Source organism: Fringilla coelebs, assembly GCF_963513975.1.
Source record: "Fringilla coelebs genome assembly, chromosome: 7".
Lineage (NCBI taxonomy): Eukaryota > Metazoa > Chordata > Aves > Passeriformes > Fringillidae > Fringilla > Fringilla coelebs.
In genome coordinates, this window is record NC_140035.1 from 31,852,066 (window position 1) to 31,996,244 (window position 144,179).

The 144,179-nt window shown below is 40.9% G+C and overlaps 3 protein-coding genes across 3 annotated transcripts; all 3 read right to left on the reverse strand.

The window, feature by feature from the left end:
* Nucleotides 1-37,697: 37,697 nt before the first annotated feature.
* Nucleotides 37,698-66,930, reverse strand: FAM171B (family with sequence similarity 171 member B; the record flags this gene model as incomplete). Its single annotated transcript, XM_084208887.1, has 8 exons — nucleotides 37,698-39,030; nucleotides 39,302-39,425; nucleotides 39,934-40,050; nucleotides 43,598-43,765; nucleotides 45,541-45,696; nucleotides 45,986-46,078; nucleotides 46,828-47,061; nucleotides 66,750-66,930. 8 exons carry the CDS (start codon nucleotides 66,928-66,930, stop codon nucleotides 37,698-37,700), a joined length of 2,406 nt encoding a protein of 801 aa, XP_084065013.1.
* A 3,593-nt stretch (nucleotides 66,931-70,523) lies between these two features.
* ITGAV (integrin subunit alpha V) lies at nucleotides 70,524-116,959 on the reverse strand. Its single transcript, XM_084209799.1, has 30 exons — nucleotides 116,715-116,959; nucleotides 112,658-112,785; nucleotides 100,472-100,563; nucleotides 99,846-99,960; nucleotides 98,678-98,739; nucleotides 97,062-97,107; nucleotides 95,526-95,651; nucleotides 94,777-94,821; nucleotides 94,569-94,612; nucleotides 94,424-94,480; nucleotides 94,008-94,060; nucleotides 93,402-93,604; nucleotides 89,819-90,010; nucleotides 89,661-89,706; nucleotides 89,011-89,112; nucleotides 88,260-88,318; nucleotides 87,144-87,298; nucleotides 85,604-85,741; nucleotides 85,029-85,096; nucleotides 83,724-83,871; nucleotides 83,294-83,386; nucleotides 82,414-82,493; nucleotides 80,934-81,014; nucleotides 79,925-80,030; nucleotides 79,132-79,290; nucleotides 77,989-78,102; nucleotides 77,733-77,846; nucleotides 77,531-77,638; nucleotides 76,376-76,498; nucleotides 70,524-75,978 (listed from the first exon to the last, which is right to left on the reverse strand). The coding sequence occupies exons 1-30, from the start codon at nucleotides 116,867-116,869 to the stop codon at nucleotides 75,883-75,885; spliced, it is 3,108 nt and encodes a 1,035-aa protein (XP_084065925.1). The 5' UTR covers nucleotides 116,870-116,959; the 3' UTR covers nucleotides 70,524-75,882.
* Nucleotides 116,960-127,977: 11,018 nt separating this feature from the next.
* ZC3H15 (zinc finger CCCH-type containing 15) lies at nucleotides 127,978-139,463 on the reverse strand. Its single transcript, XM_084209524.1, has 10 exons — nucleotides 139,280-139,463; nucleotides 137,280-137,381; nucleotides 134,579-134,690; nucleotides 133,762-133,914; nucleotides 132,754-132,845; nucleotides 131,515-131,697; nucleotides 130,694-130,840; nucleotides 130,391-130,495; nucleotides 130,049-130,175; nucleotides 127,978-129,826 (listed from the first exon to the last, which is right to left on the reverse strand). The coding sequence occupies exons 1-10, from the start codon at nucleotides 139,355-139,357 to the stop codon at nucleotides 129,633-129,635; spliced, it is 1,293 nt and encodes a 430-aa protein (XP_084065650.1). The 5' UTR covers nucleotides 139,358-139,463; the 3' UTR covers nucleotides 127,978-129,632.
* Between the last annotated feature and the right edge of the window lie 4,716 nt (nucleotides 139,464-144,179).

Genomic DNA, 144,179 nt, shown 5'->3' on the forward strand with positions numbered 1-144,179 from the left:
TAACTGGACTTGTTCCTTTCCCCTTGAGGTAACTCTGTGCCCCAAAGAAATCAAGAAGCCTCTTGACTGCATTTCTCCAAGCATATTAAAGAAGGCTCCACTCTAGAAATATCTGATAGAAATAATAACACTAATTTACTGCTATTTACCACAGCTGCCTTCCATCCACTTCACAGTGAAACATAATTATGCCTGTGACATGCCTTTAGAGGAACCTCCCTAACTCACCATACCTATATCATTAAAGTAACAAATAATTCTTGGGGAAGGTACAACATAACTATTCCAAGGCAAGTAGGCGGTTCTATGTCTAAATTGCACCATTGTGACAACTGCATTTCATCATTTGTGTGTACTACTCTAAAAAAATATTTTTATATTAGACATCCAGTTCAGAGAGATTCCCAAGGGGTTAAGTAAAAAGACTTATATCCTTTCTCAGACTTCCAAATCTTAAGGAAGGATGCTTTTTCTGCCTCCAAAGAATGAAATGTAATTATTTAAAATCCAGTTAGGATTTGTTTACACTACTATAAAATTTGGTATTTTGTATACTGCAAGCTTGGTATGACTTTAAATAAACAGTACAGTTGCTGTACTTCCCCACCTAAATATTATACCTAATCTCTGATATAAATGTAAATGTATATTCATAGTGAAGAAGAACATCTTCCATCTCTGCATGTTCTTGGCACACAAAGATTACCAGAGGCATTGCAATTTTGCTGCCAGTTTATCCTCATGCTCTTCAGAAAAAGGGAAATGTGCAGATCCTCAGTTGGTATGAATTGAATTTTCAAAGGTATAGAAGTGACTACTATAACTATTCATATCAGCCTCTGTTCCTGTCCTTTTAAAATCCTTAATACAGCTTTTTAATGATGAAGTTATCGGTAGTCTTTAAAGTTTAAGTATGTTCAATGAATATTCTATCATACCTGAAACCCCCAGATATAGTCCCTAAAATAAGAAAGCAGAGAGCCAAACAGGCATTAAAATGAACAGTGCTTCATCTTTTAAAAAATAGCTCAGGCTCATTTGCAGCATACACTTTCTGGAATTATATGTTCTTAGCTTTGCTAGAGAATTCTCATTAGATGAAGCTAGGAAAGTTTAGAATATTGGCATTTTACTTTAAAATCCAGGAGCCTGAGCAGCTCTGAATCACAGTTCTCCATCCTATTGCCAGCTATGGGCTAATCATTCATACATTAACCTCAGTTTGACTTGTTATACTGACAGCAATGTGGAAATATGTGATTTATGAGGTAAAGCAAATTTAATCCATTAGAAGAAAACTTTACTAAGTCAAGCACACCACATTGTGGATTAAAATGTAAAAGGCTCATTGTCACTAGAGATTCATTCCTTTCTGGATCTAACCCTTCTTTTGTCAGCAAGTGCCCACCCACATTGATTATAAAGGATTGTGTCAGCCTAAATCTTAATGTAATGTTGAGAGAGAAAATTGGATGTTTTCTGCTGGCTTCTGCATATGGGCAAATTTCACCCAGAATGTAAATCAGATTTTTTATATGATTAATTTTATTTCAGGCTATTATCTAATAATTTCTAATGCTGTCAGAAAGATTATGGAACAAACAGATTTTGTCAGGGGGATAGCCTAAATGGTTTCTTGAGGCTTCTTCCAACCCTATTTTTCTACATTCCTGTAATTTTGGAAAGATGCTAAAATTTTCATACTGTAGCTGGAATCTGAACCAGAGTATTGCTTCACTACCCTGAATGGCAAATGTGGAGTCTGAACACCAGACCATCAAAGCTGAGCATTAAACTCCATGACATACAACAGAGGAAATGTTCCATCCAACTCCCCTGTGCCCTTGCTGGAATTCTTGAAAATCCTGGCATTGTTTCTCTTTTCAGACAATCCTGTTAACATTAGGAAACCACAAAAGTCCAAAGAACCACACAGCAATATGATTAGTAAGATACTTTGTACACTGCACAGAGAGTAAGGAACACAGAATGCAGTAAAAGCAGTGTTCTAGTACATGTGTACTTGGGGCTTGGACAGAGGAGAGGGAACTAAACTCCTGAAACTCCTGGGATAATTTTGGGCAAATTATTCAAGCTGAGCCTAGAATGCTAATTTGTTATTTTGGAATGGTTCTGTGCTTAGTCAATTTTCTTTCCTTCTCCATGTTCCAAACCATCCCAAAGGAGAGTCCAAACCTCTATACCTTGATCTTCCATGGAGCCAGAGCCACCAGGAATATTCTCACTGCCCATTCTTTCAGGACAGCACTGGGCTGAGACATTCAAACTCCAAACCTGAAGCTGTAATAGATATATTCACTGGAGAAATTGTGCTAATGAGTCCTGCAGAAGGGCTATAACAAGGCAACTGTATCATTTCCAAGACCCCAGGTAGTATTTCTAATAGCTTTATGCTGCATATTTTCATAAGACAATTTAGTAGAGCTGTCTGGGGATCTCAGGACTGTTCTGTACTGTGTAATGTAACCAGACCCTTTTATAGTCTAGTTCTCCATCTAACACAGCACCAGTATTACCTTCTTTATAAAAATGTAACTGCAAGAAACATTCACAAAAAATATTGTGACACCCAGGTACTAAATTATTGGGAGTGAAGAGAAATACACTAGAATGAGGCAACTGGGATATGGTCAACAAAAACCCCATGATTTCGAGTGGGATAGATATGTGTCCACAAAACCAAGCAAAACCACAGCAACTCCACAGCTCTAGATAAGAGAGAGATAGGTTCTCCAAAAAAAGTATTAAGAATGCCTTTATCAAAAGAAGATCAAATTATCCCAGAGGGCAGACAGGTTAGCCAATTATTGCTGGTTTAGTGCATCATAAAGAATGTCACATCTAAAGCTCTCTTTAGTATACCTCTGCCTCAGACTCTGGGAAAAACAGGTGATGCGTTCATTCCAGGATTACCCTTTACCTCGAGGCAAGAAAACAATGCAGAAAAGTTTCTAAAGCTGAGCAAATCTAAAAAATGCAACATTTTGATCAAACTAGGCTCCCTCTAACCACAGCTAAAGCAGCATGAGTCTTAAAAAAAAACTAACAAAAGAGGGATGAAAGAAGGGGATGGGGCTTTATATAAATGCATACACCTCTAAGATGAGATAGAACACCCACCTCTGATTTCTGAGACTTCATAATGCAATAATAAAAATGTAGTGTTGTGAACAGATTGATAAAGCTCTGCTGGGATTGCTTACAGAGTATAAATACACTGAAATAAATCAGAATTTCTTTCCACTTAAAATATGTTTCTCTGCAGTGTAGACAGCCCTAAGAAGTAAAGCAGCCCATCCCAGCTGACATACTTCAGCAATTCTAAACCACAATTATCCTTTTGTGTAACTGGTATGTGCATAAATGACTTTTTTAAAAAAACTTGCAAAACACAAAATACTCCTTCCCAGAAGGGAAACTGTATAGTCAGAACATCTCATTGCTCTTCGAAAGAAGACAGTTATGAATAATATGATGGGAACTTTCAGAACATACTGCATCAATCAAGTTCTGCATGAGTAATTATAATAATGTTTTGTAACATCATTAATTTTGTCGGCAGAACATGTCTCAGGTTTCTGAAATACAAGATTTGTTCCCCCAAAGGACATTGGCCCTCAGCATAAGTTCCTGGCCAATTTCTATGATTCTGCTGAGAACATCTGAGTAGTAAAGAAACATTTGTTTTCTGGGCTAGGATTTGGGTATTGAGGTCACAGAAGGTATTGTCTGCAAGCTGGCTTTTTCCTTCTATGGCAATTGTTGTTTTGAAAGTTTTCACAAAAGTGTCCAAGCTGTTAGGTGTAAGAAGGATTGTGTCAGTAAGCATTAAAATCCCTTCTTCTTCCAGTGTGAGGCCAGCTCACTTCCTTATCTTTACTGCTTCTCAAATGAGAATCTATCTATCTATCTATCTATCTATCTATCTATCTATCTATCTATCTATCTATCTATCTATCTCTCTCTCTCTCTCTCTCTCTCTCTCTAATGGCTATATCTTCAGATTTCAAGTGGGGTTTTTGTTTTTCTTTCTCATGTTAGTATCAAAAAGAAAGGAATTAATTTCTCTTCAAAAGTCAACAGGTTGAGAATAGCTTTACTGTTATAAAAAAGAACAAGATTAAGGCTTACCTTGAAAGGGCAGAAATTAGAAAAATGAATCAAAGAGCCAGTTCGTTACAGATCACATAAACTTACAGTAGATTCAGAAATTATTACAAGGGTTCATATAAGCAATGATCCATCAAGCATTTTATAAAAATAGTGAGAAAGAAAAGATAAACTTTAAAAAAAGGCCAGCAGTTGCCCAGGTAAGACATATGGAGGAAAACAGATGCAGAACCAAAATGGGGAAGAGAGAACTAGAAAGGAACTAATTATTTGAACTAACATCTCTATGGGAGATACCAGAAATGTGAGATGGTTGTCAGTAACAATATGAGCCTAAGAGAGGTTTTTAGCAAGACAGTCATGTAACAAAGCCCTGAGTTTTCTGTCACAAATCTGCTTCTGCTTACTTTATGTGGGTCTGTCTCACCACCCAAGAGGTACAGCCCAGCTTCCAGGACACTTGTGAAATTAAATTCCTTTTTAATGAGGAATCACAGTAAGTCTTTTGTAAATTACACCATTTTGAGTTAAACCAGCTCTGAATTAACAATTTCATCAGAGTTAGCAAGCAACACTTTACAAATCAAGAAATGTTTATTCCTATTTTTCATAAGGAATTTGAAAGTGATCTGTTTCAAATGCAAAACAAGTCAGATGCGATGGCAAGGTTGAGATTTGGCCCAACCTGTCAGCAAGGAATTCAGTTTGAATATAATATTCTCTCCCTCCAAGAAAATAAAATATACAGTTTTGTTGTATTTCCTTACCTTCCCATCTATTCTTACCTGTTCTTTGTCTCTCCCCTACCGTTGCACTGCATCCCAAAGACATCTTATGGTGTATATATTTAATTGACAGTTCATTAACATGAGTGAAAAATCTTTACACCTTTTTTGCTTTTTTCGTTTCAGCCATAAATTTTGCTGATGCCCAGCCTGATGATTTATTAGACATTTCTCTACTAAGAATGATTTCTATTGCTATCTTCCTACCTGCTGTGTTTCACAAAAGTCCAAATTTTTCTTGAGACGTAACTATATGTTGGGAACACAATGCATCCTGGCATTTTCTATGCCTTCAATCCTCCTATGCATCACAAAGAAATCAAGAAAATCACACTCTTGTGCAGCCGTATAACAAATATTTGCTTCATGGAACAGTGTGTCCTAATAAATGACAGTGACATGAAACCTGTCTCTAATGATATGTAGGTCTTCTGTATTCCAAGCTCATAAGAAATTCAGCTGTCTGCTCTTCCTAGGTAAGTTTGAACTGTAAGATTACCAGTGAAATATTTTAAAATAATATAAGATGACCTTCTGAATATAGGCAGACTCTATAATTCATAATGCCCTTCAATTGCTTTCACATGGAAAAATTGAATCAATAAATGAGCTAATACTATAGCATTTACATGCCTTTACCTATTGTTCTTCTCTTGCTCTGTATATTGTTGATCACCTTACACTGAAATAAGCTTTTTAAATCAAATATTAAGGCATCGGTGAAAGATGAAAAACTTATAAATGCTCAGGCTTGAGGTTCTCCATGTGATGGCTGACTACTAAATTTAGAAAAGGAGGAAAGACAATTTTTATATCTGCAAGTCACAAAGTTTTCACATTGTCTGTCTGCTAAACCTGCGCAAGAATAGAGATGGGAGATGTAAACCAAGCAGGTGTGTTTGTATCACCTTACTGCCCAGGGTCTGGTCACAACCCCTACAAGCAAATCTTTTGTTAATTAAATAGTTCCCTCAGAATTCACGCTGGAAGGCAATACCAAGAGATTCAAGTGATACTCAGACGGCTCAAAAATCCTTTCCTAGGTAAGGCAAGACCAAATCTGATGCATAAGCTGAACAGGAACCTCAGAATGCTTACTTAGTGTATTTGCCCCCATAAAAATTTCCTTAGGATAAAAGAAATGAGGACATTTCTTCAGTGTTCTTTTCTGTTTTTGACATTTGTTATACAAATGTTGGCTGCAAAAGTGTTGCATTAAATTTTTAACATTAAAAATTCTAAATAAAACTTCCACTTGCAGCAATTCCAGGGATAATCTATACTTCTGTTTGTAAATACCTCTTGCAGAGGTGTCTGACTGCAGCTGCATAGGAAATACCTTCTGAATGAGAAATACTTGGCCACATTGCATGATTGTTGCCAGAATAACTTAAGAGATAACTGAGATTTTCAAAAAGGGTACCATTTCATATACTCCTCATCATTCACCCTGACAGGCTCTGAGACTTTTATGCTGTGAAGCAGTTTATCAGTCACAGCAAGGACATGAGAAACAACATGATAATGATAATGATAATAAAAAACAGTCACGGGTTTAGGAATGAGGTTTAAGCTTGTAAAATACACCTCCCCAGGGGAAGGGGTATCATGCCTCTCATACAAAGTATTCAGACATCTGAACTTTGCAAACAACCCTGGTGTAACTTAGAAAGAAGGTTCTTGTCTTCCCATTGAGACCATTGGACTTATTGAGGAGAAGAAGAAAAAATAAAAGGATCTTTTGGTGTCTTTTGGTGAAGCCTGACAAAGGTTCCATAAATCCACATAAGTAGTCCATGAAGGCTGCATGACAACAATGTGGCAGCTGGAATGGGTGCTGTGGGTAACATCAGTGACCCCCAAAATGCATGGATCTGAGACAGCAAAGGCACACAGACAAATGAAAGGAAAGGATGAGAAGCATCATTTCAGAGCCTGAATTACTTTGGCCCATAGTGGACTTGACCATCTCCTCTGTTTTGCCAATGACTGACCTACTCTCCTGAGCATAGAGCCATAGAAAAGCCTAGGGTGAGAGGGAGTCTGGAAATCACCTGATTTAATCTGTTGCAAACAGGGCTTTAGGTTATGTTATCCAGGGCTCTATGCAGACAGGTCTTAAATATTTCCTGTGAGAGACAACTCCACCAGTTCTCTGGGTAACCTGCTCCAGTGTCTAATTGTTCTCATGAGAGGAGTGACAAAAGAACCTCAGTCTTGTCTATAAATACCCTCCAGTATTGCAACACTGTGATAAGATTCCCTCCCCTGAGCATCCTTTTCTCTAGGTTCAACAAACCTATTTCCTTCAATTTTTCTTCATTTTTTTCAAGTTCTAGAATCCTCTAATCATCCTGTTAATTCCCTGCTGGATCCTTTCCAGCTTTATAATGCCTCTTGAAATGGGGAGACCAAAACTGGACAGTGTTCCTTCCATGTGTGGCCTAACAAGTGGCTGAGTAGAGCATAAAAATCACATCCCTTAATACCTGGGTTACACTTCTGCTGATACAGCCCAGGCCGTGGATGTGTGGATGTGTACACCAGAGACTTAACTACATGTAACTATGTTTACATATATAAAAATTCCAGAAATGGTATCTTGAATTCCCAGCCTGCCTTATTCCTTACTTGGTCTATGGCAAGCACTTCTATTTTTTGGTCTCCATGGCAATTCAGGTTGTTTTTAATTAGAAGGTTGTTACAGTATCTCCAGACTGCATTGTGCAATAGTAAAGGAAATCTACTTTGAAAACAGAAAAGGCTTGTGTTGACTAGATTGAGCAAATACTCCTTTTTATAAAAAAATCATTTTCTCCGTGTCCTAAATTAAAATTGCTCTGGGTCTACTGATTCTATACGAGTTTTAGCTCCTAGTTTTGTAGGCAAACCACAAAGAAAATTACATCAATAAATCTATCCACTGTATATTGAACATTTTACCCAGGGGTTGAATAGAATATATGCACAAACTAAGAGAAAAATATTCATCCCTTTGGAACTACTTAGTTTTGAATCAATTGCCAGCAATGCTAATCTCACAAATTACACCAGTAAGTGAAGGAGTAGGCTACAGTGACCTATTTCCAAAGGAGCATTTGTGCCGCCATGGTAATCCTAAATCATCATCATTCACAATTAATTAGTTACTGATGCTGTACAACATGGAACAACAGCAGCAAAGAAGGAGGCTTAGACCAGAATTCAGTACGAGATATGGTTAGAATGTTAAATCAGAACCTGATCACAAACAGAATTTCCAGTAAACTCTTAGACCATCAGATTTATAGAGATCTACTGTAAAGCCAAAGAAATCCCTTCACACAGCACAGCCAAAAGTATGTAAAGTGTGTCCTTGGCACAGGCAGTCCTTTCAATTTCAGCACATCCTGAAGCAGATGGAAGCTCTCCTGATGAGACTTTTCCTTCCTCTGCATAGGAGTCCCCCATATCAAAATAGAGTTGCTTCTTTCCTGTCACTCATTGTTCTAGCCTTGTGGGGTTAGGAGATCATTTTGCAGAGCTGAACATCTCTTTAATTAAAGATATCCTTTTAGGAGATAGATCCACAGCATCTTCACAAGGGCTAGACTGGGTGGGGTTGGATCAGAGATAGCTGATTTTAAAGAGCATTTCTCCTTCAGAACAGTACTATGGCACGTCAAAGGAATGCATTTCAAGCTATTGCAGTTGTGGAGGCATGTGATTACTAAACTACCCAGTTGTGAAAGTTTTATTGTGCTGATACTCATATAAACATCTACTGTAAGCCATAAACTTTGACAGGAGGAACTCATAGCTTACACTAAAAAATCTGTATTTCAATAAACATAAAAAGTGGAACTGTAAATCTAAGAGCTCCTCTATAGATAATAGAGATGTCTTTTTATGTGCTTGCTCAATCTTTGCCTTTAATATTAATGCTTAAATTTGCATTCCAAAATTTAATAGCTGTCTTTTTCCTATACATAATTAATAGATTTCCTTTTAAATAACCTAACATTTGTTGGAAGACAGACTCTATTAATTCACTAGTTTGGACTTTCCTGAATTTAAGTAATTTGAAAGACAGCTGTCTCAGAGAAATGGGTCAAACAGAAATTTAATATGCACTGCAAGATGGATTTTTTTATGACTTTACTAAAGATTCTTTGAGTAGTTGGTCAAATTCAAAATACCACTGTGTTATCATAATTAAAAGTTTTTTACTGCTGGAGTTTGATGCAGAATCTTTAATTACTCAAGGATTACTCAAAAGACTTCTCATACTCCAAGGTATCTGCTTTTGAATTTTGTGCCTTTCTGGAAAAAAAACCAAAAAACCACAAGCCAAACCAAAGCACAACTCAGCCAGCATTGTTTGTGGTCACAAGTATTTTGCAAAGATGCATCATTTAATTAGGAAACCTAATCAGAAAGAGATTATATGGCTTCATACCTAGTTGAGCAACAAAGAGCACAGCCCATTTTTTGTGGTATGTTTTAAGATAAAAGTGGCTTGAAAATGCTGAGGCTTTGCTAAGCAATCTAATTGCACGTCTTTCATTAGCATATATGCTAAGTTCACAATAGAAGTCCTCAGGACAAAGCCTGTCTTAGAAAACCTGTATTCTTTTATTGAAAATGCTGATGTGCCATGTAAGGAATCTGCACAGGGTTTCACATTTCAAATAATTACATACAATGACATCTAATATTTTACACAATGAAATACACTGACATCCACATTTGAAAAGCATGATGCTATTAGAGAAATTAAGATAATTGGGAAATTAGGAAAAAAACCTTTAAAATATTCAGATTCTCTTAACTGCTACGCATTATCTCCAATGCAATGAGAAGGCAGTGGAGAACTTACTGGTGAAAAAGCAAAATGTAGATGACTGTCATTTAGGTCAAAGATAATTCTGCACTGATTGGCTTCCACAAGAAATGTGAACCTATACAGGTAAACAATATTAATTGTTCTCTATGAGTGACATTTAAAATTGGCTGTTGTGAGATAAATCCTGTTATCCTTGTTGATGGTTTTGCATGGGTGTCTTTGATTTTAAAACCCAAATGGGCCTCAAAAAAGCTATGGAAGGATGTGGGGAAGCTACCTAGCATTTAGTGTTAACTGAGCAAACCATTTCAATGACCAACATAAGTACAGGGAAGTGTAGTAGTGACCAAAAAGCAAGCAAAGAGCAGTGCCTGAACAAGACTATAAGACTATGACAAGACCTTTTCTATCTGTAACTATTGCACATGCAGTTCCAGGTATTCTCTTTGGATCAGCTGTGAGTCAGTTCTTGGTGTACTCCTGTCTCTGCCCCTCAGTCCCTTCAGAAATGCTGATTCTATTTTTCTGTCTTTCAGGAGAGTGAAGAGGACACGCCTGTATTCTCACATCAGCCGCAACACAAAATCCCACACACTCTGTGGCTGCCTGTCAATGCCTTGGTGAAAATGGCAGCACAATGCCCTGCACATATCCATAAGATATCCCAGGAAGGAGCAGCCTGGATACACCCTGGCCAAAGGGGATGTCAGGAGAAGAGACTGACAGGGAGCTGCAGGCTGATCTGGGCAGCCATGCACAGCAAATTATTGGAACTATACAACACTGTATGTACCCAGAGGCCACCAAGGGATTCTGAAGTCTCAAACTCTTCCAAGAGTGGCAGTTTCCATTTGCAGCACTGCCCTCTGAATGTGCCACACCTCTCAGAATTCTCTGAAGGAAAAGACATGGAAAATCCTTTTATTTTGGTTCTAACTTACTGTGCAAATTGCATTTTTCTGAACTGCTGGTTCCAACCATGGAAGACCACTAGTAACATTTTCAATCTCTAATTTAGAAAAAGATCCCCAGGAAAGAGAACCTAAAGATGATGTGATGATCCATAGCAATGATTTTGCATTTGGTACAAACATCATAAAGTTTTTTTTTATAAACTGCAGGCCAAAAACCACTACAATGATTTCTGGTATTAATGTTAAACAATTGCTTAACTTCAAATTGTAACAGATTTTTTCAAATGTTCCAGATGTGCAATATCTTCAGAGGGGCAGATAAAAAAAAGTGGAGCAAATATAATCTATGCTCTTTTTTGAACCTGACATTTTTTTTTTTTAAATGAACCTTAAGAAAACAGTGCATGTGTCTAGATTATTTCAAAATCTAATTAGCCAAACTTGAATCTCCTAGGGAGATTTTCAGATTCCTTACAAAAATAACCCAAAGGCTTTAGTGGATACTGTTAAAAACCACCAACAGCTCATGAGAACATTTTGACTCTATTCATAAAGCTTATCAAACTTATAAATTACAACACAGGAGGACATTATTCCCTATGTATTGGTTCTGAAAAACCATAGTTATTACTTAATGTCCACTCTCCATGCTAAGAATTATCTTAACATAAATAGTGAACAGCATCTTGGAAATGTCACAAAGTTAATATTTTCTCTCTAGTTTAAGAGAAGATACTAAGGAGGCTGAAAAAAAAGTAGATACCATCTGAAGTGAAGGAACTGTTCCTTTAAAGTATTATAGAGACGCATTTCATAGGGCACTTTAGGGAAGTAAAAGGACTCTGTTTTGGTACGTAGTGATATTAATTTTTAAATAAACATAAATGACAGTGATATTAATGTTTGAGTTTTACATTAGTAGAGAAACTTATTACACCTAGATGATATAACTGTGTGCATGGTTCATTAAGCAAAGAACTTGAAATATTAGCAGCTAAATTGTCAAGGAAACCAATCTAGCAGAAGTAATGTCTTTGAGTTACATCCATCTAACATACATTGCACTGTATGTGACTCAGGTGGACTCTGCTGCTGATAAATAGAACATTTTAAACACAGCATAGACACTTTCTGCTCCTTTCTAAAGCAAAAGAATTCTTCTCAGAAGCCAGCACTTTCTCAGAGCATTACTGGCTCCTGGCGAGCAGTCCAGAGCATTTCTACTCCGAGGGACTCCCACAGACCTGCAGAAGGCATGAACAGCTGGCTCAAGACTCTGGACAGCTCTCAAAATAAACCCTGAGTACAGTTCTAAGCCAGCAACCATAAACATGTGTAGGGGGAAGGGGTCAGAGAGGCAGCTTGGCATGTGTACAGGTCACTGCACAAGTCCAGGCATAATAAGCACCATTCATACCAAAACTCATAATGCAACTCAATACAAGTTAATCTTCTGACACCGTTCTTTCCTCTGCCTTACTCATTCTTTTCGCACAAAACCAGAATTTAATATATGTTATGTGGGGATTTATGCAGTTATTTTGTATCACCAACCAAGATAAACTGCTCATTATTTTAAAGAGAGAAATTTTTTTGAGGCTTTGAAGATGTGCATTGAAAACCCTTCTATGACCTCTTCAGCCATCTGCTGAAATCAACATTTCTACTTCAATATGCTGAGGACCAATAGAGAAAAAGGCACCAGCCTGGGGAGAACACAAGAACAGGCAAGTGTGGTGTCAGCACCTCTGTTCTGTCCAGGACAGAGGTGCTGACAGGCACAAGTGGCTTTCCAGCAGCACGGATACTAAACTTGCCTGTACACACTGCAGATAACATGATGGTTCCAAAACCTAATTGTTTGTGAGATCTAAAATAGTCATTATATACATCAGTCCAAAATTATGGAACTGTATTATTTACACCAAAAAAGAGAAAAATCTGAAATAATTTTCCTGTCTTTTAGAATTATCTAGCCTTGAAGAAAATTCATACAAGCCAGTGGGAAAAAATTTTATTATATACATCACAAATCAATTAACTGAACCATTGCCTGCCTGTGAGGTTGCTTTTAGGCTGATGTAGAAGCTCTTGAACAAAAATAGTGAGTGGAATTTTGGCGCCTTTTTCCTTATTATGGGATATTGATGCATTTTTATGCCACTTGTATTCTCTTTGTGGGCTGTTCTTTCTGCTACTGCTCTTATGAAGCAAAATATTAAAATGAAGAGCAGCGAGAAATGAGAATATTACAGATTTCCAGATCTAGTATTATAATTGAAATGTGGTATTATGAAGGAAGGGCTTAATGGACAAAATCTGTTTAGACAAATGTTTTTCAGTTTTGAATAAAAATTACTTTTTAAAAAAAGATGTCCACATAGAATTGATGAAAAAATATGCAGTTTAGAAATTACCATATGTGACAACCAATAGCTGGTTCTTCACCTTCACAAGATCCTTGTACCTCTTAGAAGGTATAATACAATAACTTCACAAGAAAGACACCTAAGTCCATGTGGTCCAACTGACTTCCATCCAGATTTCTGATGGAACACCTGGAACAGCTGCTTGAGCAATGAAAGCTCTTCCAAATTCAAAAGCTTTCTCTTGTGTGTGCTGTAGCTTAACACAGTTGCTGCCAGCTAGAGTTGCTGGGGCAAGGAAACAACCACTGAAAGAAGCAGGTGCTGGTGTTAGAGTGAAATGTAAAGTCCTCCAGAAAAATGTGTGGAAGGAAGGAAAATGTGTCCCAGGGAGATAGAGCAACATTTGTATTTGCCTTTTACTCTGTGAGATTCAAGCACATTTATCTAAATGGTTGCCGAGCTCGGTCATAGAAATGTTTAATCTGAAAAGAACTTCTGAAGTGTCTCTCATTAATGTTACCCAGATGTCAGTTTTGTATCATGTATTATGCCAGGAAAAAAAAAAATAATATTATGTATTACTCTTTATTCCATATTGGCAGGAGAGAGATTAAACTGAATCCAATAGTAATTTATTCATATGGCTCTCATCTGTTCTATAATGTAAAAACATTTTATACAAATATGTGATAATATGTTGATTACCAAAAAGGCAAGGACAGGAGTGTGAGTACATGAAGCAGGGATTCACATCACCAAAGCTGTCAGACGAGAAGCACAACAATCTCCTTACTAGTCATGAAGGTTAACCAGAAAGCCAAAACCTGCGACACCACTTTGGGAAGGGAGAGGGCATTAGCACAAAAACATGGCACACAGTCAAGGAAAATCAGAGAAGGAAGAAAGGATCACCTTGGTCTCAGATACTAGGAACCACAAAGGATTTAATCAATAGTTCTAACTACATAGCACCAGCTCTGAAGTATTGTGTGATCAGTGATAGTTTGCTATAAACCAACAGATTTGTAGAATTAGTAAAGCATAAGGATTAATCATTGACAAGAAGTGTGTTGTTGATGAATTGTTTTGCTAAGGTTAATCTTCTAAATATTCATTACAGCAACCTGTAATTCCTTTTTCTTTATCCACATATATTCACCAGCAACAGCATTATAATAAAGGTGCACTAGGTGAGCTATAGAATGCATGGGCTGGTCTCCAGTAAATCATTTCAGTGCACAACAAGCTGTCAGCACACCTAGTCCCACTAAATGCATCACAATAATTTATTTTAACAGATGTAGCATTAAGAAGTTTGCTTATCATGGGAAGTTTTGACATCAGATCTTCAACCCTAACATTTTGTCTTTGAATAATCAAAAAGAAACCCACTAGGACCACAGAATCACAGTAGTGACACAGTAAACTCCCACCGTGGACCACCTTCCCACAGTAAAAACAAGTTAACTTTGCCCAGTAGAGAAAGCAAAACTACAGGATCTATTAATTTCTGGATATCTCAAGTTACCATGATCTGTGAGATTATACTCTGATGTCTCTGAAGTCTCATAACTGTAGAAGATTTATTCAAAAAGACAAGATGAGAATTAAGGAACACATTCCCAAAATTTATAAGCATGCTTTCTGCACAATCCCTTGGGAATATTTTTTCATGTTATATTATCTCTTGAAACTTAATTTTTGGAATAGTTTCAAGATTTTGGAATAGGGTCTTGCCCTAAGTAGGGCCAGCATTACAAACTGATTTGAAGTCAAAGCAGGCCATGAACAGGCAAGAGCAAAAGTTACGGTGGCAGCAGAGAGAAAAAAACACCAAGCCCTATCCAAACCAGTCTGCACAGGTCACAGTCCTCCACTGAACTGGGGAGGAAAGTAAGGAGACTCCAGTTGGCTGCATATATTTAATTTATCAGTTTTTAGACCTATTCTCCAGGTGAGCTCAAGACAAGCATTCAGTATTAAAGAGCTGAGGGACAGGGGCAGGAACAGAGTCACTAACTACAGCTTGAAATATTTTCAGTCTACAGTAGCTGCAAAATATCAAAATCATAACACTGTGATTTTTCCAGCGAGGCGAAACAGTAGTTGTGTTCTAAGAATTTAGGGCATAGAAAATTAAATATATTATTTTGATTTCTATTTCTTGCTGCTTTGCTTTTTTTGGAAATTCTCCCAGGACATTTCGGGTTGGTCTCTTTGCACTTCCTCAGTTGGTCTATGGGGATTTCCAAAATTCAAGCTACAAATGAAGACATGTATTTTATTATCACATCTAACACTGGATACTATTAATAAAGGAAAATGTGATGTGTTTATATTAGTCAGAATCACAAAATTTACAGGGGTAGACACAGCAGCTCAGCAGGACTGAAAAAAACCTGTATTCTCTGTAAACAGAATATGATTAAACACTGAACACTTCTTACATCTTTTCATAGTATCAGGCAGGGGTCTAACTATAATTTGAAGATTAAGCAGCAAACTCAAAAAAAACTCCACTCATTCCTTCATCTTCCCTAATACTGTAGTTAAACAGAGAGCTCTAAATGTGTAAGAAATCACATGGAATCTTCAAGCTTACTGGTGGCTGGCCATAAGAAAGTGTTACAAAGGCTGGATTTTAAATCACTGATTCAGTGGTTTTTGGTCATTTGTTTTACTGGAATGCTAAAGTTTACCAGTTTGCTGTTTCTGGGAAAATGGAATAACAGGCACTCTAGGATTCAGGAGCAAATGTGCTTTTATAAGATATTTTTACCTGTCATCTTGATCATTTATTTAATTCCTTGTATGTCAGTGTCTCTTTTTTTTTTTTTCCTCACCTGTAGTTTAAACTTATTAAGACAGGACCAATCACTTGGAGTTTATGCTCCCCTGCATGGCACGATGCATGCAGCGCCCAAGAGCCAAGTTCCTAAACACTGCAACACCACCATGAAATAGCACTGACAGTCATTAGTTGATCTGTATCTCCCTGATGAACACACTGCATCAGTGTAGCTTTGAATGAATGACAGAACAAGGTCATTCTGAAGAGTACAGCCCACCTTCAATGTAGTGCTTTGTGCTCCAATTTAAAAGCTGTGTTAGGTAATAGTATTTTAATGAAGCACAGCAACTACATAGAAGTTTTACTAAAAGTCCATGTACAGAATGGCCATACTGTAATTGTGTGGCTCTCCATAAAGAAAAGCATCTAGCCAGAATTACAAACATGCATCAAATATCCTACAGTTGGAGGAGGAGGGAGGGAAAAGAAAGCCCTCTCCTTTCTCTGTCTGGTATATTAAAATGTAAAGCCTTTAGAGGCAGCTCAGTCTTTTCAATATGCTCTTGGACAGAGCCCAGCACAAAGAGCCCAAGTCTCCAATTAAAGTGTCTATTCTCCATCACAAGAGGACTGAATGTGTATTGAATATATTCAATGGGCATTAATTCACCAAATAACTTAGGGTGATATTTCTGTTTCCTAAAAGGAGAGCTCAAAAGGAAGTTACTTGGGCTGTAAACAGAAGTTTATCATATTCCACTTCCTTCTGTGATGATTTTTCTTTTTATGGCTACCTGATTTATAGCACCATACAGAGCTCAGCTGCCAAGTAAAAGGGAATCTGAGCAGCAGCAGAGGCTCCTCTCCCAGATTTTAACTCCATTCTCACTGTGGCCCACAGTGTCCACGCAGCACATGTTTGCAGCAAGCAAGCCAACCTATAGATGGAATAAAGATAATCACAGCACTCAGGAGAAAGACACTGCTTTCCCACGTTCTGAGGGTGTGCCTTCCCAAAGAAACAGGAACAAACCACAGAAGCAGCACCTCTAATCCTTTTTTCACTCCAATTCTATGGTAGGAAGGAAGATACAGTTTATGCCAGTGTATCTAACATCTGAACTTTCAACTCACACCAGCCCTAAGGCACCTCTAGCCTGATCATCTGCTTTTCTGTCAGATAATAAGAACAGATGGTGATATTTGATACAAACTAATCAGCTAACTTAGCAAAGAGTTGGGTATACATTTTCATAACAAGGCATCTGATGAGGCTTGATAAATAAAATTTCCCATGGGAGCAGAATACTGGAAATACCACCCTTAAAATAGAAAAATATAACTAATTCAATAAAGAGCAAGTGAAGGTAACCTTAATTATAGAAACCTCAGTGCTTACAATCTTTATGCTACCAGAATTACATTTGCAAAATATAATTGCCAAAAGGTGACTTTCCCACAGCTAATGTCAGCAGATAAATCAGTCATGAATGTCCTGTTCTTTTCCTAAAGAATCCTTTTGCAGTATTGCAAGCAATATTAAATAAAATACCGATCTAAAGCTAGTCAGACAATTGTTATTAAATGTTCTTCTTCAGAAAGTACTAATTTTTATTACCATTAACATTGGAGATTTTGGCAGGGAAGACTTGATTGATTCGCCCCCCCTCCAAATCCCTAAAACTGAAGTATCCAATTTCTATTATGCCATTTCTTTTCACTACTTAAAAAAAAAAAAAAAAAAAAAAAAAGCCATTTCTTTTCACTACTTTTGTCTGTCAGAAGAATAGTGATCTAAAAAACCTCAGGATAACAATAGACAGCTTTGCTAGCTGATTTCTCTTTTTTCATTTTAGAACTAAAATATATTTCAGAGATTATTTTTACCCTTCCTTCTGAATGTATTTTTACTTAGGAAAATATTAGAGCTATTATAATGGCATCTCAGCTTTGCTGACAATGAGTAAAGAAGTTTATTTAACAGAACAGGATACAATAAAACTTGCTTTTTTTTTTGTCTGATCTCTTGCATATGAGAGGATATCCATTACTGACCAAGAGCCAACAATGAGTTCAGCTATAAACTGAGTTAGCAGCTAACTCTGCACATCTCAGAATGCTCAGCTTTTTTCTGTGCATTCTTTTAATGGGCTTTCTCAAATACACATTCTTGACTCCTCAATTCATATTTTAAGTGCTGTTTGTATTATATTCCAGAGCAGCTTGTTCTTCCCACAGGATATTCAAGATCACAGGGTAAAATTTCTTTGTTGTCAATGGCATTCTGTTATTCCAGAGCTGAACACTTAATTGTGCCACTATAACTCTAGCTGGTTCATTGCTCAGACTGTAGATGAATTTCACCTGAGAAAAACAGGATTTCCCCATGCAAGAGCTCTCCTGTTGCAGCCCACAAAAAGGCAATGTGAAAACAAGAACTACACAAGAGGAGCAACAGCTGACAGGCCCATTTGGTGTTTTATCAGGTTCACTTGTCTAGGATAAATGGATTACTCATACTATGTAGTGACTGTCACCAGTGTCAAATAATAAAGTCACTAAACTGGAAGGAGCTTATGGTTCTTTTGTAGGCAAACCTCCTGCTCAAAGCAAGGTCAACAGAAATAACTGTGTCAGCAAAATATGTATTTGTCTTAAAAGACACACAAACCTAGTAAGTTTCCCTGGTAACTTTTACCCTTTGAGGCCCTTTAAAACTTGATATCTTTAATATTGAAGACAATAAGTGAACTAACAGCATCAGTAGAAAGGTCCTCCAAACAAAATGCTATTCTGCTTGGTAGTGTAGCATGACACCTGTTTCTTTGGGCTCATGTACTAATTTCTCAGCAGGAAGGCAAGAAGCAGAGGTATGTTTATTTGAACAGCTGAAGAGCACTGCAAAGACTTTATGATGGGAAGACCATGACCTACAAAATCTTCTCTATTGCCAGCTGTTTTTAAAACCTGTGTCAATTTGAAACTCTATCACAAACAACAAATAACTAGGATTTCCTTACTTAGTGAAGTGAAAGATACAAAGTCTCTATCTGATGCTTTGATGAGAATTTAAAAAAAAAAATACGAAATATTTTTCTTTTTCTTTCTTTCCCCATGGATCCTATTCTTAGCAGCAATAATCCCCACCAAAATAAAAAGGGTTTTTAGCCTTCTTCACATCTTTCAGCCAGGGATCAAGGTCAGAACAAACAATAACCAGGACAAGGTAAATGGGGTGTACTCTACAATTCATGGTGGACAGTCAATGCCTACCCTTAGATTTTGAATTCTTGGTCACAATGAAGTAAATTGAAAAAAATCTTTATGTCCAGGCTCTGTTCTAAATAAGAAAACATTGCTGGGGAAAAAAAAAAACTATAGAGGAGAAGAATTGATTGCAAATGAAAAAGTATTTCTGACTTGAAAACAAGAGAAGGAAAGACTCCTCATTTCACTGACAGAAACATGACAGAATTAATGACAGTATCTCATAAAACTCCATTTATGAATATTATGTGTCACATTTCAAACATGAAACAACACCATGGACATAAGCAAGTACCAGACAGATTCCTTCAGTTGTGGGAAAAAGAAAAGTGTGGGAAAATACAAATGGGAGGGGTAATGAAACTAGTGCTGACCTTTGTTCAAAGTTCCCAAGAGTAAATACAAAGCAAATCACAGCTTGCATTGTGGCAACAGTTTATGGTGCCCTACATTTGATTTGTGAACTCTGCTTGAAGAGTACTGTACTCAATAAAAACAGCAGAAAAGAGTGAGGATATAATCCCTCTTCAATTCTTCAGTAATTCCAAGACAAAACCCACTAAAGTGTGAGCTATTTAAATTACCACTGCAATGCCCAAGAGATTTTTTTCTGTAATTCTTTTTTCTCTAATTTTTTTCCTTTATTCTTTTTTTTCCTCTCTCTTTTTTCCCTTCTTTGGTTGCAATTCTCAACCGAATATCAAAATGGACTAAATAAAGTCAAAAAGGAAAAGTTGTCTTCTTTTTCAGGAACAAAAAATAGCCTCTATTATGCTGTAGCTCACAAGAGATGCCTACAGTCTGCTGCCTATATGCTTTCACGTGTGTTAACAGTGTTTAAAAATTATTCTTCTTCATTTTGCATTCATTAGTGTTTCTCAAAGTATATGTGCTGCTACCTTGAAAACCATTTTTCTTGTAGAAGTACTGCATTTTTTGTATTCTATTATTTTAGTTCTAAGAAAACTCACACAATAAATATTCTCAGACACTGAAACATTAAGGCATAAAATGAAAAAGCCACTGCCCCCACCCTGTAAAGCCACTCAGCTGTGTACAGAGATCTTCCAGGAGCATTGTTGGTGTTTTAAAACACTTGAATTGCTGCCAGATATGCAAGATATGAAATCAGTTTATTGCTGCAGGGTGAGATTTTCTAGAGGAAGGTCCAGCCCTCATGATGTTTACAGGCATTTAACACCACACAATAGAAAGTCAGAATGGGGCTAATGTAGATATGAATGAGAAAGGTTTTCTAAGAATTAAGGCACATTAACCAATATTTCAAAGATAAATTACTAAGTTCTTCCCAGAACTGGAAAGAACAAGAAGGTTTAGATCTCCTCACAGGCAGAAACTGGACTTCATTACCTTTCTTGCATCTTAATAATTCAGTAGTGACCAAACAAAGACTTTACAATCATTTACCATTTCAGACAAGTTCTTTCTGTGGTAAAGCTGGAGATTAGACCCTTTTATTCATTAGACATGAAAGACACTGCCTCCTCAGTCACATCATTCTCCCAGCACTGTGTGCCATGAAATATATTCCTCCTTCTGGCTCTGCATGCTTTGTCCAAGGTGAATGAATGAGGCAAGGATTTCTAGAATCCTCTAAACTGCCAGATCCTTCAGAGATTATCCATCAAATAAAATTGGATCTAGAGTTCTACTATTACTTTTCCCAAAACCTGCTCAAAGCTAGCATTCTATAATAGGGCAATGATATTTGTCACTCCATTACAAAGCAAGGACAGAGCCTTAAAAAGGATGCTTGCATGCTAAAAATACCAGTAAAAACAGGGATAGTGTCTCAAGTGAGCAAAACATCATTATCTCTTTTACTTTATCTTGGACAGCTCATGGCTTGGGTTTACCTCATGATGGTTCCCTAAAGAAACACAGTTTCTCACTGGGATTTTTTTCACAGCTCCTATTCTATGAATTTCCCTGACACACAGTATGACCATGCCCAAGAATCCCTTTTACTATTTTTGCAATTATGTATCTGGCATCAAGGTATAATAAAACAAAGTAAAAACCAGAATAGAAAAACTGGTTTTTAGCAAGTGCCTTTTTTTATTTAACCTTTTCAATAACTTTTGAGCCTATTCTTGACAAACAGTAGAATCCAATAAAAAACCCATAAGAGAAAGACTGCCTTTATCCTCACAAAAAAATAAGATCAACCAACCAACTAGAACACGCTGTTAGTTAAAACAGATCGGCTTTTAGTCACTGCAAAGAACTCCAGCCCCCTCTTGCGACAAATCATTAGAAGACAAGCAAAGTCTCATAGTGTGACACTGCACAGTTTGAAGCTGTTCCCATCCCAATAAATTCCTTTTGAAAGATTGTGAGGCTGGAAGGAGATAACTTGGCTTCCTGTAGTCACAATCCTCTCTGTCTTAACTTAGATAGAAAGGTAGCATACAGATAAAATTGCACGAAGAACAAGAAGGTTTTTTTACCAATCAGCATGAATTCCTTCCATCTCTGTCGCTTGAGGTCTGTTAAGTTTACTGGATATAAAGAGTAATTTTGGTACAACAGCTTGTTCCAGTGGTGCACAATGAATACAGTTTTTGGGACCACAACATTGTCAAATTCTCTTTAATCAGAGCACTAGTAGCATAAATTCTTCATTAATATGATTGGCAAAAGGGTAAAGGACTAAGAAAAGAAGAGCATGTGGCAAAATGCCCATTAATTTTTGACCTGGTCTGACTAGATATACATCTGTCTATATATATACATATACATATAACTACCCGTAGATTTTGTATCTCAGAAATTACAGTTCAGCAGTGAAGAGAATACCAGCCTGCACTACACTGACTGAGTCAACAAATGGAGTACTGGGACTCCAGCAGCAGCCATTTTCACTGCTGTAAAGGAAATTTGTCAGAGATCTATTTAGAAGATGAAAAAGCTAATAACTTGCAGGACTTAGGCAAGATCCCAAATATAGGGATCCTGATAACTATCATGGTTCAAAAGGATCGGATTGACCCTTCCTGTATAATAAAATTTCTAGTCCAGCATTTTACCCACAGGTCGGTAAAATACATTGCAGATGTTCTGCAGATGTAGAGAAGGGGTTTGTCTCTGCTATGCAGACTTGAAGAAACATTTGGGGTCCTGAACATGACCAACGTTCAGAGCTGTCATGAGCTGACAACTCTGCTCAGACATACCAGTCCAAGCTAACAAACCTTCCACTGAGAATAACTGGGAAAGAGTCCATTGCATCCCAATGCACAGCAATGTTTAAAGCGCAAACTACTTTCTAAAAATTTTCCAAATACAAATGCTCTTAACCATCCCCTCAAAAACTGATGGTATTCCAAAGTTATCAATATAACCCTTCATAACAAAGACACATCCATTAAGACAGAAAAGCCCTCTTAGTTATTTCCAAAATGTACAGTCAGGAAAGTGCAGTCATCAGATGTGTTTGAAAACTTTTTTATTTCAGAGCATCTCAGTAGCTCCAGTTTGCATGCCATACAGCACAGAGTTTCACTGGAGGCTACAGAGGTCTGTATTAAGCTGCACAAAGCTTAAAGAGAATTGCCAAGAACCAGTCTTCTAGAATATTAGACCTGGGATTGTTTAAAGCTATTTCTGTCCGCTGCAGATAGGCAAAGATCAAAAGCTTCAGAATAATTAAGGTGATCAGTTGTACATACAAACAGGCTACCTACTCACCTCAGACCATGTCAAAACTAAAGTACCAGATCTCAGCAGTTCAACTCAAATTACTCCATTGACTGGCTTTGCTCAAAGACTGAGCACACAAAAAAAATCAAAGATGGCAGAAGAAAAATAATATCACTCATGTTTCTTGTAGAACCACAAGCATAGTCCTCCAAGTACCTCTTCTCTGAGTGAGCCATCTGCTCTGCATAGGCAGTTTAAATGCCAATTCACTAAAAGGTTTCCCTCAGCCTCATCTCTTGTTTCTCTAGTTTCACCATCTGTTTAATTCTGGTCATTTCCTCACTGACACCTTCTATCTTTTACTCTATCAGTGAGCACAGATTTTTCAGCACTTGGACTGTAGCTAACACAAAGGGATGCCAAGTATGACTTACAGATTGCTGTAGCAATGGATAATTCAGTTTGAAGTCATGGAAAAAGGTATTGGTTTAAGTCAAGTTTGAAGCAGATGTGCAACGGCATGGCAATAGGCCTGGATAAAGCTATGAGTGACATTTAATTTTTCATGCAATACCCTATCTTCAGCTCTGGAGCCTGTCCTTGCTCCTACCTCTAGCCTGCTTGTCACTGGTACAGGTGCATAGCTACTCATTATGTCTACACAGCCTAGAGCTCTGTAATGTCATGTGGTCACACATCTCTTTTCCAGCTAGTAAAAAATATTTTATCTATTAACAGTCCACTTCCTCTCCCATTTCTTTTCCCTCAGCAAAATCGTGACAAACCTTTCTGATGTGATGTAAACCCAGACATTTACACATACACAAAGTCTTCAGTACTGATACAGACCTTAATATAAAATAATGTGGAATCATTCAAGCACTTTCCTTTTCAAGTAAAACAGAAGAGATTGGCAGGATTATAGCAGGATGTGACAATGGCCAGTTTATATTCACAGCAGTAACACTACAGTGGAACAGCAAGAGTTACTTGCCATAATGGTCTGTTTCAGGATTGAAAGCTCAAGTATCATTGTTACCCTCATTCTCCACCTCAGAGAAGTGCCCTAAAGTAGTTCTTAATGCCAGAAATCTTTAGGGACAACCTCTGAACCCAGCTGCTGCCATCCTTTGTGTGAGATGAAGAGCTTTACCAGCAGTGTCTCTGAGCTTCTGTTGCTGTGAATACACCATTTCTTGCTCTTGGTGCCCCCTGCCAGATATACAGGCAGCTTAGGAGTGCAGAAGGTTGTGCTAGAGTCACAACATGATCCTGTTTACTCATGTATCACACCTCTTCACCAGACTTTCACAGCTGCTCGCTGTTTCCATCCACACAGCACTCCAAAGTGGCAGGACATGGGCACTGGAAGCAGGATCTATACTGCTGAATGGCAAAAGCTCGAGTGCTGGTTTCTCTTTTAAAGTAATCTACTGATCTCAATAGAGGAAGCAAACCATTTTAAGGCCCCTCTGAAAGTATATTTAGCTCTTGGCACAGCTCCTGATGGTGTGAAAACAGAGATACAGCAAGCAGAGAGATGGGACAAACTGCAGTGAGGCACTCACTGGCACTGTCATCAGACCAAAGATCCCATTCCTGACTCCCCTGAAGGCATGGACAAGCAGTCAGCGTAACTCAAGTTGTTTTATACTAACTCTAGCTCTTTCATACATAACTCTACTCTATTCCCACAGATATCTGTGTATGTTATTTGTGGTGTGGCCTAGAAATTCCAGGTAGAGGCAGTACATCACAGCAGAGCTTGAAGTGGTCCTTAGAGACAGAAGCTGGAACTCGGTGTGCTGACCTGATCTGTTCTAAGCTGAGCAAAAGCCAAAGGATAGGAACTAATATAATGTATTGGGAAGACTTTCCTGAAGCAGTAAACAATGTACCGGAAGCAGAAGAGAAGCTGCAAATAGACCCAAATTTAGCACTCATGACTGTGGTTCCAAAATACTGGATATCACTGCTGATATATAAAGGTTTTTTCAAGCCACATTTACCATTCCAAAATTACAGAGGTGGAAAATGCACTTTTCCCAGAACTACGCTGTCATGACTCACAGCATTTCACTAGATGAGCTTGCTAATATATCGTACATCATTTTAATATTGATACACAACACACTGTATTTTAAATGAGGAAATCCAGAATTAATGTAGGGCACCTTACATCCTGTTTGCTCATTGACAGAGTGAGATTGTGTCTGATCAGGTGAACTTCATGCTCAATTCTTTACCACTTAATCCCACTGCAGCTTTGCTCCTTATTACCTAAGCAATTATTCTTCTAATGTAATGCAGCCCCACCACTGGAGATGATCTCACCTGTAAAAGGTTTTAAGTGGATACCTGCAGTTATGTTATAACAATATTAAACCAATCAGCAATAGATAACCACCCTCCCTTGAACTGAAACATCCCCAGCATACAGATTACTGGTTATAGTACTATTAGCTCTCTACTACCTTAGCCCAGCTCCCTCAGCTTTTAACCAACCTGACGCTCTTCCTGCATTTGTACTTTGCTGAACACAAGCAGGCTCACAGCTTCCTGTGTGATGGTGATAACATATGTCTGACTTTGTTATTGTCAGCTGGAGTGAAGGGGAAGACAATGCCCTTTGAACTGTGAAAAGCAGTATAAAGCTTATCAGATCCTCTCCAGATATCACTGAAGGAAATGGGCTGGAAGAGTTGGCCCCACATAGGAAATATATATAAAAACCTGTCAGTACTAATCTTTCTGAAATGTCATTAAAAACATAATTTTGCAAATCTGAGTCCCTGCTAGACAATGTCATTTGTACAAAGTGAGCTGAAGTAAAAGTGGTGAGGAAGAACTGTACAGCACACACATTAAACTTAAGTGCATATCACTCACTAGTCAGTAGTACCAAGACTGCTTCATTTTACAGTGCCAAAATAAACTGTTCTTAGTGATTATTTCTCTCTGGTCATTTTCTGAAGTCAAGCTTTACAGGTCATGTACTGTATAAATTATACACAACTTTTCCCACTGAACAGTTCATTCAGGGGTTTTGTTTATCTGCAAAGCCTTCTCGATGAACTGCAGCAAAGTAAGATCTTGGAATGACCCCCACAAAAACCCCACACATAATAAAAAATATATTTTCAGGCTAGTGTTAGGGTGTATGTCATTACTACCCTGCCAGATACTGTAGGTAGCATTAGTATATAAAACTTTAATATGAATCATGCACTTTTATAATGATAAAACACCTATGTGCCTTACCTTGTACTATATAGCCATAAAAACAGCTAAACAGCACAAACACAGAAGCTGTAGAAGGGAAAAAAAATCACTTGGACATTTTTACATGATATTTGAAAAAAAAAAACAAATAAAATACCGATAACAAGGTTGAAAAGATTATGAGCAGAGATACAGGAAACTCAATTCTTCCTTTTGATGTGCTCACTTTGTGGTTATGGCAACACCAGCTGAAAAGCAATTTTTCAGTATCTTCCCTGACATAACTGGGGAGCATTTCTATTTAATACAACTGGAGATGAATACAAGGGGGGAAAAATCCCTATTGCTCAATTTAGATAACTGAAAAAATAAAACAACCAAATCTGCAGATGCCAGGTGAGGCATGAGCAACAGAAGTGCTTCACAATCTCTTCATAGAAAAGATTTTCATTTGCTGTGGGTTTTTGTTGCCCCTACAGCAGTATTAATACATAGTATATAATACATAGTATATAAGAAAATCTTGTGTTTCACACCCAGGACACTCATTCTCTTTAGCAATGATTAAATAACTTAGGAGTTATGAAATCCCACTGGAGATTGCTCTGATGGTGTCTATATAAGAATGTAAGATAGAGTAAATATTATTCTCCATATTATTTAAAAATACCACCCAGGCTAGTTTATTGGCAGGACAACATTGCACTGCAAATCTGCCCCAATTTATCAATGCTGTTCTCTGTTCCAGCTCTCTGTCACAATTCAAGCTTCATGTTTCCGGCAGAGAGGAAAAGGAGAAGTCAGTTTTTCTGATATGGGGTCTTTGTTGTTTTGGTTTGGTTTTTTTTTTTCACTTATATTTATAGCTCTTGAAATGATGTGGAAAGAATGCAGCTGGCTGATGTCAGGCAGAGACCTGTACCCATGTGGCTTTGCTCAGAAACTACTGCCCAGTTTCAGGAGCTCAGTGTTCTATTGGACAAATCCAAATCCCAAATTCCTTAGGACCACTGCTTAGTGGTTGTTCTCACCTCTGCACTGATCTGGACTCTGCAGCTCGATGAGCTTCTCTTCATCCACACTTTTCCTTCACCACCTGGCACAGGGAGGGTTCATCCATTTTGGCGTGGCACAGTGACAGAACCTCATCCCACCTCCTCTGGCACCCCCTCTGCTGACCCTTCCTGCCTGTCTGGGAGCTCAGCTCCATCTCCATCACGTTCCAGCTGGACTCAGTCACTTCTGAAACAAAAAGGCATTTCAGAGAAACCGAGAACAGGGCAGGAAGAATTTCTTATGCCTTAAAAAACATCCATGAGACTGAAACCTCCATTACCACATTATCATAGAATGGTTTGGGTTGGAAGAGACAAAGGCCATGGCCAGGGATACCTTCCACTATCCTAGGTTGGTCCAAGTCTTATCCAACCTGGCCTTGGACACTGCCAGGGATGGGGCAGCCACAGCTTCTCTGGGCAACCCGTGCCAGGGCCTTGGCACCCTCACAGGGAAGAATTTTTCCTAATATTCTATAGATATAATATATCATTTCCACAATATTATTGACATTATAATATAGAATACTATTATATTATGTTATTATATATATTACATATATCCTACCATCTATTATAATATAGGTTATTAATATATATGTGTTTATATATATACACAGTAGTAAAAACCACAGGAATTATACGTACTGGTGTAGTACATAAATACTATATGTAGTATATATATAGTATATTTATACATATATATACTATTATATACTGGTGTGTGTGTATGTGTAAAAACTACATCAATCACTCTTTATTATCGAAACACTGGCAACTATCAACTGGTTGAAGAACTGTTACAAATATCTAAAACAGACGGTAAATAAACTCGTTTTTTCATGTCGGAGGGAGTGCAACAGCTCCCCCCAGCGACCGCCGCGCAGAGCAGAAACCCGGCTGCCGCAGGCTCTCAGGGCTGTTCAGCCTTTAGAAGACACACAATAAACCACGCTGTGTTTCCAGCACATTCCGAGCGGATCGAGGGGCGGCGGGGGCCGAGGGCCGGGCGGGGTGAGGCGGTGCGCCCTCAGCGCCCGGCGCGGCTGAGGCCCGGCCGCGCCATGGCGGCCGCCCCTGAGGGGCCGCGCCTGAGGGGCCGCCCCGCCGGGAGCCGCCTGTGCCCGGGGGGAACGGGGCTCCGTGTGCTCGGCCGTCACTGAGCCACGGCTTCCTCTGGCCGGGAAACACCTCCGAGGGCAGCCCGTGCTACCTGGGCCAAACAAACACCCCTGAGGGCAGCCCATCCAACCTGTGCCAAACAAACACCTCCAAGGGCAGCCCGTCCAGGTTGTGCCAAATAAACACCTCTGAGGCCAGCCCGTCCAACATGGGCCAAACAAACACCTCTGAGGGCAGCCTGTCCCACCTGTGCCAAACAAACACCTCTGAGGGCAGCCCGTCCAACCTATGCCAAACACCTCTGAGGGCAGCCCGTCCAACCTGGGCCAAATGCCTCCAAGGGCAGCCCGTCCAACCTGTGCCAAACATCTTTGAGGCCAGCCCGTACAACCTGTGCCAAATAAACACCTCTGAGGGCAGCCCGTCCAACCTGTGCCAAACACCTCTGAGGCCAGCCCGTCCAACCTGTGCCAAACACCTCCGAGGCCAGCCCGTCCAACCTGGGCCAAATAAACACCCCTGAGGACAGCCCGTCCAACCTGTGCCAAACATCTTTGAGGGCAGCCCGTCCAACCTGTGCCAAGCAAACACCTCCAAGGCCAGCAAGTCCGGCCTGAGACCCGGCCCCAGCGCCATGTCGCGTCTTTCCTTCAGCACCTCCACAGCGCAACAATCCCTCCCTGGGCAGCCCGTTCCAACGTCTAACCACCCTTTACATGAAGAAATCCTTCCTCATGTCCAAGCTAAACCTCCCCCAGCACAGCTTGAGGCTGTGTCCTCTCATCCCGTTGCTTATTACCTGGGAGAAGAGCCCGATGTCCGTCTGCCATCCTTTCAGGGAGTTGTAGAGAGCGAAAAAGTCTCTGTATAAAGTCTGTGGGTAAACAACTCCAAGTGCCTCAGCTGCTCCTCATCACACGGGTGCTCCTGCCCCTGCACTATCTCTGTTAAAGTAATAAGAATGTATTACCTACCTCAAAATTCAATTAAAAGCCACCACATCAACAGAAGATTGGTGGGTTTGGCTAGGTTTGTTCTTTTGGCAGTCTGGAGAGCTGATCAGTTCACTGGAGAAATCAGTGATGGGAATATAGGCTGGGAGGGGGACTCAGCCCTCAATTTACTAAAATTTAAAATTATTAAACTGAATTTGCTATAGTAAGATTACTCAGCTCCTCTCATATAATCATACAATTAATTCTTTCTATGTAAAGCAGTCTAAGACTCCTACAAGACAGAGAATGACAAATGCATTGATAGGAATAAATTGTTGAAGAGGATGTTTGTCCCATATGTCAGGAGGTGTTATTAAGGAAAATTTTTCAGTTCCCTTAGTACAGGTTAGGCATAAAATTTGTTCCCTGACTTGCTACACTTCTAATGATAGAATAAATACACAAGGAAAAATACCTGACAGTTCTTACAGCCCTTTTGCAACCTGGGAAAAAGTGGCAATCTTAGGAGCTGAAATGTGGGTGGAGAGGAAGGAGGGAAAAAAGAGAAGACTATTCAGTATTGCTATGTGATTTTTCTTAATTTTGGAGAGATAATAGAAATTGGAATTCATTTTCTGTAAATACATATGTGGTAATGCTCACATTAAATACATAAAACTGTTGGTGGACCACCAAGATGAACTGGAGAATGGCTCTGCAGTGAAGTGTCCACTTTATAGAGAAAAATGAACACTTCTCATTCTAATAGAATTTAGAAACTAAACAACTTGTGAGTGCAATAGAAAAATCAAGACTGAACAGCCACCTTGGAAAGCCTTGTAACAACTGCAGAGCATTTCTAGCATAGGAAAGCTCTACAATAAATATTTTTAAACCAGTATTTTGACAGTCTTTGAGTATCTCTTACCGCTTGTCACTTACTTCTCTGCCTTATTGTAAGTAACTGACCTTGATGCCTATAATCACAAGCCAAACAATATTAAATGACAAAAAGTGGTTACCTTCAAAGAAGGACCTTCAGGTGCAAGTGTGGCAAAATGCACACCATAACAGGACTGACAATTTTAAAGGTGGAACAAATTAGCACCCTTAACAGAAATCATCTAATTAGAGAAACAGTTAATTAAGTAACCCCTCCCTCTTTTGGTTCTGCCCCCCTCTGAAGCCCCCTCCCAGCTTCTAGCCCCACATTTATTATGCCTACAGTATCTGGAAAAAAACCAAAACGTCCTTGGTTCACTCTAGAGGAAAGACTAATTAAGATTCCAGGAAGGTTAGCTTGCTGTTCTAAAATCTAAGAGAAAAGGTAGGAAAAGTACTTGAGGAAGTTAAGGAGCTACAAATTAATGAAAAACGTATAAAAACTAAAAATCTTCTTGGCATCAACTTCACCTAGAGAGTAGACAACATATGCTTTGTAAACAAAGATCCATGGCAAACAAAGCAGATGCTTTTAAACTTGCTCTTAGTGCAGTACATCTCCAAATGATTCTGTAGTATGCATTTGGATTGTCCTTTGCCAAATAAATAATTTAGCTATGATTTTATCATTAAGGGTTGAAAACTTTTTAAGCTACCTCTTTATTCTGCTGATGTGCTTTTGTTTGTTTGCAAGAAAATTGTCTCCAAGAAGTTTTTCATCACAAGAAACAGAATAGAGAATGTGACTGTATTAAAATTGGTAACCTGAAGGAGGATGATATTCTTTTGTCATGGGAATTATGGTGATGAGAGAAATACCTGTAATGATATTTGGAAAGAAAGTGTTGAGAGATGTCCCTAAACAACATATGGCTTCAAAGATAAACAACATTTCAGGAATCGATAACTTTTTCAAATTTTTATTATATTGCATAAGCTGTAACATTTTACAAACCTTAGTTACATTTTCAGCAACAGATACACTGATACTGTAGTAAATACAGAGATGCAAAGACACCTCTGACAAAATATAAAAAGGTAGAAATACTTAAAACCAGGATGCCAAATATCAAGAATGTTTTACATAAACAATATCCATACTAGAGAGTTTTTGAAAGTAATTGCTGAGGTCATGAAGCATTTGTTGAATATGAGGCTCCAGAATTCAAGGTGGTGAGCACAGTCAGAGCCATGAGTTCACCTGCCTTGCAACACCCAGAGCCAGGCTTTGCATGAGTAACATGCTCTAATGAGCACTGAAAACTGCCTTTCTACACAGTGACATGTAAAAATAGTACTGCTCTAACATGGACTGAAGTGCAACAAGTGCTTCAAAGGAACTAAATCCATTACCTGGGGAACAAAGTACCAGGATGTTTTGGGGAGGGGGAATATAGGAATGTTCAGTAAGTCCTAAAACTGACTGAAAAAATTCATTTGGTAAAACAGTTTTCAGGCTGAGAGTGCTAGCAAAACAAAAACTGACAGAGTTTTTCCCCTGCCAGTCTTAAAAAAACCTGAAGCTTTTTATTTTTTCAGAACACAATGAATACTGCTTTTAAAAGGAAACAAAGCTCAGATTCAAGTCATTTAAATCACCTTTCATATAAACACTTGAACACAAATGTAGCTGCCTACTGTTAGAAGTGTGGCACAAATTAGTACAAATTACTATAAAAGAATGCTCATCTTTAGCTCTGTAGGCATAGTACTGTGTTCTCATAATACCAATGAATTTAAAAAAAATTAAAAAGCTATTAAAAACCAATGCAGGTTAGGCTCCAAATTGAGATACAAATTGGTTCTAGAAAATAAGAATTACACACCGATCTCCATACAATTTCTGCTGCTACTGACAAGCAAAGTTAGCAGCTGAAAAAAGGACTTTTATTGTTATAAGTGTTTGTTTATAAACATAAGTTAATTTCATTTTTTAAGTTAATATCGCAGTCAGTTTCATACCTGTAAATCCAGTGACTCCAAGATGCTTGCACTTGACACACAAAGTTGAATCAGCTCCCATATGAGCATTTTTAAAAGACACTACTGTTCAGATTGCTAAAGATATATTTTTTTAAATTTCTTTTCAAACATAAAATATCAAAACTAGGTTTTACAACAACTACCATTATCATCAACATGCAGAAGTCAGTATTCCAACATAAAAAGCACTAGATCTGCCTCTTAAAATATTGTAAAAGCTACATAATTGTATGAATTTAAGGGGGTTTTGGCTAACAGAAAATAAAACCACAATGTGCTTTTCAGATCGTCAGGTGTCCCACTGATAAAATAGGTCTGATGAAAGAGAAAGGCACTTCAGCAGGCTAATTTATCTCCAGATTTTCCTCATGTAAAGCACTAGACAACAGATGTAGTGCACTGCCTTTTCATTTGCACAGTGTTTGATCAGTAGTGTTGTGAAACTCTGTCATATTTTAACTAACAAGAATTTATACTGGTGCCAGTTCATTTCATCCTCTTTGGTACAAATTACTGCATAAAAACAAAGGAGACAACTAAACATTCCTACATCCTGGATTATTTTTGGTGTGTCCCCTCTAGCTTTATGGTGGTAAATAATGTCCCTAATCAACACATAATTTTTACTTTCACGTTTTTAATACCAGAGCTCTATTTTCTGATTACACTAGAAAGACTTTTTTTCTCTTAATCAAATGTCATTTTTAAGTGATTCCCCCACCTTTTTTTTTTTCATCTATAATATCTAGCTTTTGGTAACAATCTAGAAATTACTGTCAATGAGCTTGCACTTAAACTATATGTACATAAATAAGGGCTTTTCTGCAAAAGCTGACAGCTCAAGAAGTGCCTTGTAAAGAACTGAGACATAAGTGTTGCAAACATTTGTGTTCTTCAGAAAGAATTGATTCCACCAAAGCCCAAACACATACCAGTTTGCAAACTGGCATCAGAAAGAAGCTGTATCCTTTCCCATTTTCCTTATGCATTCCCCTCTCCTGTGTCCTCACAGACATTCCTCCCTTCTTATTCTCAAGGTAAGCAACCTCCAGATTCAAAGAAAACCTCTGAATATTTCTCCAGTCTTTCCAAGAGCTGTGTGCCACGAATCCTTGCTAATTTTTGTATAAGCCTAATTCTGGCACCAGCATTTTAACAGTTGTTTAATGCCACAAAGAGCCAACAGAAAAAAAAATCTTAAAAAATAAATTCAGTGATTCCTATAAATTCATATGTTAAAATCATACAGAGAAATATAGAAAACCATTAATTTGTGACACTTCACTGTGACATTCTGTCTTCTCCACATGTTACACATCACATAGAATTCTGTGGAATTAAAATTTGCAGAGCTCAGCATAGTCAAACTCCTTCTTTAAATGATCTAAAGTCAAAAAGAATTCTAATCTCTAGCAGGCAATACAGATTTTTCCAGTGCATAAATTCCAACATACAGCTGGAATGTAAAGACTGATATATCTGGAAATACTCTGTATGAATATAAATCATAATTTATAGAGCTGGATTTCTAATCCTTTTTTCTTCAACAATCAGATACCTACTCTGTCAGAGAATGAGAACAATGGAGTGCCAAACTTTCTTCCTTTGAACCCATGTAAATAAAGCCATTTATAGTAGTTGTATTTTTTGATGATACAAGTTAGAGAAATTAGGTCTTTTTATATATAAAATGAAAAATGCATTTAAAAAATCTGAAATATTACTGTGGATGAAAAAATTTAAAGTAAAGGCATATGAACTTAATATGGATTCCTCAAAACCATTAGCTTGTCAGGGATTTTCTATAATGTTAAGCAGAATGTATAATAATCTCTTGTTGAAAAGGGAGCCATCAGGACCAATGCAACTCTGCAAACAGGGCAATATTGATCCTCAAGGGCAGCTTTCAGAAGAAATGTATCAAAATGAATCAAAATAAATTGATTCCTACTAATGTATACAACAAAGCAAAGGATGAAATGATCAATATCCGAGCCTAGAAAGTCATATTAAAAAATCCAGTAGAACTGTACATTAAAAAAAGGTTTTTGTGAAAATGTGTTTGGTATTGGAAAACAAAATTCCTGTTACCTAGAAAAAGAACCAAAGGCATGCTAATATGACAAGCCATCTTCAAATCTGAAATAGATGAATCAGAATTAAACCTCTTTTAGGTTCTTGAGGCCAATTTAATTACAGACTTATTTACATACTGTTGTGGTTTGGCCCTGACTAGATGCCAGGCACCCACCAAAGCCACTCTTACCAATCCCTTCCACAAAGTGGGCAGAGGAGAGAAAATCCAATGAAAGGCTCCTGAACTGAGGCAAGGACTGGGAGAGATCACTCACTGAATACTGTCACAGGCAGAACAGACTCACTCACCTTGGGGACATTAACTGAATTTATTACTGACAAAACCAGAGCAGGATAATGACAAGTGAAATTAATCATAGAAACACCTTCCCTCCACCCCTCCCTCTTTCCCAGCTCTACTTCCTTCTCTCAGTGACACAGGGAGACAGGAATGGGTCAGTCCATCACGTGTGGTTTCTGAGACAGGAATGGGTTTCTGAGACAGGAATGGGTCAGTCCATCACACGTGGTTTCTGCCACTCCTCAAGGACAGAAGTCCTTCCCATGCTCCAGCACAAGGTCCCTCCCACAGGAGACTGCTCTCCATGAACTTCTCCAACTTGAGTCCTTCTCAAGGGCAACAGTTCTCCACAAACTGCTCCAACATGGCTCACTCACTCTTCCACAGGGTGCAGTCCTTCAGGCACAGCCTGCCTCCAGTGTGAGTCCCCAACAGGCCCACTGGTACTTCCAGGATACCTGCTGCAGCAGGGGCTCTTCTCTCCACAGCTCCTGCCAGGAGCTTGCTGCAGCACAGCTTTCCCATGGGTTCACAGCCTCCACAGGCTGCAGGGGGATATCCACTCCAGGGGTTGCAGGGGCACAGCTGCTTCATCATGTGTATTTGGTTTGGCTGGCCAGGGGAGTCTACTGGGGTGGCTTCTGTGAGAAGCTGCCAGAAGCTTCCCTGATGTCCAGCGGAGCCAATGCCAGCAGCTGCAGGACAGAGCCACTGCTGACCAAGACTGGGCCAGTCAGAAATGATAGTGGGCTGTGATAACAGATTTGAGAATGAAAAGAAGTTACTGTGCAGATGCAATTGTGGCCAGAGAAGAGCAGGGTGAGAACATGTGAGAGGAAGAACTCTGCAGACACTAAGGTCAGTGCCAAAGGAGGAGGAGGAGGTGCTCCAGGCACAGGAGCTGAGATTCCCACCTGTGATGGTGATGCCCATGGATATTGGGTGTGGCTGAGGATGAGTTCACTCCCCATAGCAGCCTTCCCAGCACTGTGCTTGGCCTTGGGAGCTGGAAAGGTGTTGATAACACACCAGTGTTTTGGCCACTGCTGGGCAGGGCTGGCACAGCATCAGTGCTGACTCTCAACATTCCCTGCCAACCAGCAGGCTGGGGGTGGGCAAGATCCTGGCAGGGGACACAACTAAGCCAGCTGACTCAAATTAACCAAAGGGAAATTCCATACCATGTGACATCAGCTCAGATATAAAAGCTAAGGAAAGGAGGAGGAAGTGGGGATCTTTGTTACTCACAAGGTTTGTCTTCTGGAGCAACCATTGCAAGTGTTGAAGCCCTGCTTCCCCAGGAAGCAGCTACACATTGCTTGCTAATGAGAAGTAGAGAACAAGCCTATTTTTTTCCTCTTTGTGTACATGCAAACTTTTGCTTTTGCCTTAGCAAACTGCTTTATCTCAGTCTAGGAGTTGCTTTCCATCTTATTTTCTCTCCCCTGTCCAGCTGGGAAAGGGGAGTGCTACAGCAGCTTGATGGGCACCTGGCATCCAGCCAAAGTCAACCCACCACACACACACCTATCTCAAACTTAATTTGCACTTTCATACTTGTGAATTCAATAGGAAAATTTTGTTCATGAAGCAAATACTCACTTTGGAGTGATGCATTGCTGATACCATCCTGGTTACCTTCCATATTCCTCTAGAAACAGCAACAGACAACTGACAATCCCAACACCACAGACATATTTCACAGTAATATTTCCTGAGTAAATATTCCCAGAAGCCCAGCTGCATAGGATACTTCCCAACGCTTGAGTGCACTACAGGGCGGACAACCAAGCACCACTCACCTCACAATTCAAATATAGGCATTGTATGTTTGGATCTTGGTACAGACCCTTAACCAAGCTCTAAGGGAAATATTTATAAAGCCTTTTTAGGATGATTTATAATCCAACTGCCAAAGCCAAAATGCTGGAACTTATTTCACCAGGGAAACAGCCTCAAAGCCACAGAAATACATTCTGTTTACTATATGAAGCACATTAAGAGATGCATCCATTTTTCTGTTAGCCAAAGTTCAAATGATCACTTTGACAAGATGAACATTAAAATTAAAGAATATTCTGATGGCCTTTCCTTCCTCTATACATATCTTAGTTACAATTCATGCATTCATGAGTTTTGGTAAATTTAACTCTGAGTCATAAATAGTATTTATATTGTATTATAGACCAAATTTTTGCAATCTGCTGTCTCATGCTCATAACCTTCCCCCCCCCAACTTTTAAAGCCTGTTTAACTCCTCTGCAAACCTAGACAAAAGCAGCTCAGGCTGGCAAAATGTAGGCACATAAACCTCAAATTATCTCCCAATGTTTTTAACATAAAATAAAAAGCAATGGTGCCAAGCTTTCCTGCTCACTCTTTCCAAGGGATAATTTGTCTAATCTTGCACACTTCTTCATCATGGGCCAAACTCTCACTTACAAACAGGCAGAGATTCAAGGCTATATTCTGGAGCACAGCTGGCCCAACAGCATAGAGAAGAAAAGATGTTCACTGACAATGAAGCCAAAACAAGACACTGGGATCAGGAGTAGCTGCAGCTCCAAATGCTACCAGAACCAGTCCTCTTCTGCTGGACATGGACCCTTCACAGGCCAGGCCAGTCTTCAACATCCATGGGCCATAACAAAGCAGGTCTAAACAAAGCAGATGGGCGTCACCTTAAGGTAGTGGGGACCATGAACTGCAGTGGCCACACTTGTACACTTCCCCTTCCCCCAGTGTTGTATGGGATTGCACATGGATGGGCACACAGGATGCTATAGAGCTCTGCTGATAAATCCAGCAGAGCTCATCTGCTGGTGTCGTGGGACCAACGGATGAAACGTTTCACATTGTACAAAGGAGTAGTAACAGACAGCTAGAAAAGTTCACATATAAAATACTGTACAGATGGTCACATGGATTAGGAACAAGGCTAGGAATGGCTTTAACTAGGCTACCATTGCATTAGCAACATGTACAAAAAAATTAAATCATGTGCCTACATTTCTCACTGTGCATTCCCAAAAGTGTGTCCAAGAATGACAAGCTAAGTAAAATGTGGCCCTTCCTCATACTGCCAGTAAAATTAGGAACTGGAAAAGTTTAATAGTAGTATTCCCTGTTTTCATTTCATATGGAATATCAATTGCCCAGCTGAAGTTTGATAACTTAATCTTTATGTTAAAAAATTAAACTTTTCTTGATACTAGGAAACAACATTTCCCTTGTAAACCCAACACTGCAGAATTACAGAAGCAGGCAAGAGATCAACAACCAGCAGGGAGAGCAACAGCACAAAGCACATTGTGTTTTAATTTATAGGAATAAGCGGCCTCTCCTCTCTTTTCTTCCAGATATTTGTTTTGCTATCTCTTTTCATGAGAGGTGGTCTATCCCTTTTTTTAGCAGAAGGGATACCGGATTCATGACTTCCTGGCAGAGATTTTTTCCTTTGACCTTCCTCATTATGTTGTTCTAGGACTGGCCCGTTCCCTCCTTCCATAATGTGCCTCACAGCCTGGTCCTCTGGAGTGCAAACAGTGGTCCCACTTTCACTGCTACTGAGATCCAGGTCTTCCAAGTAAAGAATCTTAGAATGTGGCATACTTTTAATGAAAGTTTTCTCTCTCTCCAGTTTCCTGTTAGGATGATGCTCGTTCATGTCCACACCAGAGTCCAGACTGGTATCATTACTCTCAGTTTTTTTGCCCTTTTTCAGATCTATGAAAGAATGCCTCACTTGAGCAATTGGCTTTCCATCCAAGGACACAAACCATGCTCGAGGATGTGGAGATGGTTTTCCTTTAGAGAGCTCCAGCAGTGTTTGCTCTGAAATCCCTTGAAGTTCAGATGAAAATGGAGTCATTACAACAGCTTCATTCAGTGTCCCAGGAACAGAGACAGATTCCAGCAAGCTGTTGGTGTACCTGCCCCAGCTGGCTGCTTGGGAAGGCAAGCCCTCTTCACCACCCAGGGCACTATTCTCATCTCTGCAGGCAGAAGGCTGGGGATGAGAGTGCACTGGCATTTTGGGGAGTGTTTGCATGTAACTGTCCCGATTCACGGGCTCCATCATGGGGCCATATACCAGCTGCCCTTTCCTCGGCAAAGTTGCTGATTTAGCAGGATGCAGTTGTTCTGGGGAGTGGAAAAGGTCTGAGGTTTGAAGAATAGCAATAGGCTGATTGTAAATATGCATTAGATGTTCTGGGATATGGGACAGCCCATACATCTCCTCTTTCAGTGAAAGGTACCTGTTTTGGTCTGGAATGTCCCTAGGAGCCTGGGAAATAGTACTGTTACTGTGCTTTGGCTGCTGTAAAAGCCTCACTCCAGCACCAGGCTCCACTGAATGGGCTGAATTTGCCTGACCAGTCTGACAGGATGACTGATAAGAAGCATCCTCTGAGTAGATTTTAAAATTGTCCTGCGATTTTCCATCTTCTGTGTCCAGGGACAGTCTCCTTTGAGGGCTGTATGAAGAAATCTTCGGTGTATATAACTGTGATTTATCCTCCAGCTTTAAAGGCCCTTTGACAGCACTGATGTGATTTATGTGAGTTGTTGACGTTGTCTGGTCTTTTTTTATGACCTCCAGCTTGGTTGAGTTTTTTTCCTTCTTCTGTGTCCGATGACATTTATCCCTATGCAAAAGAGAAGCAAGGTGACTGCAGAGCATATTAGGAAGTACTGGACTGTTGACTACCAAAGCTGGAGGTTGGACTTAGGTTAAGAAGTTGTGTGCAATTTGACATCACAAACTTAACGTTAAGTTCTGTAACAACTGCAATTAAAAAAAAAATATTAGGCTATACATTACAGTTTAGCTATGAGAACAAGTCTCAACCTCAAAAGACTATTTTATCAACCTCAAATTCTATTCATAATGAGCTCACTGGAACTTCTTTTGCTTACCTGCAGTAACAAAGAAGAACAGCAAAAAATCCAATGATAATGACAACAGTTCCTCCCAGTATGGCCGTAAGGAACACGGTGTGATAGGCTGTTATGTCCTTGGAAACAGCACTAATAATGGATTCTAGATTATAAAAAAAAAAAACAAAACAGACAAGCATTAGTTCTTAAAACCAAATTACTCCACTTGATGTGCAGAGCTCATAAAGCGAACAGTACTTTTCCAGTGATTTTGTGTTCCAATGGCATTATGCTCATCCTTCCCTTTTCACCTTGCTAGGTGAAAATGACAGGTTCATCTTGAATGCTAAAGGCTTACTATGACATCTACTTCATTCCAGATAAATTATATTTGTACTAATTGTCCAAGCTAACTTAAAAAAGTGATCTACATTTTCTACTTAGCACTCTGCCAGAGAGTGCTGTGTTTTTACAATTAGCCACACTGTTTCTCTGACAGATCCCTTTGTATGAATTTACAAAACATGCAAGAAAATCGCTGTAAGGACTCAAACAAAAGTTATCCAAGTGGTGAAGTTGCATATCACTTCTCCTTTCTGCTGTTAAAGGAAGCAGTCAAACTGACAGCCTTATGGGGCATTCAGGAACTGCTTGGCCAGGGGTTGCCATACCTCTTGTTCCAGGCAGTGGAGCTGCTATCCAGTAGCCCAAGTGCTGAGCAGTGTATGTCCACACTAACTGGCCATCCACTTCCTTCACCACTCCTAGCCCACGGTTTACCCAAGCACCTGGGGGAAAAAAAGGACAAAACATTGCACACACCATGCAGGATTCTTCTATACCTCAAACCATCAGCAATTAGGCCATTATCAAAAATATACAAGGGGACAGGAAAAACTGAAACTTCTAACAGCCACTGTTTATTACACAGCTTTAGTTAAACAGGCAAACTTCCTCTCCTCACAATTTCATTTCAAACATCCATCTGTAGCCATTTACTTTGAAACAAAGCATCAGCATTACTCACCTGAAGTAAACTTAATATGATTCATTTTCTATTAATAGCTGTCTTTCACAGATATGCATATAAATAATTTGAGAAAACCTATTATAAGACCTTTAGCATGCATGAAGGCCAAGACTGAAAAATGAGGGAGCAGGTAACTGATGCATATGAACACAAGTTTAACATCAGCTAGCAGAACTTAGTGGGGAAAACATTTTAATCTTATTAAGCCACAATAGGATAAACAATGTTTGTTTTGAATGTTTCCTCCTCCCTGCCCTGAGGCCATAACAGTTCAGTTAGCCCAAGGAAGTGCTATTGTTAGGACACAGATTCCACACCATCTGTTTGGCAAGGCAAAGGAAAGGTATTATGGTATGCCAGCTCCTACAATTAATAAAGCATCCATTAGAAGAGAGAGAATTATACTTAACTCACTTAAATATGTTTCTTGTGAGCCATTTTTGAAATTCTAAGGACAGAAAACAGCCTGATGTAAGCAATGTTATATATTCAACCTGCATATGTTATATATTCAACCTGCAAATACTGAGAGGTAGAGAGAACCACCAGCTTTTTTAAAACACCAGTAATCAAGTATGAAAACAGTATAACTCATCTAAACTGGAGCATATATGATTTTCAATTTGATTTTCTTTCCTTCTTACAGCAAAGGAAAAGTAAATATCTCCCAGCCAGGAGGTAAAGATGAGGATGGACACCTGGAGAAAATAAAGCATTGGCTTTCTTCTGGTGCTTGGATGGCTGACAGAGGGGAAAGGCAGCAGCAAAAACCCAGAGCTCTGAAAGTGCTTTCTCAGCCACCTGAGAAATCTTGTCCAGAATCAGGAGTAATACCAGCAAACCTTGTATAAAAGGCAAAAATGACTTCTAGATCTCCAGAAGTTCTATCTTGACTGAGCAAATCCATAAGAAGCTATACCATGTTTGCTGTTCTTTTCAGCAAATTAAATCTCCCCCCAGTATACTACACAGAAAATACTTGGTATTAAGATAAAATATTAAAATGTGATTCATGAGTAAGCCCATTTTCTCTATGGTTTACTGCCATTCAAGCAGAAGGATATAATTCTCAATTTAATGTTGAATGCAAGCTTTCTGGTTTTTGTAATTCTATTAAAATCCACAAAGCACTTTTAGCACTAATGCAGCAAACTATTTCATAAGAAGGAAGCCACACTCAATACAGATGAACCAACTCTACATTTACAGCAGCTGAGTACAATTACCAAGGCTCATTTTCCAGGAAATCTCAGTACTACTCCACTTGGAGTAAGCCCCAGGAGCACTGCTCAGGCAACCTGTGAAAGCAGTTTCTATCTTTTTCCTGCTGCATATGGGTCAGCCCACACCCCAGCACACACAGACCTGCTCCCTTGCCACTATCACTGCTGACATGGGAGCTCTGATTACCATCATAACACATTATCCAAGGACTTCAGAGTTAAAAATTGTGTCAGTGTCTTGCTGGGGACATCCCACATGCAGCATCTTGGAAGCCAGAGCCTCATTACTGAGTGCAGCAGGAGCTCTGCACGCAGCTCAAATGGGGGCCTGCTGCTCCTTATGGATGCTCTGCAATGCCTGCTGCAGAGCTGAGGTGTTCAGCTGCCCTCACTCACCAGAACCTTGAATAAAACACACCTTACTATTACTCAGTTACCTTGGGAAAAAAGTCACTTTGAGTGTGTCAGATCAAAGGTAAAAAAAAAAAGGAACACACTTAAGAATAAACATCCAAAAAGTGAATACAGTTGCAAATTTTTATTGTTAGAGATGAAGAAATGGGAGAAAAAGCACAATTGAATTTATGCCCCAAAAGTTGCTGTCCTTTTTCACCATCCTTCTGCCCCTCTCCTCAGCAAGCAGCAGTGAACAGTACACCTCAGAGAGCACCCATTACAAACAGCTTGCCTTTATGGAATCTCTGTAAAGCACATCCCACTGGAGAGGAAGAACCAGCTGGTTTTATCCAGGTTTGCATCAGCAGGCCACGCTCCTGGCTCCTGTTTACTCCCAAGGCCAACAAACCTATGTAGGGATGCTGAGGACCCTCAACCCCCATATAAGCACCTCACTCTGGTTTGTATTCCAACCCCATCCTGTGCTGCTCCAGTTCTGTCAACTCCTTGTTTAACAACTGTGTTGATTTAGCTTTGTTTAGGGAGGTAGAAAAGCTCAGCACAGGATGAGCACAGGAGCTGGCTGTGGTAATGGCAATAAGAAAAGTGGCTGTGGCAATAAGAAATTTAAACCCTGGGAGGTATTTTACCACCTCAGACTAAAACCCTCTAAAATGCCATCTCTTTGCACAAATTACCCCTCTAAAGTCTTCTAGGTGTATAGACAGACTTTATCTTCTATGCCAAAACTTATCCTATTTACTTTTTCCCCACAAGACAGCCCAGCCAAATTTTATTAGCACATCCTTCATTCAAATCCATGTTCTTCAGGTTTTTTTCATTAGGGTGATCAGTTTCTTTCTTGAATGTGTAAACAACACTTTGTTAGAGCTGGTGCTCCTCTCCTGTACTTCCAAGCCCTGAACAAAAGCTTTTTGCCTTGATAAGAAGCAAGATGTGACCTCCCTCACTTGCATACTTCAAGCCTGTATATTCAATATAAATTCATATTTCAAGGGTGATGGTGACTGCGAGGTGCAATGCAGGACAATCAGGACACTAATGCACCCACACCTAATACAGGTCAGCTAAATGGGTTACTCATTACTCACTCCTGACTAAAATTAGATGTGAAGAGATGACAAAAGGTTTAGAATGACTAATCCCCAGCCTCCTCTTTGCATACTGGAAGAAGTATGTTGTTCCCTTGGATAACTCTTATTTCCCCTTCATTTCACTTTCTGAATTGTTTTTGTTAACTGAAGCAATATCTATTCCAGTTCTAGCATCAAAGGACTGTTAGAGCTACACTCTAGGAGACAAAGCATCCAAACCTTCAGTTCTGGTTTGCTTTCTATTAAAAAGGAATTCCCAAAATTACTAGGCTTGAAATTTAACATCACCCTTTAAAATATATGTTCTGTGAACACTCAGCCTCCCATGAAAATAAAAATCCAGTACATTAAATGCAGGCAAGAGGAATGCTAATGAATTTTACGAAAGCTTTTTGAACTAATGAAAGCAAGGAAATACCTTTGAACAATTCAAGCTAGTCCATTAAAAGAAATGACCACCTATTGACCATCACCTTACAGAGTAATGCCACCACTGTTCCACGACCCACAGTGCCATGTGCCAAACCTACAGGCATGTGCTAGAAGGCAAAATAACAACTAACCCACTTACCAATTTTCATATCAAATGTCCAGGCAGGTACAGCATCTCCTGATTTTACAGCAGTTGTGGGAAGAGGGATGGTAACCTGAATGGGACCCTTGATGTTCAGTTCTTTCCCAGCCAACAGAACATTTGCACATATGGCAGCAAGAGGAATTAATTCCATGCTTTTGAAACCTGAAAGCAAGAAATATCTTGTAATTCTTCTTTCACAGTTTATTTTAAAAGAAATAAATGAAGAATTAAGCTACTAAAGGCAAGTCCTCATCCACATCCAGCTACACAGTCAGCTGTTACCAACTTGGTCAAATAAAAATCCACATTCCTTCTGAACTTTTAACAATTTATGATTAAAAGAAAACAGAGTCATTTCTATACCAATGCTATAAGAGAAACACATTTGCAACATCTGGGTCCTGTACTGACCATAGACCTAACCATGAGGCAAAACTTGCTCTGGGGTGGGGGAGGAAGGGTTTCCCCTCTCAGATCATCAGATAACAAAGCCCCTAACTGATGTGAAATACAGATAATACAATAATTTTGGTATAATCACAATGTACATAACATTGAATTAAACTGAAAGCATATGGAACTTCTCCTGTAAGGATTAATTTCCGAATTTGGCAGCCAGAATTAACTGGATAGTTAATCATGAGGCTTGTCAAAGCACTCAGAGGAAATGCTGCATTTACAAGGCAGCCTGAAAGTTTCGTTCCTTTGTTTTCCTTTCACCAGTTTGCAAATGCTCCAGAATGCCCAGTTTGACAGGATGGTGAGAGAAGCTGAAACAGAATTACTAAGTAGCAGAATAATGTTAAATCTATGCAGGCTGTTAGAAGCTGGTTGTGAGAGAACTCCTGGCACATCAGATATCAATTAGCTTCCACCTGCCCTAAAAGGAAGCCTATTCCTTCAGGGGTATATGAATAATTTAAAACACATGCCAGACAGATTGAAGGGAACACTCAAAGAGGATAAACACTGCTTATTCTCCTTTGCTTCCTTCCTTCTGCCTTCCATTTAAAGAGGTGAAACACAGATAAGAAAGATTTTAAAATATCTTTGTCAAAATATCTGTATATATGCTGCCTTTAATGGAATGAAAATTAAAAAATAGGGTATGATGACTTTAAATAAGCCATACATTGCCCTCTTCCTGCACCACAATGAATTTAAGAGCCTCATGGCTTCAGATCCACTGGGAACAGAAAGAAAAGAACAAAAGAAAGATGGAACTGCACACAGTACAACCTAACAGAGATTACTGTACCTATGCAGATTAACTAACTATCTGATAGAATGACAAATACTAACAAAATCCAACGGTCTAAGAGCAGAGTTACAACCCATAAAACCACTTAGTGCTTCTCCAGTGAAACAGAGGCATAGAAAACATTATTCCAGCTGTGCTCTGTACCCACAGGGACCACTTCTTGCCCAGCCTGGGAGCCAAGAGGGGCTTCCATGCAATCTTTGTGCTGGGTGCAACCCCTAGAACCAACCACTCCAGTGAAAATGCAGGAACTCCACAGCTGAAGTTGATTGCTGCTGTTTCACTGATTTCTTTAGCTTCACCTACTGTACAGTCTGGCCATAATTGCATTTTTTAAGTGTTGACTAAACCAGTTCCACAGTCTCATGAAATCCTGAGCATAATAATCCTGAGCATAAACATATATACATACATATAGATGTAAAAAGCAGATTTTGAAGTTGTATTTCAGTGTGGCAAGAGATGTTCTCACGCTGCATGGACCAAAATAGAGTAACACTGATTACTCACCTGATGTGTTTATAGCTCACTCCTGTGCAACAAAGCTTTCTGATCTAATACAATGGAAGCAGGTTCAGGCCCTCTTAAATGAAGCATATGGTTTTCTGAAACACTGTGCACTCATAGGCGTTATAATATTTCTTTATACGAATTCCTAACCATCATATTCACTTACCTGACTTATTTAGAATAATTCCTGTTGTATAGAGAAAGCTGTCCACTTTCAAAAATTGCTCTGGCACTGTCAGATAGGCTGTAACATTTGCAATGTGATTTGTTGGAAGCTTCATTAAAGATTTTGGAAACTGAACACTCGGTTGAGATTTGGCATCTGTAAAAAATTAATATTTTGTCTTAGCCACAGTAAAACAGACAAACAGTGTTTTTATTACCCTTCAGAAATCCACTTAGCATAACAACCTGTCTTCACCCACTTTCTCCATGATTTCTGTATTTCCAGTCTAGCACTTGTCACAGCCTCTCATACAGCTACATAATTAACAGAAAATCTGGCTTTAGGCAGACAGGTATTATATAAAATGATGCTTAATTTCTTTTCCATGTGGGTGCAGATGGCTATCACAAAGTGTTTAGTTACAGTCTGCATGCACAGAACTTACCAGACAGTTTTCCAGTAATTAAGACAGTATCTTCAAACAGCCATATATTAGCTTGACTTTGTGGGAATAATGAGAGCGTCACGGATGAGTAGACTGTGGAAAATGATAATATCTGTTATTACACTGTACAACCAAAAAAAATCCTCCAAGGCCTCCAAATCTAAAGATCTATTGAACAGAGCAGTTAATAAACCAGAGAGCATACGAAGACTAAATAAATTACTCCTGTTATCCAGAGCAGGTATTTTAGTGTTTAGGCAGAAAGACCTCTGTTGAATGTTTGCTACTGTTTTACACCTTCTATGGATAAACAAGGGACTAGAAAGTCATTAGAAATTGACTTAAAAGTCTCTTTTTTAAGAAAAATAATCCTGTGCCTTTTTTAGGATCATGCAGTAGTTAAACAAGAAAACCTGTGAGGAAACTCTGCTGAAGCAGAGCTGTAACAGGTTATATCTGCTTAGAGGGCAAAAAGCTTTGGCATTCCAAGAGTTACTCAGGATTTTTTTTTTTTTTACTCAGGTCAACAGGATTTTTGTCAGGACACATTAACAGCTCTTTGCTAACTCTAGGCAAAAAAAAAAATAACTCTAAGAATTCAGTGTGCGTCACAACATATCCCACTTAGATTTTCGAAGGGCTATTTTCTGCTTTAGAGTAATCAGAATTTTGACAAGTTTAACAGACCGTTCACCCTTAGATCTGCATTGACAGGCACCATCTCCCTTGACTGACTTCTCTGAGTTGTGTTCAGCTGACAGCAACCACCCAGACAGCTTAGGAGAGAAATTTAATTACTGCCAGAGAGAGTTTAATAATAGTGCTGTAAGACGCTTACGTACTTGGCATCCTCGCAGTCTTCCAAGGCAAAGGTGTCAGCAGGTAGCCATCCTTGTATGAGACAATAGTTAAACTCAATCCCAGTTTGTAGGGGACTTTTATCAACACTGCTCCATTGTTCCCAGTGAGAGTTGAATTTGTCAGGGTGTAGTTGACAAACACCTCGACCACCGCTTGCCGCAGGTACTGATGGCTGATGATGTCATTTACTTGAACTTTTAGGGTAAAAACAGATCCTGTTGACAAAAGGAAAAATAGGAGGTCATGATGATACATCACAGCTAAGGACCATGGTTTTGTCAAGAAGTCCTGGAACTCAGGTCTTCGCTGTTCATGCACTGCACAGTGGATCCCTGTCTCTGGCCAAAGGCAGGGGCAACCATGCAATTTATACCCCAGAGAAGGGGGAAACAAAAAAACTTTAGATGAGGCACAAAGATGTCAAAAAGTTTATCAAACTCAGCAAATACAATAACTAACCAGTTAAAAAAAAAAAAACAAAAACAAAACCGCCAACATTTGAAACCAAATTACAAAGCAGTCTTCCCTTTTTTGTTATGGCTTGAAGAATGCATCCGTGACAAGGTGGGATTTACTGAGCTCTGCAATATCACACTGATAATACAGATGGTCTTCTGATCCAAGCCTTGGCTTGGGACACACATTTCAGAGTGCACCTTGAGTTTGTAAAGGCAGAGAACCTGATGTCTACAGACAGTGGGACGACACATTTCTATTTACATGTATAACATTATTAAAAATGCATCCAGACATTATTTTAAGCTCCCATCTCCCACCAGACTTTTACTGGCTACTTTTTGCCTTCCTACATTGCAACTTCTAAACAGTATTTCTCTACTCTAATTAGAGGATCTGATAGTTCATACCATACCCAGTGTCTTGCAGAGATCATAATTGCAGTGACTAAAAAGTATGCTGAAAATAATCAATCCACTTGAACAACAGACTCGAGGTGCTCTGAATCACAATTTCTCTCTCACCCTGATGACAAATAAACTGTTAAGGAGTCTTCTCACAGTGTGTGAAAAGGGACAGAATTCCACATTATTTCCAGAATAATCTGATTTTAGAAATTAAAATACCTAAAATAGTACTAATAAAAATAGTTTCAATAACAGATTTTCCAGTATTTTGGTTACAGATCTACCACTACTCAATATCACTCCATTACTTGGTGTCCTAACACTTTCAAATCCATTCATCATGAATATGTATTTCTATTTAGGTCAAATGTCAACTTAAGTTATTTGACATGTATCTACCCAAAATCATACTTCAATTTCACTGTGTTATCCCCACTATAACTGAGATTGACATTGCACCAAGAGATTACTGCCACTGACCTTGATTGAAATGAATAGGTCTTGAAGAGCTGAGTGCAATTCATAAAAAAAAAAACAAACCAGTATGTGCTGGAGATGCCCTGAAATAAGTATTTATTTAAATCTATTGTATGCTTGGAGCATATTGTATATTCATGCAAAAAATGATTTGCACATAGCAAAAGCTACACTGGCCTCATTTATGCTTACTACATACACAGCAAAAACTTACCAGCTGTGCCAGATTGATTTTCTGCAATGTTATACAAAAAAATCTACATCTCCTTTAGCAAACTGATAGATATTTTCAGAAAAATTGAAAAAAAAAAAAAACAAAACAGTGGCATCCAAATGTATTTGACAGAATTAATCAAAAAATGCACAATAATCTTGGAACAATGTAATCTGCTTTTTTTTCTTTTCCTTATGTAAAGAATATTTTGAGAATAAAGCTGCTTTAAATTGATGTGCTAGAGGGGTTTTAAATCATGTGATAATTGGGGAAAAAAATTATGTCGTGTCAGCAAATTACAGGCTCCAAACAGCTCCTCCAGGCATTGATCCAGTTACACAGATACCAGCATCATTCCAGTGGCTGCCAAAACTTGAAAAACAGGTCATTTGCCCCTGGCCAATGACTAGTTAAAAGGCTACAGAGGAGAGGAAACAGGCTGTGTACAATATTATTATCCAGTAACCATTTGGAAGTCAGGAGTCTATCATGAAATGGTATTTAAAAGTGAGAAATACCGTGGTACAAAATTCAAGCTCATGGCAGTAAGAAGGAACACCAGAAATGCCTGTTATAAAGTGGTATTTTAACAGCTGGAGTCAAGTTAGGAGAAAAAGAGCCTGGTTTTAACAGCTGAAATCAGTCATAAAAAGTTAAAATCTAAAATGTACTCAGAAAGACGCATTCTTTCAATCATTTCATACTTTTAATGAGTAGTTTCCATTTCCTGCTGACAAAAAGCCTAACATGAAAACACAGGAGAGAGGGCAAATGCCACAGCCCCCCTGCAGATGTTGGTAAATTCAGAGGCTGTTCTGTGTGCAAAACCATTTCTTCCTCATCTCCTTCAGCTACAGCCAGATTAAACCCCAATTTCTTAGAACCTTGAGGTTCCAATAAAAAATAAAAAAAAACAAAACTAGAAAGCTGCGCTGTTTTCACTCTCTCATGGTGAGCTGAAGAACATCATTGCCCATTTTTAGCCACGCTGAACTTTGATTAGCTCCTTGTCCCAAGGGTGTAGAAATTGCCCCAGCATTTCCCCAGAGTGATGCTCTGCCTGGAGGGGCACTGAGGAGATGCAGACATCAGGCTGGGAATGCAGATTGAAATCCCAGGGATTGAGATCCTGGGGGTTGCTGAGACAAAGCTCTGCAGTGGCAGCTCTGGAGGAGTCCCCAGCTATGTGAGTGTCACACACAGGAGCGCTCACTTCATGCCCCTGCACATCCAGACACAGATTAGAGGTGACCCAAGCCCTGCTTTATCTTTTGTGCTAACACAAGAATCTCCCTGACAAGAGGGAGTTGTGTCCTGCCTGCACTTGGATTTGCTAATATCAACTCCGCCAACAAGTCACTTTAAACTCCCACACAATGCTTTTTTAAATAATTATTCTTTGTGCTCCTCAAGAGTAACAGCACAGGAGCCATGAGGACTCCTCAGTGTGCCTCTACCCAAATGCTTGTGAGATGACACCATGTGAAAAACAAAGCCAGAATCCAACTGTAACAATTTTCCACTCCCCAAGCCACGTTCACCACAGTTTTTCAGAGCAGTTGTTGCAGCCCAGAGAAAAGCAGGACATTCCCAGGGCTCAGAGCTCAGAGTCTGTATGCAGCTCTGGTCCTACAGCACCGACCATTTCTTTCCAACCTTCACATCCCCTGAGCAGCTCCCTCCTCACAAGCCTCACATCCATTTAATGTGCAAATTTATCACTAATTTAATGGCATTCAGTTATTAACCACGTCACAGGAACATCCAAGACACCTACTTTGCAAAGAAAATCCTGCTTTTCTTTTCATAAATACCTTCATTTACAAGCCTTTCAGGACAATTTCAAGTCTCAACTCTGATGGAAACTGCAGCAGGATATTTTATTCCCATATAAATATATAAAAGGAGACTCAACCCCTTTATGCATCCTTTCAGTATATATAAAACATACTGAAAAACCAGTTCACATAAAAATAATGAACACTTGGTTAGCTTTTTAACAAAACCAAAGCTGAAAACTTCAACAATGGATGAACTTTGTGCTTTTTTTCTGGTCACTGACACGTGCCAAACACAAGTGGGTCAGCTGTAGCTCAGTATTAAACAGATTTGACAGAACTCCTACAATTAGAAGAAAGAACTCAGTCCTTGCTAATTTGATTTGTGCTGCCTCAGAGGAAGGGATTCCTCTCTTGGCAGGTCCACTGGAAATGCCAGCTCCTACAGCATTAAAATGTTTGTGATAAACCTTCATACAAATGCAGCAGTTATTCAGACAGAGGGGAAAAAAAAGGCATTCTACCACATTTAGCTACTTCAGCAATGTCCTAGTCAGTGAAATTGATTTTACTGAATTTACACCTGATTCCTTTGAGAAGAAATATCTAATGCCTGGAATCTGGCTTCATATCACTGTGCTAACTCAGAAATCCTATCACAGAATTAAGCCAAAGAACTGCTTGGAATTGCAAGCTGGGTACAAATGTAACAGTGCAAAAAAAAAAAAAAAAATCTCAATTATGATCCATGTAATTTGTTCTTAATTCTGCAGACAGGCATGTCATCTGGTTCCCATTTCTGTGAGATTTAATTACCATGGTCAAGGCCAGAGCCCTCACAGGCACCAATATGTTCCACATAACTGAGGTAGGGTGGTGAAAACACACACATAGGGCACTGCCCAGGGAGAATTCCCACATATTAGTAGAGAAAAAACCCTTTTTTTCTCTACTAATCACCAAGTTCCTACAGCCAGAGAGGTTCTGTACCTGGAAGAAGGCAGATACTCTTCTCAAACTCACAGACAGCTACCCAGTTAACAATTATGGGATGAGCAGTACCTACAATCAAATTATTCCTTCCTTCAGAAGGGGCTCCTCTCAGCCTTGTCCAGAGGTGTTTAAACCCATGGCAGAAAATATGAGCTGATTTGAGCTCTGTGGCTCCCTCCTAACCAGGCATGGAAATCCCAGGCTGTGCCATTTCTTTGTTTTTAGCTGACTGAAAAACCCTTTTTCCATCCTTTACATTCACAGAACACCTGATTTTTTTGGCTTGGCACAATTAGGGATATGAAAGGTGCACTGATCAGCAAAGGAACAATGTGTAATAAAAATAAAGGGTTTTGCTGCACATCCAGTATTGCAGTGGGTATTGCCATGGGGGGTGGAAATCAATGAAACACAATCTAGACAGACAACACACATCTGGCTTCAGTAAAAAAAGCTCATGCCAAAGCCATCCTCCTGCCCAAAAACACCAATTGCTACTTCTTAAAATTCCCTTACAACTGCTAAAATTCCCTTAAAGCTACTAAAGATGGGGGGGAAAAAGATGGGGGAGATAAAAAAGATGGGAGAAAATAAAAGATGGGAAAGGGGAAAAAAGATGGGGGGGGAAATAAAGATATGGGGGGGGGAATAAAGATATGGGGGGGGAAATAAAGATATGGGGGGGGAAGGAAAAATAAACATGGGGGAAGTAGAAGCCCACTTCAGTTCATGAAAAATCCATGTACATGAGGGGCAGCTGTGGCAGCACCTGAGGGCTGGGGGTGAGTGAGTGCAGGGCCAAGCCCCCTCCCCAGAGGCACCATCCCCCTGTGGGTACCTCTGTTCTGGAGCCCCTGACACAGGACTGAGCTTGCTGCCTTGCACTGTGCATGGAAATGACAGAACAGGTGACCCCTCAAGTGCCATAACTATTTTATGGGTGCCTTGTGAGAGTTATTGTCAGGCTGGGGTGAGCTCCCTGCCTGGTTTTCAATTATGCTTCTCCCAGCTATCAAATAAGCTGCAAATCTAATTAATAACCACTACAGCCAAATGCAGGCTTCATTTGTTAGCTATCAGTGCTCTTTTATCCTGTCATACTCCATGCAGTGATTTACAGAGCCTAGTACAAATGGGCTTGTACATGTAGAAAGATCTTTCTAACTCTGCACAAATCATTCTATCTGCTCCAAATTGGTATCAGAAGATCTCATTTAGAAACTAATTATGTGATTCTTTAGAAGGTTGTTTTATGTGCTACTGCTCTGATTTAAAACAGAAGCAGAAAATAAATAGCAGAACATTATTTTTCCTCCCTAAAAGGGAACAGAAACACTGCTAAACAAAAAAAAAAAAAAAAAAACCACTGCAAGTGTTTTGGCCTGTGCAATTTTCAGTTTGTCTTTATTAATTAGTTGTAAGTACAGTCTGCATATTTCATTTTCAGCAACTTGTGACTGAACTGAGAAGCAAAGAAGCTCACACTGTTCACAAAAGGTCTGAGAAAATTCAGCAAATACCCAACCAGCTGTAAAAATCAGGAAAAGAAAACCTTAGATTCAGAGAGGAACAACACATGCTTAGGACAACAAATACAATCATTCCACCTGGCTGCAAAAAGAAAATACTTGGAAGTTGACAACTACTGACAGTCTCACTCTTGCACTTAGCAGGAGGCTCAGTTTGCACCACCTCTCTCCAGAATCACTCTGGGAGTTAAAACTTTCCAGCCAGGGACTCAACACTAACCCCAAAGTGCTGGGTGAAGAACAGGGGCACAAAAGGACAGGCACAGACTGCAGCAATTGCTAAAAATTGCCTTATTTAGGTTGATCTTCAGGCAAAGTGGCAGCATTATGGCTCTAATTTTAAAGCAAGTAGAGGCTGCACCTTGAAATGCCCTTTGGAGAAAAGAGATTGATGTTTTACTGCTTTTAAACAATACAGATCCCATAAAAGATATTTTTAAACAAACTGAAGCACAGAGTATTTGCTGCATTTGTATATGAACAGCCAATCCACATTATCTATACAGAACAGTTCTGTAGATCTGCACTCCCTTAAAATATTTCATTGCAAAATAACCTTTAGGATGCATATTTAAGAGAAGCTTTGGCAAACATCTTTGCAGTGACACAGAACACATTACCAATTTCCAAGGACAAAGCAGCAAAACAGGGTCTGGGAAAGTAGGACACCACAGTATTCCCACTGCCCTATTTCTGGTCAACCAATTTCCACAGAAGCCATCTACAAAATTTCAATTAGGAGGGAGCAAAAGGTAGATCCTGGGGGGAACAGGCAGTCCCTTTTACGCAGGGAAAGGCTGTTACAGGCATTTTTGCTGTAGTTTAACCCAATCTAGTCAGATCTAGCTGCTTCCACCAAGCTCCTGCTTCACAGTCAAGAAAAAGTGTAACAGATTAGAAATTTAAAAAGAAATTAGCACACTGTTGCCTAAGCTTTGTCACACATCAGGCTACTCAAGTGAGCTTTTGCTGGAAAAAAAAAAAAAACAAATAACAATTATATTCTAACTCAGAGAGTTTTTTGAAACAAATTCTATCATATTTGCTTCAAATAATGCTTTATTTTGGATATAAAGAAACACTTCCTTATTTCACCTTATTTCTCTGATGAGAATATCACAGCATAGCTGTGACAGGCACGTGCAGCCCACAGTGCCAGAACTGTCAGGCATCTGCACATGGGTTAGGAGGAAATGGAAATTATTTACTAGAAGCTCATTCATGTCAATGCATGCATCATTTCAGCACACAAATGCAGTGTTCAGGTGGCCTTTCCTCCCACCTTATTGGGAAAATGAAAACCAGAGCATAAGAGCACCTCTCACACACTATTCTGACCCCTCAGTGCCACACCAAGGAGGGGCTGCATCCCTTGAAACAGCTGGATGCTTTTGCTCTAAAGTGCTGAACAGAGCAATGCAGGCAGAGATGCAAACCCAACAGTCTGCTGGCATCTCAAACAAAAACACACCTGCTTTCTGCTCCTTCACTGTGCTCTGAAAAATCCCTTCCCCACTTCCTATTTCCCCTTGCCTTTGGCTGTGTCCTCCTTGCTCTGCAGAGCTCTGCTCAGTCTCCTTCCTCCTCAATTCAATCCATCCTGGAGCCATCCCTGTGATGAGGAGTCCCTGTGATATTTTAGCCAGCAAGATCACTGGTTATGAAAAAAAGACTTTTCTGAAGATGAGGTTTTCTGCAAGCCTCCCACTAAAAAGAGTGGTGAATTTATGACATGAAATGAAATGCGCTGAATCAAACCTGTCAGGGTGAGCACTTGAAAGGGGCATTTCTAATCTAGCAGACTGAAAAACTGCCAGGGATTTGCCTCTGGGAAATTAGCATGATCCAGAGAAAACTTCAAGGTTCTAAGTCAATTAGTTGGTCTAAGACTAGTTATTTATTTAGCTGAAAACAGACCCCAAATGCAGGTTCATTTGATAATAAAACTGTGTCAGACAGTATGAAGCAGCTGACTGCCTACTAACACACCAGAGCAAGTGTTATATATTTTACAGAAAAGAACAAAGCATTTTTCCTTTCTTAAAGGGATTTTGATGGGGAAAAAGAGTAAATAAACAAAGGAAAAAACCCAACACACCAGGGAAATAGAATGTTTACCTGAGTCATACCTTGTCCATTTTTTCCCCAGCCAAAGTATTCATAGACATGGCACCACTTTTACATGGAATTAACACTGCATTTTACTGATGTTTCCACAAAAAAAGTTGTTAGTTGCATTTATTTACTGACAAAAATTTTGTTTCACTTCAGCAGAATAATTTTTTTTTTTTTCACTTTAACAGAATTATTTTCCTTTTACATTCAGGGGTTTATGCTTTGAATGGAGTTGTGTGCATATGTAAATACAAACCTTAAGCAAACAACAAGAGGAAAAGGATATTTGCTTTTTGATGAGAGAGGTAAAGAAAACTGCTAAACATTCTTGCTAGAAATCTTGTCCTTGAATACTTGTTGAAAAATATTAATTTATGGCTCATTAGTACTTAGGCACTGAAAGGATTTCCAAAGTAGTCAATAAGCAGTAGGTCAGTGCAAACCAATAAACTGCTCTCCCCACAACTTTTGCTATCAGTTCCTCCAAATTCAGAAGCAACTGAAAGGCAAGATGAAATTTTAATCAGGACTAAATATGGCCAATATTCAACTCTGGCAAACTTGAGCTGCCACATTTTGATGTGATATTTGCTCAGTATAATGATGCCTGTACTTCCCAAAAGACATTAAATTCCCACCCATCTCATTCCAGGTACTGATTGCACCACTTGGCCAGGTACTGATTGCATCACTACCTTGAGTTCACATAAAAAAAAAAAAATACAAAAAACATCTTAAAAAATTGCAAACTGTTAATGCTTGCAATTATTTTAAGGGATTTGGATTACTTTATAATCTGGATGGCCTCAGTATTCAAAATCTGTGTGATTGCATAGGCATATACAGCTTTTTCCATTTGAAGATCTGCTGTATGCATGGGGGGACTGATCTGATGAGTTATTTGAATAAACAAACAAAAAGAGCCATTTTCTACAACCAGATGTGTCCTGTGATTAGAAGTGGTTAAACTTCCACCCAAGGTCTCAGACCAGATGCATTAAAAAACCTGCACAAGCACAATAATCATTCCACAAATGTTGACAGGAACCAAATATTGATGAAATCACGGTCTTGCAAAATCAATAAAATAAGCCAGATGATCATAGGCAGCATCCCTGATGATTACTGCTGCATAACCAATGAACACCTTCCTGGAAGGATGCTGCTTGTAAGAAGTGCAGCAGAATGCCATCAGGCTAATCCATAAAGCTGCTAACCACTCACTCTCCCATCCAGGGGGAACACACCCCCAAGCACTTTGAAGTGCTCCTGATAAGAAATAGAAAACAGAAGGAAAATTCCCCTTGATATATTTTTATGGGCTACCTAAGCAAGAGCCATGAAATTCAGACAGGAAGGCAGACATGAAGGTTAGATGGGATTTCCCCCCCCCCCCCCCCCCGTATTCCTTTAACACTGCATGGCATTCATGTCATTTAAAAAATTCTCTGGGATAATTTTAAGTGCACAGCATGTACTGCTGCAAGGTACTCGTTTGGTAGGGAGTTGCAAGATGTTTTTTCACCATTTGTGCCTTCTTCACAAATTAAAATCAGACTGTGTCACCAGCCGAGCCAGAATATGGGAATTCACAGGACACAATAAACCTATGAGAATTAAAATTACCATAGCAACTCTGCATTTTGATTTGCTGCTATTTTGTTGAATCAGCCAGCCTGGCTCTCAGAGCTGTGGTTACTATGGAAGACAGGAGCAGAAATTCACCTTCCTGGGGCAAGGGAGACAGACAGCAGACAAGATGAAATGCTGCAGTCTGCAGAGCTTCACTTATTTAGGAGTCATTTATTTTAAACATCATCTTCTGTAATTTGACATAAGTGAGATAAATTATTACTATTACAAGGATAAAATCTTAAATAAAATTTACCTTTCAAATTAAGATAAATTTGCAAGTGAAAGCAATTAAAATGAGCAAGCAAATACTAGAAAGAGCTCCCAAAACCTACAAAACATAACAGCTTTGCCCAGGCATTTCAGAGGCCATTATAAGGTTCTTTTTTTCATTTCAGTTTACTCACTGGCTAATATTAAACCTGTGATGCTGCTCTCTCTTTTTTTTTTTTTAAATCACTGCCAGTATCATTTTACCTCGCATCAGAGCCGAGAAAATGAAAATATTAAAAATTCAGTTTGTTACAGAATATTGGGAGGAAAAGTACAAAGGGGAATATTATAAAATCTTCATAATACTCTATTTTAAATATGAGGTTTTTATATAAACCCCAAAACACATCATACATCTTCAAGAAAAACTGGCAAGTGCCAATTAGAGGGTAAGCCAACAATGTGGATTTCCCACTGATGAACTTTACAATTAAACCTTTAAAGCATTTACACAGCAAAAATAAATCAGCCAGCAGCAGCATCTTAAAAAAAGTGACCATTTTTTGCAGAGAACTTTGAATGATTTGTCAAACCTGCCTTCTTACAGTCAATATACTTGGACAGAAAGAATATTCCAGAACCCTTGCAACATAAAGTATCTTTTTTTTTTTTTTTAATCCTAATGGGTCAGGTACAGGATTTGTCCTGTGGAATTCCTAGTGGTGGCTTGTGAGTAGAATTGGCAGAAAAAAAAAACCTGTGCAATTTTAAACATACCCTCAATTTAACAGAAGGAGGGAAAAAAAAAAAAAACACAGGAAAACAAAGCAGCACCTGTTCAAACATGACATTTAATGCTGTAAAACCCTAAGACAGACATGCATCCACAGACTCTGTGGCATAATAGAGCCCACAAACCAGAAATTCAAACATCAGTGCACATTACTCACTAATTGCAAAGGACAGCCACTGTTGCATTCAGAGATATTTTTCAATAACAACCTGCCCACTACCCTTGTCTGAGAGTAATTTTCTTCCCCTAAAGCTGTAAAATCTCATACTACTCCTTCAAGAAAAATATTTGTAATGCTGCTGCAATGTCTGTCTCTCACCTGCAGGATAAGATCCTCTAATCCCTTGGAAGGAGGCCAGTGTATAAAGGCATATATGGACACAATAGAATTTAAAGTTTGCAGGACAACATTCCCTAAGGGTAGCTCTGTGCACGGGGAATGGGAATTTTTTATTGCAAGAGTGAGGAAATCCATATGGCAGCAACAAAGCAAGAGCACCCAACAAGCTACAGTCCCTGTCATATAGAAATTTTCATTAAAGTTGAGTTTCATAAAGTGAATGATGAAAAAACACAAAACAAAGAACACAGAGCGCCGGGTATGATTGCAGAAGAAATGATTGGAGATTCCTACTCGTTTTAAATAAGTATTATTGCTCAGAGCTTAAAAAGGTTTAGAAAAAGAGAAAGTTCTGTCACACCAGGTCACAGGCTAAAGCAAAACAAGGACTGCAGCAGGAGAACTCCACTGCTCTGGGCCAAGGATGCCGTGCAGGTGAGGGGCAGGGCTGGATGCACTCACCACTCACTCGGGATGCAGGCACTGCCTGCCTGCAGCTCATCCCCACACCAAGCGCTCCAGCAGCCAGCTGAAGGCCCCAGCTGTGCTGTCTCCTGCACAAACACAAGTTCTCCCTTCCCAGCAGGTGCCCCAGGTCCTGCAGGGAGCAATGGGAAAACGACTTAGCACCATGGAAACCTTCCTGGGAGGGTGGAAATGGCTTTGTTGACACCGAGGCGAAGAACGGGGCAGTGAGCAATTTCTCCTTCCCCCCAAATACTCAGGATTCATTCAGCACCTCTGAGACTGTGCCAGCTGGATGGGGGAAAACAAATCCACTTAGTCTGGGACAATCTGTCCCATGGAGCACTGAAGAATCCAGCAGACAACCTGTCTTTCTCTACTGGTAGTGCTTAAGAAAAAACACCTAAAAAAAACCACAAGAGGGGGAGAAGGAAGCTGACAGCTAATTAAGAGGCAAACAGCCATGACAGGTTCTTTTGCCCAACACTGTACCCAAACTATGCAGGGTCTCACAAATGTTTCACTGGGTCTCATGCTGAATTTAATTAGAGGATTTTCTCAACCTCAGCGGTCCACAATCCAAAGAAATTCCCTACTGCAGCCCAGTGAGAGTAAGTTTTCTCCTTTGCTCCCAGAAACAATGGAGTAAGCATCTGTGATATTTATCACAAGCCATAATTCATGTTATTAACAGCTTTTATTGTTCTAAAGACACAATCTACCAAAATCCTGCATTTACCCAACATAAAACTACTCATTTCTCCTGTTCTGTCACTTAATGAAATGCTTCAAAACAGAGGAAAAATATTTTCCACAATTACATGAAAAAGCTTTTCTTAATTCCATTAGAGCCTATAATAGGTGGAGAGGGCAAGCACATCCTTCTTCATCCCAGCAAAATGGACAATATTTTCAAACATCTTGACAGTAGAGTTCAGATTAGCACATAGAAATTATCCACCAGATTTGCTACCTCACAGAAAATGACTTCCCTGAGCATGTTCCAATCAGTTTCATTTGGGAGCCTTGCTCATGCAGAGTCATTAATAATAAATAGATTTGGTGTTTTGCCAGGATTCATAACCAGCATCTATTTCAGCAGACTGAGGCAAATGGCATGCATCATCTTTATGAAACAGCCCCAAATCTGCAGCAGAGTGGCCTTACTCAATAACTCTTGCAGTAAGTGAAAACAGCAGCACCAATGACTCTGAAAATAAAATCAGTCACTTGGAAAGTCAGGGCAGCTGGGCCAGCTGAGACTGGAGGAGACTTGATCCACATCCTCTACAAACAACTACCAGCTCCTTGTGAACCAGACCTGATGGTCTGAACACCCCTGGCAAAGCCAGGATTAAGCAGGAGGAACCAGACCTGATGGTCTGAACACCCCTGGCAAAGCCAGGACTAGGCAGGAGGAGCCAGACCTGATGGTTTGAACACCCCTGGCAAAGCCAGGACTAGGCAGGAGGAACCAGACCTGATGGTCTGAACACCCCTGGCAAATCCAGGATTAAGCAGGAGGAACCAGACATGGTGGCTTCAACCTGCTGAAGACAGGGGAGTTATTTGAGAGTAAAATAACTCTGATGGTTTGGGGAAATGGTTGATCACAGACCCTGGGTGCTCCTACAGCACCCCAGATGTAAAACCTGTGAATTAGGAATGAAACACAGTGTCAGGAGTAATAAATTGTGCCTCAAGTCCCCACTCATTACAGATGGATACAGGGATGGAAAAATATGCAGCTTTCAAGACAACAAAGTAGTCTGTGCTGTTTTGCTAAGTTTGACACACCAAGAATTGAGTTTATTTTGAATAAACTTTCCTCTCACATCTTTGCCTGTGTCTTCAAAGACTTCATCTACTGAGCTAGTTCACAGAGAAAGCTTGCTACAGATCCCCAGTGACCCAGATAGCAGCAGCAGCATTCCAAATTCTCAGCCTGCCTTTTCCTCAGCCAGACAGTAATTCTGTGAATGTTTTTACATAGCAATTGCCCTTTGATGGTGTGCTTTCTGCCAACAGATTGACAAGAAGCAAACTTTAGCAAAACAAACAAAAGAGCTGCAAAAACTGCCACCTTGCAATGGGTACCTTCCTGCCATCATGAATCCCTTGTTTCCTGCCCCTTCTGACCATGCATCCATGGGCCCTGATCTCAAGGATGCCAAAAGACATGGTTTCTCTCAGCTCTTTACAATAAAAGCCACTATCAAGGCAAGTTTCTTGAAGTCAAGCTTTCTGAAGTACAGAGCAGGATGCTGTATAATGTGTTACAGGCTTCAGTGAAAGCAAAAACCATACTACATTTTTTTTTCATGTGTGTTTTACCACGAAAAACCCCAAATTCCTCTTTTTCTTGTACTGGCAACTGAGTGACCTACATCCTGGAGCACGTGCATCCATGAATATTTCCTTTTCCTTGTTCATTCCCATTTCCAGCTGCAGATGCTTTATCCCCTCTCAGTGTCCTAATGCCCTCCCTGATTTTTGGTTGCATTACCAAGCCTTAGAACAGCACAGAAAGCTCAGACACTTAAGAACATCATCTCCAACAAAGCAGGACCTGTCCAAGTCCTGCATTCTGTCCCACCTAGCTGAGAAGCCACCACTGGAAATACCAGAGGCTGGGAAGCCTGAGAAAAATGAACAGCAGACCAAAGGCCATTTTCTGAGCTGATTTCTATAGGTGGAGTTAGCTTAAAATCACTAAACCTTTGGCTGGGGTGTGCATGCAACACTTCTGTTTTCAGGGAAAAGCCTTTTCCCTGACACCAGTTATATCCCAGTATCAGGATGAGAGGGTTGTGTTGCTGCTTGTGTAAAACAAATAATGCCAGCTCTGATCAGAGGTCTCTACTCAGACAGCCCTGGCTTCTTGAGCAGGAACTGTATCCCACATAACTGCTGAGCCATGCAAATGACTGAATTCCCTTCCTTACTGGAATGCTAAAGGATCTCCCACACAGCTTTTAATTCCTCACTCATTTTTTTGTGGTATCTGACTGCAACAAAAGCTCAAAACCAAAACTGGAGTTATTGCTGCCCTGCTAATCCCCAATCCAGTGACTTTGGGGACAGCAAACCATAGAGATTATTCCATCAAGTGACAAAGAAGACAGTCACACTACACCATGGGGTTAAGTGCATTATCATGTGTTATGGCTGAAATTCAAACCCAGACAAGTGTAACAATCAGAACCAAATGCTCCCCTAAATACCTCAGTATTAGATCCAGCTACACACCAATATACAAGCCATTAGGAAAAATATTCTACAGCAAGAAACAGGGAACACCATGACTAAAAAAGCAGTAAGTTACACAAACATCATGTTATTTTGGAGAAACGTTTCTCTTTTGGTGTCTTAAATAAAAAGGAAGCATGAGAAAGTTTCCTCCTGCTGGAATGGTCAGGAAGAAGAAGAGAACATACAAAAGAGTTTAGAAAACTCTGAGCCAGAAATGACTTGTCCACAGCACAGCTTCTCATCAGGCAGCACTGATCACCACATCCAGGCAGACAGGGCTGAGACATGGGCTCAGAACCAAATTCCACAGGCAGCATCCAGGCAGGGAATTTGTCTCCAGCAGGTAAAAAAATAATCTCTGATTTTCTTCTGGGCTTGTCAACAATCACATATTTATCTCATCTGTCTCAACAAACAGGGGTTTGTGTATTAACAAATAAATACACAGAGCAATTCCAAATCCCCTCTCTCCTTTGTTCAGCACCACTTTTAGCTGCTACAGCTTTTGAATTTCACCCTACAGAACCAAGCTAATCTCCCCATTGCATGCAAAGCCATCTGCTTAAAACAAAACCCAAAAACGAAACAAAACAAAAACCCACAAGACACACCAAACCAAAATAAACTCCTTTTCCCCTGAATTCTGAACCAAGAGGCTGATTGGGCATGGTCTATAACAAATAACAGGGCAAGGTTTTTCTTGTTCATGCTGGGATTACAAAAGGTACAGGGACTACCCACACTTGAAAAAAAAAAACTATTTTAAAACATTGTTCAACTCTAATTTCATGTCTCAAGATGGTAAAAATCCTCCAGGATGAAGATGCTGAATGTCACCCTGTGTAAAGTGACAGTTGCCACTGACACAGCTGCTTTTTCTGCAGCTGTTCATTCAGGGCATGTCAGACCTGCCCCAGAGCTGATACAGATAACTATCACTTATTCAATTAGTGGTCTCTGCTCTATTTATAGAGCAATATCTGCATCAGAAAGGGAATAAAAATGCCCCACATCAGGATAGCCCAAGCCTCAGGAACATTAAAGAACCTCACACTCAGCTCCTGTGAAGAAAGCACCTCAATAAAGATAAAGAAAAGGGAACATGGGAAACAAAACCAGATTGGCCTGGATCAGAGCCAGGACTATAATTCACTGAATTCTGTGCTCAAGCCTGCTGACCTCAATGATGAATATCTGAAGCTCCCAGCAGCTTCTCTTCAATTGCTCCTGCACCAGATTTCCAAACTGCCACAAGGGAAATGCAAAAAATCACTAAGAATAAGAACCAAGGCAGGTTCTCCAGCAATCACCACCCTAACCAGAGAGACCAGTCTCTCTTGCTCTCCCATTTTTTAATTTCCTTCTTAAATTTGAAAGCATGCCTGCATCTGTGAGATGAGACAAGCCAGAATAACTCCATGAGCTGGGTCCTCCTTCTGTGTGTTCTCTGCCTCGTTACAGAATTTACTTATTGCTCTTGGCAGTGGCAAATTTGCTGCTGTTTTTAGGGGAAAAGAAAGAGATGAACAAAAAACCCTTGATGTGCCACTGCCAGCACTGTGCTCCCCAGGCTCTCCACACAGCTGTGCTGACTTCAGCATCCCTCCTCGGGCAGCACGGCAATGCCAGCGCCAGGAGCCGCTTAATCCGGGCGGGAATTGATCTGTAAAACGCTGTAATGAGCTTCGACAGAACAGGGCCATCGATAGGGGAACGCACGTCAGACAGCAGGCAGCAGGCGGGAGCTCCAGCCCTGCCCTGTGCCCTGCCGGCCGGGCGGGATAAACCTCCTCTGCTGGGCACTCCGGGGTCACTGCACCTGCACAGACCCCAATTCAGGCAGGATCCTCCTCACTCTGGGGTCACAGCACCTGCACAGACCCAAATTCAGGCAGGCTCCTCGGTCCCCATCACCCTGCACAACCCCAAATTCAGGCAGGCTCCTCGGTCCCCATCACCCTGCCCAACCCCAAATTCAGGCAGGCTCCTTCTCAGTTCCCATCACCCTGCACAGACCCAAATTCAGGCAGGCTCCTTCTCAATCCCCAACATCCTCCATAAACCCCACATTCAGGCAGGTTCCTCAGTCCCCATCACCCTGCACAACCCCAAATTCAGGCAGGCTCCTCCTCACTCTGGGGTCCCCATCATCCTGCACAGACCCAAATTCAGGCAGGCTCCTCAGTCCCCATCACCCTGCCCAACCCCAAATTCAGGCAGGATCCTCCTCACTCTGGGTTCACAGCACCTGCACAGACCCAAATTCAGGCAGGATCCTCAGTCCCCATCACCCTGCCCAACCCCAAATTCAGGCAGGCTCCTTCTCAGTCCCCATCACCTGCAGAAACCCCAAATTCAGGCAGGCTCCTCCTCACTCTGGGGTCCTCATCACCCTGCACAACCCCAAATTCAGGCAGGCTCCTCGGTCCCCATCACCCTGCACAAACCCCAAATTCAGGCAGGATCCTTCTCAGTCCCCATCACCCTGCACAAACCCCAAATTCAGGCAGGCTCCTTGGTCCCCATCACCCTGCACAACCCCAAATTCAGGCAGGATCCTCCTCACTCTGGGTTCACAGCACCTGCACAGACCCAAATTCAGGCAGGATCCTCTTCACTCTGGGGTCACAGCAGGCTCCTTCTCAATCCCCATCACCCTGCACAGACCCAAATTCAGGCAGGATCCTTCTCAGTCCCCATCACCTGCAGAAACCCCAAATTCAGGCAGGCTCCTCCTCACTCTGGGGTCACATCACCCTGCACAACCCCAAATTCAGGCAGGCTCCTTGGTCCCTATCACCCTCCACAAACCCAAATTCAGGCAGGCTCCTTGGTCCCCATCACCCTGCACAGACCCAAATTCAGGAAGGCTCCTCAGTCCCCATCACCCTGCACAACCCCAAATTCAGGCAGGATCCTTCTCAGTCCCCATCACCCTGCACAACCCCAAATTCAGGCAGGCTCCTTGGTCCCCATCACCCTGCACAACCCCAAATTCAGGCAGGCTCCTTGGTCCCCATCACCCTTCCCAAACCCCAAATTCAGGCAGGTTCCTCCTGGCTGGCAGAAGGCAGAGCCTGCCTCCAGCCCCTGCAGCTGCAGGAGCGGCCCCTTGCCCTGAGGGATGGCTCTGCTGGAAAGGCAGCAGCCATTTATCCCTCCTACCTGGCAGCTGTGAACCATCCCATGATTATTTAACACAAAAAGACATTAGAATCCATTATAAATATGTCTGAGTCCCGTTCTCCTTCTAAAAATGCCCAAAATGTCAATAAAGCAAAAATTGCTTACATGCTTAGCTGAAATGCCACACAAAAAAAACCCCAAAGGGGCTTCGTAGCTTCTTGAGAGCAATGAAAGTTTCAGAGCAGTAATTAGTTTATCTTTTTCAAAGTCTACCATGGGCTTCTTTCAGCTTTTATAAAAGAAAAATAATTAATCAAGATCATTTAGAAATCCAGCCAACAAGTGAAATAAACCTTTAACTATATTTAAGCCTAACATAAACAAATGCTGACAACTCAAATGATAATTTTTAACATTCATAAATTGAGAGTGAACATGAGAGCTGTGGACTAGAAAACACTTTCTGGACTCTCACAGCTAAGAAACTGTGATGCCAAATAAATAAAAGAAAGCAGCAAGAGCTGGGCACATGGCCCTGCAACAACAACAACAGCAAACCAAGAGAACAGGCATCAAAATGTTAGATACCAACAAAGACCTTGGCCAGGGCTGAAGGAGATAAGGTAACAGAGCTTCTTGAAAAGAAATCAATACCTGAAACCAAAGAGGATCATTGAATTAGAAAAACTGCCCTTCCTTTTTTTTTTTTTTTTTTTGGCACTCAATTTTTAATGAGCAAAATGTTCACTGCCCAAGCCAGAAATGCTGCCAATGCCTTTTAAGTGGTGTTTGCTGCTGATTAATGGTATATTCTACTAAAAGTAGGATAAGAAGCAAACTAATGAAAAATCATCAGTGGAAATGGAAAAAAAGCAAGGCCCAAGATGTTCATCAAATGCCCTTCTTGGAAAATAATAATAAAAACAAACCCAAACCCACACAAAAAAGACCTGAAGAGCAAATCAAGGCATTTTAAGAGAGTAAAAAGAAACATTTAAGACTGTTCATTTTCTATCAAATCTAGTTACTTGTCCTACATCTTAAAGAAGTTGCAAGCAAATGCTGCAATTTAATATCTTTGCTTGTATTTCCTAATTAACAAATATACTTCAGCAGCTTGGCAAATTGGCTTCAATTCAGGAAAATATTAACCATCTGCCTAAAAATAAGCAGATTTTATACCTTCCTGAAGTCAACTGGAAAGAGAAGCATGCATGCCTATATGCTAAAAATGAAACATATGCTCCAGTGATATGCTGAAATGGAGCCTTGGTGTTAAAAGGTCTTAATTCATGCTTGAAACCATCTTGAAATTCTTTGCTGAAAGGCAGTATGGCAAGGAAAATACTGGGTCTATCTTCATTTGAGCCACTAAACTTCAGACTATACGCATATTTTTTAAACCAGATGACAGAACAGACACCTCATCATTCTCTCTGGCTCTGCAAAGGGGTACCCCAAAATATTTGATCGCAAAACTAAGGCCTGAAGCTGAAACCTGCACCTTATTTTCATGCTCTTGGGTAAGCATCCGCAGAGGGGCTGCAGAAACTAACGAGCTCAGCAGCCCCGTCACTCATTTGACAGGCTCAAGATGCTCGCACACGTATCAGCTGGTTTATTTTTAAAGCGACGCGGAAATATACACGGAAATAAATAGCCGTCCATGAGACATACATATATATATGTAATAGACATTCTATTCCACGGACGCTCGGCTATCTATCTCCCTGGAGCCCCGCTGGCCAAGGCCAGGCTCGGGAGGCCCGCGGTGCGGTCAGTGCCCGCTCCCGGCACGGAGCGCGCTCCAGCCCCGCCGCAGCCGCGCATCTGGGGGTTCGCCGGGCGAGCGGAGCCCGCGGGGAGGGGGGAGAGGCCATCCCGCAGGGGAGGAAGGTGGATGCAGGGATGGGGTCGGTACCGGATGCACGGATGAGGTCGGTAACTGATGCAGGGATGGGGCCGGTACCGGATGCAGAGGAAGGGTCGGTACCAGACGCAGGGAAGGGGTCGGTAACTGATGCAGGGATGGGGCCGGTACCGGATGCAGAGACGGGGTCGGTACCTGATGGAGGGATGGGGTCGGTACCTGATGGAGGGATGGGGTCGGTACCTGATGCCGCGGCGGGGGCGCCCCCGGGCAGCGCCGCTCGCTGCTGCTGCGGGCGGGTGGCGGCGGCGGCGGCGGAGGCGGCGGGTGGCGGCCGCCCCATCATCAGCATCAGCAGCACGGGCAGCAGCGCGGCCGCCAGCCCCGGGAGCAGCGCGGAGAGGCGCCCGCAGGTGGCCGGCATGGCGAGCAGCCCGGGGGCAGCGGAGGCATATTGCGGGAGGGCGGCCGGCGCAGCGCTCCGCACCCGCGGCCCCGGCGGCGGCTCTGCGGCGGCGCTGCCCGCCCGCCCACGGACGTGCCGGGGCGGGGCCGGGGCGGGGCGGAGCGGGGCCGCCTCCCCCAGGTGCCCGGGATGTCGCCCCCTCCCCCAGGTGCCCGGGATGTCGCCACCTCCCCCAGGTGCCCGGGATGTCGCCGCCTCCCCCAGGTGCCCGGGATGTCGCCGCTCGGAGGCGGCCCCGCTCGCATCGCCCCCCGCACTTGTTGCCGGCAGTGTCGGTGACCCACAGAGTCACAGAACCACGGAGTCCACCGGGCTGGGAAAGGTCTCCGAGGTCACCGAGTCCGACCTGTGAGCCGAGAGCAGCGTGTCAAGCACTGAGTGCCACCTCCAGGCTTCCCTACGACACCCGCAGGGATGGTGACTCCGCCGCCTCTCCGGGCAGCCCGTTCCCATGTCTGATCACCCTTTCTGTGAAAAACTCTGCCTAATGTCCAGCCTGAACCTCCCCTGGCACAGCTTAGGACTGCGTGCTCTCATCTTGTCGCTGATTGCCTGGGAGCAGATCCCATCTGCTGCTCCAGCTTTCAGGGAGCTGTGGGAGCGGCGAGGTCTCCCCTGGGCCGCCTTTTCTCCAGGATAAACACGCCCGGCTCCCTCCGCTACTCCTCATTTCACTTGTGCTCCGGAGCCTTCCACCAGCTCTGCTGCCTTTCCCTGGCCTCACAAACACGTGTGCACACATTCCAGTTTTACTTATGTGCGTCCTTAATTCTAAAAAAATGCACTCAGGAGACTAAAAATGTTTATTCTCTATGCTGCTGATCAGTGCAGTGTTGGATATCAGGAGCTGCTGATGGGAATAAACATGCACACGAGGCAGAGAGACGGCTGTGTGTAGGATCGGGGCTTTAAGAGGTGTAATGTCATTTTCAAGGCTGTCACAGCGACTGGAACACATTCCTGATGAAGAGGGGCTGGGCAAGCTGGGCTGGGGAAAAAACCCCAAACCCCAAGGAAAGGCAGCACATCCAGAGAAATCAGAGTGCCCCAGGGCAGGCAGCCACACGCTGGGATCAGCCCGCAGGGGTCTCACGCTGGTGGGGATGAGCGAGCCCATGCCAGGATTTCAGGGAGGCCAACATCCCATTCTCTGTCAGCACTCACAGAACAGGCTAACGCTAAATCTTCAGTGGATGTTGGAATGGTGAATAGGAACTTTAGAAAGTATGAGATTACTTGAATTGCTTTTTAACAAACAAAGATCAGTCAAATAAAAGGTTTATTTTAGATGCTGTAACATACTAGGGCAAATCCTGTCGTTTTCAGATCACAGGAAATTTCTTCATTGAAAGAGAAACAGAGGAATAGAGTCACAAACTACAGCAGGGTATAAATTTGCCCATACTGAAAGGAAGATCTGGCAGGTTACTGAGCATATTTTCAACATATCTCTTATAAAATATGAAAAAAATCTATTTTTCCTTATGCCTCCAGTCATTCTATAGAGTACAATGTAATTATTTCACTGCCATTAACAATGACTTGAAATAGATTTGGGATTGACATAGAAAATTTGCTTTTATTGCAGTTGCTGAAGTTGCTGATAGTCCATTGGCAGCATTTTGGAACAGTCACTGCTTGCAGGGTAGTGGGAAGTGAACATTTCCTCCTCAGCAGGTACTTCTTAGTACTATTCTTTATGGTCAATCTGTCAATCTCTTTTCCTTAATCAGCACCAAAAAAAAACCTTTGCCATGTAAACCTGATTTCATTTGACAGGACCTTTCTTGAAAGAAAGCAAAGAACCACAAAAACCAGACAAATAAAACAATCATTTATTTGATGTGAAACTCCTCCAGGAGCTCATAAAGAAAAAAAAAATTCTTTTTTTAGTTTAGCAGACATGCTCAGTGCCTATTTGCTTCATTAACATCCTCTCACCCAGCTTCCTATTTCAGCCTTTTATGTGGGCACTGGGAAGGAAAAGTGGCTGCTCCTGCACAGCCACTCTTAGAGCTGAATTAATTTTGGATTCTCTGCAACTGTGTGTGGTCCCAGGTGGAAGAAAGAGACCTGCAGAAAACTTGCTGCTGCTCTGAGCTTCCTTTGTGCAGGAATTTGTCTGGTGACTGAGGGTGTGGCAGATCACAAATTCATTTCCAAATGTTTGCAGACGTGGGCTTTTAACAAGATATAAATTATTTGCAGAGGAATAGTTGAACCAGCTTGGCAGCTGGAGCATTTTAAATTAATGTTGCTGATATGAATATGCACAATTATTCATTTATAGAGTTCTGGGGGGAAAAAAAATCTGTTAAATGGGTGATAAAAGCTTTATTGAAAATGGATCCAAACAGAGAATAACATGGAAATTAATCGTCTGTACTACATTTAGAAAAATTACAAAGAAAAATTAGGGTACACAGTAACATTCATTTCAAGAAAAAATAAAATCACAATCAGGATTTTCTTCTTAAACTAATTTTCTTTGAAGAAATGAAGGTTTGTAGGAATTTATTTCAACTATCTGAGTATTCTCTTGAGGAACTGTGTCCACCAGTAACTCCTGCAGTCTTTAAATGTTGCTACATACTCTTCAAACTGCAAACAAATTACAGCCATTGACATCAACAATTGAACTTGGCATCTGCTGTGGTGCCAGGGCTGAAAATGTGTGCACAAATGACACAGAAATGTCACTCTGTGTGGCCTCTGCAAAACCCTCAAAAGCAGGCCAGGTCTGCATGGAAAATTATAAATAATGTAAATTACAATGGGGTATTTTACTGTCCATATTCTTCTCACATTTCCAAGGTCTGTTTTGTGCTTTTGTGTCCTGCAAACCTAGTCTTAGCATGTCCTGTGTGTTTGTCATGAAGGGTAATAATTCAGCACCAGACTTTCCTCAAATTTCAGATTTTCATCTTTTCTGTCTCCTTTATTACTCTTCTCTTTAGGTTAAATTCTCTTCTAGCAAGCCAGGGGACTCAGTAGTTTGGAGTTTTCTGAAGTGTTCACAATGACATTTACTTCTGTTTGTTTTATCAATAACACACACTCATGTCACTTTATTGTGACACAGAATATTGCTGTCTCCCCAGTCACACAGGTGAGTATGACTGGTAATCAGAAAAAATGTGACACTGAGATAAAATGAGACTAATAATACAACAAGGAAAGAAACTCCAGCTCTCTGAGAATTTTCCTAACCTGAAGGCAAGTTGTCACCATTTTCTACAGCAATTTGGCACCTATGAAGTATAAAATATTTATTTCTGGTATGCAGAAATTTCTGCTGGAAATCAGTTTTATGGTGATAGAATACAGTCTGTGACTAGATAATTTTTCTTACTTGTGATTACAAGATTTTTTGACTCAAGGTGCCACTTGAGGTTCAAACATTGTGTAAATGTAAGGTTTTTTGAATTTTGCACATAACTGTGGAGTACAAACATATACTGTGAAATATTTCTGGTGAATTAAATGCATTTAAAAAAATACACCTAAGAAAAAAAAAACCAAAAACAAACCTACAACAGAATTTCTGTTGATTAAGAGGTATTTTATTCCAAAATTCTAAATATCAGAATCAAATCAATAATTACATTTTTTGGTTTACCCAATCATAGTATTTTGAAATTGTATATATACATAGAAAAATACAACCTAATAAAAACATTCAAATTTGCATTAGGATGAAAAGAATGAGTTAAAAAGCAAACCATAGCTTTAATAGCTATACATTTCATATCAGTACAAAATTACTGTGCCACAATACCCACTCCTTTGCACAATTTATAATTTAATAAAAAATAAGGTGACTTCAAATGTATATTGCTCTCCTTAAATGTACCGAAGACCTTTGAAACGAGTTCATAGTAACTGAAAATATTCCCATTTATGCTGCAAGTATTTACTGCATGACAAAGAAACATAAAACTCTCGTTAGTATGTTAATTTTCTGCTTGTGCAAATAATGCTCTACTGATTTAATGCACAAGCAAACACAAAAGAAAGGCAAAAAAAAAATTCATTATGAAGAAATAAAATGTTACATTTTCAGCATATTTGTATCATAGCAAATACAGGTTTCCTTCATGGACTAGAAAAGCAAAACCTGTACAAGGATTTTTTAAGATGCAAACGCTACATGAAATCTTCCATTACTTTGTAAAAGCCAAGGGTCAAGTTATTCATCTTTAATGCAGCATATCTGGAGAAAGGCATTGCATGAAAGGTTACATTTCCTGTGTTATGGTAAAATTCTACACACTGGGAAAAAACAGACCTAAAAACCACAATCACATGAAACAGCAGCAGTGCTACAGACCCAACCCCGTCATTCTATGGCCTCCACTCAAACTTCCCACAGCGGCCTTAAAGAAGGTGGTGCCAGTTCTGAAGAACTCAGGAGTCAGGAGTGCACACCACACTTTAGAATGTACACCCAGCTTCACCCAATGTGGGTGATCAAAGACTTCCACCAGAATCGTTGATCCATCACTCCCAGTGGGCACCTGGCTCTGCCATGTGCTCACACCAAAGGAAACAGCACAGCCCTGCTGAGGCCAGCACCAGTGGGCAGAGGATGGGCAGTGAGCCAGGTCAGACCATGTGGGATGTGCTCACACCAAAGGAAACAGCACAGCTCTGCTGAGGCCAGCACCAGTGGGCAGAGGATGGAGTGAGCCAGGTCAGCCCATGGCATCTTGCACCTGGGGCTGGAGGCTGAAGTCTCAGTACCGAGGAGCTCAGGTCCCGCAGGGGTCACAGCAACACCCATCATCATCCCAGCCGGGGCATCAACAAACCAAAATCATCTCCTCTGGGCCCTGCCATCACCCTTTTTAGTTTTCTGTAATAAAATCCTTTTTTTTTTCCCCAACTCATGAGCAGCCAGCAGCATTGGACGCAAAGAATCACACGCAAAGGGTGGCGCTGGGCTGGGGCAAGGATAAAAACTGCTTTTCATCAGGGTAGTGCTGCTCTGAGACTGCTTGGGAGGGTGGGGGAAAAAATGCTGCAGGGCTCTGTCAGGGTAACCAACAACAAACCCAAATGCTACAGAACACCTAAGTGCAGTATGATTCCTTCAAATCACCCAGAGCATGCTGATTATAGCTGAAATATTTTCAAAATACCCTTTAAGACTGTTTAAGTGTGGACTCAAGTTTAGAAACAGCTAAATATTTAACACCTTTGCTTGGAATAAATGTTTTATAAAGAAAGAGCACGCACAGTAAACTTCCTAAAGTTTCCACAAGCACTATGTGATTTGGAGATCAATGTGTAGATCAAGGTTTAAAACAGAAAAACCCCTGATAACTTGGCAAACAATGTCAGCAAACTTGCTCAAAGGTTTCAAATTACATTGATAAATATAGCCCATATTTGACTTTGCAGTCATGCTTAGACAAAACCTATTTCCACAAATTCATAGCTTCTTGAAAGAAATGTAAACCTATAAATTAGGTTCCTTGCTTTACATTTTCTAAATGTTGTCAAATATAGTAATAGATAATATGCATTCTGTAACGTAAATCGCTTTTCAATATTGATTATGAGATGCTGCATTAATTGAAACCGGAGTACTTATATAATTTCATATTTCATTATAAAAGATATAGCTCTTCTGAAATGTTTTTATTGTCTAAATAATTACATAGCTGTTGATTTTATATTCATAAAAAATCTGCTCCTGAAGCATAGCTCTCAAGAGAAGGCTAATTCTCTGTTGCTGTACTTTTGTTTTCTAAATGCTTCCAGTATGCACCATGTGCATACCAATTTTGACTCAAAGGCATTCATTTCATTCTAAAATACCTTTTCTAAGGTTTCTTTAAAAGCTTTAACATCATTCTACAGTACTTGCTGTAAGAATACATCAATGTCTGTAAGTCAGTACAAAATTTATATTGACACAAATTCCTACATAATCTGGAATCTTATTGCTGAATCTAGAACACATTATCAAAAGTTTCCTGCACCCCCATTCAGGAAAATTTCCAGTTTGGAATCTCCCTGAAACACAAATGCTCCTTTAAAGTGAATTTGAGGTGCTACATCTATGCTCACTAAGTAACCTCTATACTCCATTTACATATGCTACTGTGGTCTTTTGAACCTAACTGGAAATTAATGGACATGAAAGAAGCAACTATTTGTTTTCATCCTTCAGCAGAAGGCAAGAAATAAAAATCACTTAAATAAGTCTTACTTTATGTAACTTCAAAAATGGAAGATACTTTCTATAGCTACAGTAGTTGTACCAATAAAATGTACCTTCTTATCCTGAAAAATCAGCAAAAAGAGTTTCCAGTAAAATTAGGATGCAATTAGCACTGACATTAGCAATGCTATGGTATATCCCATCCATGTGGGCAGGAGGGATCTTGACCATGATTTTTTTTTTTTTTTTAAATACTCTTTTTCACCTCCTCATAAAGCCTACACATGCAAGTAGTCTAATAAATTTCAAGTCACCGTGGAGTGTACGTGTAATGAAAGCACACATGTAGGAATTAGAGCTATAATCTGTCTGGCAGTCTCTTAAACCTCTTACCCTACTGAGATTAAGACTGAGTAAAACCAAGCTCCTTGCACACAGATAATCAGCTGACAAAGCATGAGAACCACAAGCCCATGTAAGAAACTAAAAATGCTGCTCTACCAAAGTCACATTTTGAGGCCAGGATCAAAGCCTGACTCCTGATTCTCTACTACATTACTAGTAACAATGCTAAAAATAAAGACAAAAATAAGACACTGAAGACCTTGAAAGCTCAGAGAAAGCAGAATCATGCTCTATATCCCTTCATGTAAACTAATTTTATCTAAGCAAACTGTCTAAACCCACCCCCTGTAAATGGATAAATATGCAAGCCTATATCTGGTGAACATACTGGCCCCCCCAGACTCAGTGCTCTCTCCCTTAAGGACTCAGATGCCATCATGGATCAGCAAGTAAAAATGGACTCAACAACAAAAGCCATTGCTGGATTTCAAACCTCTGGAAGGATGTAGAAATCAGAGTTGAAACAAACTGCTCGTTTCAGAAAATTCTGGGTTTAGTGGGCACTGCTGTATTTATGGGGGAGATGCAGCTGTGAACAAAAACCCCAAGGTACAAAGCCAAGCCAGAGTTTTTGCCCTTTCAAGAGCTTGTCTAGATAGAAATCTCACTGGTGTAGGAACAGTAGAAGCCCTCCTTTGTGTACCTGGCTGCACACAGGGAGTTTTTAGCGTAATTTATTCTCTTTTTGGAAAAGAGAATAAGCACATCTCATAGAAGGTGCCTTAGTAATGGTTCAGGTACATCCACTGTAGGATCTGGGCAGCCTGTGGCTGCAAGGTGAACAACCTCCTGCTCTGCAGTTTCTTGTCTACTGAAGTGCACAGACAATGTTCTTGGGTCAATCAGTGTGAGAGGCTTCCTTTTACTACACCAGTGGCGAGGGAAATAAGCTGAGAGTGATGCAAAGCCATGGCTTTAAACCCCTGACCTTTTGGTATGTTAAAAAACCAGCAATGAATAGTTAGTGTCTTTTCTGGTAATGAAATGCATTGAACATCATGAAATGTCTTGTGCAATGAAGTGTCTTGTGCAAGGAAACATGCAGGGACTGAAACCATGAATGAAAACAATGAAGCAAGCCAATGAAACAATGAGTGAGTGAAATGAAACAAGCCAATCCAACCTTTACTTTTTGAACCCTTGTGCACTGCCAGCTCTCCCCTGCTTCCTTTGACTCACTGTTCTCTGAGGGCAGGAGGTGAGGGAGGTGTGAGTGTGGCTAAAGTGCAGGTGTAATACAGACCCATGGATGTGGCTGGTCTGAACTGCCCCTGTGTCACTCCATCCTGCACTGGGCATGGCCAAGCAGGGAAAGTGAGGATTTACAGCTTCCCTACAGTGCACCAGGTAACCTGTGTCACACAGGGTCCCTCCAGGGCTCTGCTAGAAACCAAAATACAATTTACAGCCTTCACCTCACATCCTGCACTGGTGTGACTTGTGGACATCAAGGGTTTTCTCAGACATGTCTGTTGGCAGCCACAGCCCAGCACCTTGTCCCTGGCAGGGCATGAATGCATCCATGGAGCCAAGAACTCTGTGGAACACCTGGATCCTGCACTGTGGAAATGCACAGCAGAGTCTTGGGATCTTGCCCTGAATCTTTTCCCCAAGTCCCACAGAAAGTACATCAGCCCCAGATTTCTATCCCTCACTTGGTGCTTGCAGGCTCAATCCCTGCAGTAAGAGACCCAGGACCTGGAGAACAGCATTTCCAGTATTTGTAAGGTCTAGAGGGAAACCACAAGACAGATGACTGGTGTGCAGAACAGGTATCAGCTGTGAACAATTCCACTGAACGTTTCCCAGGAGGAAAAAAAACCATCATCAGAGCAAATGGGTAAAGAACATTCTTCAGTACTGTAAAACAAGCTACATTCATCTTGTTTGTTTTTTTTTTTTTTGTGCAACTGACTTTCAAGAGCTAGGCAATGAAATGTAGTGTACTCCAACCAAAACCAACCAAAACCAACCTGGGAATCCAGCCAGCACCTGCTGGCTCCAAGGGCAGATGCAGAATCTGTGCAGCAACTCATGGAGAGCCAGTGCATGAACCAGAAAAGAGGATGTGTGTCCCAGCAAGCAGAATCCCAGCACTGCTGTCACTGGAGTTTGTCCCAGGGGCTCAGTGCAGATGTGTTAGTGGCAGGCAGGAGCAGCATTAATGCAGGAGGCAGATTAAAGAGTTTTGCCCTTGATTTGCACACAGTGCTGATGCCTTCTGAGACCAGCAGCTCTGCAGTGGTGAGTGTTTGCTCACCAAGGGGGAAGCCAATATTTGTCACCGAGATGTAGGCAAGTGTGCACTTCAGAATGTCTTACAGATAAAACTCTGCTTAAGCTTCTGACGTTCCCTCGCCGTTCTCGTGCGGTTGCAGCTGCTCTCTTTCTTGTTCTTCCTGAGGTGGCCTCACACGTTTGAAAAAGCCCATCTGTGGTTCAGAGAACAGTGAAGAAATTGCACTGTGACTTGCAGGGCATGCACACATCCTTTCCCTTTCCTTCATGGCCAGATCTTAACTGATTGAGCTGTCTTTTCACTCTCTTCCCTCATTTTTGACCTCCAAACGCAGTAAATATTTTTAATATATGAAAAAATTAAACTGAGGTCAGCACCATCACAGACATGCTCTTTTATTCAGCTTCTTCCTGACAAAGCTGAAAAGCTTTTAGTTATTCCAAAAACTGAACTGATTCAGATGATATGGAGAGCAAGGCATTTCTGCAAATATGAACTATATGAACTAACTATCGTGAACTAATATGAAATAATACATCACTAGTAGAGAAAAGCAAATGATAGAAAAACCTCCCAGAGCCAGAACTTACCCTGTACATGACAAACACTAGAACAGCCAGGAGCAGTAACCCTGCTAGGACAGCCAAAATGATAACCCACACTGGCACAGGCATGGGCTGTGGCTGAATGCCCCATGTAATATTTGTAGCAACCTGATAGAAAAACACAATAAATCACACTTTGCACCACAGTGACATGCTGAGTTCATCCAGGCTTTTTGAATCTTGTATACCTTTATCCCATCATGATTATAATCTTAATCCAGTATAAAATACTTTTTCTCTCCAGAATGAATGAAAAGCCATAGATTCTTGGTGACATAAAGACTTCACTGACCCAAATTTAATAGGATTTTAAAGTTAAATTATAGTAGGGGGTTGGGGATTGTTTTGCCTGGGTTTGCTTTTTGGCAATCAGTGGTAACATGGCAACCTATCTTCTGTAATTCTTGATGATTTTCAGGAAAACTGTAGGAAGCTGGAAATATTTTGGAATCACAGACAAATAATAAAGGGATTTTTCTTTTTTGGTTTTTTTTTTTTTTTTTTTTAAAGGCAGTGTACTTTGAAACAAAAAATCAAGTCCACAAGGTGTGAGAGAAAAAAACCCCAGCTAATAACAGGCATTAGAAACCATATTCAAAAATAAGTTAACCATAAAAATTTTCTACATTTTCCTTAAGATCTCTTTATCCTATAATGCTTACCAAAAACTTTCAATTTGCCAGCCCAAACAAAAGGCCTATATCTTCCTTTCTGTTTGCACCCTGTCTCCTTTCCCTTTGAACCCCCCTGAGGCACAGAAGGTCTTTTTGTTCCACCCTAACATATAAAGTTCATATTTAGTGCCTCATATAATAGAATGAAAGCTCATTATTCAACTGCAAGTCCTACTACAGTTGACAACAAATTTCAAGTAAAATATTCCTCTAACTACAATGGCATTAACAGGAACATGAGAACTGTTCACCATCATTTTTTTTCATTTTCAATTAAGTCTTTCAAGCCACAAATTTTGTCAGCTCCGGTCTGTTTTACCCTCAACTGTATGTGCACAACTGAAATAAATACATGAAACAAATAGCTGATAAAATTAAAATTATACCATGTCATAACAATGTTACTCAGCAATAACTGTCTTTGCACTAATTTTGAAATGATTGTATATGGATGCAAATGACTTACAACTGTAGAATTGTGAATATCTTCAAAGGAAAGGTTCTTATAAGGGAACTCTATAACACTGAAGGAAGCAGATGATTTGAGAGAGTAGGAATGATTCTGATTTTCTTTCTGTGTAAGAAAAACAAAATTAGTACTGCATGTGGGTACAAAAAATCACTTTTAATGTTTCAGAAACAGCGCCAGAATATTCCCAGTCACTCACATTCATGAAAGTTTGGGTCCAAAGGCGTGATTTCAAATACAATATTGCACTCTTTCCCCTCTCCAGGTGGCCGACTTGACAGACAATCTTTAAACAGTCAGCAGTTCCACAGCCCTGTGCATAAACATAGGAAGAACATTTCAAGTATGAAAATATTTGAAAAATCCTTAATGACACCACTTTACCCATATATCTATTAGCAAAGCACCAAAAACTATTAAAACACATTTAAAAAACCCCAGTGCTGAGAGCTCACCAGGGTGTGCACGTCCCCCTCCACGGCAGCCGCGTCCCTCCGGCTGACGCGGTGCCCACGGTGCTCCTCCCTGCCCAGGGTCTCATTCCTCTCATCATCCTTGGAAGCAGAAACCTAGCACACACCAGGGGAACACAAACAACGCCTCAGTAGATTGCAGGCTTCAAGCTGAAGGGCAGGAAAATACCTAAATGCAAGTTTCTTTCTGTCCTAGCCATACTTCAGACCCTGGCTGAAAATAAATCACTGCCAATCGTAGAGCAGAAACACAGACACTTGGTATTTATATATTCACTGAGGTTTCTTTTTGGTTATCAAAGATACACCAGCATTCTTTGTTGTTCTATACACTGAATAGCTTCCCTCAGCCCCTTTTTTGCTGCTGAACTAACATACTGACATTTTCCTGAGCTAGCACACTGACTTCTTCTTGAACTAACACAATGACTCTTATTGCTTGTTCTAAACTAGCCTAGAAATCAACTCCTTACAAAACTATCCTAGAAATCAACTCCTTACTCTCAATTAAACTTGCTGGGTTCTGTCTGGTGTTTCTTTGCCTAGTCCAGCCCAGGAAAAAGGAGTTTCTTCTGCTCTGTAAATCCCATGTTCTGCTGGTGGTGATAGCTAACTCTTAATGTCCTTCGTGACCTTAGGATAAATAGATAAATTCATCCAATTTGAATGAATTTACCCAATTCATCCAATTTGGATGAATTTACCCAATTCATCCAATTGGGATGAATTTACCCAATTGGATAAGCAGATAATATAATATATAAAAAAAAATACCATCTCCTTCCAAGCAACAAACCCAGAAAATTTACATCAAGAGTCCAGAAGCATCTGGTTTTAGTTCATGACCACATGCATTATAATTCTGCTGCTTTGGACTTAGAACTCATATAGAACAACCTTGAAGTTTAAAAAAAAAGGAAGAAAAAACCCATAATAAAAAGACACAAGACAAACTGATCTTTGATTTGACAACTCTGAGCTGCTGTTCACCTTTTATTTCACCTGCTACATACATTGACAGGCAGTGTGGAAAAGTGTAGCCTTACTTGTCAGCCACAGATGAAAAACTATCTCAGTTTGTCATATTCTCAGGGATATTCCACTCAAAGGGAAAGTCCTGCTTACCTTAATTTTCAGTGGGTTGATTTCCATGTCAGAAGTGCAGTTCATGGGACCATCAATTTCATACTGCACAATGTACAGCAGCGTGTTGTTCTTGTATTTGTAAGGCCACTGCAGAGTCATCATCACCTTGCTGAATGCACTTGGACCATTGTTTCTCAGCTGATTATGAAAATAAAATTTACAGATGTAAATAAATAATGCTACTCTCTCTGTTAATGAGCATATGGCTCTTACTTTATATTTGAGCCACAAATGTGATACTGCCACTACCCCCACCCCCAACCACTTATGGCAACAGCATCAAAACTTTACCTAAAAGTGGTAAAACTTTTAACTATTAGCATTCACACAGCTGTCTCAGTAAGTTCTCCTTAATTACACAATCTAGATCAAATCTGTGATAATTCTTTAAAGGAAATTTTAAATACTGAAATTTTTTTCACAGCAAAAGACTTCAGAGTAGTGATTCAGAACAGAGTACAATAATTTACAGCCATGAGCCATTTCCTGAGCTAACATTACTTCAAAAGTTTTATCTAGATTTCAAAAGGCAAGAAAATAAAGTATGTGTAGTTATGTAGGTAATCAAGCCCTGTTATACTATTTTTCAGGCATTCCAACCCTTCTTGGATATATGCCAGTTATTGGCCCAGCATTAAAAAATAAAATCTCTCCTTACATACAAGACAAACGGAAAAAAAAATCATAATTTGCTCCAGAGAAAAGCTACACCAAAAGATTTATTTTCATTTATCACAGAAGCATGTCACAGAACTCAGCAGTAATTCCACACCTCATAGATGTGCTGAACTAGAGGCCCAATGTCATCTTCTGTTTCAGGGTTCTCCTTTGGCTGCCAGTTTGCAATGGGAAGGAATATGTGGTCAGGGGACGAGACACTAAACAGCAGAGCAAAGGAGTTGTCATTAGCAAGCATGAAAAATTAAATGTGATTCTCTAGGATTTCTAAAGGAAAAAATCAACTTGCTTAAAATACAATCTCCACTTCCTCATCCTCTATGTAAAACCTGAAAGAACAGAAGTGGTTTGAGTATTAAATGTTCAGTTCTGTTCTCTAAGTTTAAAAAAGAAAAAGGACACACATGTCACCCAAAGAAATCCAGTGTGAAATATTGTGATAATGAGAAATGTTGGCAGAGCCTTAGCAGTGCAGTCCTAAGAGAAATTCAACCCTGAAAGCAGTGAAGGTACCAGTCATGCTTTTCCAGTCATCCCCCACCTCTCAGATAACTGAACAAATTTGTCACAATAATGAATGTAGTGGAAAATTTAAAAAAATTATGACTCAGGAATTCAAGTTAACTGGTCAAGCAAGAGGATTTTTAGGTGGGAAGTTGAGGTGATGAAGTAACCAAGTCATTACAATATTCATACTATGCTTAAGACTGAAGGTGAGGATTTTACAAACTTAAATTCCATAGAATCTTCAACTTTGGTTTCAGGGGTTTTCAGATGGAACCCCAGTCAGTTTGTGGAGGTGAAAAGTGATCTACAGAAATGTAAAACTACAAACAAGAGGGATGATTTTTTTCTTCTTCTAAAAAATATCTCTAGTAATGGAGGCACAATATTCCTTTTTGGAATAAATTTTGTAACTATTTAGAATTATTTAAGATCCAAAAGTCCAAAGGCTGGTTAGAGAAATCACTATTATCTTTATGATTAAAAATTCCCTAAAGCTTCCTGGAAAACTTATGCAGACCTGAAAAGAAGTTCAGTGAATATAAAGAAGCAAATGTGCAATGCTCCTTAAAAGTGTTTATTAAAATAGTATTGCTTACCCTCTAATTTCAACAGCAGCTGAAATAGCAAGGTCAGCCTGATAATATGCTACTGGGCTCAGGTTGTCATACAGGTTGGAACTGCAGGGGAGAAAAAAGGTAAATTCTTAAATGCAATAAGCAAAGCATTTAATTTAAAAACCCTCCACACTTCAAAGTAAATGTATGCAGCACAGGATGACTCCTGAGCCCCTGTAGGAAAGCACAGCTGCTAAAAACTAAGGACCAGATTCCAGCAAGTCCTCACCTAAATGCCTGGAGCCCCAGGCTCTGCAGAGTTTGGGCAGCCCCAGCAGGGAGAGGCTGGGGAAGGACACACAGTTCATGCTGGCTCTGTTCTGCACCTCTCTTGTGAACAAATACAGAGCACACTCCCCCCTCAAAGTGGTGCTGGGAGCAGAATCTTGATCTCCTTTGACACATCTGGTTATCCCTGTCTCCCTAACCAAACATTTCCTTGACAAAGAATCCTAAATCTTCTGATGGTTCCTCCCTGCTGCTGTGGCCAGCACATACCTGCAGCATGCTTGCCTCCTGACCTGTAAATACCTCTCTCTTTTAGAGACCAGGCTCTGCTAGGAACTGAGCCAGCACTGGAGATCCAGCTTTGGGGGTTTAAGACAAGCAGGGTGATCCCTAAAAGCTGTCCCAGATAATCCCTGGTGATGGCTGTCACTGTGAACTGTGATTACTCTGCTCACCCTTCCCACACCCACCAGCCACTGCAGGAATTTCCTTCCATAAAAGGCCTGAAACACTGCAGGAACCTCCCTTCTCTTCCATGGGGGAAAAACAAAACAGCTGTATTTGTGCTGTCCATTAAAAACAACACAAAATTGCATTGGCTAAAGATACTCCTAATGATCACATCTCCAACTAAAATATCATCTCCAGAAGTTACAAATTCAGATTTATATGACAGTGCTGTGCTCATCTGATAATTAACAGGAACAGCACTGTTTTGTTCCATTTCATTTTCAGGCTCTTTTAGGCTGTGATGGCTCACACATTACAAACTTAAATTCCATAGAATCTTCAACTTTGGTTTCAGGGGTTTTCAGATGAAACCCCAGTTGGCCCAAGGAAGGTGACAGACTTCCCAGATGTGCTGGTTCACTGCAGGTTCCTTCTGCTTGGACTACCCCATACACTGCCTGCCCTGAAGGACTTTCCTCCTCTAAATACATTAAATTCTGCTTTTACACCAGAAGGAACTCAGAGTTCAAGCATCAGCTTTAAAAGAGGGCTGTAAACCCAAAGCCATTCTGTGGGACCACAAGTGTCAGCAGAGCACAGCGATATGCACACACAAATATTCTTAATTTTTCCCTGTATTTTAGGAAACCTAACTCAGTGTGGTTGTTTTCCAAGCCATCACAAGGCAAAGACAAGAGAATTAGGCCAGACTGATGCTGGCTTGCAGTCCACTGGCTGTGTGTGCCCTCTCCCAGGGGAGGTTCATCCTCAGAGACTTCCATACCTCCGGATCTGCAAGTCAAACTTGACAGAGGTGTCCATCTCCGACTGCTGGTGCACGCTGAAACGCAGGCCAGCCAAGAGCTGGGGGGAGAAAACCACTGGGGTTCAGTTGGAAGCACAATAAAACACACCCTGAAAGTTTTTCCCTGCTCCCCACCCTTTCTACACATAACTGAGCCTTCCCAGGTGCTGCAAAAAATATTGTCATCTAAAGAGCAGGGAACACATTAATGATTCAGTTAATTCCCAAGGTTTGGTCTAAGTCAATTCAGATTTGCTTTCATATCTGTGCAGTTCAGCGTGATACACTTCAAAAGATTTTGGAAATAGCATTTATTTATCTGTACAAGATGGCTCTTAGAAGAAAAGCATCATGAAGTTGTTATAATTGTGACTGATTTTCACTTAATTTCCTCAGAAAATAAGACTTACTATGTCATATTGTCATATCACCTAAAAATCTGTCTCATTAACAATTTTTTTAATTCTTCCAATTTCAATTTGGTGGAATTGTAGAGGCAAAACTCTGTCCTTCCTCAAGAAAGTAGGCAGAAAAGAGATTAACTAAGAGAAAGAAGTGTTGTGAGATAGATCTTGATTATATCCCAAAAAATACACATCAGATAAATATAAAAAAATCAGGAGGGACCACAGTCCATTAATCCTGCTATTTAATGAATGACTTCTTTTGAGTTGCATCACAAAACTCATGAACACTCCTTCCAGCCTTTAATTTAGCTGAAAAGTGAAAACCAACTACCTCTGAACTAACCAAATGAGGGCAGCTAAATGTCAGGTCTAATCTTAAAGTCCTGGGAGAAAACTTCCTGCTGTGATTAAGGAAAATGCCACCTTGGGACACCAGTTGGACCAAACCTTACCTTAGTTCCTGCTTTCATGGGATTGCCCAGGTCACAAACTACCATGCGAGTCTGATTCTCCGTTTTAAAAGCACAAGACAGTCTGGCCAAAGCCTGCAATAAACCAGAAAGAAACACCAGGGAATGTCATTCTTTACATCTGAGCACCTGGATGAAAGTCTGGAGAGAAGCCCTAGATGTGCTGCATTAATTTTAATATCATTTCTCAGCCAAGTAATAAAATGAAATAAAATCAGAGTACGGAAGTCTCCAAGGAGACAAATGTTTTTGATGCGAGACAGACCCGTTCTCAAGGTTATAAAAGAGAGGGGCTTTGAAAAAGCTGATCACTTTTTCAGTGCTTTGCTGTAAGACTGAAATAACAGAATCCACTAGAGATTTCCCCAGCAGCAGGGGAAACACGACTCCTGAGGAGCAGCCGGGGTTTTACCTCGTTGTTGCGAACGACGCCGATGAAATCTGCCTGGGGTGGAACCACCACGAAGAGCTCTGCTTCGTAGGCTCCCTCCCCCTGGTTCTGGGCGCTGACAATCAGGGTCAGGGGGTTGTCATCACCAATGTAGATCTGCTTCTGGTCACTGCAAGAAAACAGGGTGGAAATGAGCTCTGCATCGGGGTTTGAGAGTGCAGGGTGCAGGGAAGTGGCTGAACTTAGAGAAACGGGACGTTCTGAAATTTCAGAAAGATATCAGAGAAATCTGGAGGCAGTGCCTTTGCTTCAGGAGTGTCAGGAGAGCTCTAAGGTACTTTAAAAAACCCTGTGTCTACAATCAAATAGATTAAGTATTACATGGATCAAGTAAGTGCAAATGGAGCAAGTATTACCTGTTCTTTTATAAGAATCTTGTCTGTAAAATGTACCACAAAACACAAAAAACCCACAAACACCTCTTTCCCACAAGGAACAAACCATTATGGGCAGCTAATCCCTGTGCACATTTTGAATTAGCACTTTGCAGAGGTACAAGCACATATTTATAAGAAAACTCAAGGGAAGGCTCAGCTACACAGACCAGAGCCAAGAGCTCTGCAATACCTTTGGCTCAGACACAAAGAGACTATCTTAGCAAACGATGTGCTTTCATTTCACCAACTGCAAGCATACATCAGGGTATCTTCACTGATGTCAAGAGTTACTGAGGTGTTTGCATGAATCAGTGCTTGTGAAGTGTCCTAGCTACAATGTGCACATGCTGTAATGCATTAAAAAACAGATTATGAGATAATACAGTAAGAAAGGCTTTAGGCTGCACAAAACAAAAAAAGCTCAGACTCATGAATGAATTTACCACTGACAAATTGTTTCTTTCTTCAGGTTTGGTAAAAGATACTGCCAATACCAACACATTTTTTTTCATGCATGTGACAAGAGAGCCCTACTCCTCCCCTTGCTGGATAAAATCACATTTTCATGTGTCTCTCTAACATTAAACAACACAACAGAGATACAATGGCAGCTAGCAGTGGTTTATTCTCACTACACATGTCCAGCTTAGCAAATAAATGAATAAATAAATATGGCCTACTTATAGTGGAGGCTGGGGTGGGAGTGGTGCTAAAGACATTAGGTTCCAAAGCAGAAAATAGGTTTTCATATAAGCCTGAGTTTAGATTGCATGCAATGAGGAGTCCTGCTTATTTCAGCACATCCCTTAAACAAAAGTAGTACCAGCTACTGAATTTTAGACTTCAGGTAGGGAAGTTGCTTTTCCTTGTATTTTTGTCATGTATTTACCTTTCTACTGACACCTCCAGCTTTGGTTTGCAGATGTTATCATCTCCACAATCAAGCAGGATATGGGCCTATGGAAAAATCAAACATACGTTGTAATAATTCCTTCATCTGTTCTAAAATACATCTTCAATAATACTGTTTCACCAGCACATTAAAAAAAATTATCCAAATAGCTGGTTATGAAATGATTTCATGTCATTAGTCTCAGAAGAGAACAAATGAGTTTTTATATGTGGGGGTCACCGTGCCTCCTCCTGCCCTACTGCAATTCTAGGACTTAATCATACTTTGAATAATCCCTTCATATTAAGGGATTAATGCTCTTTACAACCAAGTGTAAAAATCTGTAAAAAAGGGCAGAAAAGCTATTTTTATTACTTTACTAGAACTACAGGGGAAAACATAATGTACATAGAGCAGCACAGCATGGGAATGGATGAAGGCTTTGACTATTAACACTTGCAGGACTAGTTTAAGTTGACTATTAACACTTGCAGGACTAGTTTAAGTGATTTTCTCTCTAAGATGAAGCACTGTTCTGAGCTCTCTGATCCCAGGCTGTGGAAGCAGTGTACCTGTCTGCTCATGTTAGCAGGAGTGAACTGGTTGAGGATGGGGTGCAACCCCGTCGCATCCGCGGCTGTTCTGTAATCCAGACGATATTCCATGAAAATAGTGATGGGAGTCAGCTTGTCTCTGAACTCAGATTCATCCTGAGGAAACCAAACATTTCAATCACAACTCAAATGCAGTAGAAATGGAGAGGCCAAAACCTGAAAACTTCTGAGCTCTTTTCAAAGCAGAAAATCTCTTGTCAGAAAACCTGCCCGATTTGAGCAGTAACATGCCTGTTTAAAACATGGAAAACTGGAGCATACAGAAATATTCAGTCATGGAAATCCAGTAGAGCCAAAAGGCTGCACAGCTCTGCTCTTCCCTGTCAGACCAACCTCAGTCTGCTTCTAAGATCCCTCAGAGATACTCATCTTTGGACTTACAATTTTTCCTCCCTAAAGTTATTACTTGGCGCTTAGAAGTTGCTGACTTTCATGCTGCTCATTTGAAATCATTCTGCTTATCAAATGTTGGTCCTGCCTTTCAGAGAACTTACAAACTTACATCTCTCAGCTTTACACCAGCCACAGATTTGCTCAGTGAAAACTCTGCTTCATTTCTGAGAGTAATGTAAACTACTGACTCTAGCACAGCTCACTTCAGGATCTTATTTCAGAAGGTGCCTTCTGTGGGCAGAAGCTTATTGATTACCTATAGATTTAAACTGGGTTTACACCTCATTTATGATCATTTCACATAGGTCATGTGTCATTACTTTCTTTATGAAAATAGCTGGTGGAAATGTGCTTAATCTTTACCAACCCTGAAATCTGAAATGTTCAATTCTGTATATAACCCACTCACAAAAGTCAGGTCAAAGAAAGTATTACCTATCCTCTGTGAATCCTTAATGATTGCCAGCATTTTTTATTTGTTTTTTTTTTAGTGGGAAGCAAGTATTGTTTGTGTTTGATTTTTAAGTGCTCAGAGATAAATCTGAGCTGCACAGAACTTACATAACTATACACAGTGTTTCTTCTACTGATTAAAACTTTTAAATTGTGTGAGCATCTGTTCACATTTGTGGGGATGAAAACAGAAAGACTGAGACAAAGCAAATTTAGTACTTCAACTTTCTCCATCTCCTCTGCTATTTGCTCATTTTGGCTTGTCAGTTGCAGGTCCATATTTTTCTTCAATTTTTAACCTCTAAAGTAGAGGGGACAACCTCTGCTTATTGACTTTCATGTTCCTTGGAAATTATAACTAATTTGGTGCCTGGATGACTTATCCAAGAAGTCCAGAACAAAGTCCTGAATTGAATTTCCAAAGCATTTAGGGACCAGGACCTTAGCCACAAGAAGATTCATCATTCATGCTGTGACAGCAGCAGTAATTCAGGACACATGAATGGTTTTAATAATTTCAGGTCCATCCATTGAAAACAAAGTTTTTTTCTAGCACTTTTTTTCTTGTTTTTTCTTTAAACACCTAACACAATGAACTCAAAATAGACAAAGCACCAAAAATTATTTGCCAAGGACACAAATGGCTGCTTACCCTCAAGAAGGCATCGAGTTCCTCACAGTTCATTTTGCCCCCCTTGGTAATTGTCATGTTCTTGGAGTGGCTGGGCTGTTTGCTGTGCAGAAACAGAGCTCTCCTGATGGCTCCCTTCTGCTTCAGCTTGTCCAGCAGCAGCTCCACCTGGAAATCTGGCCAAGCCAAAGGGTTTGGGTTAGGGATGCTTCATTCCATTAAACACAGGGCAGACTGCCCTCAGAAACTGAGCTGGCCACTGATTTCAACTACAATGAAAACTTAGTGCTTGCCCCTCTTCAAACCTCCAGCTCTTTACATGTAAAAATCTGTCACTATATTAGTTCTCAAGCACTGCCTGGAAATATCTAAGAACACAGATACATTTATAATTTGTAATTGCTGTAGAACTGCAAGAACTAGAATTCGATTTTTTTCCCCCGAGAAAATTTAAAGCAATGTTGCACATAACATTTGCATTTTTAAATGCTATTGTTAATCTCATTACTTGAAATATCTGATATAGATAATAAAACTTATAATAAGTAACAGATATTCACATGAGCCTCCCAAGATCACACCACCTCTGTACGTGCCACGGAAAATAAGGAAAAGATTTTGCAAACACGATTGCAGCAGGCTGCTCACCACACTAAAAAATCTCTTGGAGACAACTTAAACACTTGTTTGAAACAATCTTTTCCTGATTCTGATCTGAGAATCTGATTTAAAAAGTCACTGCTATCAGACAGAGAGTCATGACCTCAACAGGATGTGGCGAGTTCTCTGTGGTTTGTCTCTATCTCTCAGGCCTAGCAATGCACACACTTGAATATTCTTGTCTAAACTCCCCTCAATGAGAGTTACTGTAAATTCTGTAAAATACAAAGGGCTTTCCAAGACTAGTTAGCCACATAGCTGAACATATGTTTAAAGTCTCAAGTATGGTCAAATGACTTCTACGCCACTGCAGCCAAAAAAATCCTGCTGAAGAGCCCCATGGATGTACATGGCACCCAAGTGGCAGCAGTGGCTGCAAAGGGCACCCTGCTGTTTGTCATGAAAACAGCAATGACCAGTGCTCCTGTCTGCAAGCAATACAACAAAACTTCCAATTTTTAAATGAGCAGAACTTACTGAGGGAGTTTGGGAGCTTTCCTTTGCCATCCGCCTTTAAGCAGAACTTCACTTTGAAGCTGTTTGGGAGGGAAAAAAATTAATTTCACACACTTTTTCTCTCATTTTCTTCTAAAATTCCTCACTATTTATTTCTGTTCAGATGTAGCCTCTTTGAGACTCTAGCTCATTCCCAAAAGCTATTTTCTACTGATGGAAGAGAAACTATAATCTATTAACAAGGCACTGCAGAGCTTTGGAGTCTTCATTCATCTAGGGACAATCACCTGTGGACTGGAATGTTTATTTCTATAATCAAATGAGTTTGATTTTTAAACCTATCATACTGACTCTGAGAAGAAAGTTAGCAGTAGGAGGGGAAAGTGGGTTGGGATAATAGCCTGGGAACCAGAAGCAAAATCAATTTACAGAGCAGATCATTGCCCCAGTGTGTATGTTGGTGGGCAAAAGCACTGCAAGTACCATGTGATGTGCTGATGTCTTGGGAACACCCTACTCTGCTCAGCAGGGACACCTGGCAGTCTCTGCAGCTTTTGGGACTCAGTCTGGCATGTAAAGACAGTGCTGGTCCTGCAACTGCTGTCAGAGAGCTCTTCTTTTGTATTGTCTGCTCTTTCAGAAAAATCTGTGTTTGTCCTTTTTTCCTTAATTAGCTGACTAGACTTCCTGAGACCTTTCAAAATGGGAAACTTACAAAATTAGAACCCAAGAAGTCCCTCCCTTCAAAGGGAAACATAGATACTCTGCTTACCAAGAAACTTTTACGTCTCCCAGTGAACAGGCTTTGTTTTCTGGGTTCAGAATGGTTGGGTTAACTTCCAGGGCAGCATTGACTCTAATAACTGGTCTAGCCCTGCAAAGAAAACATCCTCTTGAAGAGCACTCAACACCATGTTTGACAATGCCCCCCATCAAATCATGCAATATTCACAGAGTATTTAGTGAAACCACAAGAAAAACAAGTAAGCATTGACTAGATGAAGTTTTTCTGTGCCCTTTCATTTCCATCAGCCACAACATGGACAACTGTGTGAAGAGGAAGTCCTGTCTGCTTATAGCACAGGCCAATATGTTCTCCCAAAATGAGCAAGCTGGGATGAGAATCTTGGGATTGTAGTGTAACAGCTTGCAGCTGTTGTGTCAGAATCTAGAAAACTGTCACTCAGAAAGCCTTGAAGACAGCTTATTAATGTTTTCTCCTGACTACATATTATTGAGATAGATGAATTTTAGGCACCTAATAGGTTTTCTCAGTAAAAAAAAGCAGTATAGTGATTTTTCACCTCCAGAAGTTTATACAGCAGAGTGCCAGATTTTCAGACTTCCCTGATCCTGCTTTCTTTTGTAGCCCCAGAACTGCACTGAGCTCTCCCTCAGGTACAAGCACAGAGGGACCCTTACCTGTACAGAACAGCTGTGTCAACACCAAAGGCTCCAACAATCAAGTCTAGAAAGAGAGGAGACACATTGCACATTACAACTTGCTTTGTGAAACACGCTGTTTCTCAAGGGTGGGGCTGCCACTGAGTTATTGCCAAGTGCCATCTGGGGCAGAGGACCTGGATATCCATTTTTGTCCACATCTGTGGCTCCTTTCAGTGAGTAGCCAAAGCTGGGGGGCATAGTGCGAGCTGCCCACTGCCCTTCCAGGATCTGGGATGGGATGGCATTCAAACCACTCGCTCCTCCATTGTAGATGTACACCAGTCCCCTCTTGTCCTCTCCACCATATGGGGCAGCGACTGCAATGTCTGAAAACCAAAAGGAGAATCATCAACACCTCCAGACACAAACTAGAACATGTTTGTGCTTAAATCAATCAATCATTTCTGATATTACAGTTTCAGTGTGTGTCAGTACAGGAATGCGCTCTTTGTTGATGGAGGGACAAAACTATCTTTTGTCCTCTCAAAAAGGAAAGAAGCTTAGAAGTTTCTCTCTTTGAGTAGGTGAAAAAGACACCTCATAAAACTTTGAAGACTTCACCTCAAACTTAAAGATAGCTAATTAGACAGAAGCCAAAAAGTCTCCCCTAAGCAATTTACTAGAAAAAGAAGAGAGGAAAGAAAGGAATTGCTTTTGTGAAGTGTTTTACCAAGAGCAAAAACTTCTTGCACCTAACTCAGTTTTTCTCTATTTCTTATTTTGCCTTTTATTAAACTTTTTTTGTTTCTAACACTGCAACAGAAGCCATCTTGCTAATTTTATGCCTCCAAAAGTACCTAAGCTATCTTGAATAAGTAATAGACTTCCAAAATCTTATAAGACCTACCTCAAAGAGGCAACTATTCCTTGTCAGTAGGGAGGAAGTGCAACCAACCTTTAAAAAGCTCATCAACATTTGTTTGTTTATTACTCCTTTTATTTGTTCTGTTTTTCCTTTTATTATTTGGTGCTGTTTTTTCTACAAAATATAGATGTTTAACAAGAACATGTCACAGCCTTTTATGGGGAGAGGAAGGGGAGAAATAGTTCTACAAAAACTTCTCCCCTTTGGTGACTTTTTTTGCAGTAAAATCATAAGGATTTGGGATGCTTTTGAGATTATTAAAACAAGCAGAGTTGGCCAAACCACACAACTAAGCGTGACTCTCTTCCCATTCCCTGTACATGCTCATGTTCCTCCAAAGGGTGGGATCTGGAAAATTGAAATCATCCTAAAACAATGGTAAATATTAAAATCCAGTCTATCCCATAGCTTGGCAGCATGCTTTATGGAGATCTTCCAGTTAGTGAAGTTATTCTACCTCTTAAATGTATATGTACTCACTGTTAATGATTAATAAGTGGTAGGAAACAAAATGCTAATTAGACTATCTGTAAGGACAGCTTTAAAAGTTCACCTATGATCTAATTTCAACACTCCAACAGACAGTTCAAGGACTAAACACAAAGCACTGCTTGGAATAGTTATGTTTCTCTTTCCTCTTTTCAGAAATTTGGGAAAGTTTGATGAAAAGAATAAGGACTCAAAAGTTTACAGTTTTGTATTTTTGACTCCTATTTACAACCTTCAGGAGTTTATAACTTCATAAGTTAAAATTCCTATCTTGCACCATACTGTGATGGAAGGCATTTTAATTAACACTCCCAAAATGAGGCAGAGCAATAAACCCCAAAACAAGCAGAATGAATAACAGCAAAGCCATTTGAAAGAGGCAGCTTTTGCTATGATTCTCTTCCCTACAGTGTATTCAAATGTAAGTATGGTGGAATCAAAAAATCTTTGGGATAATCTCATCAAGTGACTGGAATTTTAGCTGTCAGCTCTCCAATATCTTCTGTAAATAGTTGCTGTGATATTGCATCTTCACATTGATTCTACATCCAGTTAGCAACTAGAAAGGTCCCTTCCAATTTCAACTACACTGTGAATTTAGGACTTCATCAAAAATAAATTGGAGCTACCTCGGAATTTGAAGTAACCCATAGACTGTAATTTTTGATCTAACAGAAAATACTTGGCTTGCAAGCAGAATGGAAGAAATTAAGATTTTTGGTGGAACTCAAATTCCCACAACTCTTTAGACAATACTAGAGTATAATGGGCATTAAAAAGTGTTCTCCCTAGGATTCCTGGAAATCTCCATCCCAAAACTACATTATTCTTGTCTGCTTTATTGTTTTTCATTCCTGTCAGAAAGTAACCAGAAGCTTGGGCAAGGGGTTTGAGAGTCTCAGCTTCAGTTGTGTCAGACTCAAACTTCTCTTCCATTTACTCACTCAAAACACTCAGCTCTTGGTGCATCTGGCTGGTAGTTGCTATGCAGTATTTCCACTAAACTCTTCCATTTTGAATAATAAATTAATAAAACCAAACCCTACTCTTATCTCAGGAAAATCATTTTTATATGAACATTTTTAACCAGCAATCTGAAATCAAACCTTCTTTTCTGACATCATTGTCTTTCTAGAGAGGGAAATGGTCTTTAAACAACAGAAAGAGGAAAATGATATCAAAGATATCCTAACAGGTCACAGTGGAGAGTCAGGTATTTTACTGAAGTTTCTGTTGTGGTCATGGCTTAGAAAGCAATCAGGTGGTCAGTGTGAGAGCTAGAGCAGTCCATGTTGTGTCAATGGCATAGTCTCTGCTCGATGCATCCATGGAACTCCTCTTGGCATTCCTGGGAGTAGCACACAAGCATCGAAGGGAGTCTAAACCTCAGCGTCCCCCACTCGCTCACGGCTACAGCGCCGAGCGCGTGTGTGCAGGATCCACATTCTCTGTGCTGGCTGGGCTCCCCTGGTGCCTTGTGCAAGCTGACCTAGAACAGAGGCTAGGCTGAGCTAAAGAATAAAGCAGGGATTTATTAGGAGGCCTCAAAGGATGCAGCACAAGAGCCCAGCCAGGGATGCACCCCAGGTGAACCCAAAGTGGTCACAAAACGCACGACCGGTCATGAGGTCTCTCACTTTTATAAGTCCTGCTCCATTTCCATATTGGAGTTAATTGTCCAGTTACAGCTTTAGCTCCTGAAGTCCCATCCTTCTTGTTTTTCTCTCTTTAGTCCACGTTGTTTATGCTCTTGGGCCTGAGATTGGGATCATTTGTCCTTGGTCCCCAGCTAGAGAAGGAATCGTTACCATCCCCTAATATGAAGCTCAGAATTACACACTAAAGCATTACAGAATCTAAAAAATATAAAAGCTAAAACCTGAGGCATCACCCTCCACAACCAGGAGTGCCTGATCAAGAATCAATATTGAATTTGCAGGGAATGCCTCGACAAAGGTAGGGATGATGCATCTGACTCCCTGTTCTCAGAAGGCTAATTTATTACTTTAAAATGCTATATTATATTAAAGAATACCATACTATGCTATACTAAAGAATACAGAAAGGATACCTACTGAATGTTAAAAAGATAATAATGAAAACTTGTGACTCTTTCCAGAGTCTTGACACAGTTTGGCCCCAGCTGGCCAAAGAGTTCAAAACAGCTCACACCAGAATCCAAGGGAACAATCACCTGTGGGTGAACAATCTCCAAACACATTCCACACGAGCACAACACAGGAGGAGCAAATGAGATAAGAATTGTTTTCCTTTTCCTCTGAAGCTTCTCAGCTTCCCAGGAGAAAAATCCTTGGCCAAAGAATTTTTTCAGAGAATGTGAATGCCACAAATCAGCATCCTACCGTTGAAGCCATCCTGATCCAGGTCCCCCAGGGGCGCGATGGCGCTGCCGAAGCGCGCAAAGATCTCAAAGCCGTTCAGCTTGGCTGTCTGAAACCCTCCCGAGGCCCGCTGAAGGCAGATGGTAACTTGGCCAACCTCCTGCAGCTTCCCATCTGAGCTCCGATCCATGAAAAGAGGGGCTCCAATAAACAGGTCTGTGTAACTGGACCAAAACAGGACAGAGCTCTTCAGCAGCAGCAGGAAAATTCATTCTCTTCAGCACTCCTAGCTCAGCACTGAAATCAACACTCAGATGAAAGCTAACTATCTTTAAATTCAACTGAAGGCAAATATTTATTGGCCAAGTAAGCACAAATATACAAAAAATTTAATGGACCTTGAGCATGTGAATATACGCATGTATTTATGTAGATAAATGCAAAAACGAACCTACAAATGTTAAAACAAATGTGGAGTGTTAGCAAAAAAAGTCATGCAGATGTGTTAAACCAGCAATGAAGACAGAAATCTAGATTGTGGGAAAGACCTTTTAATAAAAGCTATATTTTTCTTTGCAGAAGCAAGTTGGGTGGGATTGGTGAGAAGAGGGAGAAGAGGACACTTACTCGTCCCCGTCGATATCTGTGGCAGCCACTGAATACCCAAAATAGGCAGCCATCTGGAAAACAAAATTCAAACCAAACCTATGAGCTGTAGTGACACAAACAAACAACTTTACACAAAATTCATCAGGGTGATGATAATATATGCCACAAATTTTTTTTTGTTCCTTTCTTTTTTGTTTCTCTTCCATACTCTGTTAGAAAGTAAACCCGTGGGTTACTTTTCCCATTTCCCCTTTCATGATCCAGCTCTCAAAACAGGCAGCATTTCCTTTATTTTAATAAGTTTGAATTTCCTCAGACTTCATGAAATGTTGCTTTGGCAATCAAGCCAGTAATATAGAGACTTTTCTCTAGTACCCTAAATACTGCTGCAACATAGGAAAGGCTTCCTGGTCATACTCAGCAGAGGCACCCACCTGCTCTCCAGTGAAGTTGTACATGGAGGACATGTTTTTCCCATTGTAAATGGACACCTGCACGTGAAGAAATACACATTACAGCATACCAGCAATAGTCACCTCTTTTTATTTATTGTAAAGTTTAATATTTCAATTTTTTTACCATGCCCAGAGTTCTTGCTGCCCGTGGGACTCCTGACACAAAGTCTGAAACATAAAACAAGACACAGATCACAGTCAGATCCCCAGGCACAGTGACTTTGCTGAATAGAACAGCTCATTCCTAGCACTTGATGCATTTCCTGTACCACTGATTTGGAAGCTCTGCCCAGCCTGTTAACATGATGTTCTTACTGAAGCAAGGGGCTTACCTTCGATGCCATCACCATTGAAGTCTCCAACAGCCACTGAATAACCTGCAGAGACAAGAGGAGGCTTTAAAACCCTTATTAAACCTTTCATCTCCCTTTACACTTTTCACAAGTGTTTCTGTTCACAGTCCTCCTCTCTTCATCTTAAAATGCACTGGTAAAAATATTGCCTTGCAGCAGCTTAGACTATGAAGAGCTCCAGGAGTGGCTGTAACTCATCAGTATCCAGGAATTTGAGATCAGAAGATGAAAAATTTTAAAATTATCATCCTGGGAATTGTCCTGGTATATCCTTGCTTTTTTTTTACCTGAGCCTGGTTAGATATACATGAAGCAAAATGATGATTTCCCACTCCTCATTGTTTTTCTTCCAGAAAATAATTTTATTTTGTTTTGGTAGGTTATTTAGAAACAGCTGCTTTTAAATAACAAATAAGCAAACAAGTCACCGATGTGACTAAGCTCTCATATAAAAAACATACATTTGCCATTCCCATATTCAGCCTGAATCACAGAGCATGTAAAATCATGAAAATACTTCTATTTCTTTTGTCATTGGGGGCTTTTTAAATCAAAACAAAAAGGCAAAATAACTCCAATAAATAACTAAAATTCCATCATACATAAATGAGTGCATTTTCAGGAATGGAGCTCCCTTGTCATGAGTTAGATGTGGAATTGCTAGCTGAGTGATTTAGATGTTGGCAGGGAGGGTTGCAGGTGGAGGTTCCTGGTTTCCCACCACCTACCCAAGTAGCTGTCATCAAAAGCAGCACTGGCAGGCCTGGTGGCCAACTGGTCATCATACTTGGTGCTGTAGACTTTGGAGTCATACTTTGCCACAATCTCTGTCACTCTGTCAGAAATCAGCTGGCCTAAAGAGAGAGAAAAGAGCTGAAAACCACAACCAGAACTCGCTGCCCTCGAAAGCAGCGGCTCTTCCACCACTCCAACCAGAGAGGAGCCAACTGCAGCAGCACCAGGAAGGACACAAGTGAAAATATGGATCCCACTCCAGCCAAAACGTGTTCACATATTGAACCAAAGGCACACACAGGGTTCTCACTGAAAACACTAAGTCAGGACTTAAAAGGCAGGGCTGAGATATCATTCACTCATGGTTGTACAGAACTGAGCCAGACAAGAAGCCAATAAAATGAACAAAAATGAGATGAGCACGGTGCATTGCCATGTTCTCCATTTCCACTTCATCAGCCACTAGGTGGTGACTCCTTTACATTCTTTTCTTCAAGTCTAAATTCAAGCTTGAATCGCCAAAAAACCCCATTCAGAATGGCACTTCACATACATATCCATACATGTGTGAAGTGAAGGGAAAACTCCTCCTCCCAGCAGCTCAGCATGTGGAATAAAAGTTTAGGATGAAAAATCTTGTTCTCAGAAGCATACTGCTGTCTTCCATGCAGAGCCAAGTGGGCTTTTTTGGTAGTAATAGAAGAGGATGAAGTTGTTTTGGCAGATGAGGTGTCACTATTGCCAAAAAGCAATAAAATGAATGCAGGAACCTAATTTATATGATATTGTATCTGCAGTTTAGCTCTAATCATTCATTTTTGTTTGTAATTTAAAACACAGGATTGGAGCAAGCCTCCTGTGCTGCTGCACCTACATGTAGGCTGGCATGATACAGAAAATCTATTAATAAATGTTAGATAATAATAAATAAATGTTAGATGCAGGCAGCAGAGTTTGGCAGCTGTGTCCTGACCACAGCAGCACCCTCCTTTGAACAGAGAGCTGCAGTTAAAGGCTGGATAATCCTGAATCCCACATGAGCAGAGCACACAGGTAATGCCAGGCAGAGGTAAAACGTGCCCCACAGCACAAACCAATTAAGACAAATGCAAAACATCTTTGCCATCAGAGGAAAACAATGGAATTCTCTTTAGAGGGGATATTTCTCATTGAAAATGTGCTCTTTGTTTGTGTGTCAAATTATGAAACACGTACATAGCAAAACAAAATATGATAAAGGAAACTTTTCCTGCTGATGAAAACAAATCCCAGGTTCCAGGAAAATGCCCTTATAAAGATCATGGAATTTTTTAAAACACAAAGGGCATCTATGCTATTATTACTACAACCATTATCTGTGGTTGCCTTGATTGTTCAGGAGATATTCTTAAGGACAAAGGAACATTTCTGTCAGTTTTCTTACTGACAAAGACTCTGACAGCAGCTGGAAGACTGTGGGTCAAAATGACTGAGAGGATAAAGAGAAAAATCATAAAGATCACCTTCTCTGTGATTCAAATATATCTCACCTTGCCAGTAAAAACTTCCAGGTCCTCCCAGCAGCACCCTGTCTCCCTTGGAAGGGAAGAAACAAAGTAAGACAGAAAGAAAAATTAAAAACTCATGAAGCACTTTTGAAGCCAGACATCACATCCTATGTTGGTGGGAAGAAATCCCCCACGTGTACATCACTGTAGCTCTGCTGAGCACCACACATTTTCCTTTTTGAAAGAGGGATTAATTAGAAATGCATCTTGTAAAATGCTAGCAAAAACCTTCAGTGACTATTTCACCCATTTAGAATTCTAGGCAGGATTCTGTTTTTATTTCAATAGACCCTTCTTCCCCCATAAATGTATGGCAACAGGAACACAATTAGGAGAAAACTCAGAGTGTTACATCATGTTTTGGGGACAGTACACAAAATAGTGTCATCTTCTGCCTTTGCCATTTTCTGTAATTTATCCCTAGAAAAGCTTAATTCAGAATAACTGTGATGCAATTCCCCCACTCCATATTTCTTGGCACAACTGCAATTCACAAAACCATTTTATGAAACTTTAACCACATGAGCTATCCCAGGGTTAGGAATTTGCTCAGTAAGTATTGAATTAGGCCATAGGTTTTGCTGCATAATTAAACCTCTTATTCAGATTTTAATCCTAAAAACTCCTGTATTCACCACTCAGAAAAATCTAGGTCAGACATTTGGAGATACACCCAGGCTTGCCCACTCTAAGGTTTTGGATAAGAGCCCAAAGTTGCTTTTAACTGGGCCTGGAATCTGCACAGTGACCCTGAGGGTGTGTGCAAAATAACCCAAACACTCACAGCCCTCTCCTGCACTTGGCAGTGGCCTCTGGAGGAAAACCAAGAGTGGCCCTGGGCAAAGAGTGATGGGATATGACCTCATCCTGAGATGTGAGAACCCAAAAAAAGAGCCACATCACAAACAGGGCTTGCGTGCTCTTAACCCGTCCTGACTCTGGTACACAGTTTCACTGTACAATATAAAACACCACAGCACCTTCTCAGATCTGTGCACAGTTTTGCTGTGCTTGGATTTCCAAAGCAATTGTGAATTTGAGAAAAAAAAGAAGAAGAACTAGAACAGGCAGGGAGAAGACAGAAGAGACACAAGTCAGTAAAACACCCCTGTACTTCTGCTGGCTGATGAGAAAATCAAACATGATTCACAAGCACATTGCTTACCAGCTCCCTGAGTTGTCAATCCTCAAGAAGCAACAATAGCTATAGCAATAGCTGTAACAAGAGCTGTAACACCAATCTCATGTCTCAAAATTCCTGATTATCACACTGAAGTCACCTGAGGACCAGCTGCAGCAGAGGGGTATGGCTGGCAGCTGGGAAAGCAAATTATTTGTCCAGGACACGGTTCCTACAAGAGGTGAAAGTGTGCTGCTCTGAAGATGAGGGGGGGAACAGGTTAATAAAAGCTCTTTAAGTGGTTTCAAGTCATTTTTTGGTTTATTTATAAATTTTGTTTGGTTGGGGGTTAGCTCCCCACCAGGAGCAGTAACATTTGGTTTCATAATAGCTGTGATTCTAAGTGCTCTGTATCAGGAGGGTTTGCTAACTTGCAGCTGTCTGCTGACCCACAGAAATGACCAAAAAAACCACATACCTTTGTGAAGTCAATGCTAAATCCACCTTGACAAAATCCCTGCCCATCTGCATCGATAGTTGCTACCAAAGAAAAAAAGGATAGAAGAGAAAGAGGAGAGAAATAAATAATTGAGGTGTTATCAGTGCTCCATCAGTTGCAGTACTGCAGATACTTTTCAGTGCATCTCCCTAAGTAAACCTGCACTCCTAAACTTGAACCTTTGTATTTAATGTTCAAAAGTCTTGGGGAAAATAAATTTGCAATTTCTATTCAGGAAAGATATCAAGAGATATAAGATATCTAGAAAAGAGAGGATAAGTTTTCCTTTTGGTATGGAAAATAAAGCTGAATTGGCTTAAAACAAAAAGAACATACCTGGCTGAAAAAACATCTCCATACTGAAACTCATCCCAGCAAGAATTGTTCTAGCTGAATCAATTTGAGGATTATACAGCTTCAGAATAGAAATGCTGGGAGCTCCTTATCTGAAGTGTGACTGCTTAACTAGCATGATTTAATTTAATACTTATTATTTAACTTCTTGTTATGTTGGACCAGGCTGGATTTTATTCCTGCTGTTCACAACTTATTTTCAGCAAATAAAAAGTCAATCCTAACTTCAACATTCAAGTTTTAGGTTATAAAGTTCTGAATAATCTATTAGCCCAACTAGAGGAAATAAATGCAAAGCATTTGGAAAAAAAGACTCCAAATGTTCAACAGTTAATGTTATTTAAACAGTGCATCACTACATTGCACACAGGGACATCAGAACCTCATTTTGCAAAACCTTGTCTTCTAAAATGAGCTTGCACATTAATGTACTTGAATAATGTTAAAATACTTGAGATTCATATGAATTCCAGAGTTGGTCTTTGAAAAAGCACTTGCTACATAATTTTGCTTGAGTGATTACTACAGCATTGGTCCCTTCAACAACAGAAGTCCTCAAGTCCAATGATTCTTGCAGCTAAGATTTTTCCCTGGCCTCCAGCAGAGAAAACAAGGCTTGCATCATGAACCTCAACTGGAGGAGAATTCAGTCTGGATCTTGTTTTTAAGTTTGTTCTAACTGCTATACATGGAAGGGAGAAATGGCTGTAAAAAGTTCCATTCCAAAATGCACACAAAATGTGACCCCAGAGGAATTCCAAGGAGAAAAGCAACCTAAGATCCCTCTACTTACTTGACCTGCAGGGAGCATATTCCACAAATTTTGACCCAGCAAGCAGGTAACAAGTTCCTACAGGTTCTCTCTCTTGTTTTGTTTCAGTTCTCCAGTGGTACAGTGGGGCACAGGCCTAGGGAAGAACACAGAGCAAGGAGGAAACAAACTCCTCTTCCAAATGATGCTGGGTGTCAAGTAATACAATGAAATTCCAGCTTTCTACAGAAAAGCAACCAAAAAAAAAACCCCAAAAACCTGGCAGATGTATCTTGTGTTATTAGAGGATATTTATACCAGCAGCAGTGGGGCAGAACTACCATCAGTTTTATAACTCACTAATCTATATCAAGAATTTTAGAGATAATATTTCCTTAAAGCAACAGCTGTGAAGTGTTAATCAAGACTTTATAACACATTCTAACTTCATTCAACTAATTTTACTGCTTTCCTTAAAACTAGAAAAAATGCTCCTAGCTTTGTTTTTTAAGGAGTTAAGCAAAGTCTAGCTAGGAAATTCTGAAGAAAAGACAATTCATGCTGATTAGTGGGATTTTGTTTAAATTCTAAGTTATCTGGATCTCTTCACATTTTCTTCCACTGCAATATCTCAGTACTGATGCATTTGAAAGGCATCAAAGACTTACCAGAATTTTATCATTTTGGGATCTCACAGAAGCTCCAAACCACTGATGAGACTTAAATTCCAGCGGATCATCAGGAGCAAAGTCTCTGTTACCTACAAAGAAAAGAAAAAGCAGCATAATTTCACAGGAAAATGAAAAAAACACAGCAAAAATGAAAAAAAATAATCCACACTAGGCCATTGGTTTTGATGCATACAGAGAAAACCAGGAACAGCAACATTGGAGAATATCACACTTTGATGGAAGCAGGCTTTAAAAATGATTTATTTGTATTTTTTAATATCAAGGGCCCAAAGCAGCTATTTTTGCACACAGAGCATTGGTACAATGCTGATTAGTTGTAGGAGCTCAAAGTTTATAGTATGTTTGACACAGCAAACACCTCATAGCTGAGATATTTGGCTTCCAAGCAGATTACAGCACTGCTCAAGGAGAAGAGCCAAAGCCCTGTTAAGACTGATGCTTCTAGAAGAAATATTGCCTCCATTAAATCGTGTGAGCTTTGGCTAGAATCAAGAATGAGATCCTTCTCCTAATTCCACCAAGTGGTACCATCTCTATTCTGAGTGTCACTGCAATGCACAAAGCAGGAAATTTACAAACTTAAAAGATATGGGGAAAGAGAGCAAGGTAAAGACTGAGTAATTTGCACTGGTGTCTGTTCCATGATGCTGGCAGGTAGAAACAAGCAGTACTTCTGCAGGTGGGAATGGTAAAATAATAATAATAATAGAAAATATATAGCAAATATATATTTAGCAAATAATACAATAATATATATAATATTATATATAATAGTATTTTTATATATACATATATAAAATAATAGAATTATTTGGTGTTTCTTGTGTATTTTCATTGGCAAAATGAGGGGAACCTTGTGAGCATAATGAAAAAAATCGATGTAAGACTTTGAAAAACATACCTTTGCTAAAAGTTCCCTAAGTGGCTGATTTAGAGAGCCTTAAACTACAGGAATTGATGGGGCAACAGCCACACCTCACCTGCAGAGTGCCAGGGGATCCCCTAACCCAGCCCTGCCATGAATCAGTGACTGTGGCCGCTGGAACCAGAATTTCCCCGCCTGTTTTACACCTTGTAAAGAATGCTTTGTCTGCAGAGATTGTGTTACTTCCTTTAGGAAAGCCCCATGGAAAAGACAAAAGAGATTTTAATCTGCCGACTCAGCCAAAGCAAGTATCCGGACTATTTTTGCTCTCAGATTAGAGCTAAGCAGAAACCAGTGCCAAGCACATTGCAACACAGAGAACTATTGTGGTTTTTTTTCTAATGTCATCAAAGGCAACTCAAACCCCACCTCCCTCTGTCACCTCCCCTCCATCTCTTACTGGGCTGGTGCTAAAGGCTTGGAGGGTCAGCACAGCTGCACAGATGTATGTACCTTGAACATTAACCACTGCTGATGCTCAGCACAGCTGCACAGATGTGTGTGCCTTGAGCATAAACCACTGCTGATGCTCAGCACAGCTGCACAGATGTGTGTACCTCGAACATAAAGCACTGCTGATGCTCAGCACAGCTGCACAGATGTATGTACCTCGAACATAAAGCACTGCTGATGCTCAGCACATCTGCACAGATTAATGTCCATCCAACCTTTATGCTCTCACCCTTGCACAGGCTCAAATGTAGCTTGGAGGCCTGCATGCCACCTTTTGATGGCACAGAAAAACAAAACCGAATCAGGATGCTTTCCAAATAGGGAACCATCTTTGGCACACTGATTTTTTCTGTTCCTTGTCTTTAACTATGGCTATCCACCCACAGATAGTTTTGCTCAAGGGCACAACTGGGTGAGTTCCAGCTGAAGCTGCCACCCAAAGGGGCAGCAGTTCCCATTTGCTCCTGTCCCCAGGTTCATTCCTGCCCCCCATGTCTCTCTTGGCACTACTCCTCTGGTCACATCATGAGCCACCTAAGAATGAACCCTCCTAAAAAAGTGCTCAGCAGGATGAGGTTCCAACCCAGCTGGCTGCATGGGGAGGGGAGCAGTGCTAAGCTGCTGGAGAGAAGGTAGCAACACAAGGCTGGGAACTATATCCTTTCTGACACCAACAGGGATTTAAAAGTGGTTAATTCATCTTTTAACCACACCCAGGGTTACGTAGCCTGGAAAGACAGATTTGGCTTCTGCCCTCTACTTGTCCAGCTACTCTTAAATACAAAGAAATGTCTCAGCTCTATCTGCCAAACACAGCTTGACACAATGCTAAACTCGGGGATAGTTGCAGAGTGGCATTTGATACTTTTCTGTTGGATAATGATACAGCAGGATGTATGCATGGCAAAAATGAAAGCTGGTATAGCAGTTCCACAGTGTAAAGCAGAATCCTATTGTCCTAGGTACTATAAAGGTGTCTGGGATGCAAACCTCCCACTTAAGTTTAAAACAACAGGCAAGAAATAGAAGGAAAGGCTGTTGTAATAGGGAGTAAGCAGCCATTCTGCATTATCAACCTGACCTTATCTCAGCTGCCAAGGAAATTAGCTCCTTGAAGTCTGGGCTGAATAATAAGAATAAAAAATGCAATAAAAAGAAAGCCAAGTCCTGGTTACTGGTGCCACCTGCCCATGGCCTGTGCTGACTGCACTGGAGAAGAGGGGAGCCAGCAGAAGAACCAGCACAGGCTGCCAGAACAGCTCCTCTCTGCCTTTTCCCCGTGCACCCTTCATCTGCCAAGGAGGACAGTGTCCAGGACAGCATCTCCCTTGGTGTTTAGGGAACAAAAATATTTTCCTACAGTATTAAAAAGCCCTGATTCAGCTCTGAATCGAGGATAATGTTAGAAATCACTGTGCTTTCAGATACAACCAGAAGCTGGCACAAAAAACCCCCAAGTCCCCAAAGCGGAAAGCAAACGAACATGACCACAAAGACAATGATGTGCCAAATGGAGTTTATGCGCCAGATGTCATGACTTCAGAAGCCAGCATCATCATTTCTGAAGGCCTGAGCAACAAATGAAGAATTCTTACAAAACCCCACCACCCCACAGAAAAATGTGTTCCATGAGGCCATTTGGCAAGCTGGGTTTGATTTATTTATAGCACCTCTATTGTAGAAACATACCGCAAACATCTCAGTCAAGCTGTCCCCTGTCAGTGCAAACATAACAAAGCAAGACTGAGTTTCTCTCCTATTCAAAGCTTCTTTAGGTTCTTTAAAGCCAAGTGAGGGGGTCTTAGGGAGAGGGCCTTGAGTTCAGCCTGAGAATGGCTGCAGCACTGGAAAGTGCATGAGGACAGAAGATCTAAATCAAGTGGAAAGTATGTACATTGGAAACACCGAAAGAAGTCTCAGATAAAAAATTGATACAGGCCAAATCTGATGTTAACTCTCCATTAGAGAAGAAAAGTAACCTTTTTTTACCTATACTAACTCAGAATTCTCCCCAGGATAAACTGTGCAAATAGATTATAAGTCTTTCTCTCAGATCCAAAGAGAAACAAATTTTATGAGGAATTCTGGAGAACACCCACTCAACAAAAATCCCCTCGCTTTAAACAAGAAACCATTGGAGTTTTTCTTCATGACTGGGAAAAACAAACATTAAAACACTTAAATGTGAGCCCTCACTGAAGCAGTTTTAACCACAGTTAAATATTGAGTAAAGTAGATGTGTCATGGAAGGTACAGGGCTGACTTCAGCATTTCTGTGTTTTATTACAAAGAGCCTGACTTGATTATTATATCATCTTTGGATAATTTTTAGCGGTAGTTATATATACATATATTAAAATAAAATTTAAAAAAAAGAAAAAGCCTTTCCCCATACTCTTTAAAAAACAGTACCTACCTTAAATGAACCAAACTGTATTGCAGGTTAGATTTAAGCATCCAGGGATTTATAAATCCAGCCCAATGCTTTGATCTTTTATAATCAGCCTTAGTACTATAAGAGTTCTTGTAGCCTTTTCTTGTATTCCTAAAATTTCATAGTATCCCAAAAATACCGTACACATGTCTTTAAGCCAATGATGTACATTTGAATCATAGAATCATAGAATGGTCTGGGTTTGGAGGGATCTTAAATCTCATCTCATTCCAATCTCTCTGCCATGGGCAGGGACTCCTTCCACTAGACTAGGTTGCTCCACCCAACCTTGCCTTGAAAAAGCCTTTAAAAAGGCATTCAAACAAATATATCTAGGCAGGACAAACCATATTCTGACTAGATTTGTTCCAGAAAACATTTAGAGTTTTTATACAATACCATTTGTTAGATTAAAATGCAACTGCTACAGGGACTTGTACTTGATGGGTCATTAATTCCAGGATTATGTGATATGACCATGGGGTATTATTCCTATTTGTAAAGGCAGCTTCTGCCCTGGTCTCTCCTTTGCTCCTTCTGATTGTAGCAGGCATCACATGATGGTTTTACATGACTCTTTCCATAGGGAAGAAGGGCTGACATGTCAAGTCGACAGTGCTGTGTCTCACAAGGTACTTTCTAGGTGGAGGGATGGGGTAGTTAGGGCAAGAACAGAATTAAAATTAAAACAAAACAAAAAAAAAGGTGTGTTGCTGGTGGACCAATGGAGCACTGTCTCTTTACCACATTCCATAGGATTTGAACTGAAAAAATAAAATTAAAAGCAAATAAATCCATCTTCCAAATAGAATAAAAAGATCACAATTCTTTTCAGTGATGGATTTCTTTCAACTATCACCTTTGGACAGCTGGCTCCTTCTTTTCCCACGGTGAATATTATCAGTTACAGGAACAAAGGAGTTACTAGGAAAGCCCTGCTGTTGGGTAAGTGGATCCAGTTGTAACTTGCAGCCTGGCTGTTTTTATGGTAATGAACAAACTGAACTAAAACATCTACCCCATCTTCAGACAGACTTAGCAGAGATGATCATGAGTCAAGAGGCACTGAACTGATGCAACCTGGTTCAGTGTCATCACACTAGAAACACTTAAGAAGCTGTAAAATGTAAATAGCCACCCAATTCACAGACCTCTCCTTCAAATAAACCTCTTTGTAACTATGCAGATTGCACGGAAATGAAGTTGCCCTTCTAGGTGAAAGGAAACTCTGCAGCTAGCCGAAAGAAAGACAGAGCTATAAAATATGCAAGAGCCCTCTTTTCATAATGGGAGAACTCTATGCAGCCTTGAGTATCTTTCATCTCTCATTACAGCCAAAATCTGAGCGATTTCAACCTCAGCTGAGGAAGCAGGAGCAAGAGAACCCGAGCCCATCTTCACTTGAAACTCCCCACGCTGGGAGGCAGCTGATGCTTTAGCAACCTTGGTTTATCCACTGTGTTTTGCAATGACTCAAGGAGGGGGGAATACAGACCTTCCCACTACTCCCCTTCCCTCTCCTGAGGCATGAATCCCACGTTTTCCCCCGGGCACTGCTGGAACAAAAGCATCTTTTCCCTTGCCCAACAGAAGTAAGCCGCCTTTTTTTTTTTTTTCCAAGCCGTCATCCCCCTGCGAGCCAGCCACATCCACACAGAGCCAACAGTGTTCAGGCTGGACTCTACCTAATCCCTAAAGCATGAGCAGTTCTCTGCTGTCAGCTCTAACAGCATGGGGAGGAGCTTCCATAGGTTCTGCTGCTCTCTTCTGCATTCCGAGCAGCGCCCGGATCCCCGGGCACGCTCCAGTCACCCAGCACAAGGAAAAGGATGACAACCAAACTTCAGGCAGACTGAGCTAATGAGAGATTTAGCCAGATAAAAATCAATCAGTTTCACTCTCAATCAATGCATGGGCTTCACAAGATTTATTGCTTTATTGTTGATGAAATCAATGGCCGCTGGGATTGAAATTCCCCTGTGGATTCCCTGGTGATACCAATAAAGCAATCGGCCCAAAATAAAGCAGCACTTTGTTAGAACAAGCTGTTTTCAAAGAACACTGACCTATCCCACACTTCCTTATTTTGTAAGTGGAAATGATGGAGTTTTGAACAACTGACTGTTTTGCACAAATGACCAAAATCTCCAGAAGGGAAATGTAAGCTCCTGGCACCCACTCCAGCCATAACTTCATCAGCAAATCTTACCCGGGGCAGTGCTACACCTCAAAGCTGCCTGAGGCAGTTAAAATACCCACTTCAAGCTAAATAGGTCACTGATAGATCCAGCCATGCCAAACTGGTGGTTTAGGCTTCCAAACAAAGCCTCCTATTGTCTAGGATCACCCACTTGGGGGACAGAAAAAAAACCAAATCTGCAACCTAAGGAGTAATCAGGAGAGTTCTTTGCAAGGGCATTTCCTTTGCAAAAGTCTCCTTCTCCTCTTTTAGCACAAAGCAAAATATCCAGTCTCCAAAGAACTGTATCCAAAAGCATTTAAGAATGAACAATTTCTCTAAAATTACTTTGTTGCATCAAAACATGGGAAGGGGGAAGAGGAGGGACAGTACAAGGGTCAGCGCTAAAACTTTCCCCAGGCAGAGGCCACATGGAATTCTTTTCCCAAAGCAGCAAAAACACACCACACTGAGCTGAAAACATTTGAGATGCTCCTAGTTTCCAGTATTCAAGGCTCCCCAGTGCTGAATTTTGAGATCTGCTGCAGGGAATGAAAGCAGCAGGGAAAGCTTTCCCCAGGAGAAGGAATGACCACTCAGCCACGCATCCCTGGTTTACCACGGGTCTCAGAAAAGCAAAACAATCCATTGTCTGAACGAGCAAATCTTCCTGGGCTGGACACGAAATCTGCTCAAGAAATCTGCAATTCATTAGCATAGAAGCTCAAATTGGTTTTTATGAGCATATTTTCCTTTGTAACAGTTCGTAGAGCTGTCTGCATTTCATCAGATGATGCTAAATGCAGCAGCTCCTGGGGCAGTCTCAGGACTGCACTTTCTGGTGCTGACATAAAGAGCTACAGTTTTAAGCATCTTGTACTGCAGCAGATACATTTCTCAATTAAAGTTTTCTTTAAAAAAACAGCAGGTAATAAAATAGTTTGGTCAAACTTTGATGAAAAGCCATAGACACATGAGGAAATGCTATTTCTACCAAACCATTTCCCACTATTCTTGACTGATGACGAGCTAGGACCCCAATAAGAAAAATAAAAGAGTATAAATAATTATGGAGATTGTTTCTTTTTGGAAAGCAAGCACATAGGAAACCTTTGATTTATGTTAATTTGCCACATGTGTAGCCTGATTAACTCCAACCGGTTACATGGGTTTCTGAATAATTTTTTGTTTGTTGAAATGAAAACTCAAAATGATCCTCTAAAATTCCAGGGGCAAATAGTGGAGGTATTTATCTGGATGGTTAGCTAAGTGTATGGAGCTTGCCATTCCATGCATGCCTAACTGTAAAACACAGGAATAAAAACATAAAGATGATGTGTTGATTTTCCTAAAAAGCACATTTGGCCACCCCTCTGCTCACTGGTTTTGTTGTGCTTAGAGAACTTCTGAGCCTCCTGTTGCACAAAAAAAAAAAAAAGTTTGCTTTTATACACAGAAAATGGACAACTACACAAAGTAAAATTAACTTGTGCAATACCCTTTAACTTTCCAGGAATCTTTTTCCTGAGGAAGATTATGGAAGCACTATTGGCAATATCTGGTACTGCCCACGAAAAATTTGCTGTGCCACTCTGTGAAGGTTATGGAGAGGAAAAAGGAGATGGAGACTGACACATCTTTAAAACAAATGGGTTTGGACCTTGGCCTCAGAACTGATCAGAAACAGAAAGTGGGCTGCTTATTGAGTGCATTCCCTTCAAGGTTTACCCATGAGAAATATGTTTTTCCTGGAAAAAGGTGCTAAGCAGCTGGCAGAGAAAGCCAAGAGGAACCATGGAGAAAGGGCTCAGCCAGGTGTAAAAGCAGTTTTTCCACTATTTGCTTTCCCAGATACTTTCTTCTTCACAAAATTCAGAGCATTCCCCTACTTTGATGGATATAAACAAAAAATTAACTTCATTTTTGGTCACAACATCTGTTCTCCACAGTGTGGAGAACAGATAAGAATGAATGAAGATCAATATTTACCTTGAACTACAACCTGTGATTTTGGTTAAATTGAATGTAAAACATCTTGCAGAGGGGAAAGGATTTATCATCATTGTTTGTGTTTATGAAAATTTTGAATAATATGCTATCTTGAGAATATAAATTCCCTTTCATTGCTTGTCCTGAAAAAATAGGGCCTCCTACACATTCTGAAAGTTAACTGGGACAGAGGGGAAAAATTCCAAGTATTTTACATAGCAATTGAATTGAAATTGTGGTCATGCTTTGTCACTTGTAGAAAGAAGTCAAGATATAGAAGAAAACCAATGCCAGAAATTTTAGTTTTGTGACAGAGGCACATTCACTGCTGAATTAACAAGGTAAACAGCAGTAGGGTTAAGAAAGTATTTAAATCAGACCTGTTTCTATCTAGACTTGCAGGATAACCTGTTAAAGTAACAGCAGCACTGCTTCATATTTCAGTTTTGCAGTAGGACCAGCAGAGGTGTGCAGGTTAGAAAGCTTGCTGTGGTGCTTGGGTCTTTCTTAACCCACTACCCTGAGGTGCTCCTAAGAGCAGAAGCCAGCCTGAAACACTTGCCTGATGACTTTAGAAAGTCTTTTTTTAAAAAAAAGTATTCAATTTCCAGCCCATTGACACAAGCACATGCAGCACAGCCATGTGCACCCTGAACTTGAGGGCAGGCTCTACCACACACGTCTGTTCTGCCACTTCCACACAGTCATAACTGTGTTAAATCAAAGCCAACTGATGTCACTGCTGAAAGGCTGAGCAGCCCCACAGCAAAGCATCTTTACATTTGGGAAGTGTTAATGTGCCATATAAACATTTTGCCTTCCAAAGCCACCATATATACCAGAATGTCAAAAGCAATCAGGGGAATGTGCACAGAAGCACACAGACAGAATACTCTCCAGTGAATTTCACTGTGCTGAGAGATCCAGGACAGGGGGAGATTCCCTTCCAAAAATTCTCCCTGCCCATGGAAGGGGGTGGCAACTAAATCATGTTTAAGGTCCCTTTCAACCCAAACCATTCTGTGATTCCATGAAATATATTGCTGTTTTAAATGAGAAAATATGCTGTGAAAGAACATTGCTTTTTTAGCCGGAGGTTTAAAAGTTATAACAACTGCTTTTGCTTGATTTTGGGTTTTGTTACAGGCTGATGGGAAGGGCGTGAAAGAGAGGGAAATACATGTCATTTCAGCAGGAGAGCTGCATAAATGACATGGCACAAATGGACTCCCACTGCCCAGCTCCCATCCTGACAGAGCTGAGTGGTGACCCACAGGAAGGAAGACACAGAGCAGCAAATTCTGTCACACAGGAACTATCAGCTCAATGACTTATCACCTTCCTCCAGGGCAGCTGGGCTGAGGGTAAGTGCCAGTGAGCAAGCAATGCTGCTGAATTTCAGGGCTGGAACAACTCTTCCAAAGGTCATTCTCCAGGAGCTGGTACCTTCCCTCCTGGGCTGCAGAAGAGCTGTGGCATCTGACCACATAAATGACCACGCTGCCGTGCAAGTACGATGTTAAAGCCAAAAGCAAGAGGTAGAAAATAAAACCCAGCCCTGTCCAGCCAGTGAGCTCAGCATGGCCTTTGTACAGATGGGGAAGAGAAATGGACCTGTAAAGCTGTAGAAAAACTGAAATAAAAACCAAGGAATGTTTAAGAAGAAATTGTCTTAATTAATAGTAATAGAACAACAACTAGAGGAAGAAACCCTGCTTGCTGGACCTCTGTAAACCCCTAGTCTCATATTTATTTGGGATAAAAGAAAGGAAAACCACAACCCTACACAGTCAGAACAAGGCTTGCTCTTTCCTCCATTCCCTTGGCACATTCCCTCTGGCCTGCTCTGCCATTTCCAGCTGTGCTACCTGGCAGAAGGGAGCAGGAGCAGGAATAGGGTCATGACTCCTGTTAATTACAGGGCATCCAGCTCCACATACAGAGTTTGGCATCATCAGGCAAACAGAGGGAAGCCACAAGTACAAGCATGCTCATTATTTTCACAGGTCAGATTTCTCACTGGCTGTAAGCAATTAGAAAAAGACTCTGAAGAAACAAATCTAAGTAATGATGCAAAACTGGGTTTTTCCAGTGAATCTGGGAGAGAATAAAAAATCTGCCTCATATGGTAGGCTAAGCAATACGTCTGGAGTTACAGATGATGAGCAGTGATGGATGAGCCTGGATTCCTGCAGAGGCTGCATTTAGTCATCTACAAAAAGCCCCTTTGCATCAGCACCACAAGTTCATGGTCAGATCTTCCACTTCCTGTTTCCCAAAATGGGTCAGGAGCCTTCCCCAATCCCCGTTCCCTAACGAGGCAGGGACAGGCAGGAGCAGCAGCTCCCAGGGCTGGCAGTGACTTTGTCACCAGAGCACAGGGAATCGAGCATTGTGCTATGCACAAAGAAAAAGACATTTTCTTTTTTGTCTCAGAGCATTCATTATTTTATCAAGCTGAAATACAATGCCCCTTTTCACCAGGATAATAATTGACAAATGCATTATTCCCCCATTCATTGCCTCAAAGCTGGAGTGAGTTAAAGCCTGCCTGAAAGAAATCCTCTTAAGCCTTTATGACCTGCTATTTTTACTGTTAAATTTCAAGCAATTAACATGCCTGATCCTTAAAGGAAAATGACAAGCAAAACACTGTCTGTTTGCCCAGGAGCACATCCCTTAAGCACAGACACGCAGGAAAGCAGTGTGACCTCCATCAATTCCACCTGGCACATGGAAAAGCCTACTGCAAATGATCATGGTACAAACTCATAAATGCACTGTCATTCCCCTTGGAAGATGCCTAAACCTACATATGTGGCTTTTCTTACCCATCAGAAGTTTTTGGCAATGGTATTAATGATGATTATTAATTAGGGACATAGAGTTTCTTTCTTCAAAGTACCCAAACTAACAAAAAGCCTATTTGTATTCTAGTAAACAATAAGCCTAAAGAAAAACAACAAGAAGATAGTTTTAATCTGGTTTTGCTGCCTTGATACTGATGCAGAAAAAAAAAAAGTCAGACTTTGCAGCTTATTAGAGATTTTTAGTAATCTGACAGATATGCTCCCATCGAGAGAATGATAAATGAGCGAAGGAATGATAATAACTTGGGGCTTGTGGGTGCCATGGCATACTTTTGTCCTTTTTGTTTTTTTGCAAGGAAACTGGTGACACAGTGGTTTTCACAAAAAGACATGAAGATTTCAGAAATCTGAACAGCAACAATGTTTTGTGGCATACCTTGACAGCGAAACTGGAAGAAGAGCTTCTCCACTCTACCACACAGGATTTAAAAAGGCTGCACCAATCCAGCAACTTTTAGGCTGCCAAATCCAAATACTGGCAGAGGCAAGAATGAATTACAACCAAGCAGACCTTCAAGGCACAGGTGTTTCCTCTGCCTTACCACATGGGTCTTGCTAATCCCCTCCCGTGCCGTGGGGAGGTTTTTCCGCTGCCCTGAAACATGCTGTGGAAAGCAGGATTCAGCACCGAGTGGCTGGAGCAGAAAAGCACATGCAGTGCATTCTCATGACCTGCCACAGCCTGTGCAAATCACTGTGTGCACCAGAGCATGAAGAAGGACTGAAATATTTCATGCCCACACTGCTGCTGCTCTGCTCCTCTGTGCTTCAGCAATGGGTAAGGAGCGCCTATGACCTGAGTGCTGCTATCATAGAAGCCACAAACACTGTTGGAGCTAAATCTGAAAGGGAAAAAAAATTAAAAAGACACTTTCCCGCAGTTTTTAAGCCATATTCCTGGTTTCAGATGAAACTTCTGGGTATTTCTGCCTAAACCACATTTGGTGATAATGAAAAGCATCTTTCCTCATATGACACATTCTTAATAGGAAGAAAACCCCTCGGGGTTCATTGGGAATTAGGTTGCCAAATGTTCTAGGATTGCTGAAAAGTACAGAGGAGAAATATAAATAGGTTTAAACGCAAGAAGAATAATGTTTGCTCACTCAGGCTTTCAGCACATACCAGGGACAACAATTCTAAAAGAGAGGGGAGGAAAAGGAGAGCACAAGCAAGCCTTGACTAGCTGCCAGTCAAAAACCAGCCGCATTCACGCTGACCGTGAAAAAATCCCAGAGGGACCTGAAACCTTTCTGCTTCCCCACATCAGAGCAGAGCCATCCCTGCTCCCCCACAGTGACCCACACGTTACCTGTGGCATCAAACACGATGGGCTGGCAGATCCTGTTCGAGTCCCAGTTACATTTGAGCACCTGCCCTCCCTCTACGATGTTGTGCTGGCTAGTGTTGGCTTTTGGAGCTCCCACCAGAAGATATGTCCTGCAGGGAAAAGAAGAAGCAAAAAGAAAGGTTTCGACACCTAAGGCACAGCTGTTATAACTTTATGACTTCTGAAGAGGTTAATAAAGCAGAAGTCTTGCCTACTCTAATCTAAATCCACTCGAACTGCTCTCAGTTACAGAGAAATTCATATGAGGTTCTCTTTTCTGCATGCAAAAAAAACAACCAAAAAAACAAACAACCCATTTACCAAAAGAAGAGAGAAAATAAGATACGACAAATTAAAAGTATCCAGGCCTCCTTAGGATTATATTTTAAATGAGAGAAACACCTTTCCTATTATTCTTTTTTCCTTTCAAAAACGTGTATGTGTACAGCAGAACAGGAAATCGTGCGCTTCTGCATCAGGTGGCATAATTTCTGTTAATTTTGCGAGTTCGGGTAATTCAAGGAAGTCAGTCAAAAATGGAAACAATGTATAAACAAAGCAGCAGAGCGCTGGGAGCTCAGCATGTACCGAACGTGATGAGTCAGCCCTGCCTCAGCAAGTGCTCTTGTAAAAACAGCCTCGGAGTGCCAGCCACTCTGAGCCACAGATCTGCATGTTAATGAATCCTCACCCACACTCCCTGCACAGCCATCATCTTCTTCCTAGCATCTGCTGAGCTTCTCTGCATCTCTGCCTCTGCAGACACGTGTGCATCCCGAGCAGGAACCGCCTCCAGACCGCTCCTGCGCAGGTGGCAAAATTCAGAAGTGCCAAAGGAAGAAACAGACTGAGCAAGGCTCTTGGTGTCTTCCAGGACTTCCAGGAGCCCCAGCACCTCTGAGACCCACTTGACACATCAGCACTTGACTGGGAAAGTCAGTGTGAAGCATGAAGTCATGCTCAGAAGACAAAATCAAGTGCTTCCTTTCGTCAGAGTGAGTCTGCTCTGTCTCTTCCCTTTGGACTGCTGAAGAGGGAATGCAGCTTGCAGGAGCAAGTCTTGTCAGGCACTACAGTTCTCTACTTTGGAAACTGAGTTAGCTGAACAAGCTGCAGGACTGGTTGGAGAGAATGCCTACAGGCAAGCAAACCCAGGCTTATCAAACTTGCTCTGGTTTTCAGTCATCCCCAGGCTCCTTTTCAGTGAAGAGATAAGCATAGGTATAAACATGGAACACCTCATCAAAGCTCAGTTTGCATGAAGACCAGTTTTCAACCTGTGTGAATTTTCAGAACCTTAATTTGCATGAAGATCAGTTTTCAACCTGTGTGAATTTTCAGAACCTTCAGAATGTCCTGGCATGGACCCTGATGGAAAATCCAGGCTAGCTGGCAATTCATTTATTTTCCTTACCTGCCATTCTTGGACTGCCTAGATTTTTAGAACAGGAATTTGAAACATTTTAATCAACTTAAAATCAGCTCTCTGGGCAGAACAGGAATGCTTAAAATGAACATTATAATGCCAAGTAAAAAAAACATATTAATTATAATAATTACAATCTATTAAACAAGTGATAGCTTATCTTCCATTTTACTCTTGTACCACTGACTTTTGAGAAGTCCCCCAAATGAAACACTTCTTCAAAAGATTTATCCATTCCCATTCTAATAATAAATTTTTATTAAGCTAATATTTGTGATGAAGTTTATTTAAAAGATTACAAATAAAGGAGCCATTATGTGGCTCCACAAAGGTCTTTTCCCCAAATAAAAAATGGACTTTCATCATAAGAGACCAAGCAAGCAGACTTTGTCACAGCTCTTATAATAATATGCAAATTACTGAAATATTTTGAAGTCTTTAATCCACATACTTTGGGAAAGAGGGAATAGAGGGACAATTGTATTTCCACGGGAATCCACCAGCTATGCCTTGGCACTGCCAATTTCCCGAATCACGTTCCTGAACCATCCGCCCCATCCCAAGGAGGGGGCAAGACCAGGAGTGTTTTGGAACCTTTGGTGTGCCTGTCCAGGGATTTCCATGGGCAGCAAAGAAACTGGGCCTTCCATGGAGGTGCATCCTGGGCTATCAAGTGCAGCTCCTCTGAAGCAGAGGGTGTGTGAGGAACTTGTGTTGGTTGTTAAGGAGCTGTGCTCCTATGAAAGCTGTGCCCGCTGACACAGCACCACCACTGCCTCTCCTGGAATGGGGCTTTCACCCTGGACTTCTAAATATGCTTCAGTTTGGCATCCAGCAGGTCAAAATAGACTGTGAAACAGCAGCTTGAGCATTCAGGGACTGACAGCATGCCTTTGTTGTCAGGCTGGACAATCCAAATAGCTTTAGCCCAAGGAAACTGACTTAATCTCTGGTAGTGATGTATAAAACAGGTGATGAATAAAAGCTCTAAAACAGGTGATGAGTAAAAGCTCTAAAACAGGTGATGAGTAAAAGCTCACCAAAGCAAAAAGAAAGGCATAGAAACCACGTGACACCCCATATGCCTGGACACTGCATACAAGTATTTCTGGCTATTTCAGGAGGAAAAATATCAGTGTCATAGGCATAAACTGAAAATTCAATACCACGAGAGCCTGTTCCTGTGAAAGTTGCAGAGCTACTTGGTTCAATTACAAACTCTAATGTAAAATAAAGTGTTTAGCTTAGCAGGTACAAACAAAATTTTAGTGTTGACAAAAAAAAACCAAAACAAAACAAAAAACAAAAAAACAAGGAGAGAATTCCCTTTGAAATATACAGAAGCTTTTCATGCTGCCTGACAACCACACTGTTTTCTTTAACAGCAGTGCACTTGGAGGTCAATAGTTCTTATAAAAATAATGGAAAGGTTCCAAATAATGATTTCATGGAGAGCTGTGTCACATAATTCCTTATCAGAAAGCAAGAAAGTTTATTACATCCATTTAGCAGTCTCTTGATAACTCTGCAGCCACACATGTGGACTTGAAAATAAAGGGCAGGACAAAAATAGAAGCTTTTTTTCTTTTAGTACCAAGACTTAAGATAGCAGGGTAAGATGGTGCAACATGTGCAAGTTAAGACAGGATGGCTTCTAATACATGTAGGTAACAAAAAAATGCAAACAAAGCTAGATGATGTACTACAGAACGACTTGCTCAATAGCTGTACAATTTGCTGATAAAGTTTCACAAGCTAAAGATTAAGGGGGAAGAGAGAATATCCCTTCAGCAGGATGAAAGCCAGCAGCTTTTCCAAACCTACAGCCCTTAAGATGGGAGAGGAGTGGGGAAAAAGCTACAAAAGCTGGATGTTACTGTAGCCTGCATTTCAGAGCCAGAGCCTGATTCATTCTGGCAACACCGAGTTAGCAACGCGAGGATTCAAAGGTCTGAAACACAACAGCGACTACACACTGCCTAATCTTTAACATGAAACGCGAACATATTCAGGAAGCAGACGTGGAGAGTGCTTACAGGGAACTTTTCCTGCTCTAGACTCCTCAGCAGCTCGGTGACTCGCACAGACACCACAATTCAAACACAGCACTCCCGCAAAGCACACTCAAGGAGAGAACAGCACATCTTCCGAAATGCCACGGGACGCGGCTTCAGGAACCAAAATACCATAACTACATCTTTCTACACTGTATTTATCACCACCATCATTCGCATGAGACCAGGCTATGCAGAGAATCCCGCGGCACAAGGTTCACGTCCCGCCGGAGCCGCCGGCCGCTCGGCATCGGCTTTGGCTCCCCGGCCAGGGCGTCCCGGCGGCCAGAGCCGCCCCAGCGGGGCAGGGATGCGGAGCGGTCCCCGCCGGGCACCGCCGGGGCCGGCACCGGCTCCATCCCCGCTCCGGGGCCTGAGCAAAGCCGCGTCCCCTCCGAGAGCCGCCCCGGCCCGCCGGGCACCGGCTCGGCTGCCGAGGGAGCGGGGGCAGCTCCGCATCCTCCGCCCGGCTCTCGGCCGGGACAGCGCCGCTCCGGGCTGGGCGCCGCGGGGAGCGGCTCGGCGGGGCAGGACGGGGCGGGGCGGGACGCGCACTTACGAGAACGGGTCGGGGGCGAAGAAGTCCACGGCGAAGCCGAAGTAGCTGCCCGCCGGGCCCGAGTAGACGGCCGGGCGCTCCACGTCCAGGTTGAAGGCGCTGCCCGGGGCCAGCGCGGCGCCCAGCAGGACCAGCATCGTGGCCAGGCGCGCCATGGCCCGGCCGCGCTGCTCCGCGGGCGCGGCTCTGCCGGGACGCGCCGGCCCCGCGTTTCCCGCGGCGGGGCGGGGAGCGGAGCGCAGTCACTTCCCCTTTCTGGCCGGGACGGGGGCGGCAGGAAGGAGAGGCGGCATCATGTGGTGCCGGGGGCGGGCCCTGGCCGCTCCGCGCCCGGGCCGCCGCTCTCTTCCGCCGGGAGCGGCCGGCACAGCCCGGCACCGCCCGGGGCTGGCGCTGCGCGGCACCCGCGGAACTCCGGCCCCGGAGCTGCCCTCGCTCCAGGCATCCCGCTCTTATCTCGGCCCGAAGGCTGGAGCAAGGGCAAGGAAATTCTTTCTTGTGATGCTGATGAAGCCCTGGCACAGGTTGCCCAGAGAAGATGTGGCAGCCCCATCCCTCGAAGTGTTCGGGGCCAGGGTGGAGGGACTTGGAGCAACCTGGGATAGTAGAAGGAGTCCCTGCCCATGGCAGGGGGTGGGATGAGATGGTCTTAAAGCTCCCTTCCAGCCCAAGCCACATCCGTGCCTGACCTTACCAAGTCTGTTTGGTGAAGCCTTTCTGAACAAGTCCTTCAGGAAAGCTGCTAAGCAAAGAGTGTGGACCCAGCCATGGAGGAAAAAAAAAAAAAACAAAAACAAAACAACAAGCCTGATTTTCCAACACATAGGCTATTAAATGAAGTTTAAATCTCAGAATCCCAGCATCTCCCCAGCCACAGGAATGCCGAGCAGCAGGGGCAAGGCGGGGAAGAGGGAAGCTGGAAATCCTTCCTGATGGAGGTCTCTGTTACTGTTGCACCCCTGCACTGCCCAGCTAAGGAAGAACCACCCAGTGAAGCTCCAATCCCTTCAGTTGCACTTTGTAGCTCTTGTATCATCTCTCACTAATAACATTTTAGCACTATCATCCTGGCTCAGTCAGCTGCCGCCTTGTCCTCCTCCTCAGCCCGTAGAAGAGTTCAACGTCCGCTGAGTATAGCAGCATCTCAGGTAAAAGAAAACATGCTGAACACCTACAAAGAGCAAATATTAGTTCAGAATATTAATTTGTGCAACATAACAGGACTGGAGTTTATTGCCACCAAAAGTCTAAACTTTTTGCTTTCCTCATTGTGAGCATGATAAAAAGCGACAGAACAAATAATGATGTTTCAAGCCTTAAATAAAAGTTAAAAATACCCCATACATATTAACCAAGGGGCCAAATTAGTTTAACAGGAATCCCAAAAAAAAAAAAAAAATTTCCACAATAAGCAGAGGAAAACCCAAAGAACCACCAGCTACTCCTGTGTTCCATTCACTTGTTCTTACTATTAATTTCCATTTCTTCAGGAAGCCTGGCTATTAATTATAATTTCTTCAAGAAGGCTCCTTAAAAATTCTATCAAAAAGGGCAGTTCCTATACATAAACTTGATACTTGTTGCTAGTTTTTCTAACTTTGCTGCCTCAACAGGTTAAAAAAAAAAACAAACCCAACCAAACAAACAAAACCTCCACATTACTTTTATTGTTATTTACTGACTTATCTCAGAGCTTTGGTACTACAGACTTGATCAAAGCAAAACTGCAGATGAGTTAATAAGTTTCCAAACTCTAGTAAATAGGGCAATAAACTAAAAGAATGGTTGATGAGCACTTTGATCAGTAAGTAACTTAGGGAAAAGGAGGATTGATTTTCTCTACTTGATTGCATAACCTCACAACGTCACACAAGCAGTAATGGGTAAGTTATCTTTAAGACACTAGATTTTTTTTAAACCAAATGATCAAATTTGGCTTCCTAGGGACTGTAAAACCTCACAACATCACACAAGCAGTGAAGGATAAATTATCTTTAAGACACTAGAATTTATTTTTTGTTACCAAATGATCAATTTTGGCTTCCTAGGGACTGGCTGTGCAGCACTTCTTATTGTCGGAAATTGCAAAGCCAGTCCGTAGGAGCGGCTCAGAGTCAGGGGCACTCATCCCTCACCCCAAAGGCTTTTCTCCCTCCTAGAGGGTTGTTGTTTCGCAGCTGTTCGGTGCCTGTTCCGTGCCCCCTTGGGCTGTCCAAGGTGAGGTCTCCTCCCGCTGCCCTGACTCAGCAGCGCCCGGCTCCCAGGGACTGAGTCACGGCTGCCGGCGGAAGCGGCGGCGCTGCTGTCTGGCCCTAATTCCCAACACGATCGGAGTCAAGCAGTCTAGACAGCCCCAGAGGCGAGCCACAGCTCCCTATATGGCATCACAGCCCCCAGCCTCCACGTGGGAAAAGAAAATGGAGTGTACGGGCTTGGGATACACTTCTAATCAAAGCCAATCTTACTGGAAATGAGGGAAAGTGCTTTGTGTTGCAGGAGAGGCTGAGTGATTGGAATCGATGCAAGCAAGGAGCTACCCTGGCTGACAGGGTACCTGACAGAGGTATTGAGGTATCTGTCTGACAGAATCCTGGACAGAGGGGTGAAAGTCAAACCCAGGCTTTGCTGTTTCTGTAGAGCAGCAGGATGTGATTTTCTTTCCTAGTTGGTTCAGTTCTCAGCATGACTAACAAATAGATAAGGAGCAGCCAATGAGATCATAGGGCAGAATGTAAACAAGTTAATTATGTGTTCCCATATTTACTTGTTACCTGTAGTTCTCAGGCTAAGATAATCCAGTGGTGAAAACCAACAACTGAGAAGTGGGCAGGACCCGGATTCCTTCTAAGCCACCAAACTTTTTGTCTGTATTCAAAACAGAATGCAATTATTTTGGAATTGATAGGAGTCTAAAGACTCCAACTCTGTCCAACAGCTCAAACTCATATTTCTGTTACAAGTTACTGGTCTCGTTAGTTTTTACTCAGACAATGAGCTGTTAATGCAGCTGAATTAAATTTTGCAAGATGCAAAGCACTTTTGGTAGGCAGGTATTATTTTTTTGCTATTCCAGAGTGTCCAGCCTGTAATATAGAGCATTTCAGAATGTTTTCCTTTGAGTCTCCACCTCATGACATGAAAAACAGCAGCAAGAAATGGACAAAGTGCCCCAATTCAGTAGAAAGTGCAAACCATTGGTCCACTTTAAAGGGGCAGCAAGGGGTCCTGTATGTAAGCAATAAACCTCAGCCTCTAAGTGGATTCAGTGCTTTACAGTACCAGCAGAATGAATTTCTGAAGCAAAGAAAGGATCACCACTCATTTGTTCATGGAGATGACCAGAAAAGCCTTCACCAATGTGAGAGTTTTAGTAAATATTTTGCTCTCCTGCCATCCAGACATTTGGACTTTTCAAGAGGCTTAACAGCTCCGAACAGACCTTTCAAGAAGTAACTCAGTTTCTAACAAGGCCATAGAAAACAAAGTAAAAGATGGACTTCACATATTAGTTTGCTTTGGTTTGCTTTTGTGCCTTTTTTATTTCTATTTTGTTTAATATTATCTTTGATATCCACTGAGAAAAATCAAACACTACATCTGAAAACTGTCGAAGCATTAAGGGGTGAAACACGAGGAAACCAGTAGAGATGTTTAGGCTTGATTTGCTGTATGAGCAATTCACATCAGCCACATCTCATTCTGTTAGCAAAAGCTGTCCTTAGCCCGGGGCTATGGGGCAATGTTTTCACAACAAGGGTACGGCTACATTTGTTGAAGCAGCTCCTAGCACGGAGTCTGAGATCTCCCACATCAAAAGGAAGTGAGCTGTACCAGGTTTTTTTCTGATTTGCTCAATACTGATAGCTGTATTACTGCAGCGTTAGTCAAAGTCTTTCTGCAATACCCTTTTTGTGTTTTATAGAGTGCTCATTACTCACCAGGCCTTTTTTTTAACACTAGAACTTCATAGCACCAAATTCAGGGACAGTGCTGCTTGATTTACCCAAGGATTCGTATTTCTTTAGTCTGAAAAGTTGGTCATTATAAATCACATGTGACTCAGTTCTTGCTTCACAAAGCACTTCAGCAGATTACCAAACAAATCCAGATGCTGCTCAGTAACACCCCCAAAGACTTAGATATTTTTAAAAGATATTTTTAAAAGGTACTTCCCCCCTAGGAAAAAAAAAAACAACAACTTGGACAGGAAATAATGCAATAAGGGAGAAATGGATCAGGAAAAAACCCAAAACCCAAGCTCCATAATATCTCTGCACCATCTCTCTGAAAATATTTTCATAATATGTGTGCATATAGAAGATGTAATAGAGACAAAAAGCAAAATTCCACTCTGCTCTGTTAAGGAAGAGGGTGTGGGAACACACCAGCCCAGAGGGAAGTCACCACACCTATCCCAGTGCTCTTTGGTAATCACAGTGATGGAACTCCCAGGAGAGAACCATGGAAATATGGAGCTCTTAGGTCTTCCGGTGGGAAAGGTCTCAGGAATGCTTTTTAGAAGGAGAGGGGGAGAATTTGCTAATCTCAAAAGTGTGATGGAACTGGCTTTGTGCCCCTAGAGTGGGAAAAGAGATGAAGCATTGAGATCAGCAGGCTGTGCACTTGTCTCCCATGGAATATGTGTGTTGTGAATGAAAGTTCTGTACTTCTGCTTCTGCCTTCCCACTGAAATGCCTGGCCTGGCACAGCAGCTGTGCAGCCCATGAGATGGAAAGCTCCAGCTCCCATGTGAGTTACTCCTGCAGTGATTGTTCCCTTACAGGCCAATTCTATCACACAGAACTGCACCTGGAGCTGCACTTCTTCCTGATCCACCCTTCTGTATCCAGCAAAGCTTGCAAACACACAACAGTCACAATGAATACTGGAGTGCTAACAGTACTTGATTAAACAAAGAATCATTCCTCCCATCTCTTCATCACTCTCTCCTCCACTTCTTGCTTCCTTTTCTGGAAGGAAGGTCCATTGCTTGGTGGATGCCATGAATTTTAATTCTACCTTTTTACATTCACAACATGCTGCTTTTATGCAGTTCCCTGAAGGTGAGGAAGAGATTTCTTTATTCTACCATTATCTTAGTATCTTCCTTTTTCTTCTTTTGACTGCCACTGTTGTCTTACTATTTTAGATACTGTCATTTCTGCTGAGTCCATCATCCATGGCAAGTGTGCACCCAGGTTTTATTTAGAAAGTGGAAGTGCCTATGTCTGGCAGAAATTCTTGTGGACCACTATTCTGCTGGGACAGAGTGAAACAGAGCACTTCCCCTCACACAGGCTCTATAGGCACAGAAGAGGGTCACTTTCTAGTTTTTTTCCATTTATGGAAAATTTCCAGATGACAAGAGGCATTTCCTAGGTTTCTTACATTCTTGACTGCTTCTGGCTATACAGAAATACCAGAGACCACTACTTCCTGTTGTATCTCTGAGATATTGTTACCCCTGTCTTTAGTGCAAATCATCTCCTATTTAGTACAAATGTACAACTTCTGAATCTTTCCCCCAAACTTTTTTCTAGTTTTTTCTATTAACTTTCTGATTTGTAATATGGTGTTTTTCATCATGCATTTTCAAAGGAATCTAACAAGGCTCAGACTCACAGAGCAGTCTGTTGGTTTTTTAACTGATCATTCCAGGCACATAATGCCACATCTGCCTTGAAGCATCTGTCCTCCAGTGCTCCTGCATTGCAATAATGCTTCCACATTCCTGCTGAAGGATATGGAACAAAAACAAGTTTAAAACTTTCAAATTCCCTGGGAAAGGAATAATTCTTCAGGCTGCTCTGTGCTTAGTAAGTAACAAGCTCAGACTTTAAATGTGTTGAAGACTTAGACAACAAAAAAATAACAGGATGCAGAGCAAGTAGGATTGAAAGGCAGTGGAGGAACAGAGACAAGCTCCTTTGTAACCAATACTCTGAATATTCTTTTACTCAAATACAAAAGCACTAAAAGATGGTAATAACATGAACTGACACTGAGAGAGATATTTCCTTCCCCTCGTCCCTCAAGAAACATTTCAAGTGTTTGAGCTCAGCCATTCTCCACATTGACACACCAGCTCAGGCATCAGCTCCAGCCTCTTGCCTTCAGAAGACACCTTACCACCTTACAGCATGCCCCAGAGTTCAAACTTCCTCCCTCTTCCCTCAGCAGAAATGCCCCTTTCTCCCCAAAGAACCCCAAGTCCCCCTCACCGTGAAGCCATGCTCTTTTGACCCACTGTGGCCAAGGAATACTGTCCTGTCTGCCATGAATATTAAACCAAAGCATGTTCTTATTTATCTATAAAACAGTGTACATTTGTAACTATGCCATTGCTGAGTAACATAACACAAACTTCCCTCAAGGAATAAAACTAAACATAGACCAAGACACAATCAGACCTTTATCCATTCTAAAGGAGGGTTTGGCCAGGGCAGTGAGGGCTGGGGGTTTGGTGTGTTTTCAAATTTGTACTATTTGCTTCTAAGCCATCAGCCTGTCATTGCCAGGGGTCACTCCAGCAGACTCCCAGCTGGGCACTGCTGGTCAAAGAACTATTTTTGCATCTATCAAATAGAAGTTAATGCTGACAGTTATCAGTGGTGGAAACTACAGACATGTCCATGCCCTGAATAAAGAGAACATTTAAGCTTTTCTCTTTTTGCCCTCTTGGGGGAAGATTCCTCATTCCACTGGTCCTGGCTGCCCATACATACAAAGAATGGGCAATTATTCATGTACAGCAAGTGTTGTGCGGGACTGGAACTTGGTATTTCTGTGTGGAAGGCACTGTGTGGGAACTGCCATGTACAGAATACAGACTTCCATTGACAGGAAAATGACTGGAGAGCTCATGGTGTAGGGCTGATAGTGCTGACCAAGCACAGCTCTGCCACCTTCCAGGTGCTTATTCAATAGCTCACAACAGTGAGACCCTTACAGTTTATAATTCCCTCTAATTTTGACTTCAGTCTGTCAGCCTTGTAATTTTTACTCTACCCCTTCTGACCAGCTTTCCTAATCCTCCTTGTCTCCATTTGATAAACAAACCCCTGAAGTGTTTGGAGTCACCTTAGGGAAGCACACTGCTGAGGACACCATGCCTGCTCCAGGGGGCCACAGGGAGAAGGCAGCAGCTGCCTCCAAAGGACTGCTGGGCTAGCTGATATGGATTAGAGCGGTCAGTCAGAAGAGTCTCCCTTCCCCTGTGTTTATACTCAGCAGAGGGAGAAGACAGCAAAAGAAAGTGATGAAGAATGAAGATTAAAGGTTTCTTACCTAGAAACTTGGCTGTTGTCTGATTTTAAGGAGGCATTAAGTTGCAACTATGAAATTTCTGAAGTGGAAGTCAATTTTTTCTGAAGCAGTCTACTATTCCCAAATGAAAGAACTAAAGTACCTGTAAGGTCAGAGATCACTAAGATTCATAGAAAACAGTGACCAAACTACCACATCCTCTTTGATCCCATCTCTTGTGTTCAGAGCCCAAGAAGGGAAACCAAGGAATGAAACAGAAGTGGAGGTGTAACACAAAGAGGACAAAAATTCTCCTAGAAGAGCAATCCTGTCAAAATGTAATGTAGAGGCCTGAGAAATAAAAATGATAATCTGATTTCCTGCAGGAGATGTGCTACATCCATATCATGTGCTGATAGACAGTTTCATTCAAGCACAGGCCCGAGGATGCAGCCTCCACAGAACATTTCCCTAATGGCTGATGGTATAAAGAACATTACTATACAAGGCTCCCAAGGCAAAACCATTTGTTCATCTCTTTCCTTCAGGAAAGAGATGCTTCTGTTTTTTTCCTTTTCTAAAGGAAAGCTGAGATGCTTTCTTTTCCATGGTTTCTTTCTTTAATTTAGGAGTCTGTCTCATTTCTGAAGTCTGACAGAGGCATTCCCTGACTTACCCAAAGTTTTAAGCCAGCCTTGCTCAAATTTAGGTCCAAATGTATTATAACACTACATTTTCAACCACAAATGTAAGATAAAGAGATTACCTCCAAGGTCTCTTTTCCTAAACACAGATGAGATGCTGCTGCTGCTATTTTATGATTGAAAGAACTGATTATTTTTGGCATTCATTTCAACAGTGTGCTATGAAGGAGCCTATTGTGGTCACATATTAGGGCTCTAACATCATAAATGAATAAAACATCTTGGCCTTATTGCTAACACCAACAACAGCTGCTCTCTGTAAAAAGACAGAGCATCCATTGAAAGGAAGAAGTAAGTGTGACAGGCAAAGCCAAGGTCACTTCCAAGCCTGCAATAGCAGTGTGGGGGAAAAAGAAAGGGGTCATGTGCACATATCATAGTGAAAGCACTTTAAGTGATCACAGCTCCAAAAAATACACCTGGTACCTAACCAGAAGTAAAGACTTCATTCAAATGCCTCATTCATGAAGCATTTGCTTCACAAAAGATTCTGCTTATTAGAAGCCCATTTATAGCAAAAAATCAAGTATGTCAAGAGAAAGCTTTTAATTTTGAAAAAAACCCTGTTTCTAGCACTGAAGGACATCAAGATTTTGTGGTTTTCACAAGTGAAATACACCAGCTTCTCTTTTTACACCACCCTTCTCTATTTGGCATTAAGTCAAAGCAAAGCACAGGATATGGCTTCCTGGAAGAACCCAAGCCAGCAGGAGTTATGTTCCAAACAAGATGTAAGAGGTGTGGAACTTCTGAGTTTCCTAAAGTTGGAAAGACGAGGGATTCAAGAGGGAAAGAGGGAATGTGCTCTGGAGAAAGGCTCCATCTAGCAGAGGAAATGTTCCAGATTAGGAATTGTTGGAAGCTCTGTAAAAGAAGTGCTCCTGAGCAGTGCAAAGGCCTGTTCTTCTCCCACCTCTTTGTTCCTCAGGTGTCTCATTTTGGGAGTGTCATAAACAGTCCCTTGGTCTGATGCATCACCGCTGCTGTCAATGGGTTTCTGCAGCTCCTCTGCCCTTCCCACATCTCATTTTTCCAGTTCTCTTCCAATTCTTATTCATATTCTTATTCATATTCTTATTCATATTCTTATTCATATTCTTATTCATATTCTTATTCAGGGGGTAATTGCTCCTGAGACACTTCAGGTGAATATGTATGTGAAATTTGCATATGAGAACAATCCCTTAATCTCAGTTTAGGGCTGTAATAATTTCACTGTGAGGAAAACAAAGGCCTAATCTTGTAAGATTTTTAGTTTAGCTGCTTCAACACTCTGCAGTTTTAGTAGGTTTTTACAAAGCAGCACATGGAACAGCGATAACTACTGATGTTTATAAACCTCCAAGCATGTTATGTGCAAGATATATAAGCTTACCAAAATTAAGCCTGCATTACTTACTATATTCAGGTAATTTTTAAAAGGGGCATTAGCATTGCAAAAGAATTAGAATTTAGCATTCAGAATGTCTTGATTTCAGCATTCAGAACACAGTTTTTGACAGCTATTATTCTCCATCCAACTAAACTGTGAAAGAAAACATTAATAAAAACATACTGATTTGAATGTGTACATTCTTTCTGTAACCAACACATTAAACAAACATAATCTATTATGAGAGTACTAAATTGCCAAGTTAAGTACCACTGCTTGGTCTGAAGTTTTATCAATAATAAAACCTCCTCTTGATAAAAACAGTTGGGGAGCACTTTCCATAAAGAAATGGCAACACTTCTATTACAAACAACTCATAGATAATGTAATGTTTAAGGTCAGTCTTGGTAGTTAATTCTAAATATTTTTCCAGGCCTTTGTGAACAGTGTTCATTACAAAAAAATGTAGGGAGCTGTGAGTAACAAAGCAGTGGCAAGCATAAAATTTAATCACACAGGCTTCAAAAAACTCCCAGAACTTCAAAGAATTTAAAGCTAACCAGTTTCAGCAGTCCAAGCAGTCTGTGTGTGTGACTGAAATGGGATTTTAACAAACACCAAAACTGAAAACCAACCAACACTCTACTCCCACAACAGCAAATGCCAGGAAGCAAAGGCATGGGCTTACTGCAGCACCTTTAACTGGTTTTACCCACACACATGGCCAGTACCAAAGGTGTTTTCAAGGCAGTGCTACACCAGTGTGCTCCCTCAAGAGTTGCTCAGGCCACAGCTGCATTTCTCACCTAGTGCTCATGTCAGTTAGGAGCAACACAGGGTGATATAAACACTGGCCCAGGCTGTAAGGGATAGAAAGTAAGTTTATTGCAAAGGTGTTTCTGACCTGGCTTATGATGCTTTACAGCCTGATGTAAGCACAGCAGGGTCCTGCACTGAGCCTGCCTGCTCTTTAGAACAGTGAAATACTGCACTTTTGACCCATACAGACTGGGTAACCACTGAAACGAAGATACCATTATTTTTGCATTGAGATTATATCTCATTTTCCAGAAGTGACTCATTGACTTTTATCAGAGTAATTTCAGAGGAAATTTCAGAGGAATTCTCAGTAATTTATCACAGGAAATGTGCATCAGTAAGAAGAACTTAGTGACGTCACATCCAAGTGAACTCCCTTCTATCACTGCTCATTTCCTGAACATCAATAATTCATCTACCCCAAGCAATGCCTTGGCATTCATTTCCAACTGAGCATTTATTGACTGAAACCCCATTAGCTACAAATGCAAGGTTCTTCAAATGAGAAGATGAAGAACTTCCAGCAGCCCCTATGAAAGCAGAAGGAACGTGTAGCAGCACAGGGTTCCCCAGCTCACAAGTCTGAATGCTGCCCTGACAAAGGGCTCCTGAAGAACAGTCACCCTGCTTTCATGGTGGGAAATCTGGCCACAGGAAGCCCAGCCAGGAGCTGTGCCAGAGTAAGTGGAGAGGAAACAAGAATGAAAACCAAACAGGGACAGCCAGCTATTGTTCCCTGCCCACCTGAAGTCATCTGTCAGCAGCTACTGCCTAGGAAAATCAGGTTTTCTTCAGCTAGCTTACAGATGTTCAGTGGGTTTCAGTGTTATGCAAAGTGACTGAATGTTTAAATGACATCTGTACAAAGGAGTTGTGCACCACAACCATCCTTTTAAACCCAAAAGGGCACAGAGGCACTCTCTGCCTATCCATCAGGGTTCTATTAGCTGAAATTAATGAGTCACCCTGACATTGTTGGCAAAGATTTAAGTTATTTACAACTGTGGAACAGATATGTATTATCAAATGAGTATTGTTTACAATAAACCAACACCTAAGACACAAAACATAGCCATTTTCTTCCTTGATAATGATTAAATTACTTTTATTCCCATTTAAAATATACAACTTTGAAAATTATGCAACATACATTCAAATGAATTGCATTCTTAAGTGTCCTGATAGCCAGGTATTCTATTGCTGGCCAGTATAATACAATAATCCATCAACTCTGTTTATTTATGGCCACAGGAGAAAAATCTGCATAAATAAATATTTATATTTGATAGTGCAGCTTTTCCTTAAACACTTACATTTAGAAGTCAATTTCAGTAGGCCTCTTTCTCCCAAGCACTGCTTCTTGCTCCTACAGGAAAAAAGGAATTCCACAAAGATCCCAAAAAAAGGCCAACAATTCTAAGTCTGCTATTTTAGAAATAGCATTCAAGATACAAGAGTCAATTCAGCAGTGCCAGAAATAATCAGTAAAGCTAGTATTACCACCCAAAAGCAGTTTGGGAAAACTCACTAACAATGCCATACCTCCTACTGCTCTGGAAGTAGTGATTTAAGAGCTTTAGAAAAATCAATACAAAGGGTATCATCAGTACAGGAGTGTGGCAGACACCACAGGGAGTATGGCAAGGAGGAGCAGCCCCCTGGAAAAGCACCACTGCTGAGAAATCTTTGTGGCAGACACTCAGTCCCCTGGAAAAGGACACACTGACTTGCATGAAGTGCAGTCTGCAGGGTACAGCACCTGAGGCAACTTACCCCTGTACAACTTCCTCTTATTTAGAGGACACCAAAGGGATGACAGGCATGTTTTGGACTGTAACATCCCTGCTCTGCAGAGCCTGAGGTCTTCACTAATCTACAAAAGACAGTGGGGAGAGAATGAGGCTGGAATAGCAGTCAGTGATGTACAGCAGGCATTACATCAGTTAATGGGTGGGCAGGGAATAAGAACAGCAAGGGAGAAAAGCTGGTTGCTGAATTTTACACTGCATCAAGAGTAGACAAAAAAACTGCAATGGCAGGTAGCCCAAATGTAACTGAAGCCAACATCATCACTTCTGTATCAAGACTGCAGAGAAAAACATCTACCACTATTAGAAAATCCAGCTCTTAACAGTTTGGTATGATATCCTTACTTAGCAGAGAAAAATCAACACAGGTATTTTAAAGTTGATGATTTTTATTTACAGATTTATTGGCAAAAGGTGGTGGGAAAGTTTAAAACATTTTTAAACAGAGGGCACCGTACTGGTATTGTATGAAATATCAGTTCACAATCTTCAGTATCCAGCTGATCAAATAAAGCTAATCACCACTTAAAGAAGCATAATCTGCATCAGCTCCATTAGTGTACCCTGCCTAGAAACCACTTCAGGCAGTTTCTAAATCAACACAATCACTAATAAAAATGTGGGTTTTTTTGTGAAGAATGTATACTTGGATTTTTGTACTGTACCTGATGTCAAATTGCCCACTTGCATACTGGCAAAGCAGTTACACTTCCTACTCTTAGCTGGAAGTTTAAATCTCACTGTCTGCAAATTCAGCTGTCGGGTAATTCTGCACTACTCTGAACGTTTTACTGTGAGCATAGCCAAGACTGGAGTAGATGAGATTGAAGGAAAACATTCCTGGTATATCACGTGCCCATCATATTCAGCTGCATAACCATAAACATCTTGTTTCAGAATTCTATTCAAAAAGGAGAAAAAATGTAGTCAGTTTTCACATAGGTTTAATTCCTCACTGGAGCTTTTTAGTTCATTCTTCTAAATCTAGAGTGTTTAGTTCTTCTTCTAGTTCATCCAAGTCCTCTCCAGTAAAGAGATTTTCATCAACTGGAACTGCATCAATGACTCCATTTTCCAGTTCCCCATCTCCATCATTATCTTCATCTAAATCATTTTGCTCGCTGCTGTTTATATCACCACCAGAAGCTTCATTTAATTTATTATCTGAAAATAAACATAATTCTTAGGCATTTCAGTGTCACAAGTTTCTTATTCACCAACTGAATTCACAATCCTACTAAACATGCTTTTAAATTTTGAAACTATGAAGAAGCTACTTTATTTGAAATTCACACAGATGTATATTGGCCAAATTGAATGTACCTGGTTAACATGCAAGGCTGGATAATCAACTATGAAAACAGGCTGGAAAAAATAACAACTTACCGTCTTTTTCTACTGAAGCGTATGTGCTGAATCGCTCTGGACTAGCCACTGTAATACCAGTCTCCTCTACTGCCTTGGGGACATACAGGTTCAAATCTACATCATTTATGCACACAGGGTCTTCTGTCTGGAAAATAAACCAAGATGCTCTGCATTAATTACTTTTCCTCAAAAATCCTCACTTCTGCAAGATTTCTACAACGTTTGTCACCTTCAACAGGAACCTTCTGATGAAATATACTCTGTGGCAGTATCGAAAACCAAACCTATTAATTTCATTGTAAGGGTTTTCAAACTTGAATGAAACTAAATTATCCCTTGATTTAATCCTGTTTCCTTTACCTCATCATCATCTCCTGCTCCTTGAACATAACGGGTGTCATCTGCTTCTTCATCGTCTGCATCAACCAACTCTGGCCGGAACTCAAACACTTCACGTCCACTGATCTATTCACAGAAAAAAAACCTTCAGTTATCACTTCATGCAATTTATGCTGCTTACAAAAAACCACACACAAACCACAAAAAAAGGAAACAAAAATGACACACAATAATAATAAGCAAAACTATTTCAGGCCAGCTACCTCTTCACAAAACTTTATTTACTCACTCTTCTTAAACTAAGAATTGGATTGTAAAACTTACCACCAATGCTTTGCCAGCTTTAAAATCTGCTTTCCTCCTCTCCATATCTTGCTCAGCCTTATCAATTTTTTCTTGTCTTTTTCTTCTCTTCCATGCAATAAAACACTCTAGAGTAATTTTGGTAACATTTGGTCCTAAGGCAGCACGCTGTCCAGAGAAGAGACTGATTAATGCTAGAAATTCTTTCCAAAGGCTCTAACAAATTGGATATTTAACTACTCTTTTCTAGAAACTAATTGAAAACATTTCTTTCCAAGTCCCTCTTGAGACTCTTACACTGTTAAACATGCACCACCTTCTTAACATTTGACTCAATATGGGATTTTCCAGTTAGGGAGATGAGCAGGAATGAAAATAAATAAGAAAAGTGGAGGGGAAATAAAGGAAAGGCAAGAGCTCAGCTGTGCTCAAGTGACACTGCCAAGAAATGGTGACAGAAAGGAGCAGAGCAGCAACACCTTCAGAAGGCCTTGTGCTCTTGGTGTTAGTGCCTCATTAGAGAGTTGAGGGAGAACTAAGGAGACACTGAGCTGGGGATGAGAAAAGCAGTTGTAATGGATAAATGGGAAATAGCAGTTAAGAAATAGAAGCCTCCAAAAAAAGGGTAAGCAACAGCTGCACTGAGCATGCAGCTATAGTTAATTCTATTCACTAAGTAATAGTTTCTAAACAAAACCATGAATCAATGCTATGCATCCTTTGCCCCAGCTCATACAGCTCTAAAAACATCTAACAGATTTTTATTATAAATCAGCAAATTTTTCACTTGTCCCTTCAGAGGAATGAAAACAACTACCACAAAAGATGTCTAACAACTTCACCTCTTTTTCTATTAGATCTTCTAATGAAATTTCATCTTGCTTTTCTTCCTTCTTTTTGTCTTTTTTTAATACAAAGCCTGGAGGGAGGGCATGGCGATACATACAGTTGTCTCCTCCACCTGGACAGACCCAAAACCATCCATATTTGTTGTTTTCAATAGCATCAAGGAAGTATTTGCAGACCTGTACAGAAACAGTGGTTAGCACTCTGACCTCTTTCCATCCCCAGCATTTTACACTCCATGTCAGAAAGTCAGTCCAACTCAGCTGTGCCCAGAACAGAAGGAACACGTGAAATGCATTGCTACTAAAAACAGTAGACAAAGTAGTGCAACTGAGTATCTAAAACTCATGTGCTCAACAGCCTCCCTCAATATGATCCCAATCAAAAAAAGACAAGATGACACGAGATTGGCAACTCTGCACTTCTGTAGAACCAGCAGCACATCTCTTTCTGCTCACCAACATTGGTGCAGTTTTCAACAACACAAACTGCATTTGCCTCACATGTTGTTAAACCTTCCAGCTCTGGATCCTGAGGTAAAGATGCCATCTGAGGACCTTTAACAAGCAATTCATAGTTTATATTTAGCCACAGTAATGTTTAACTTTTGCAAATTTAGGCTGTACCAACAGGCTATTTAATTACTTGGTATTAAAAATGAGGTGAAATAGTCCCAAAGAATGAAAAACGGATTAACCTATTATGCCATTTAGTGCAGAACTAAAAAATATTGTTTAACTTAGAGCCCAGGAATTACTAATTAGTCTCAATTCATAAATTAGGTGAAAATGTAAAAGTTTATAATGCTTGTATGTCACCCAGTACATAGATAAGCCAATATCACAGTCACTGCAATAACAGACTTCACTAATCACAATACTTAGATTTTCTAAGCAATTAGGATGTATTAGATAGGCTGCTGAAACCTTGAGCATTTCTATAAAGCACTTCACCTACTATCCATTTGTAATGTACATGAGAAAACTTTTTATGGACTGAAAAGAGCTGTTGGGTTGTGGTTTTCTTTGTGGTTTTGGTTTTTTAATTTTTAAAGATATTACAAGAAATACTATCAGGCCAGCCGTCTACTCAGAACATTATTATAATTATAATATCCCATTCTAAATTTTTACATCATGATAATACACATCTAATGCCAGACTGCACTGCACTTAATTCCTTGTAGTACAGCTCAATTAAAAAAAAAAAAAAAAGTAAAAAAAAAGAGGACATACTATTTGGGTTTTGGGTTTTTTCTTTTCTGCCTCACCATGCTTCTTGTTTACCACTTCTTCCAGCTTCTTCTCATCCCAATTGTCCATTGTATCTAGAAAAAGACAACAGATGGTTTCACAGAAAAATCCAAATACTGAACACTGCCAGCAAGCTGCTTTTCTGCCCAGTAACAGTTTTAATATGCAATTCTTACATTTTAGGTAGCTTATACTAGGGAAAATAAATTTAGGTTCTTAAAATACTGTTTTCAAACTTTCTTATGCCACTCAAAAGACAATCACCTCAAAAAGCCCTAGAAATTTTCATTTTGAAATGCATATAGTGTGTTTCAGTTGAACACCCAATAATGAGCCATTCCATCTGTGCAGTACTGAGTGTATACAAGGGAAAAGAAGAAAAACTGAAGACAACTGAAAGACAACTGAACCAAAGAGAAGGTTGGAGAGTAATGTCCAGAAATACAGCTAATCTAACTGGAGGCTTGAAAGAGATAATACAAAATTACCTGTGTTAAAAGTTAAAAGAAGCTTCCACCAAAAAAAGCAAATCACCAATGACAACATTAGCAGTGAGTCTGCGGGATCCCATCAGATACATTTAGGATGACAGAGACTAAAATTCAAATAAAGACTGCTAGTCTTTATTTGAAGTAAAATCCAGAGTACTTAGCTAACAAGTCATCTGGGGAGAGAAAGTCACAGAAAAAATTCCCAAGTACCCCTAAATGTAGAAGTGGGCACATTTGGCCAAACACTAGTAGCAGTTCCGGAACACAACTCTGATTGCTCTTTGCACTTCCCCCTTTCCCTTCTACAGAGCTCAAGAGGGAAACAGCAACTGCAAAAAGGTCAAATACTGCTCAACTTGCAACTCGTATGACAGAACACATGACACTGCCATAGTCGCTGTTGTCCAGGATCATAACGACGATACAGAAGACATTTAATCTTAAAATTCCAGTTTCAGAACCAGAATGGCTTAGCAGTAACTTTCTATAACTATTATACCTTTTTCAAGGTCTTCATCTCTTGCATCAATGTAGACACTTCGTTTTTCACACTTCCTTTCCAAGGACAAATCATGAGAAAACTTGCACTTGTCTCCTTTAGTGCACTGGCCTTGCTTGAAGAAAGCACAAACTACGGATTTTGGGTCAGCACCTGAGTGAACAAAGTTTTTATATTTCAATACTGTTTTTAAGCAAAAGTTATATATTAGAAATTCTGAGAATATCAAGGATAAGTAGAGAATGAAAATATATACTTTATTTATATGAAAATCACACTGCTTTTGTCAAAAATTATTGCACATACACTCCAGAAGATAGGTCAGTAAAAACTTGGTAACATCACCAAATTTGTTTGTTCAATAACCAAATTCAAGAGAGACCAAAACCAAATGCTACTGCTAATCCTGAGGTCAGATACAAGTAACTGGAAAGCATTTACTGCTCTGATTTGAGTACAAGTCTTCTTTTAAGACAACAGTTATGATCTTATGTTCTTTCTTTGATGTTCACACTTCCCTGGGGAGACAGGCTATTTTAAACAAATACCATCACACACACACAAAAATCATGCCACACATCCAGAAGTAGCTAATTGATGAATCAGAACACAGCCAAATATCTTCAGCTGTGCTGACCAACATCAATGTAGCTTTTGGTATTCTGATGATCTATTGACCCCAGAGGATTTCTCGAAACAATGTCAAGTCATGACTGACAAAATACTTGGCACACTAGGTGGAGAAGGAAACAGTCACATCTATTACATTAAAATAACAACTGGTGTTTTTGAATAAAGATATATCAACTAGTCATACCTTTGCTAATTTTCTGTGCAGCCACCACAGGCTTGAAGAGCTCATTTAATTCTTGTAGCTCCTTTTTCTTATCTTCTTTCTTTAATTTCTTCTCACTTTCTGATTGAGCAACCTATAAACAGAAAAGCAGGATGCCAGGACCCACTCCACACAAACTGCAAAATAGTTAATCATTCAAAATCAGTTTACAAGGGCAGGAATGGAACAACCTGTGATGCCTGCAAGGCTCAGAATTGCTGCTCTTGGGTGTGCAGCTGGTGCATTTTACTGGCACTGACCTGTCCCACATGAAGGACAGCAAAGATTTTAGCAAAGTAAATCAGCCACAGAGGAGAGGTGCTGGCAGATACCTTCAGTGTCACAGTGACCCCTACTGCACCTTCACAGGTAGGAAAGCCAATGAGAGGCATTGAAAATTCTCTTTTTGCAGTGCAACTACTAGATCTGCACAAAAAAGCTTCTCTTGAGTTGCTTTCCCCTTTTTTCTGATCTATACAACAGGTAGAAATTCCAGGAAATCTGTCCATAGAATTTGGAAGTGCTTTTAGAACATTATTTCAACTTGGATCGACTCAACATTGTTTCATTGCTAAACTGAGAACCAAACACAGGAAAACAAGATCATCCAGGGAAGGAAAAGCGCATGTATAACAAAAAAAAAACCTGACTCTGCCTCATCCTTCTTTGGATAACCTAGAGCAGGTGTGTGTCTATACCAAAGTGGGATGAAAACACATGAAAGGACATGGGAGAAACAATCTTAGATTAGATATGAAAGGAGGACTTAACAAGATGGGGCTCCATCTCTTTTTCAAGGTAACAAGTGACAAGATAAGAGGCAATAGTCTCAGACAAAGTTTGGATGAGATTTTAGGAAGCATTTCATCACTGAAAGGGTAGGTCAAGTACTGGTGGACTCACCATCCCTAGAAGTGCTCAGAGTGTGTGGATGTGGCACTTGGGAACATGGTTTAGTGCTGGGTTAATGGCTGGATTCAAGGACCTTAGAGGTCATCTCTACCCTTAAGGATTCTGTGCTTATTTCACTCTGGTCCTTATGGGAAGCCAGTGAGACTAACACCGCAAACAAGGATCTGGGTACTATTTTCTAAAATACAGTGTAATATTAAAAAAGGAGCCTTGTTCCTATGGTGAATTTGACAAAAATACACCAAATTGTTTTAGAAAGGAATTAGCAGCTTGGCTAGTTTTCCTACTAAAAGTTTACAACAGCTATTTTAAATAACACGCAGACTCACATATGTGAACTACAGAAAGTTGTACTTTAGGAATGCTTTTGTTTATCTTCAGAGCTCTAAATGTTCCAAGATGAAGCTTGTCTTAAAAAAAACCCCAACAAACCAACAAAAAAAAACCCCACTCAAAATATAAGAAACAAAAAACCCAAAGAAACGACAACAAATCAAAAAAGGAACAAAAATAAAAGCCCAAAACCCCAAAAAGACCTATTACCAAATCTAAGCTAAAGCTCTAACAGCATTTCAATTTTAAACTCATGACACGAGGAAAATTGCTTTAAAGAGTTCTTTCTCAGGGACAATCCTAACTGAAAGCTATTCTAATAAGGTAAGAGAGGTAAAATCAGGTTTAAAGATTTGGTCCTGACATCCAACATCCAAACAGCATTTGAGAAATAACATTATTTTAGGCTGGCTATTTTACATATTGGTATTTGTACACACGACAGATCAAGGGATTTCATACACAAGTTTCAGAACTGTTTGAATAACACCAATGTTTTTGAAGTGACATCAAGGAATATTTATCAATTAAAAAAAAAATTAGATTTAATGACCCAAATACCAACTTTACTTTTCAAGTTGGTCTTTCCATGCTTGCTCATCCTTGTTATGCAAGAAATGTATCATTACATCATGAACTGAGCTAATGCAAATATTATTATTTTATAGGCTTATTCATAGGACAGAAAGCTGTGTAAATATGTAACAGCTAGCTTGCACTAGGAATAAGAGACCTGGATCATTTCCATTAAATCCATGCGTTCTGAGTATAATGTAAACATTGTATCTCATTTAATTTCATCATACAGAAGAGCCAATTTGCACGCACAGCTCAAAATTTCAGGTTTTTTGATCCGAGTTCACCAAATAGATGGAGACTTGATGGACTTGTGTCCACTTAAAATTTTAATAAATACTTCTGTAAGCAGAAGAATGAGAACATATAGGTTTATACTTCTATCTTCTTTCAATTCCAGTTTTAGTAACAACTCTTAATTTTAACTGCTCACTATTCCTCAAATAAGGTGGGAATTAAAGGAAAAAAAGAGAAAGAAAGTGCAACTGTACTTTGCTGACAGTCAGTATCTACAATTTCATTTCAGGTATACCTTAAACTGAATTATGCTACCATCAGAATTGTGGAGACAAATGCTCACCCTGACCAGCTGACTTTGGATGGGATGCAGTTCTTTTTTCACAACAAAAGCCAACCAAACAACAACAAAAAAAACCAACAAACCCCCATACTCTGTACTACCTTCACACAGGCATATAAATTACAGCTAGACAAGATCTGCACAACAACTATTGGCAAGATCTGTGCCAGTCATAGGAGGGAAGGAACAGCTCAACTTCTCCCTCAGTTCCTGACCATCTGTGTACAGAATGAAAGATGATTTGACTGTGCAGTGGGAAAACATTCCACAATAAACACTTACCTGACGTGGATTCTGCTGACCAAACTTAACCTGGTGAGTCACAGCCTTGATAAACTTCTGCTGCTTTGCGCCTTTTTTATTCTTTAGGCCAAATGTTTTGTCCTAAATCAAGAGATAAACACAGCCATATTAATAAAAAAAAACACCAAACAAATCACCAAAACAACCCCACCCTTGCCACTCCTCTCAGGCTTTCAGCAAAACACAGATTGTTTCCTCAAGCAACACAAGCAATGCAAGAAGCAGTAAGCACAAAATTCAGACTCCTCATATCATCTTCGGAAGTGCCTTTTCAGCAGACCCTCCTGAACATGGCCCTTGTGTGAGCTCTTATTTTTATCAGCAGAGCTCCTCGTGCCTGGTATCAGTGTGAGAGTGGACACAGTGCTCTCAGGCCTCTCAAGGCAGCAGGACAAGATGGTTTTGGAGACTACCCAAGAACAGCTGAAGAAAACAGGACAACTGATTAGCCATAATTACTGCTGGTTTCTCTTCTATCTACCTGAAATCACTCATTACTTCTATCCTCTATCTTGAACTATTCAGACAGGCATCTATATAACACACATCACTTCTCTATTACCACATGTGACATGCTACTTTTTATTTTCAAGTATTGGAAGCTTTTTCTTTTTCAACTGTACTAATTTGAAGTTAAGTCTTTATCCTACATCAGATCTGGACAGGTGTTTCTACTTCCTAAAATCCACTGCTTGAAGTTTCTGTTTACTGCCTAAATCAATTCTTCCTCTGTATCTTCAGCTTTACTGTTAAGGGGAAGTTTCTATACCAAACCTCTGGAAAAAAAAAATCACAAAAAAAACCCCAAACCAGCTTACTTTCACATGAGTAGCTGAGGCAGAGATTATTTTTTTGTAACTGTAAATTATTTTTTTGTAACCTGCCTTAAAAACTTATCCACGCGTTTAATTTGATACCAACATTTTCCTCCTTGAAGGAAAAAGTAACAGATGTTCATCCAGTGAAAATAGCCCAGTGCAAATATGGTTTTGGAAGTCTAACAATCCAAAAGCATATTACAAATTAATTACAAAATAAACAGGTCCAAATTTCCAGTCATGCTGGTTTCACTTACAACATGCTCCCTATGTTACTTGGTGCTAACTGGAGAAGTCTAAACAATTAGTTGGGAAAGAAAATTAATCATTTATACACTTGATTTCCACTGTAAGTACAGCATGGAAAATATAATCCCTACTTGAGTTATATAAGAATCTACTGCTAACAATCAATGGCAGCTTTTTCCCTCTCAGCTATATTTCTTTGTAATAAAAAGCAGAATTTTTCTAGGGCAGCTGCATTCAGCAAGAACCTCAGGAACTCCAATGTCAGGAGAACATAAGACCAACTGCTCTAACATGACCTTTCCAAAAACCACAAAAACAACAACTCACAAGCTCAGATTTAAAGGAACACACTCATTACACGGGTATTTCACCTGAGCAGCATCCTTCATGCCAATCATTCAGGCAAATATTTCAATTTCTGTAACTACTCTGGTTGCATTTGCAGCATAAATTCACACACACGGCATAGACAAACACACACACCCCTCCAGCAGTTTTTTGGATTTTTTTTTCAACCTGGCCACACGGGTCAAATTTTAACAGAATCCACCGCAAATCTGAGTGAGGAACCAAGGAATCACTAAGGTGTGAAGCGATCTTTAGAGAGATCTGGTCCTACCCCCAAAAGCACAAACCTACACCCCAGCCAGCCGGACTCCGGGCACACACAGCACACGGGAAAGGGCGAGGAAAAGAGACAGCACAGCAGGGTTGTCACATCGCGTTCAGGCCCAACACAGCTCGGGCCCGGCACTGTCCCGGCCAGAGCTGGGTCCAAGCAGCGCCTCCCCGGGAACAGAGAGGTTCCGGCCCCGTCATCCTTCCCTGGGCCGCCGCCGCCGGGAGGCCGCAGGGAGCGGCGGGGCCCAGCGAGAGGCCGCGGCGGGGGAGCGGCGGCCTGGGCCTCCTCACCTCGATGATCTTCTCCTTTTTCTTCTGGTCCGCCTTCTTGCTGCCCCCCGCCGGCTGCTGCTGCTTCTTGGGGGGCATGGCGGGGCGGGACGAGCCGGGGCGGCTCCCGCGGGGGCTCGGGCAGGGCCGGGAAGGGCCGGGACGGGCTCGGGCCGCGCCGCCGCCGCGGGGGAGGCGCAACGGGTCCCGCGGGGCACGATGGGAACGCGCCGCCGGCCGGCCAATCGCCTCCCGGCAGGCAGCGCGCGCCGCCTGACGTCACCGAGCAGGGGCGGTGCGAGACGCGTCACGGACGGGGTGGGGCGAGACGCGTGACGTCACGGGAGGGTGGGTGGTGCTCGGTGGCGGGGAGGGCGTGAGGATAGTGCTCTGCTTGTCAGAGGCGATGGGTTCATTGTGAGGGGAAAGGGACAGTGCTCTGCTTGTCAGAGGCGATGGGTTCATTGTGAGGGGAAAGGGACAGTGCTCTGCTGATAGACGAGTTTCCGTGTGAGGAGAAAGGGACAGTGCTCTGCTGGTCAGAGGCGATGGTTTCCGTGTGAGGAGAAAAGGACGCTGCTCTGCTGGTCAGAGGCGGGGGTTTCCGCGTGAGGGAGCGTGAGGGACAGTGCTTGTCAGAGGTGTTGGTTTCATTGTGAGGGGAAAGGGACACCGCTCTGCTTGTCAGAGGCGGCGGTTTCCGTGTGAGGGAGTGTGAGGGACAGCGCTCGAGTGCTCGTCAGAAGCGATGGTTTCCGTGTGAGGGACAGCGCTCTGCTCGTCAGAAGCGATGGTTTCCGTGTGAGGGAGTGTGAGGGGCAGTGCTCTGCTGGTCAGCGGCGATGGTTTCCGTGTGAGGGGCAGTGCTCTCTCTGCTGGTCAGCGGCGATAGTTTCCGTGTGAGGGGCAGTGCTCTGCTGGTCAGGGGCGATGGTTTCCGTGTGAGGGGCAGGGCTCTGCTGGTCAGCGGCGATGGTTTCCGTGTGAGGGAGAAAGGGCTGCGAGTGCCCTCACAGCGACTCGGTCCGAACGGCCCCGGCAGGTTCTAGGAGGGTGGGCGTGCGGGTCACGTTTGTTACAGAACCCAGCACAGTGTGAGCTTTTGAACTCAAGGGAAAATGTGCAGGCTTAATAGATTTACGAGTATTAACTTCTTCGTCCAGGGGCGTGGGCTTAAAGCTAATTTTAGTGGTCATGCGCTGCGGGAGGGTCCATGTTGAGGTAAGAATATGCAGAAGGCTGTACCTTTCTAGTGCCTCAGCCGCTGGGGAAAGGATGGGAGCCCTGCGGCCGGGAGTTTGGGATTAAAGGAATATAGGTGCTCCAGACACTCTGGGGAGACCCCAGAGGGGTATGGTGCAGTGGGTTCTCTGCCTTTTTTCCAATAAAATTGATTCTTGCAGGACTCTGCTGTCTTCTACAGGGGCACTGGCTTTTTGCAGTGTGATTCTCCACACTTTTAGGATTGTGAGAAACAGAGTTCAGGATAAAGAATTTTTGTAAAGCTTAATATAGGATAAAATAAGAGACAAAAATCCAGTGCTGGGGTGCTCCTGGCCAAAGAACACATACAGACAATGTTATCTTTATATGGTTGCATTCATATGTTTCATACATTTTTCAAACATTCTTTCAAACTTTGAGGTTTTGAGAATTCCATTGTTTGGCTTCTTCATGCTCCCATGAGATCTTGTGCATCAGATCAATACATTTTATTTCTTGTGCCTCCATCCTGCTGTTTCACATCCTCTAATAAGGATTTAGTGTGTCCTCCTTAAAATTAACATGGTATTCTCTAATTGTCCTCTGGTGTTCTGGTTTGTGTCGTAGTTACTTTATCACTTGGAGGGGTCAGTCAGTGGATGGCCTGACACCATTCTTGGTTACACAAAAGCCTTTTCACAGCTTATGTTTTGCCAAGGTCAATGGTACAATGCATTCATCACACTATTATTTCTATAAGCAACACATAGATACTCTATTCATCACACTACTGTGTCAATGAGCAATACTTAAGCTGATTATATCATATTAACAAGCAGCTAAAAAGAGTTCTAATTTGTACTGTGTCTAAATACTTATCATCAATAACAACATGCAAAAGCTAATACACAAATGCAAAAAGCCAATATTAACTGGTCATTTTTAATAGGATTTACTGCATCCTGAAGGACAAACAGACAATTAAATGCCAGGGGACAGACAGCCATTAGGCCATAAATAAATCCCAGTTCACCCACTTGCATGGGCATCTTTCCCCAGGAAGGGCTCACAGCCCCAAGCCTGGCAGAGTTCAAGGTGTCCTGTGTCAGGCTGAGTTGGGATGTGATGGGCCATATAAGGTAAAACACTAGGAGTTTTACCTCAACAACAGGAGGAGTTTCTCTTCATGGAGAGCAGCAGAGCACTGGAAGAACTGCCCAGGGAGGGCATGGAGTCTGCCTCTCTGGGCACATTCCAATGCCACCTGGATGCGTCCCTGTGTCACCTGCTGCAGGAGTTTTACCTGGGTAATCTCCTGAGGTCCCTAGCAGCCCTGTGATTCTGTCATCCTTGTAGGGCCCTTCCACCTCAGAACATCCTGGGGCTCACAGTGCTGAGTGGCCATACCAGCCATTTGGCACACATCCCTGGTTGTAGTCTCAAAAACTATGGAATGCTTTGCTTCTTTGGTTTGCAATCTGGAAACAACTCCAGATATTGTTTTTGGGCTCAGAGTCACAAAGAGGCACAAAGACAATGGGAGGTCTAGGAGGTTCCCAGATTGCCAGGCATACTGATTTACTTTGAGTCAGATTTATAATAACTAATGATTTCTTGATCCATCAGTACAGACTCAGCAGCACACAGTGGTGGGAGCCTGAACCAGGAGGAATTCAGTCTGAAAATGAGCCCATTTTGTTTGAGCTATTGGGACAGCTTGCTGCCTTAAGTCAGTCACACTCCTACGAACATCATTGTGATTCCACTGTAAGATGAGCCAGGCCATAATGTTTTCTTCTCCTGTGAAATTTATTTCATTTCTGGCATAAGCCACTATGTCTTCCAATTTAAAGGATTACTCCCATGTTGTTGCCTCCTTTCATTGTGATCTGAAAAAAATGGAGAACATGAAGATCATCATAAATACAACACATAATTAAAAGATTAGTTCCTCTAAGCCTAGAGAACAGTATTTTACTTCTGGTTCCTACAAATTGATGCAACTTGGTTCTAATTTGCATTCAGCATTAGATTTAGAACTAGCTGAGGCTAGAATTATGAGCTAACATAAGTCAGTACTGTCTACAAAATTTCATTTAAAAAATCCTAAGTAACCACAGAAATACCAGGCTTCACATAACTCAAGCTTCTTGACTTTTTTTGTAACTCAAAAATTAAGATTGTTACTCTAGATCTTCTGAACATTGATTACTTTATGAGTAATTGAATAAATGATAAGTGGGCAGTCCAAGATCTCATTGAGCTTTACTAACATCATGTTTCACTATGGCATACATGCATCTTCCACAACTAAAATAAGCCCAGTTTAATACATTTTCCTGTTCATTCCCCCAAACAAAAACCAAGCTATGCATTTCTGCCAAGTGAGAAAGTCAAGCATGAACCTACAAAAACACAGCCAAGGAACTGCTGCTTGTGTCCAAATTGGAATAAAAAGTTAAGTCTCCAGATCCTTCCTTCTCTGTCAAATCAGGTGTAGAGTTATAACTCCTACTCATCTCTGTATTTCTTTTACATTTGGATAATACAGGCAAGAACACTCACTTAATCTTCTTCATCTCCCCAGTTCTATTTTTTTATATTTGTGATGAAACAACACTTTCAGGCCTTAACCCTCTGACAAAGATCCTTGAAATTAGGAATGTTTAGCCTGGGGGAGGAAAAAAAATAAAACCAAATAAACCCCACACAATCAGACAAGTGAAGGAAGACTTAAAATGTGCCAAAGATTTAGATTAAATACTAGAAAAAATTTTCCCACTAGAACAGAGTACTCAGAAGAGTCACCTTATCTAAAAATATATGAAAAGTATATAGATATAGAACTTCAGGACATAGATCAATAATGGTCTTAATGACCTTAAGGGTCTTTTCCAACATAAATCACTATAGTGAAGTGAAATAAAATTTCAAACTTTAAAAAAAAAGCCTGATAAAGACAGTATGAAATCACATCTCCTTTCCAGAGTCTGTCTCTAACTTACCTTTAAAAAGGAGGGTGGCATAGTCAGACTATTACACTTTCCCTCAAGCTGCCCCCCTCTCCAGTGGAGGGTTTTATAGGAGAAAGCCTGACTTAAGTCAGCTGGAGACATTCTGGGTAATGGTGAGAGCCACCTGAAGGCCATTATGGATAAATCTATATCCTGAGCCTAAGGCAGGGCACTTGTAGTGGTCTCAGGGGTGTGGTAGAGGTCTTAGATCCCTGTTGGAAATGCTGTAGAAGGGAGTATTGTTGTGGTATTTTGTAAGTCGATTTTTGTATGTTTTTTCATTTTTGTTTATAGGCAAGGTGTCCTAAGGAGAGGCTGGACTGGATTTACTCAAGTCTGTCATGATGAGTTCAGGAGGTAGCAACACATTTATATTGCTGTGGGAGTACTCAGGTGCTGTCCCTGGCTCTCCTAGGGCTGTTTGGAGTCATAGTCTGTTGCTATGGTAACTGTGGCTTACTGGGCATGTTTGGGGTGACTGCTCTTTCAGGGCACTCTGCAGAGCATCTTTGTGGCAGAGGGAGGCCTGAGGAGGCTCTTGATGCATAAACTGGTTCTGGTGGGATTGCCTGTCCCGAGGAGCTTCTCCTACAAACAGGGCTGTGGTGGTGGGTGAGTTACTCATACCCTGGGACCAAACCAGAACTTAAAACCCCTAACTCTCTCTTTTTTCCACCTGTTTACCCTTAAAATGTTCGTAGTCA

Coding starts and splice junctions, on each gene's coding strand:
- ITGAV (XM_084209799.1), bottom strand. CDS start 116,869: ATGGCGCGCCTGGCCACGATGCTGGTCCTGCTGGGCGCCGCGCTGGCC. Junction 112,786..116,714: donor TTCGCCCCCGACCCGTTCTC/GTAAGTGCGCGT, acceptor TTTTCCCTGCAG/GACATATCTTCTGGTGGGAG. Junction 83,387..83,723: donor GCGTCGTTCGCAACAACGAG/GTAAAACCCCGG, acceptor GGTTTATTGCAG/GCTTTGGCCAGACTGTCTTG.
- ZC3H15 (XM_084209524.1), bottom strand. CDS start 139,357: ATGCCCCCCAAGAAGCAGCAGCAGCCGGCGGGGGGCAGCAAGAAGGCG. Junction 132,846..133,761: donor AGATGAAGACCTTGAAAAAG/GTATAATAGTTA, acceptor GTCTTTTTCTAG/ATACAATGGACAATTGGGAT. Junction 130,496..130,693: donor AAGCTGGCAAAGCATTGGTG/GTAAGTTTTACA, acceptor TTCTGTGAATAG/ATCAGTGGACGTGAAGTGTT.